The 106,452-nt window shown below is 37.4% G+C and overlaps 4 protein-coding genes and 1 long non-coding RNA gene across 19 annotated transcripts; 4 read left to right on the top strand and 1 right to left on the bottom strand.

Moving 5' to 3' along the window:
• The first annotated feature begins 1,246 nt into the window (after positions 1–1,246).
• Positions 1,247–57,162, top strand: LOC106088298 (facilitated trehalose transporter Tret1). Of its 10 annotated transcripts, none has more exons than XM_013253741.2 (8): positions 21,246–21,338; positions 51,755–52,021; positions 52,336–52,478; positions 52,543–52,653; positions 52,719–52,804; positions 54,525–54,641; positions 54,705–56,183; positions 56,254–57,162. In XM_013253741.2, exons 2-8 carry the CDS (start codon positions 51,987–51,989, stop codon positions 56,515–56,517), a joined length of 2,235 nt encoding a protein of 744 aa, XP_013109195.2. In that variant the 5' UTR covers positions 21,246–21,338; positions 51,755–51,986; the 3' UTR covers positions 56,518–57,162. The 10 variants fall into 10 exon arrangements, with proteins under 10 accessions (XP_013109193.2, XP_013109195.2, XP_059217915.1 ...); XM_059361932.1 differs by having other exon boundaries at positions 21,246–21,375; XM_013253740.2 differs by having other exon boundaries at positions 21,246–21,379.
• Positions 57,163–58,084: 922 nt separating this feature from the next.
• On the top strand, positions 58,085–75,723 carry LOC106088297 (eukaryotic translation initiation factor 2 subunit 3). Of its 2 annotated transcripts, XM_013253736.2 has the most exons (5): positions 58,110–58,303; positions 58,867–59,041; positions 64,351–64,805; positions 68,570–69,225; positions 75,293–75,723. In XM_013253736.2, exons 1-5 carry the CDS (start codon positions 58,238–58,240, stop codon positions 75,381–75,383), a joined length of 1,443 nt encoding a protein of 480 aa, XP_013109190.1. In that variant the 5' UTR covers positions 58,110–58,237; the 3' UTR covers positions 75,384–75,723. The 2 variants fall into 2 exon arrangements, with proteins under 2 accessions (XP_013109189.1, XP_013109190.1); XM_013253735.2 differs by lacking the exons at positions 64,351–64,805; positions 68,570–69,225; positions 75,293–75,723 and adding an exon at positions 62,226–63,968 and having other exon boundaries at positions 58,085–58,303.
• Positions 75,724–75,943: 220 nt separating this feature from the next.
• On the bottom strand, positions 75,944–101,052 carry LOC106088292 (uncharacterized). 3 transcript variants are annotated; one of them, XM_013253727.2, is made up of 9 exons: positions 100,831–101,052; positions 89,406–89,559; positions 88,982–89,169; positions 88,625–88,920; positions 88,266–88,564; positions 88,025–88,206; positions 83,697–83,875; positions 78,489–79,088; positions 75,944–78,294 (listed from the first exon to the last, which is right to left on the bottom strand). In XM_013253727.2, the coding sequence occupies exons 1-9, from the start codon at positions 100,953–100,955 to the stop codon at positions 78,227–78,229; spliced, it is 2,091 nt and encodes a 696-aa protein (XP_013109181.2). In that variant the 5' UTR covers positions 100,956–101,052; the 3' UTR covers positions 75,944–78,226. The 3 variants fall into 3 exon arrangements, with proteins under 3 accessions (XP_013109181.2, XP_013109183.2, XP_013109182.2); XM_013253729.2 differs by having other exon boundaries at positions 100,812–100,920; XM_013253728.2 differs by having other exon boundaries at positions 75,944–79,088.
• On the top strand, positions 92,515–94,707 carry LOC106088293 (nuclear transcription factor Y subunit gamma). Of its 3 annotated transcripts, none has more exons than XM_013253731.2 (3): positions 92,515–92,654; positions 92,878–94,024; positions 94,104–94,707. In XM_013253731.2, exons 2-3 carry the CDS (start codon positions 92,948–92,950, stop codon positions 94,416–94,418), a joined length of 1,392 nt encoding a protein of 463 aa, XP_013109185.1. In that variant the 5' UTR covers positions 92,515–92,654; positions 92,878–92,947; the 3' UTR covers positions 94,419–94,707. The 3 variants fall into 3 exon arrangements, with proteins under 3 accessions (XP_013109185.1, XP_059218212.1, XP_013109184.1); XM_059362229.1 differs by having other exon boundaries at positions 92,515–92,685; XM_013253730.2 differs by having other exon boundaries at positions 92,515–94,024.
• Positions 101,053–103,593: 2,541 nt separating the features above from the next.
• LOC131994956 (uncharacterized) lies at positions 103,594–104,245 on the top strand. Its single transcript, XR_009396998.1, has 2 exons — positions 103,594–103,883; positions 103,967–104,245. It is a non-coding gene; the product is annotated as an uncharacterized LOC131994956 (long non-coding RNA).
• The last annotated feature ends 2,207 nt before the right edge of the window (positions 104,246–106,452 follow it).

The raw sequence follows: 106,452 nt of genomic DNA, 5'->3' as shown, positions 1-106,452 counted from the left end.
AGACTTCTATAAGGATGGTTCCAAACTAAACGACCAAGTGGGCTTTGGGGTGTATTCTAAAGATCTAGAACTGGTCATATCGAAAAGGTTAAACCACCACTGCAGTGTGTATCAAGCGGAGCTCCTTGCACTTTATCCACATGTTTACTCAGCTGGCAACGCATCGGTTCCCGTTGCTTTATTCAATTGTTAAGGTACTGCGATTTTGACCTCATTCTGGCTAGGCGGTATCGAAAACTTTATTGAAGGTAGCTAAACACAATTTGGTCAAAAGTTGATTTAGAAATTTTTAAAAGAATTTATTTATAGGAAAATACCGATTTTTTTTTCGTTCTTATTTAAAAACAAATTGATTACTCAATTTGTAACTTATCGATGTAATGATCTGAGACTCAACAAAGTATGCGTGTGTAAAACCAGCAAGGAAAGGCAAAAGTCAGGCGGAGCCGACTATGTGATACCCTACACCACCTGGTGTACGTGGTACTTTTTATATGTACAACTTATCTCGAAATCTAGTCAGATTTTCCGACCATAGGACAACAAATTTGGATTGGCACATCCTCAAAAGGCCATATAGGATAAAAGATTATATGGGAGTTATATTGAAACCTGTGCCAATTTTGATGACACATGCTGTGACGTCAAATAGAACATCTCACGCCTTATATTGTATGTGACCAAAGAAAGATATATATGAGAGCTATATCTAAATCTGAACCGATTTTTATAAAATTTTGCACACATATGAGGACGTTGAATAAAATACCCCATGCTAAATTTTGTTAAGATTGGAACAATATTGTAGCTTCTACAGCCTTAAAAGGCCATATCGGATGAAAGATATGTATGGGAGCTATATCTAAAATTGAACCGATTTTTATGGAAATTTGCACACATATGGAGACGTAAAATGAAGCAGAAAGAATCGGTTCAGATTTAGATATAGCTCTCCGATATATCTTTCATCTAAGCTGATCGGTATACTTATCAATGGGTCTGGCTCTTCTCCTTCGAAGCGTTGCAAACAAATGCGCAAAGTTATAATACCCTGTACCACAGAGGTGGTGTAGGGTATAAACAGTGAATTTGTTTTAGGTTATCAACAATTTTGTATTTTTTTTTAAATTCAAAATTCGTTAAACTTTTTTCGGTTTTTCGGTACAGCCCAATATATCCGCTAAAATAGATAGAAATTCGGAGAAGAATTATCATAACAGGCTTAAAATTTAGTCGACTACACACACCGCAATTGTTTGGTAGCAAAAGTGAAGCTAACGTGCGTGTATGAAAAATCCGCGCAAAATCGGAAATACGAATGTAACGAAAGCAACTTTGAAATCATTTTTTTAATCTTCTCATCATCATAGACAACGAAAAAGTGAAAAGATGGCGGAAGCTCGATTGAGAAGAAATGCAACAAGTCGTCATATTCCAACAATGTATGTAACGAAAAGAGTAAACAGTGAAAAGAAAATACAAATAAAAACTACAATAATTAACTTCAGAGGTGTCAAACTACAATACTTTACCATATGATGTGTAAACACTGCACTCGCATATTCTCTGGGAAAAATTTAGTCAAAATTGCCATGTTTGATGAATTCTAACAATGGGTAATTTGTTGTTGACTGTTTGCTTGAAATGGAAAAACACGTGATGTAAAATTCTCGCAAAATTTGCAGTTGTTATTATAGAGTTATTGTTACAGCGACATTTTCGCATAGACGTTTATCCAAATGCCTCTGACATCTATTGAGTGTGGTTGTCACGAGGTTTGGTGAAAAAGTTGTATTTTCTGCAAAGGCTTTGTTGGGTATGCTAAATGAGAAATCAGTTAGCAGTAAGAAGAGTCGTCGAGTAGAGATCTCGGCAAGACATATTAATTATCCGTACACGTGCCGGCGCCAATATCTTAATCTGGGGGAAAATAATTCATGTTTTAGCAATTTTCTCTCAAACACTCCAATAACTCAGCTTTCACAAGTACCCATGCTTCAAAACAATATAACAACTCTCGTTTTTGATTCTAAACTGTCTACTTAATCCATTTTCGCCAATATTGTAATTCAATACAACTGCTGCTACAACTTTATTGTCAAAGTTATATTTCTTTAATTTCTATGTACTCTCGAGAGTTTCAGCTTTCTTTTATTTCCATATTCTGCCAGAGACGCACTAAGGTTAGGTTTAAGTAGCAGTATACCGTTCAGACTCATTTAGATGTTTTCGTCCATTGCCTTCTTGTTCCTACCGTTAATCCATCCAGATTTAAAAAGTACAACAACTAGCGAATGTTCACATCCGGTAATTCAGATAATCATCGCCAGCAAAACGGTAGGCTTCTTCAATTCTATATTAAGCCACCTTATTTTGGTATGTTCACCCAAAACCCCCTTTGTGACCATCTATCATTCGTTGCCCTTTCGGCGTGATCCTGAACGATATTCATAAAAAACTTAATGCAGCCTTAAAGTAGATTTAGTTGACAGATTTTCCTTATAGATTACTAGCTGAACAGGGCCCGCTGCGCTGAGGGCCTTCTTTAACTCTCTAATATTGGGTTGCCCAAAAAGTAATTGCGGATGTTTCATATAGTCGGCGTTGACAAGTTTTTTCACAGCTTGTGACTCTGTAATTGCATTCTTTCATCTGTCAGTTATCAGCTGTTACTTTTAGCTTGCTTTAGAAAAAAAGTGTAAAAAAGTATATTTGATTAAAGTTCATTCTAAGTTTTATAAAAAATGCATTTACTTTCTTTTAAAAAATCCGCAATTACTTTTTGGGCAACCCAATATTTTTTTAGGGTAGGGACACTTCGAATTCGTGCCATTGTAGGCACGTATCACGCTGAAATGGCGAGAACATCGAACAAAGTGGTGTTTATCCCCTCTTAATGTTGGCGACATTTGCGAGGTACAATGCCATGCACAGTCATTTAAAAAATGTTCCCCAAAGAGGTGTCGCACTGCGGGACGCCTTTCAGACTCGGCTATAAAAAAAGGTCCCTTATCATTAAGTTTAAACTTGAATCGGAAAGCACTCATTGATGTGTGAGAATTTGCCCCTTCTCGGTTCCTAGTGGTAATTTTCTTCCTCAGGCTAATGTTCTCATTATGGGAGGGATGGCACTTCAGACATTTCGACTCAAATATGGATATCAAATACGTGCTGCACTTCAAAATCCCTTTAATTTAAGCCCCATATTGCTATGGCCGGTAAATATGAACCGTTTGGAGGGTGTTTGGGGCTAGGGGGGCCACCGGCACTTTTTACTGAAAATAGATATCAAATTCGTTTTTTATTCCCAACGGAAATGAAGTTCAGTTTAGGGGGTGCTTTAGGGCGTACCCCAAACCACTTGACTCCAAAATTGGATATCAAATTCGTTTTCTACTCTCAAATACCTTTCATTTGAATCGCATATTGTCATAATGGGTCGAATTACACATTTGACGTATTCTTTAGGAGGAAAAGCGCCACCTAGACTTGAACGCTGGATACTTGAACTCAAATTTTAGTACCATATTTGTGTTCTGGTCTCCAATATCTTTCATTTAATATGGGTGGCGTTTTGCGGAAAGGGTCCGCCTCCTCCAGATATCTAAAAATTATATAGCCTATGTTTCCTTCCAGACAAACATACCGAATGTATGAACATTTTAAGAAAATCGGTTCAGCCAAGTATCATATAGTCATAATGGGTCTAATGACGTTTTTGATGCGTGGCTGACCCCCTATACTTCGATCTGATCCTTATATTTCGACGAAATCTACTCTACCTTTCATTTGAGCCCCATATTGAAATGAACGTTCAATATTTCTGTTTGGGGCAACCCGATGGGTTCTTAGACTCAAATTTCAATACCATATTCGTATTCTCTCTCTCTCTCTCTCCAATACCTTTCATTTGGTACCTATATTGTCCCTATCGGCCCACTTTTGATTTTGGGTTGTGTTTTAGGCGTAAGGGGGAGGGTTTGGTCCCCTTCCGATACCGAAAATTTATATAGCCTATGTTTCCTTCCAGACCAACCTACACAATATGCAAAAATTTCGAGAAAATAGGTTTTGCCGTTTTCGGGGCCACCGTAGCGCAGAGGTTAGCATGTCCGCCTATGACGTTGAACGCCTGGGTTCGAATCCTGGCGAGACCACCACAAAAAAAAATTCTGCGGTGGCTTTCCCCTCCCAATGCTGGCAACATTTGTGAGGTATTATGCCATGTAAAACTTCTCTCCAAAGAGGTGTCGCACTGCGTCACGCCGTTCGGACTCGGCTATAAAAAGGAGGGCCCTTATCATTGAGCTTAAACTTGAATTGGACTGCACTCATTGATAGGTGAGAAGTTTGCCCCTGTTCCTTAGTGGAATCTTTATGGGCAAATTTTGCATTTGCAGGTTTTGCCGTGTTCCCGTTTATAGGGAACAAAGAAACCGAGTCCCATATATCCGTGATTGGCTAATGTGGCCATGTTGGGCTTTTTTGTGGGGGTGGGGTGACCCCCTATACTTCGTCATGAATTTGAATGCCAGATTCGTTATCTACTCCCGCATACTTTTCATTTGATACTCATATTGTCCTTGTCGGTCCACTTTTGATTTTGGGTGGTTTTTTTGGGGTAACGGTGGAGAGTCCGCCCCCCTTTCGTTATCAATAAATTATAGAATCTATTCCTAGTTCCTGACCATATTCGTAATCTACTCCCGAATACCTTTCATTTGAGTCCCATATTGTCATGAGCGTCAAATAAACTCATGTTTAGGAGTTTTGGGCCTAGGGCAGCCCTCAGGTACTTAGACCCTATTTTTATAATTAAACTCGTACTCCACTCTTGAATACCTTTCATTTGAATCCCATATTGTCCCGATCGGTTCACTTTTATTTTTGGGTAGTACTTTTGGGGTAAGGGGGAGGGTCCGCCCCCCCTCCCGATATCAACAAATTTTATAGCCTATGTTTCCCTCCAGACCAACCTACACAATCTATGAACATTTCAAGGTAATCGGTTCAGCCGTTTTTGAATCGGTTCACCCGTTTTGGAACAAACCGACAAACAAACACAAATTGAATTTTTTATATATTGGGTTGCCCTAGAAGTAATTGCGGATTTTTAAAAGAAAGTAAATGCATTTTTAATAAAACTTAGAATGAACTTTAATCAAATATACTTTTTTTACACTTTTTTTTCTAAAGCAAGCTAAAAGTAACAGCTGATAACTGACAGAAGAAAGAGTCACAAGCTGTGAAAAAATTTGTCAACGCCGACTATATGAAAAATCCGCAATTACTTTTTGGGCAACCCAATATATTGTAAGATATAAAACACTCAAATATAGGTAGGCTGACTTTTCAAAAGATGAACCTCGTGATCACTTGCCTGGCATAGAAAATACGAGATCATAAATCGAGTTACGGCAAATGTTTGAATTAACAATTGACTACCAAAACAATGTAGCAGTGCAGGGACCCTCGTAACCGTCTGTTTGCTCGCCTAAGCTTTGGGGGGGGCATATTGTAAAAATGAATTCTTTTCGATGTAATTACTTATTGTTGGCTAACATTTCAGCAAGTCCGACGAAAAAATAGAAAACAAAAGCGGCTACAAACATTATAAAGATTAAATAAAACCTTGATTTAAACGTTTTCAAGTTGAATTCATTGCGCCAACGCTGATGCTGTAAGGCTCTGTGTGGTCGCTTGGTTGATGTGCAGATTAAACCTGCAAATGACATTCGATTGTGGTTGTCGCAAGTTCGTTTTTCGAAGAGACTCTCAACGACCGAATAATACGTAATAACCAACCAAGCATAGTTTTACTCCAGCCAACGGCCAATTCGCTTAGAAGTTTGCTTTGGACCAGGTGTTTTATCATCTGTTGGTTGTTACATTGTCTAGTTGCCTGCCATCTTGCTAAACACACATATCCAAGAGGTAGTTGTTGCAGTGTCAAGAGCTTGTTAATGAGCTCACGAACATTTCAATGTTTGTAAGCACCATTTATTATTATTGTATATCAGGGTAAGAGGAATTTAAGTTTAAATATTATGCTTGTTTGAATCCTAGCTTTAAACACACATTTACCCCGGTGCCTTAGACGCATAAGCAGAGTATTCTATTCAGCTTTCGGAATAGTTGCGAAAAGCTTTAACAAATTATCATAATTTTTTTTTTTTAAACATAAATATTGGGTTGTCCAAATATTATAGTCGCCCAAGTCATATAGTCGGCGTTGACAAATTTTTTCAACGGCTTTTGACTCTGTAATTGCATTCTTTCTTCTGTCAGTTATCAGCTGTTACTTTTAGCTTGCTTTAGAAAAAAAAGTGCGCGGAAGGGGGCGGACCCTCCACCGTTACCCCAAAAACACCTCCCAAAATCAAAAGTGGACCGATCGGGACAATATAGGTATCCAATGAAAGGAGAGTAGTATACGAATAATATGGTACCAACCCCAAAACTCCCCAAACAGACACATTGCACCTTCATTTCAATATGGGGCTCAAAAAAAAGGTATTCGCGAATAGATTTCGAATCTGGCATACAAAATCAGATCGAAGTATAGGAGGTCACGCCATCCCTCAAAAACGTCTCTAGATACTTGGCTGAACCGATTTTCTTAAAATTTTCATAGATTGTGTACGTTTGTCTGGAAGGAAACATAGGCTATGGAGTTTTTAGATATCGGGAGGAGGCGTACCCTCCCACTTACCACTAAAACGCCACCCATATCCGAAAGTGGTCCGATGGGCACAATAAGGATATCAAATGAAAGGTATTGGAGACCATGAATATGATATTAAAATTTAGGTCCAAGTACCCAGCGGGCCGCCACCCCCCCAACCCCAAAACTCCTTTAAACAGATATTTTCAAAGTTCATGTCGATATGGGATTCAAATGAAAAGTATTAGGCAGTAGATTATAAATATGGCATAAAACATTAGATCCAAATGATGGCAGGTCGCCCACCCCCAAATACCCCCAAATGGGCATATTAGCCAACCATGGCTATATGGCACTCAAATGAAAGGTATTAGGAAATAGACTACGAATATTACATAAAAATTCTAGGTGGCGCTTTTCCTCCAAATATGTTATTTTTCCTCCAAATATGTTATTTGACCTCCAAATATGTTATTTGACCTCCAAATATGTTATTTGACCTACCACCAAATATGTTATTTGACCTATTGTGACAATATGGGACTCAAATGGAAGGTAAGGTAAAGGTTGATATCCGATTTTGAAGCCAAGTTTTTTGGGTACGCCTCAAATCACCCCCTAAACTGAACTTCATTTTCGTTGGGAATAAAAAACGAATTTGATATCTATTTTGAGTAAAAAGGTGCCGGTGGCCGCCCCAGCCCCAAAACACCCTCTAAACGGGTTATATTTACTGGCCATGACAATAAGGGGCTCAAATTAAAGGGATTTGGAAATGCGCGTGAATTTAATATCCATATTTGAGTCGAAATGTCTGAGGTGCCATCCCTCCCATAATGAGAACATTACCCTAGGGAAGAACATTACCACCAGGAACCTGAGAAGGGGCAAATTCTCACACATCAATGAGTGCTTTCCGATTCAAGTTTAAACTTAATGATAAGGGACCTTTTTTTATAGCCGAGTCAGAACGGCTTCTCGCAGTGCGACACCTCTTTGGGGGAAATTTCTTAAATAACCATGCATGGTATTGAACCTTGCAAATGTCGCCAACATTAAGAGGGAATAAACACCGCTTTGCCCGATGTTCTCGCCAGAACTCGCGATATCCGCATTCAGGGCGACAGTATTGATGATTATGAAAAATGGTAAAAAATCGAAATGAGTTTGAAATTACTGTAACATCTTTAGTTTTGCGAATTTCAAAATTCTGAGGACACCATTGGATTCGTGAAGAAAATCCCTTTCCGTAATGGTGCTGGACGCAGCCATACTTTTTCCTTGAAAACTTAATAGTATTGCTTCAAAATCGCTTCAAATAATATCCAAAAAATTAAAAAAAAGCAAACATGTGTTTGCAATTACTGAAGGAATAATGTAAAGTTTTCTATGAGAAACATCGCAAAAACCAAATCTTTGTGGCGTAAAAATTCAAAATCATTATCAGGGCAAAAAAAGCTGTAACTCCTTAATTTTTTGGTATTTCGATCATTTTCCAGCATTCCGCAGTTCGAAATTCGAAAACGATTCGTGCAATAAACAAAATTACGTAAAATTTCACATTTTATTTTTTTGCACATTTTTTTAGCAAAGTCTAACCCCTTAAAAAAATTTTTCAATTTTTTATGCGAAAAAATTTTTCGAGTTGAGTATACAGTATTGAAGATTATGACAAAAAAATCGGATTAGTCCAATTCCTATGTTTTTTCTTAAAAAAACAAGCTCAAAATCGCATAATTAATATTGGAACGTGGAAAGCGTTGTGCGAAATTTTGGCAAAATGGGTCTATAAATGCGCTTGCTGTGACTCTAGAAATTAAAATCGGGTGATATATATATGGCAGCTATATCTTTATCAAAAGAAAATCCTTCCTGCCAAATTTCGAGAGAATCGGTTAACAAATGCCCATTTTATTGAAATATTACTGCAAATCGGACGAACATATATATGGGGGCTATATCCAATTCTGAACCGATTTTTCTAATTTCCAAAAGGCTTCTTCTCTAGGCTGAAAAACATGCCTGTTCCAAATTTTAAGATGATTGGATGAAAACTGCGCCCTGTACTTTGTACACAAGTTAACATGGACAGACGGACAAACAGATGGACATAGCTAAATTGAAGGTGATTCTGAGTCGATCGGTATACTTATCAATGGATCCTGTCCTGTATCATAGACGTGGTGTAGGGTATAAAAACAATTGCATATTGTTTAGAGCGTTTTACATATATTTTTTTAGAAGTAATAACTTTTTTTTTATACAACCACCATTTGCTTTGTTTACCTTTGAGATGGCAAAATATGCTCGGCGTATCGATTTGTTCTTCCCTGCAATCGATAACTTTTTGACAAATTACGATCGTAAGCCATGATTTAATTTGTACTTACGGTACGGAATTAAACTTCGAACAAAAACTCGTCCGATAACGGATGCGAGAATTAGGCCCCTGATTTTATACCAAATTTAATCTTTAATTTTTTCCCTTAAACCCTAATGTAAACACACATTTAAGTACGCTATATATACTTGTAATAATGTGTTAAACTGTAGAAACTTAAAGTCTTTTTCACTTTTTTGTTGTTGTCGTACGTTAACTTAAATAATGGCAGGTTCAAGCCATGATGACATTTAGTAGCTATTTATTCATGAGTTTTGTACACATTTTGTAATGCAATATGTGCGACCTGCCGCCTCCTCCCCCTTCCTTAGTGTCATTTGTTTGTTTTATGAATGCGATATTTAATATTAGAAACATCAACAACGCGTTGTTAGGATACCGGAAGATTTAAAGCTGCTGATCATTTTCGTAGTGAAAAGTTGTTCTTGTTTCCACTTTGTAGTATTGAAAGTTTAGTTGCCTTTTTTTTTGTAAAAACATAAATCATGTCTACTCTATATGGTTAATTGACTGTTTTTTAATTGATTTGTTTTTTTTTTTATTTTACGAAATTTTATTATCCAAAATATTGGGTTGCCCAAAAAGTAATTGCGGATTTTTCATATAGTCGGCGTTGACAATTTTTTCACAGCTTGTGACTCTGTAATTGCATTCTTTCTTCTGTCAGTTATCAGCTGTTATTTTTAGCTTGCTTTAGAAAAAAAGTGTAAAAAAGTATATTTGATTAAAGTTCATTCTAAGTTTTACTAAAAATGCATTTACTTTCTTTTAAAAAATCCGCAATTACTTTTTGGGCAACCCAATATTTTAGGGTAAAAATTTTTGACTGTTTGCGCTTTCTTTTTTCGGTCTTAAAATCTTATTGAGATTCCATTGCAGGATATTGTCCGGTATAAGAATAGTATAGCAAAAAACATTTGAAAGTCAGCAAAAGTGGTGTTGTTGTTAGAAGCATCTGACTGGTTATCCCGTATCGCGATTTCAATTTCGACCACGAAATATCATCGGCGGGCGATGTCAAATGGATCATGGTGCTTTATATATCATCCCAACTAGAGTAGGTTGTAAGGCACATTTTTTCTGAAAAAAAAAAAAATTTTAACGAAAATTTCCAAATAAAAATCAATTTTCACTAAAATTTTTGGTGAAAATCAATTTTTTAAGGTTTTATCTCGGAAAATTAAATTATTAAGAAATTTTCTTTAAATCAAATTTCGACGAAATAAGAAAATTATAGTGCGACAAGATTTCAATGAATATCACAGTTCGCAAATTATATCTGAAATTCAAATTTAATTCAAGACCGGAGGCAGCACGTTGATAGGGCGTATGCATCACCTTGTCTGCACTATCTGGCTAGAAGAACGCATACCCGATGATTGGAACGTCAGCATACTATGTCCCGTACACAAGAAAGGGGACAAGACTGAATGTGCCAACTACAGAGGAATAAGCCTCCTTCCCATCGCATACAAGATACTCTCGAGCGTACTGTGTGAAAGAAAGATTAAAAACTAAAGTCAATGGGATAATTGGGCCCTTTCAATGCGGCTTTACAACTGGTAAATCCACGCTGGACCAGATATTCACACTGCGCCAAGTCCTGGAAAAGAAGGATAAATCAGCACCTACCATCTCTTTGTTGACTACAAAGCCGCTTTCGATAACCTTTTACTTTCAAAGGTATTTCAAGCCATGTCTGAGATTGGTATCCCCGCATAATTAATAAGACTCTGCAGGATGCAAATGCAAATTTGCCCATGAACAAATGAATGAATTAAGGAACAGGGGTAAACTTCTCACATATCAATGAGTGCTGCCCGATTCAAGTTTAAGCTCGATGATAAGGGTCCTCCATTTTATAGCCAAGTCCGAACGGCGTGCCTCAGTGCGACATCTCTTTGTGGAGAAGTTTTTACATGGCTCTCATACCAAATGGTACAGTACCTCCCAAATGTCCCCAGCATTAGAAGGGGATAACCACCGCTGAAAATTTTCATGATGTTCTCGACAGAATTCGAACCCAGGAGTTCTGCAGGATGACACTTGCTGATTCCTCACTAAGAATAGGAAAAAATCTCTCCGAATCATTTAATACCAAACGAGGTTTCAGACAAGGAAACAGCCTATCGTGTGATCTCTTTAATATCCTGCTGGAGAAGATTATACGAAATGCAGATGTGAATAGATATGACACACTAATCACAAGAGAACACATGCTACTCGCCTATGCCGTAGACATCGACATCATAGGTCGGTTAGCGAAAGCAGTAACTGCAGCCTTTGAAAGAATCGAAAGAGTCAGTCAGTGAAAATGGGTCTGGCAGTAAATGAAGATAAGACGAAATGGATGGTTTCAACTCCCCAAACGCCTTGTACAACCGAGCAGATAAAGAAAATGGAGAAAGTTGGGAACCACAACTTTGAGATATTCAGCAACTTTATCTATACCTCGGCATCGCTGTAACCGAAACGAATGACACCAGTTTTGAGATAAATCGAAGAATAATACTGGCAAACAGATGCTACTTTGGATTAAGTAAGCAGTTTAGAAACAAGGCCACCTCTTGAAAGACGAAGATTACACTATACAAGACACTGATACTACCCGTGTTGTTACGTGGGCGGTTCGTAAACTTCTTAGCCTATCAATGAAAGGGAATAGTTAGTTTTTCAAAAATATTTGTATTTTTCACTATAATCTCCTGAAACTTCAATAAACTTAGTCCAACGCTTATCCAGCAATTCTATCCCTTGGTTAAAATTGTTTTCCGCAAGTTCTTCAAAATAGTCGTTTACAACTGTAATTGCATCTTCATTTGAGGTAAAACGCTTGACAGCAAGGCATTTTTTAGATTTGGGAACAGAATAAAGTCACCAAATCAGAAGAATAAGGTGGGTGGTCAAGCAACTCGTACTTTAATTCTTTGATTTTAGCCATTTTTAAAACACTCTTGTGCGCTGGTGCGTTGTCTTGATGAAAATTTTTTGTGTTGTAAGCCAGGACGTAGTAACTTTTTTTTCGAATTTGTACATTTTATTGATCCAAAAGGTTGCAATAGTACTCTGGATGTTATTGTTGTACCCTTTTGCAGATAGTCAATCAATAAAAAACCTTTGTCCCAAGTCCCAAAAAACCGTTGCCATAGCCTTACCAGCCGACTAAATTGTTTTTGCCTTCTTTGGGGCACTTCCTCCAGCTTCAGTCTCCACGTCTCATCAACAGTAATGGATCGATGCTTATAATCCATACAACCACGTTTAAATTCAGCAACTCAATTTTTTACTGTTGCATATGATGGAGCACTTTCACCTAACACATTCACCATATCATTATGAATTTCTTGTCCCGATAAACCTTTTTTTATGTAAATATTTAATGACACCACGCATTTCTAATTTTTCTATTGTAAAAAAAATAGCGGATGCATCTTTTGTGACCACCTGTTTCTATATGAAGGAGTTGCCAAATCGAAACAAAATTTAACATGTGTTCATAGCAGAGATGGAAGTTTCCAAAACACTTAACTTTTTTCTGTTTATACCGCGCTTTTAGTACTAGCCTAAGAAGTTTCCGAACCGCCATCGTATATGGTTCTGAGGCATGGATACTTGTGAAAGCAGATGAGGCAGTGCGTGGAATATTTGAGAAAGAAAGATTTTTCGTAAAATATATGGACCAGTTTGCGTTAATGGAGAACATAGGCGTCGTATGAACCACGAGCTTTATGACGAAGATTGCATAGTTACACTTATCAAAATACTACGGCTGCGTTGGCTAGGTCATATTGTCAGAATGGATGAAGAAGCTCCAGCAAAAAAGTCTTTTAAAGGCAAACACGATGGTACACGCAAATCGGGAAGACCAAAAGCCCGATGGAAAGATCAAGTCGTGGAAGACACCTCGAAACTTGATTTCAGAGATTCTAGAATGAGCGCTGAAGACGAGGCGCTTGGAAAGCTTTTCGACGTTCGGCTAGTGGAACAAATGTTCTGTCATAGCCAATTATAGTAAAGTAATGTAAAACCATGTTTCCACTAGAGCCCAAATACACTTGATTTGAGACAATCTCCAAAACCCGTTACCACTACGATTTATGCGGTTTAAGTCAGCAGTGAGTTTTTTGACAGCGTTTTTATTGTGATTAGCATTTTTATTGTGTTCAGCATATACATTGCGGTCTGCAATTAAGTATGTGAAACGATTTTATTAAATTACTACTAAATAATAGGAAACTGCTGCCCAAAATCCCGTTAATAACCGATATTCAATGCAAACGCAGAGTTGCATTTGAATTTGGAAGGAGATTTGCTCAGATTAAAATTTATAGGAAACCTCGTGGCAAAAAACGACATTTCCGAAATCGCGTCACAAATCTAGATTTGCTCCAAGAGGATTTAAGTACGATTAATCCATTAATTTATTTATTCTACCAATAAATGTTATTTTCAAGTTTGTGTATAGTCTATTCCAATCAATTAATTATCTTTTCATTAATGATATCAAGTTATTGCTATTTTAGTAACTAATTCCGTCTTGCAAGCGTTGTTCTTACATTAAACACACACAAATCGCTGCTTGTAGTACGTACGTTGTTGTGATTCGCAACAGAATATCTTTAGAAGCTTGCCTATGCCGTTGGGGAAACGTTAAAAATTGTTTTTGTTTTTGTTTTTAACATGATTTATTTTTGTTTTTTTTTTCAAAATGGGGTTTACAACGTTACATGGAATGGAATTTTTAATTAAAAACGGAAGTTTTTTGTTTTGCGCTTATTTTTACACAACGCCTAATTAATGAACTTCATCGATAAATAACTGTAGTGAATTGTAGGGAAAATGTTGGCTGCCATTGAATAATGTGTGAAATATATGTCATTTGGTTAGCGTTTAAATTCAAATAATAAAACTATAAAACTTAAATAATCATTTCAAAGTGTGATAAAATCAAATTATAAGGTAAAAACTAGGAGCCGCACAAAGTGGACTATTATAATTAATTATAAATTCTCTTTTTACAAATCTCCAATCTCGAATAATTATTAAATAGGTTTTATATAATTTATTAGTTTTTTTTTATATCCTCCACCATAGGATGGGGGTGTACTAATTTCGTCATTCTATTTGTAACACCTCGAAATATGCGTCTCAGACCCCAGAAAGTATAAATATTTTTGATCGTCGTGACATTATAAGTCGAACTAGCCATGTCGAAAGCACGCTAACTTTCGAAGGAGTAAAGCTATCCGATTAAAATTGTGCACAAATTCTACTTTTTAGTGTAGGTCGGTTGGGATTGTAAATGGTTCAAATCGGTTCATGTTTTGATATAGCTGTCATATAAACCGATCTTGGGTCTTGACTGGATGAAGCTCTAGAGGGCGCAATTCTCATCCGATTTGACTGAAATTTTGCACGTGGTGTTTTGGTATCACTTCCAACCATTGTGCGCAGTATGGTCCGAATCGGTCTATAGCCTGGTATAGGTGCCATATGAACCGATCTTGGATCTTGACTTCTTGAACCGCTAGAGGGCCGAATTCTCATCCGATTTGGCTAAAATTTTGCATGAGGTGTTTTGATATGACTTCCAAAAACTGTGTATGTAGTATGGCGCAAATCGCTACATAACCTGATATAGCTGCCATATAAACCGATCTAGCTCCTTGACTTCTTGAGCCTCTAGAGAGAGCACTTCTCATCCGATTTAGCACACATTTTGTACAACGGCTTCTCCCATGGCCCTCAACATACGTGTGCAATATGGTCTATAGACTGACACAGCTCCCATATAAGCCGTTCTCCCGATTTTTGTTTTTTGAGCCCCTACAAGGCGAATGGACTTATCCGAATGGACTGAAATAATACACAATGACTTCTATTGGGTTGCCCAAAAAGTAATTGCGGATTTTTCATATAGTCGGCGTTGACAATTTTTTTCACAGCTTGTGACTCTGTAATTGCATTCTTTCTTCTGTCAGTTATCAGCTGTTACTTTTAGCTTGCTTTAGAAAAAAAGTGTAAAAAAAGTATATTTGATTAAAGTTCGCAATTACTTTTTGGGCAACCAATACAATGTTCAGCATTTAATTTATTAATGGTCCCAATAACTTGATATAGCTCCAATAGCAAAACAGTTGTTATTCATTATTTTTTGTTTGCCTAAAAAGAGATAGCGCGCAAAGAACTCGACAAATGCGATCCACAATGGAGGGTATATAAGATTCGGTCAGGCCGAACTTACTTGTTTTATTTGGTTTTGACGTTTATCAACGCAAGTATTAATCATCTTCCACATAATTCTTTGTATTACACAACAATGTTTAGAAAATTCAAATTAATTACGAGCCCTCCTTTTCTCTGAAAACCTTTCTAATTAAATTGTTAATATACGATCATCTTTTAAAACGTGTGCCTTTCATTTACGAAACGATTAATTTTCATACCATGTCCGGCCATTTAAACGCTGTGATTGATTAAAGACCATTATTTGCTATTGCAACATTTTAATGTGAATGAATGACTGTGGAATAAACCTGAATAAACCGCGATCACGATTTTCAAAGGGGCTTCCCTGCATGATAATCTAAAGTTTATGACTTATTCTGTGAAATATATAACCTAAATGCCTATAATTAATGGGACGTAACGTAAGCAGGGATAAACGGATCAAGTCTATGTGTTATTCTAAACCAATAACTTACTTGGGCTAGGTTTCTCCATCTTCGGCTACAATTTATCGTCTCGATATTCTTTTGGTTAAGGGAATTTGGTTTTCTGAGTATAAGCTTATTGCTTATGCTAACGATAAACCTTAACCGGCAGATGATTGCCGGTTAATAATTTATCGTCCCGATAAATATAGCTCCGATTTGGTTTACCATTTGCTGCGTAATGGTTTACCAATTGCTGCCGGTTAATAATTTATCGTCCCGATAAATATATCTATGACTTGGTTCACCAATTGCTGCGTAATTTTATACCCCCTATCCCATGGTGGAGGGTATAATAGCATAGGGAGAAAGCGCCTATCTTTTACGCCACCACGCGTGTGCTTACTCGCCGAGTGCCATGCAGTAGTAATCCGTGTCTACGCATGCATGGCAGCATGCTAAGGCTTTTATAGCGTCCCTCGTCGACACAAACCCGCCTTATCCACGTGCCTGAGGAGACTCCCCAGAGACTCATCTGCAAAATCGCCGAGATTGGCGAAAACCCGTCTTCCTAGAATGGAAAACCTGTGCCCGTATAGCTCAAGCATGAGTAAAGCAGGTGCTCGATTGTTTCATCCTCATCAAGACAGTGTAGTCGTTGAGCGGGCATGAGCAGAGCAGGTGTTCGATCTTCGCCTTCTCATCCTCATCAAGACAGCGTCCACAGTAGTCGTTGTGCAGGATATGCGGCCATATGACCTATCAAACAGTGTCCACTCCTGTAATCGTACTCAGAGACCCCTTATCAAGGGCAAGTAAATCTTTCGTCTTCGTCGGTCAACTGCAGGCCAGAGTGTTCTGGCTATCCGACATCCATCCACAGACTCCCACCTCGCCACCGCCTCCGAACTAGCCATCTCCTCTACTATGTTAAGTAATTCGACAAAATATACATGTGCAAGATCGGCGATTGGTCTGCTTGCCGTGGAGAAGCCTCCTCTGGCGTACTCGTCCACCCTTTCCCATTTCCCGAGACCCAGGCCAACATAATGTCATGAGTGCGGAGCCGGCATTTACAATTTTTGAAGTATCCAGAAACCCAAGCCAACACAATGTCATGGGTCAGGAGCCGCCATTTAACATTTTCGATGTGTCCGGAAATTCGTGCTGCTACAAAATCCCTAATTGTTTTTAATACCACTCCCCTACGTTGGTTCATGTCTAGTATTGGGTCTCCACCTAAGTGCCGGTGTCTGTTAGCCGCTTAAGCCGAGCAATGACAAAGGAAATGCTCCAACGTTTCATCATCTTCCCCGAATGCCCTACACATGCTATAGCTTGCCACACCGATTTTGCATAAGTGAGCTCATAGTCCTATGTGTCTTGTTATGATACCTAAAGCTTTACTGACCTCCTGCTTACCCCCTTTTAGTAATAGCCTCGACTTTTTCACGATCTAAATCTTCCGTCGACCTTTCGTCGACCCGAAAGGCTTCGGGTTAACCAAGTTTATTGACGATGCGGATGGTGCTATCCTCAGAGAAGGCGTTAATCTTCTTCTTACATTCCAAGACTGTTCGTGATCTTACCGTCCTGATTGTTATTGGCCTTATGGGCTGTTTACTGTCCGTAAAGATTTTCCTCGCGTTAACACCACATCACCTCACGCATTCCGTGATTGCCCGGATCTCTGCCTGCAGGACCATATTATGGTCAGGCAGTCCAAAACAGATCTCAGTCCCTGGGTTCTCAATGTAGACCCCCAGCCCAAGTCTGAACTCTAGCTATGATCCATCCGTGTAACATGATCTTCCAGATAGCCAGATTGATAATACCGTCAATCCATGACTGTGCCGCTGCAATCAATCCAGCAGTGTCACGCACTCGACCTCAAGTGTCTTATCAGTTATCCGATTGGGAACCTCTTCCCTTTGCTCCCAGGTTTCCTATCGTCTCCTCGATTATACCACGAGGGTATGAGCTGCTCCTATACTCAATCCATTCTCCCATCGCTTTAAGTCTCATAGCCGCAGTGGCTGCCTCACACTTCATCTGTATGTCTATGCGTCGAATATCTAGAATAGTCTCCAGTGTTCCAGTAGGCGTGGTCCTCATCATTTCGCTTATGACAAGACAACATGTTCTCTGAACCTTTTGTATTATCCTTACGATGCACTTTTTCTCCATAGCAGTCCATCAATCAACTGAAGCGTGAGTAAGTATCGGTCTAATCAAGCTTCTGTAGAGCCAGTGGACTATCCTCGGATTCAGGGCGCATTTCGAGCCTACGGCCCGTCTACATAGTGCCCAACATCTGTGAGCCTTCTAAATATTTAACCTTGTCAGATATCAAAATTGTTCTATAGAAGAAATTGGCCCACATTCGTCTTCCTCATGACCTGGCATATTTCGGTCTTCTCTGGGCTAGACTCCTAGGTCTAGCCCTGTCGTGTGCCATCTGCTAGACCATTTCAGAATTTCTGCATAGGTGGTTCAGGACCTTAGAAGTATAATAATATCCCTTATAAGTATTATAGTATCATCTGCGTAGTAGACGGGTTCAAATCCCTCCTCAGTCAGCATCTGTAATAGGTCATTTATGGTGGTCACCGATAAAATGCCTCCCTGTGGCGTGCCTTGTGCCACTTCTCCCCTATATTTATGTCATTGGAAAACAATTTATCCACTTGTTCCTTAGCATATGATTTATCCAGTCTCTAAGGAACGGGTCCACCCGATACTGGTATAAGGATTGATTCAATCTGTCGGTCCGCACATTATTAAAAGCTCCCTCGATGTCAATGCATGCCACCAGTGTGTACGTCTTGGCATCGAAGGATTCTTCTATTTTATGCACAACCCCGTGCAGGACAGTCTTCACCGACCTTCCCTTGAGTAGAAAGAACATAACGGTTAAAGGTCTGTAGGCTTTTGGTGTCGCATAACTTGGCTTGGGTATAAGTACCACCCTTGCCTTCTGCCAGGCTTTTGGAGTATATGCAAGTGCAAGGCACGCTGTGAACATATTGCCCAGATGGTGCGCCTGATTGTCTGCCTCCATAAGTTCCGGGTGACTTAAATGCTTTAAAGCTCCCCAAGGCTTCCTTGACCATAAATTCTGTAATGCATGCATTCGATCAACATCATTTTTCCAAGATTCCGATATCTTCGTGAGTCCCGCCGGTATCTTCGTGAGTTCGTGGAAAACCCTTCAGTAGAAATCGACAACCTCTCATTTACAAAACTCTCGAAATATTTTTCACTCTCACACTCTCTCTTAAGCCTAGAACTGACTTCACTCATAGCGAAAATACGTATTAAATCATTGCGAAATCCCAAGGGTTTTTTCTTTGACAGAACACAAAAAAAGTCAAACAACAACAAAGACAACAGTACTGAAGCAGGGTTGATTCGGCCCATTTCGTGAGCATTTAATTACATTTGCAATTAGAATTGTGCGAAATTTGTCCTGCTGCAGCGACATGTCGATAATATGTTGGTCATAGAACTCAGTACTATTTGTACGGAATATGTTCGCATTTTCTTCGTCACCATTTTTTTCGCGTGGGGCGACCCAACAGCACTTGGTGTCAAGTTTTTAAATCAAGTTGTACTTTATTATGAAATACCTTTCACTTGATACCCATATTGTCGCAATCGGCTAACGTGTTCGTTTGGATGGGTTTTTGGGTGGGGCGTCCCCTCAGGTTGTTTGACCCCAAAGTTGTATACAAATTTTTTGTGTTTCTGGGTTACCATAAGGCAGCATAAAAAATGTTTTTTTAATCGGTGCACTCATCTCCGAGATCTGGCGTTTTTGAATATTGGGGTAAGGGGGAGGGTCCCTCCCCCCTTTCGGATATCAAAAAATTAAGTATCCTATTTTCGCCGATGGGTCAAGCTCCACCATCTGTGAAAATTTCATGAAAATCGGATTCTATATGGAACAGATAAACAAACTAACAAACAAAGCGCAACAATTAAATTTTTATATTATAGATCCGCCAAAAGATTCAAGAAAATTGAACCATCCACCAATTTGACAATGAAAAAGTAGGCTTCGACGATCCCATACATTCAAAAGTTTTGCAATCCACAACTGAGTTTCATATCCTTGCAAAACTAATAAGACTCAAACCGGTACTCGATCGTCATATTAGTAAAAACAATTCAGGGACCGACTTTCCGCATGCGTGATCGAGTTATTGCGGTAATTCTCGCTTTAGATCGCAATGCCCCAAGAGAATTTATGCGAAATCACTATTTGTGCCACCCGGAACGTAACTCTTTTCTTTTCTCTTTTTCTTAGGGTATTAAATGGGTGTTCATTTTCAAGTAAAACTAAAGGGTGATGTTTTTGAGGTTAGGATTTTCATGCATTAGTATTTGACAGATCACGTGGGATTTCAGACATGGTGTCAAAGAGAAAGATGCTCAGTATGCTTTGACATTTCATCATGAATAGACTTACTAACGAGCAACGCTTGCAAATCATTGAATTTTATTACCAAAATCAGTGTTCGGTTCGAAATGTGTTCATTCACCGTAACGTTGCGTCCAACAGCATCTTTGAAAAAATACGGTCCAATGATTCCACCAGCGTACAAACCACACCAAACAGTGCATTTTTTCGGGATGCATGGGCAGTTCTTGAACGGCTTCTGGTTGCTCTTCACTCCAAATGCGGCAATTTTGCTTATTTACGTAGCCATTCAACCAGAAATGAGCCTCATCGCTGAACAAAATTTGTCAAAATTTGAACACATTTCAAACCGAACACTGATTTTGGTAATAAAATTCAATGATTTGCAAGCGTTGCTCGTTAGTAAGTCTATTCATGATGAAATGTCAAAGCATACTGAGCATCTTTCTCTTTGACACCATGTCTGAAATCCCACGTGATCTGTCAAATACTAATGCATGAAAATCCTAACCTCAAAAAAATCACCCTTTACTTTGAATGGCTCGAAGATTTTCTTTCCCTCCCTTTGAAATGCGTGAAATGGTAACCTTTAAAAAACAAAGCTCTCTTTATTGACAAATCAAAGAGCTCGCAATATGATATATGCAAAACTCTCTACCACTCTATGAGTGCCATCAATCATTGACGGAACTCTTTTTGAGAGCGTAATTAATAGAGCACACAAAAGAATGAAGGAAAAACAAACCAAAACAATGGCTTAAATCCCGGCTAAAAAAAAATTACAAGCATATATTGCAACAATAATAACAGCTACAACTACACATGACAACTAAAAGAACAATAACGAAATCGCCGCACCAACGACATTTAAACGATTTTTCAAAATAAAGACAACAACAAAGAATAACAGCAGTAGCGGCAGCAGTCGTTGAATCGATTTGTTGTGTTTTTGGATTATACAAAAACACTGCGAGAAAACAAAATTGTTGTTATTGGCTGTTGGTTGTTTTTTGTCTTTAGCAACCATTGTCGCCGCTCAATCCCATTGAGTAAAACGTAAAAAAGCAAAGCTTTAAGCCAAAAACAAAATTTCAAAAGTTAGTCGAAACTTAACAATCGCGGCGCGAAGATGTTCCAGCATTGAAACGCGTTTGGCAACATAAGAAACCAAAAAAATAAATAAATTAGGCACTGGGGGTGATATAAAAAAAAAAAATTAATTATAAAACCATACGTTGGTAAAATGACAAATTAATTAAGTGGAAATTATTGAAGAGATGTTAAAATTAAAAAAGAAATATATTGCAAAAAAAAGTTATTTATATCATTCATAAAATTAGAAATTTGTTTACAAACAAAATATCCACCAGGTTCGATTAGTTTCGCCTATCAACAAATTAAAAATGCCAAACCTTTACTCGCCCTAACTACAATAAATCGTGTTTGTCTGCTGCTGGAGTGGTCGAAACCATTAAAGCCAACCAAACTAGTCCCAAAAATTTGGAAATCAAAAACCACTTTGTGCAAAAAGAAAAAAAAGATAAAAGTGAATAATGTGGCTGTAAACAAATAATTTATGTATAATGGTCGATATTTGTGCACGCTTTTTAGTTTAGGAAAACTGAGACAGATCATCCGTGTTCTAATAATTGTTATACCCTACACCACTACAGTGCTACAGGGTATTATAACTTAGTGCATTTGTTTGTAACAAGCAGAAGGAAGAGAGATATAGCCATTGATAAGTATACCGATCGACTCAGAATCACTTTCTGATTCGATGTCCGTCTGTCCAAGTTAATGTGTACAAAGTACAGGTCGCAGCTTTCATCCGATCGTCTTAAAATTTGATACAAGCATATTTTTCAGCCTAGAGACGAAGCCTATTGAAATTGGAAAAATTCGGTTAAGATTTGGATATAGCTCCCATATAGATGTTCGTCCGATTTGGAGTAATATTGCAATAAAATGGTCATTTGTTAACCGATTATCTCGAAATTTGCCAGGAAGGATTTTCTCTTGACTCTCGACATTACTGGTGAATTTCATGGAAATCGGTTCGGATTTAGATACAGCTGCCACATATATATATCGCCCGATTTTAAGTCACAGCAAGCGCATTTATAGACCCACCTTGGCAAAATTTCGCACAACACTTTCCTCGTTCCAATATTAATTATGCGATTTTGAGCTTGTTTTTTTGAAAGAAAAATCTAGGAGTTGCACTAATCTGATTTTTTTGCCATAATCTTCAATACTGTATACTCAACTCGAAAATTTTTTTCGCATCAAAAATTTGAAAAATTTTTTTAAGGGGTTAGACTTGCTAAAGAAATGCAGAAAGAAATAAAGTGTGAAATTTAGCGTCATTTTGTTTATTGTACGAAATTTTTACGAATTTCGAACTGCGAGCTGCTGGAAAATGATCGAAATTCGAAAATATTAAGAAGTTGCACCGTTTTTGACCTTGAATTTTTACGCCAATAAAAATTTGGTTTTTGGGATGTTTTTCATAGAAAACTTTACATTATTCCTTTATCTAGCACCACTACAGAAAGAGATTTTCCTCAAGAATCCAACGGTGTCTGAAAAATTGTGAATCTTGCAAAACTAAGGAAGTTACAGCAATTACAAAGTCACGATGGTTTTTTTTTTTGAATTTATTGGATATTAATTACGCGATTTTGAATCAATGCTCTAGAGTTTTCAAGGAATTAGGAAAGAGTATTGCTTCCTCCAGCACCATTACGGAAAGGGATTTTCTTCACGAATACAACGGTGTCCTCTGAATTTTGAAATTCGCAAAACTAATGATGTTACAGAAATTTCAAGCTCACCTCGATTTTTGTACCATTTTTCCAATATTAATTATGCGATTTTGAGCTTGTTTTTGAAGAAAAAAACATAGGAGTTGGACTAATCCGATTTTTTTGGCATAATCTTCAATACTGTATACTCGACTCGAAAAATTTTTTCGCATCAAAAATTGAAAATTTTCTTAAGGGGTTAGCCTTTGCTAAAAAAATGCAAAAAAAATAAAATGTGAAATTTTATGTAATTTTGTTTATTGTACGAATCGTTTTCGAATTACGAACTGCGGAATGCTGGAAAATTATCGAAATTCCAAAAAATGAAGCAGTTACAGCGTTTTTGACCTTGAAAATTTACATTGAATTTTTACGCCAATAAAAATTTGGTTTTTGCGATGTTTTTCATAGAAAACTTTACATTATTCCTTCATCTAGCACCACTACGGAAAGAGATTTTCCTCACGAATCCATCGGTGAAATTGTAATGTTTCCAAAACCAAGGAAGTTACAGCAATAGCAATATGACGTTGGTTTTTTTTTGAACTTTTTATATATAAATATGCGATTTTGAAGCAATGCTCTGAAGTTTTCAAGGAAATAGGAAAGAGTTTTGCTTCATCCAGCACTACTACGGAAAGGGGTTTTCTTCTCGAATCCAAAAATGTCCTCAGAATTTCAATCTCACCTCGATTTTTTTACTTATTTTCCAATATTAAATATGCGATTTTGGGCTTGTTTTTTTTAAAGAAAAACCTACGAGTTGCACTAGTCCGATTTTCTTGCCATAATCTTCAATACTGTATACTCAACTCGAAAAATTTTTTCGCATCAAAAATTGAAAATTTTTTAAGGGGTTAGCCTTTGCTAAAAAAATGCAAAAAAAAAAATAAAATGTGAAATTTTATGTAATTTTGTTTATTGTACGAATCGTTTCCGAATTTCGAACTGCGGAATGCTGGAAAATTATCGAAATTCCATAAAATTAAGGAGTTACAGCGTTTTTGACCTTGAAAATTACCTTGAATTTTTGCGCCAAAAAGATTTCGTTTTTGCGATGTTTTTCATAGAAAACTTTACATTTTTCCTTCATCTAGCACCACTACGGAAAGAGATTTTCCTCACGAATTCATCGGTGTCTGAGAAATTGTAATGTTTCCAAAACCAAGGAAGTTACAGCAATAGCAATATGACGTTGGTTTTTTTTTTGAATTTTTTAGATATAAATATGCGATTTTGAAGCAATGCTCTGAAGTTTTCAAGGAAATAGGAAAGAGTTTTGCTTCATCCAGCACCACTCCGGAAAGGTGTTTTCTTCACGAATCCAATGATGTCCTCAGAATTTTGAGATTCCCAAAACTGCAGATGTTACAGCAATTTTAAGCTCTTCTCGATTTTTTTACTTATTTTCCAATATTAATTATGCGATTTTGGGCTTGTTTTTTGAAAGAAAAACCTAGGAGTTGCACTAGTCCGATTTTCTTGCCATAATCTTCAATACTGTATAATCAACTCGAAAAATTTTTTCGCATCAAAAATTAAAAATTTTCTTAAGGGGTTAGCCTTTGCTAAAAAAATGCAAAAAAAATAAAATGTGAAATTTTATGTAATTTTGTTTATTGTACGAATCGTTTTCGAATTTCGAACTGCGGAATGCTGGAAAATTATCGAAATTCGAAAAAATGAAGGAGTTACAGCTTTTTTGACCTTGAAAAAACTGTGAAGTTTGCAAAACTATGGAAGTTACAGCTAACTCATGATGCTTTTTTTTTGAATTTTTTATACTCTACACCACTTCAGGGTATTATAACGTAGTGCATTTGTTTGTAACACTCAGAAGGAAAAGAGATAGACCCATTGATATGTATACCGATCGACTCAGGATCACTTTCTGATGCGATTTAGCTATGTTCGTCTGTCTGTCCACGTTAATTTGTGTACAAACTACAAACAGGTCGCAGTTTTCGTCCGTTCGTCTTCAAATTTGGTATCGGCATGTTTTTCGACGAAGTCTATTGAAATTGGAAAAAAATCGGTTCCGATTTAGATATGGCTCCCATATACATGTTCGTCCGATTTGTAGTAATAATGCAATAACCTAGTATGGATTTTTAAACTCTTGATAGAACAGGCAATGTTTTCATATTGGGTAGTAATGTGATCGGAACAAGGAATTTTTTTAAAGCAGTTGGAGTAAATTCAAGATATATTCATTTACAGGTAGTGTCAGTTGCCCAACAGCAAAACATTGAGTGCACCATCTGTCAAAATCAGTGCAACTCTGATTTTGTGTATGTATGGTTCTTGACTATAATACACACACAACCAAAACTCGTTGACAGACAGTCAAAACACTTTGAAAAATCACAAAAATATTTGTAATTTTGTTTGTTTTGTAGAATTTACTTCATTTTTACCTCCTTTTATTAAATTGCATAAATACCATTGTTGAGAGTTTCTCTATTAAAATGTCAAGTTTTAAAATAATAGTAATTTTTGAATTCAAGCACATTTCATTTGCGGCAAGCAGAGTGTAGCATTCGGTGAATTTGCACTCAAGGTCAGCTGAAACCTGCTTGCAGACAAGATACAATCGAACTGCTTGCGCGCTTGCATAGAAACATAAAAAAGACACATACAGTTTTGTAAGGCTAATTGCAAAAAGATTTCCTCACCGGCTGCTTATGTTGTCTGACTTATTTTAAGCTAACGAATTGCAAATGGTTAGTAAGGAAAAAAAAGTTAGTTTTAGAATTGTAAACCAAAACCGGTTGCATAAATTAGACATAACTGTTTAAAAAGAATTGAGACAACTGACAACATCAAAAAGTTAAGTTTTTAATGCTGATATTTTTCTTTAGACCAAACAAACGTTTCATACCCTACAGCACTAATAGTGAAAATGTTATGAAAATTACATATATCGAGTACAACAAAGTTCTGAAAAAGTTATCAATACAATTACTACTAAATCTTCCAGGAAAATTGCATTTAGGAACAGGTGATACTTCTCTCATATCATTGAGTGCAGTCCGATTAATGTTAAAACTCATGACAAGGGGCCTCCTTTTTTATGCGGAGTCCGAACGGCGTGTCGCATAGCGATACAACTTAAGCTGAGTATTCTGTTCAGCTTTTCAAGCGGAATGCTGTCAAACTCCGTGTAAAAAAAAGTCGGCGAAGTGTTGGCTAAAAATACGCGGAAAAGTAATACTCTGCTTATTGTGAGGAAAATAGAAAAAAAACAAGTAAAAGCGTGCTAAGTTCGGCCGGGCCGAATTTTACATACCCTCCACCATGGATCGCATTTGTCGAGTTCTTTTCCCGGCATTTCTTCTTAGGCAAAACAGGATGTAAGAAAAGATTTGCTCTGCTATTAGGGCGACATCAAGATATGGTCCGGTTTGGACCACAATTGAATTATATGTTGGAGACCTGTGTAAAATGTCAGCCAATTCGAATAAAAATTACGCCCTTTGGGGCTCAAGAAGTAAAATAGAGAGATCGATTTATATGGGAGCTGTATCGGGCTATAGACCGATTCAGATCATAATAAACACGTATGTTGATGGTCATGAGAGGATCCTTAGTACAAAATTTCAGGCAAATCGGAAAATAATTGCGACCTCTAGAGGCTCAAGAAGTCAAGATCCCAGATCGGTTTATATGGCAGCTATATCAGGTTATGAACCGATTTGAACCTTATTTGACACAATGGTTGAAAGTAAGAATAAAATACTTCATGAAAAATTTCAGCCAAATCGGATCAAGATCCCAGATCGGTTTATATGGCAGCTATATCAGGTTATGAACCGATTTGAACCTTATTTGACACAATGGTTGAAAGTAAGAATAAAATACTTCATGAAAAATTTCAGCCAAATCGGACAGGAATTGCGCCCTCTAAAAGCTCAAGAAGTCAAGTCCCCAGATCTGTTTATATGACAGCTATATCAGGTTATGAACCGATTTGAACCACACTTGGAATAGTTGTTGGATATCATAACGAAACACTTCGTGCAAAAATGCATTCAAATCGGATAAGAATTGCGCCCTCTAGAAGCTCAAGAAGTCAAGTCCCCAGATCTGTTTATATGACAGGTATATGAGGTTATGAACCGATTTGAACCACACTTGGTACAGTTGTTGGATATCATAACAAAACACTTCGTGCAAAAATGCATTCAAATCGGATAAGAATTGCGCCCTCTAGAGGCTCAAGAAGTCAAGACCCAAGATCGGTTTATATGACAGCTATATCAGGTTATAAACCGATTTCAACCATACTAGGCACACTTGTTGGATATCATAACAAAATACTTCGTACAAAATTTCATCCCAATCAGATAAGAATTGCGCCCTCTAAAGGCTCAAGAAATCAAGACCCAAGATCGGTTTATATGGCCGCTATATCAGGTTATGGACCGATTTGAATCATACTTGGCATAGTTGTTGGATATCATTACAATATACGTCGTGCAAAATTTCATTCCAATCGGATAAGAATTGCGCACTCTAGAGGCTCAAGAAGTCAAGACCCAAGATCGTTTTATATGGCAGGCATATCAAAACATGGACCGATATGGCCCATTTACAAAACCAATCGACCTACACTAATAAGAAGTATTTGTGCAAGATTTCAAGCGGCTAGCTTTACTCCTTCGGAAGTTAGCGTGCTTTTGACAGACAGACGGACGGACGGACAGACAGACGGACATGGCTAGATCGACATAAAATGTCGCGACGATCAAGAATATATTGTATATACTTTATGGGATCTCGAACGAATATTTCGAGTAGTTACAAACAGAATGACGAAATTAGTATACCCCCCATCTTATGGTGGAGGGTATAAAAATCAATGGTTCGTTCTTCCTTATTTATTTGCGAAAATCTAAATTAAATAGAGAAAACAATAAGTGCACATAAAAAAAACGTGTTTTGGTATGGAAACAAAAACATTTAACTGCTGTCAAATTCCGCTTGCAGAACAACAATAAATATTCGCGACAATTCCGAAGGCAGAATACCAACAATTAGTAAAGAAGTTTTAACATGTCAGAATCAGTGTTGCCACTTAATATAAGAAATTATTTCCTAATAAAATTTAAAAAAATCCTACCAAATCCGACCAAATGTTCTACAAGCCAAAAATGTGGTATATGTTTCTATACACACCACCGAAACGTGGGCTATTTATCTATTCCATTTACAACATATCAAATTATAAATTTCCAAGCATACAAATTCGTTTGTTGAAATCACTCTATTGGCTTAAGTTCAAAGATGGCCTATATCTTGATATAGCACCATTGATACCGATCTGCCGATAAGAAATCTTGATTTCATAGATGTCGGATATTTTCAATGAACAACTGTGCCTAGTTTGGATAAACCCAGAAATACGCTTTTACTACCCATTTTTGCCTTTACCGTAAGTTGCATACACCCCTCAAGATCTGAGTGTGTACCAGATCTGAATATATTTGTATGCAGCTGCCATGTAGCTCTATTTTCCGATTGAAGGCATTAAACAGGTAAAAATTTCAACGCACAAAAACTGTATTTCTTAACCAGAATTTACAAAATTTGGAAGAGATCCCTAAGCACTCGTACCAGTTTCTGTCAATATCAGAACTTACGCCCTTTTTTCTAAAAGCTTTCTTAAAGCAGTAAGACGCCATGTATCAGTATTTGGCCCCTCAAAATCCATAATTTTATACTGCACTTTTAACGAATACACACAGATAAAAATAATTTTGAAAAACAACAACTTTTGTCGAAAAAACGACGACGAAATTTGTTAATTTTCTTGCAACAATTTATTTTGAATTTTAACGACCAAAAGTACAACTTTGTTGTTATAAGGCACTCTTTTCAAGCCAACATATTACAACAATATGTCCGAAAGCAAGACAAAAAACATTTAACCCATCACCACATGCGCTTTGCTGCACAGCTTCGGTGTGGTGGTGTTTCTATTTTCTTTCGCTCTGCTTGTCTTGTTCGTTTACTGGTTTGCTCTCAAGTTTTTTCTCTGCCACTCCCTCTCTCTTCTACGAGTAATACCCCAAAAATCCAATTTTGTTTATTTTGCCGCCGCGTGATTTGAACTCATGATTTCATGTTCGGTAATCATGCACGCATCCTCTAGCCTGCCGACATCACTTTATTCATGTTAAAATAACTCAATAAGCATTATTGCACAGTAATAAATGTCTTAATAAAATTCGATTTTAACATAATATAAAAACCACTTTTAAAATTTAAAAAAATAAAATTTTTTTGGACCGGCCGTGGGATTCAAACCTGTGTTATCTACTAATTCAACAAAAAATTTGTTTGAAAAGCCACAATATTTCAATTATTTGGTCTGTCAAGAAAGACCCTATAAACCTACTTCAACATATAGTCTTCAATTTTTTCAGTTAATAACTTGGTATTTATGTGTTGGAAAACCCTACCAAAAATTGAGGCCAGCCTACCAACCTACCAAGAGAATAAAAACCTACCAATTTTGGTAGGAACCTACCAATAACAGCAACACAGGTCAGCATACCTTACAAATGTAGCCAGCATTAGTAAGAGGATAACCGCCGCTAAAAAATTTTCTGATGTTCACGACGGGATTTAAACCCAGGCGTTCGGCGTCACAGGCGAATATGCTAACCTCTGCGCCAGGGTGGGATCCGAACATGTTATCAGTAGCTATGTTTTATTTTAGTACTATATACATAAAAAAGACCAGGGGCTGAATTGTCGCATACGTGAGCGATTGCGCTTTCGTATCGAATAAAAGTTCGCATTTAATGAATGTTATGCTACTTTTATACAAATTTTAATGTAATTTTTTTTATAATTTGTGATCGATTTAAATATTTGCGTTCTTAAATTTCAAGAGTTCTCTTTCAATAAAGAAATACATAATTCACAATAGAGAAATTACCAGCGATTTCACTCGTGCGAGGGCACCTTCAGAGATACCTCTATTGTGAATGGAAAAATAAAATTGAAATTAATAATTTAAAAAATTACGAGCACAAATCTTAAAAAAAAATTATTTGACTGCAATGCCCGAACGTGTTTTGGTAATTATACCCTACAGCACTACTGTGCTACAGGGTATTATAACATAGTGAATTTGTTTGTAACATCCAGAAGGAAGAGAGATAAGCCCATTGATAAGTATAACGATAGACTCAGAATCACTTTCTGATTCGATTTAGCTATGTCCGTCTATCCATGTTAATTTGTGTACAAAGTACAGGTCGCAGTTTTCAACCGATCGTCTTAAATTCTAGAGACGAAGCCTATTGAAATTGGAAAAAATCAGTTCAGATTTGGATATAGCTCCCATATATATATTCATCCGATTTGCTGTAATATTGCAATAAAATGGTCATTTGTTAACCGATTTGGCAGTAAGTATTTTCTCTTAACTCTCGCCGTTAATTGTGAATTTCATGGAAATCGGTTCAGATTTAGATATAACTGCCATATTTATATATCGCCCGATTTTAACTTCTGGTGTCACAGTAAGCTCATTTATTGACCAATCTTCTCAAAACTTTGTACAACGTTTCCTCGTTCCAACGGGAACGGGTACGGGATTTTGAGCTTGTTTTTTAAAGAAAAAACATAGGAGTTGCACTTATTCGATTTTCTTGTCATAATCTTCAATACTCAACTCGAAAAATTTTTTTCGCATCAAAAATTGAAAATGTTCTTCTTTGCTAAAAAAAAAATGCAAAAAAATAAAATGTGAAATTTTACATCATTTTGTTTATTGTACGAATCGTTTTCGAATTTCGAACTGCGAAATGCTGGAAAATGATCGAAGTTCGAAAAAATGAAGGAGTTGCAGCGTTTTTGACCTTGAAAATGACCTTGAATTTTTACGCCAAAAAATATTTGGTTTTTGCAATGTTTTTCATAGAAAACTTTACATTACTCCTTCATCTAGCACCACTACGGAAAGAGATTTTCCTCACGCATCCAACGGTGTCTGAAGAATTGTGAAATTTGCAAAACTAAGAAAGTTACAGCAATTGCAAAGTCAAAATGGTTTTATTGAATTTCTTGGATATTAAATATGCGATTTTGAAGCAATACTCTAAAGTTTTCAAGGAAATAGGAAAGATTATCGCTTCGTCCAGCACCATTACGGAAAGGGATTTTCTTCACGAATCCAATAGTGTCCTCAGAATTTAAAAAATTCGCAAAACTGCAGATGTTACAGCAATTTCAAACGCACCTCGATTTGTGTACCATTTTTCCAATATTAATTATGCGATTTTGAGCTTATTTTTTGAAGGAAAAAGGTGGGAGTTGTACTAATCCGATTTTCTTGCCATAATCTTCTACACTGTATACTCAGCTCGAAAAATTTTTTCCCATCAAAAATTTAAAATTTTCATAAAAAAAATGCAAAAAAATAAAATGTGAAATTTTACGTCATTTTGTTTATTGTACGAATAGTTTTCGAATTTCGAACTGCGGAATGCTCAAAAATAATCGAAGTTCGAAAAAATGAAGGAGTTACAGCGTTTTTGACCTTGAAAATGACCTTGAATTTTTACGCCAAAAAATATTTGGTTTTTGTGATGTTTTTCATAGAAAACTTTACATTACTCCTTCATCTAGCACCACTACGGAAAGAGATTTTCCTCACACATCCAGCGGTGTCTGAAGCATTGTGAAATTTGCTAAACTAAGAAAGTTACAGCAATTGCAAAGTCACGATGGTTTTTCTTTTGAATTTCTTGGATATTAATTATGCGATTTTGAAGCAATACTCTAAAGTTTTCAAGGAAATAGGAAAGATTATCGCTTCGTCCAGCACCATTACGGAAAGGGATTTTCTTCACGAATCCAATAGTGTCCTCAGAATTTAAAAAATTCGCAGAACTGCAGATGTTACAGCAATTTCAAACGCACCTCGATTTGTGTACCATTTTTCCAATATTAATTATGCGATTTTGGGCTTGTTTTTTGAAAGAAAAACCTAGGAGTTGCACTTGTCCGATTTTCTTGCCATAATCTTCAATACTGTATACTCAGCTCAAAAAATTTTTTCCCATCAAAAATTTAAAATTTTCATAAGGGCCTTTGCTAAAAAAATGCAAAAAAATAAAATTTAAAATTTTGCGTAATTTTATTAATTGTACGAATCTTTTTCGAATTTCAAACTGCGAAATGCTGGAAAATGATCGAAGTTCGAAAAAATGAAAGAGTTACAGCGTTTTTGAGCTTGAAAATTACGTTGAATTTTTACGCCAAAAAAATATTTGGTTTTTGCCGATGTTTTTATAAAAAAAAAACTTTACATTATTCTTTCATCTAGCGCCACTACGGAAGGAGATTTTCCTTACGAATTCAACGGTGTCTGAAAAACCTGTGAAGTTTGCAAAACTAAGGAAGTTACAGCAATAGCAAACTCACGTTGGTTTTTTTAATTATTTTATACCCTACACCACTACTGTGGTACAGGGTATTAAAACCTAGTAAATTTGTTTGTAACACCCAGAAGGAAAAGAGATAGACCCATTGATAAATATACCGATCGACTCAGGATCACTTTCTGATGCGATTTTGCTATGTTCGTCTGACTGTCTGTCCATGTTCGTTTGTGTACAAACTACAGGTCGCAGTTTTCATCGGTTCGTCATCAAATTTGGTGCAGGGATGTTTTTCGGCCTAGAGCCGAAGCCTATTGAAATTGGAAAATATCGGTTCAGATTTAGATATAGCTAGATATAGCTGTTCGTCCGATATTGCAATAAAATTGTAATTTCTTACCCGATTCTCGAGAAATTTTGCAGTGAGGATTTCCCTATGATTTTCGACACTACTGGTGAATTTCATAGAAATCGGTTCAGATTTAGATATAACTGCCATATATGTAAATCGCCCGATTTTCACTACTAGAGCCACTGCAAGCGCATTTATTGACCAATTTTGCAAAACTTTGTACAACGCTTTCCTCGTCGACTACCGCAATATCCGGGTTTGCTCGAAATCCATTCAGATTTAGATGTAGCTCTCATACATATGTCATTTGTCAACCGTAGTTATTATACATTGAACATATTTTCTCCAAATGTAAAAAGGATTGTTTAATAACTCATCTGAAAACATCAGCCGAGGTCCATTAAAATTGTTTCAGAGTTGGATAAAGCTTCCACATTGTACTTATAGGGTAGGTGTAGGGTATTGTACTGTCCGCTCCGCCCGACTTTAGCTCTTCCTTACGGGTTTTATTTATAAATTTTGTAAGTATTTGCCATTTGCGTTCTAAAATTTCAAAAAGTAACATAATTCACAATAAAGAGATTTCGAATGATTTTAAACGTTCACGTTTGCCGTAATTTCGGCCCCAGGCATCATAGGCCAATGAAATGAACACTCTGCAGCTGCACTGCTGGCAGGTATGGAATGAACTTCCACGGCGATAATGATAATGTCGACAATATTTTAGGTAAAATGCTAAACAATACAAATGTGACTCATTGGTATTAAATTGATATCAAATGGTATTAAAAATATTTGCTACTAAAGCGAATCTAATAATACCAGCCGGTATTGGCAAAGTATCGTCGTTTTTGTATCAGTGTTAACACTTTAAGCTGAGTCTTCTGTTCAGCTTTTCAGCCGGAATACTGTCAAACTCCATATAAAAAAGTCAGCGAAACGTTGGCTAAAAATAGACGGAAAAGTAGTAGTCTGCTTATGGCGAGGAAAATGGCAAAAAACTACTATTGTGGCAACACTTAAAACTATTGCCGGCATCATTTTTGTTTGTTTTATTGGTTCGTTTTTCTTTATTTACATGAGAAAAAGTGTATAAAATAGAGAAAACAATAAGTGCAGATAAAGAAACGGGTTTTGGTATGGAAACAAAAAAATTTGATTGCTGTCAAATTTCGCTCGCGTAACAATTGAAATTTCAGCGTGTATTCCGAAAGCAGAATAGAATACCAACCCTTAATCGGACAGCATTCATTGATTTGTGAGAAGTTGCCCCTCCCTGTTCCTTAATGAAATGTTAATTTAAATCTACACAATATCCATTTCAATTGCAAATTTTGCCCATGAACATTCCACTAAGGAACTGGGGCAAACTTCTCACATATCAATGAGTGCAGTCCGATTCAAGTTTAAGCTCAATGATAAGGGGCCTTCTTTTTGTAGCCGAGTCCGAACGGCGTGCCGCAGTGCGATACCTCTTTGGAGAGAAGTTTTACTGGCATAGTACCACACAAATGTTGCCAGCATTAGGAGGGAAAACCACCGCTGAAATTTTTTTTCTGATGGTCTCGCCAGGATTCCAACCCAGGCGTTAGCGTCATAGGCGGACATGCTAACCTCTGCGCTACGTTGGCCTCCATTACGTATACTTATAATGGGCCATTTCGGTCCATGTTTTGATATAGCTGCCATATAAACCGATCTTGGTTCTTGATTTCTTGAGCCTCTAGAGGGCGCAATTCTTATCCGCTTTGGCTGAAATTAGTCATGACGTGTTTCCAAATGACTTCCAACAACTGTGCTATAGCTGTCATATAAACCGATCTGGGGTCTTGATTTCTTGAGCCTCTAGAGGGCGAAATTCCTATCCAATTTGGCTGAAATTTTAAACAACGGCTTCTCCCATAACCTCCAACGTACGTGTCAAATATGGTCCGAATTGGTCTATAGCCTGATACAGCTCCCATATAAACCGATCTCCCGAATAGACTTCTTGAGCCTCTAGAGGGCGCAATTCCTATCCGATTTGGCTGAATTATTGCATGATGTGTTTTGTTATGATTTTCAACAACTGTGCTAGGTATGGTTTAAATCGGTCCATAACCTTATATAGCTGCCATATAAACCGATCTTGGATCTTGACTTCTTGAACCTCTAGATGGCGCAATTCCTATCCGATTTGGCTGAAATTTTGCATGACACGTTTTGTTATGACTTCCAACAACTGTGTCAAATAGGGTTCAAATAAGTTCATGGTCTGATATAGCTGTCATATAAACCGGTCTGTGATCTTGATTTCTTGAGCCTCTAGAGGGCGCAATTATTATCCGATTTGGCTGAAATTGTACAACGGCTTCTCCCATGACCTTCAACATACGTGTCAAATATGGTCTGAATCGGTCTATAGCCTGAAACAGCACCAACAGAGATACCTGGAAAAGAACTCGACAAATATGATCTATGGTGGAGGGTATATAAGATTCGGCCTGGCCGAACTTAGCACGCTTTTACTTGTTTATAATTCCGATTACCGGTATTCTGGTGACTGACAATATTATAACATTTTTGCAAAATAAAGTGTCGTGTCACGAATACTGCGGATGTAAAATTTATTGCCTTTGGTGGAGATCAATGGACAACAGCAGAAACTGGTAAATTCAAATGAATCCATAAAATACTTACTTTTGAATAATGTCTACTTAATTCTTGGAATAATTAACACAAAACTAATAGTAATGTGCTAATGTATAGCAAATCATTAGTATACGAAAATATTTTTTGTTTTTTTTCTTATACTCATACTCGCACACTCGTCATGAGACCATTGAGATATTTAAGTCATGATCAGTGTTGCCGTTTTTGGTAGGTTCCTACCAAAATTGGTAGGTTTTTATTCTCTCTGTAGATTGGTAGGCTGACCTTGAAGGGTGCAGAATAAAACTATGGATATAGGGGTGTCACTGCTTAAAATTTCAGGAAAAAAGGCCTAAGTTCTGAAATTGACTATAATTGGTACGCGTGTTGGAGATCTCTTCCAAATTTCGTAAATGCTGGTAGGTTGGTTGTAGTTGTGCGTTCTCTCTCTCTCTCTCTTTCTACGGAAAACAGGATTATGTGGCAGCTGTATACAAATATGGTCAGATCTGGTCCATACTCAGATGTTGCGAGCTCCATCGACATGGTTGTTTATTGAAATCGGGGAAAAATACTACTTTATGAACTCAATATTTCTTATCTGGAGATCGGTATTAAGGGTACTATCTCAAAATATAGGTCATCTTTGAACATAAAGCTATAGAGTGATTTCAACAACGGAAGGACATGTCTACATCTACGGACATAAAGACTATTTCGTTATCTGTACACCCAGAGAAAAGTTGATACCAAACATGCTCATTTCAGTACCATACGGTATTGATAGTAAAGCAACACCGTATGATACAAAAAAAACAGATGATTTGGATGCAACATAACATGATTAGTACAGTTTGGTACAAGCCTTGTTACCGATCTGGTGTTGGTTTTAATACCAATCTGTTATTGGTTTTAGCACCAGATTGTTATTGTTTTTAGTACCAAATCATTATTGATTGTTGCACCCCTTAATTAACCAAAAAAAAGATAAAAACATTGAAAATAATTTCAATTTAATTTTATTTCGATTATTTATGTTAGTAATTACAAAAAGTAATGTTACACCGTGACGAATCTCTATTCTTTGAATTCTGAAATTGATTCCATATCCATTGATTCCCAGAAGTGGTTTTCATATGAATACTCCAACACAGCATCGTTTTCCACACAAGAGACTATCATGTTTTTTTATGTAGAACAACCTTAGAATTTGTACTATTTCCATTTTCAACGCTTCAGACTGTTTGAACAGGTTTTTACGCACTCAAATTGTATTAAAACTTTTTATTTATTTGTTAAACAAATATTTTATAATGGCATCAATATTTTCTGGCATGATGACAAAATATGAATGTGACACCCTCAGTTCCGAATAGCCTCCTGTGCCTGGTATTGAATTGATACCATATGGGATTCAAAATCGTTCCCAATGACGGCTGTATTGGCAAAGGAAAGCCATTTTTCTATCAGTGTAGCGTTGAAAATGTCTAATTTGGTATGTTCCAAATAAAATGGCAAAATATTCAACTCTTCGGTGGTGGGTTTATTTATATACCGCATTTTTGACTTGTAGTACATTTGGTAGCTTTTTGGTCAGGTTAAATTTTGGTAGGAAATAACTTTTATTGAGTGGCAACACTGGTCATGATATGTTTTACTTAAATACAGGTCATCGGACCCCCACTGCAACCTCATAGGGGATAAATGAACTTTGTAAAGTTTCTAAGAATTTTTAATTAAAATGTGTTTCACTATAATTGAACGATTGAACAGGATATCTGAGGGTCCAAACCGGACCACAACCTGACATAGCTCTTGTAGAAACAGATCTTCCGAGGAGACTTTTTGATCAAACTCATAACTCAATTTTTATCCAAGTATAATAGCACTATGTATCTTGTCTCCAAATATGCCCATTTTAGTTGGTATCTAAAAAAAAGGAAGTTTCTAGAATTCTCTAAAATCGCAATCAATGTTGAGAGGGTATATAAAATTCAACCAGTTTTAACTTTACGCATTTTGATTGTTTTATTGACATGTTCTGTGCCATTGCCCTGATCGCTTAAATCGAGATTCTTAAGAAATATTCCGCCGTAATCTGCAACTTCTTATATATATTGATCCAGTTGCAAACCCATGTTAAATCAATGAATTTAAATGATGCGCGGAGAAAGTAACTGTCACCATTATTGAATGATGTGAAATCTAATGACATGCATTGATAAGACTCATTTCCCGACTTTGCATAAAGTCTTATGAACTCTGTGTGATGTATGATGGACAATAACACAAATCTATATGTATGAATGGTTGGATGGGTCAGTATTCCTCGACGAGATATTTTTGTTTTGAAGCGACAAAGCGGTGAACGCAAGCCGCAAGCAGTCAAGGTCCATTTCGGGATGGTTTATTCCATTGTTTTTAAATGGATTGTTGTGCATTTTAGTGGTAGCTTAAATGAAAAAATTCTCATTGGACATGTACGTGAGATTGTATTGCATACCGAGAATGCCAAACAATTCGAAATCATAATCGTCATAGGGCAACACAAGTAGGTAACAAGTAAGAGCGTGCTATGTTCGGCCGGGCCGAATCTTATGTACCCTCCACCATGTATTTGTCGAGTTCTTTGCGCGGTATCTCTTTTAGATAAACAAAGAATAATGGAAATGAATTGTTATGCTATTGGAGATATATCAAGTTAGAGTCCGATTCGGACCATAAGTAAATTAAAGTCATTGGGGAATATTTCAGTCCATTTGGACAAGATTTGTGCCTTGTAGGGGCTCAAGAAGCATATTCGGGAGATAGGTTTATTTTGGAGCTGTATCAGGCTATAAGGCCATATTGGACACGTGTGTTGAAGGTCATGGGAGAAACCGTTGTACAAAATTTCCGTCAAATCGGATAAGAATTGCATCCTCTAGTGGCTTTAGAAGTCAAGATCGCAGATCGATGTACATGGCAGCTATATCATATTTATCGATTTGAACCATATTATCGCAATTGTTAGAAGTCATAACAAAAAACTTTATGCTAAATTTCAGCCAAATCGGATAAGAACTGCTCCCTCCAGTGGTTCAAGAAGTCAAGACCCAAGATCGGTTTACATGGCACCTATATCAGATTATGTACCGATTTCAACCATACTTAGCACAGTTGTTGGAAGTCATAACACAACACTTCATGCACAATTTCAGCCAAATCGGATAAGAATTGCGCCCTCTAGTGGCTCAAGAAGTCAAGACCCAAGATCGGTTTACATGGCACCTATATCAGATTAAGTACCGATTTCAACCATACTTAGCACAGTTGTTGGAAGTCATAACACAACACTTCATGCACAATTTCAGCCAAATCGGATGAGAATTGCGCCCTCTAATGGCTCAAGAAGTCAAGACCCAAGATCGGTTTATATGGCAGCTATATCAAAACATGGTCCGATTTTGCCCATTTACAATCCCAACCTGCCTAAACTAATAAGAAGTATTTGTGCAAAATTTCAAGCGGCTATTTTTACTCCTTCGAAAGTTAGCGTGCTTTTGACGGACGGACGCACATGGCTAGATCGACTTAAAATGTCATGACGATCAAGAATACATCTACTTTATGCGGTCTAAGACGCATATTTCGAGGTGTTACAAACAGAATGACGAAATTAGTATACACCCCATCCTATGGTAGAGCGTATAAAAATGTAATGGTTTCACATTATGATGTAAAGCTGTAGGTTTTTGCTTTTCCAAAAAGCCCTTGAGTTACACGAAAGTTAGGCTTCGAATTGACAAAATTTTACACATTCTTTCAAAAACAAATGGAGTGGCGTCCCTTTTTTTACCCTACACTACTACTTTGGTACAGGGTATTAAAACTTAGTACACAAGGAAGAGACATAGACCCATTGATAAGTATACCGATCGACTCAGAATCACTTTCTGATTCGATCTATGTCCGTCTGTCCATATTAATTTGTGTACAAACTACAGGTCGCAGTTTTCATCTGATCGTCTTCAAATTTGGTAAAGGCATGTTTTTGTGGCCTAGAGACATCGCCTATTGAAATTGGAAAAAATCGGTTCAGATTTAGATATAGCTCCCATTATATATGTTCGTCCGATTTTCAGTAATAATGCAATAAAATGGTCCTTTGTTAACCGGTTCTCTCGAAATTTGGCAGGTAGGATTTTCTTATGAATCTCTATATTACTGGTGAATTTGATAAAAATCGGTTCAGATTTATAAATAGCTGCCATATATTGGGTTGCCCAAAAAGTAATTGCGGATTTTTCATATAGTCGGCGTTGACAAATTTTTTCACAGCTTGTGACTCTGTAATTGCATTAAATTGATTAAAGTTCATTCTAAGTTTTATTAAAAATGCATTTACTTTCTTTTAAAAAATCCGCAATTACTTTTGGGCAACCCAATACATATATTGCCCGATTTTCACTTCTAGAGCCACTGCATGCGCATTTATTGAGCAATCTTCCCAAAACTTTGTATAACGCTTTCCTGGACGATTTTCACCATATCTGTAAAATTTACTCAGATTTAGATATAGCTCCCATGTATATGTTCGTTCGATTTGCTGCAATAAAATGGTCATTTGTAAACCGATTCTCTCGAAATTTGGCAGGAAGGATTTTTTTTTATAACCCTCGGTTCAGATATAGATATAGCACTCATATATATATATATATATATATATATATATATATATATATATATCTATATATATATATATATATATATATATATAAAAAATCGGTTCAGAGATGAAAATTTTACTCACGCACCACTCACGAGACAATCACGACTCACAAGGCACTCACGGTTGGGTTAGGTTGAAAAGAGGGTGCGGATATTAAAAATATGGACATACACCTAAGCCAGTAATCGGCTTGTTGTGTGTTCTAAATACTAACAAAGTAACCTCGAAAAAGAAAATCTAAGCTACGAATTCCGTACTATTTACAAAATCCTAAATTGTTTTCTATGCCACGCCCCTAAGTTGGTTCATGTCTGGTATTGTGTCCCCACCCAAGTGTCGGTATCTGTTAGACGGGAAAGCCTGACAATGACATAGGAAATGCTACAACGCATGCCCTACACTTGCTATCACTTACCGCACCGATTTTACATATGTGAGCTCGTAGTCCTATGTGCCCCGTAATGATAAGAGCTTTACTGATCTCCTTACTCTCTTACTTCCTTTCAGTAATAGCCTCGTTTTCTCACGATCTGGATCTCCCCATAGGATTTTCGACATGCGCATTCGTCGCCCACGCCCTTAACTCGGACTGCGTCGACCCGAAACGCTTCGGGTTAACCAAGTTTATTGACGGCAGTTATCTGTCCTTCACTGCCAAATCGTTTGCTTTGTCATTCCCACTAACTCCGCTATGACTCGGCACCCAAAAGATGCGGTGTCATCCTCAGAGAAGTCGTTAATCTCCTGAGACTGTTCGTGATCTTACCGTCCTGTTTGTTATTGCCCTTATGGCCTGTTTATTGTCCGCAAAGATGTTCATACTATACTCGACGTCCTAGCGTAAACACCACACCACCTCACGCATTCCATGATCGCCCGGTTTTCCACCTGCAGCAACGTATTATGGTCAGGCATCCTAAGACAGATCTCTGTCATTGGGTTCTCAATGTAGAACCCCAGGCCCACTCTGTCCCCTAGCTTTGATCCATCCGTTTAACATGATCTTCCAGATATCAATACTAGGGTTCCGTTAATCCAAGACTGAGCCGCTGGCACCAGTGCCTCGCACTCGACCGCAAGTGTCGTCTTAGGTATCTGATCGGAAACCTCTTTGATTCTTTACAGGTTTCCTATCGTCGCCTCGATTATACCGCGTTGATATGACCTGCTGCTATCCTCTATCCATTCTCCCATCACCTTAAGTCTTACAGCTACAATGGCTGCCTCAAACTTAATCTGTAGTTCTATGGGTCTAGAATGGTCTCTATTGCCCTAGTAGGAGTATTCCTCATCGCTTCGCCTATGCCAAGACAAAATGTTCTCTTAACCTGTTGGCCTAAAGTTGCACTTTTTCTCCATCGCAGTCCACCAAACTACTGGGGCGTAAGAAAGAATTGGTCAAATCGGATATTTCGAGGTGTTACAAGCAGAATGACGAAATTAGTATACACCCATCCTATGGTGAAGGGTATAAAAATGATGAAAATTCGGCCAAAATTGTAAATCTATGTTTGTCGCTATCTTGTATACTACACAACTATTGGGTTGCCCAGAAAGTAATTGCGGATTTTTTAAAAGAAAGTAAATGCATTTTTAATAAAACTTAGAATGAACTTTAATCAAATATACTTTTTTTACACTTTTTTTCTAAAGCAAGCTAAAAGTAACAGCTGATAACTGACAGAAGAAAGAATGCAATTACAGAGTCACAAGCTGTGAAAAAATTTGTCAACGCCGACTATATGAAAAATCCGCAATTACTTTTTGGGCAACCCAATATTTTTCAGTGGCGACATTAATGTCTTGGCTGTAACGGAAAATTGCGCCAGAGGTGCATACTCAGTTTAAACTTTTATTTGCACTAAACTAAACTTCTTAGGCCAACAGAATCATACTCGTATCATATATCACATTACGTTCCACTCATCCATACCAATGTCAGGCAGCTATAACATTTTTTTTGTTAATTGTCTAATTATTAAACACAAATTGGCACAAAACGTTTATTTGTCTGTTTAAAAATGCGTTATTATGTCTCATTGTTGGCGATATGGGCCAAATCATATGTTGGTCAAAAACAAACAACCCGAAATGAACCCACTAAGCGTCACTAACCATGCATATTAATTAGACAACAACAACCAACAATACTAAGCAGAAAATATAATAACTTCAATAATAAATTTATACAAATAAGTAATCAAATCAGGTGCCATAAATGCTAGTACACAAATATTTCTGTTGTCGTTATACTCATATTATGATATCGATATAAGTATGGTCAAGAGACATCAACTTATAGGAAACTTCGTTCCAAAGCCAACAGGAAGAGCAACTGTTGTGACAATTTAAAATTTCCATGATAACTAAGTATGGGAGAACATTTTTCAGAAGTCAGAACCAATTTGTGTGAAGTTCAAGTTTTGATCATAATAGCTATGAAAAAAATTTCAAAAATGTTTACCCGGATTTATATGAAATTCAAATTTAGACGATATTACAACAAAAAGTACTGTTGGAAAATCATTTTTGAACCAAATTGATTTTGACCAAACTTCTTCGAGGAAAGAGTTGTGCACTATATCGAGGAAAGAGTTGTGCACTATTTTGGCAAGATCGGTCATTAAATGCGCTTGCAGTGACCATAGAAGTGAAAATCAGGCGATATATATATGGCAGCTATATCTTAATCTGAAACGATTTCTTTGAAATTCACCAATAATATCGAGCCATAAGAAAATCCTTCCTGCCAAATTTCGAGAGAATCGGTTCACAAATTTTATTGCATTATTACTACTAATCGGACGAAGATATACATGGGAGCTATATCTATATCTGAACCGATTTTACAGATATGGTGGAAGTCGTCGAGGAAAGCGTTGTACAACGTTTTGGAAAGATTGGTCAATAAATCCGCTTGCAGTGGCTTTAGGAGTGAAAGTCGGGCGATATATATATATATATATATATATATATATATATATATATATATATATATACATGGGAGCTATATCTATATCTGAACCGATTTTACAGATATGGTGGAAGTCGTCGAGGAAAGCGTTGTACAACGTTTTGGAAAGATTGGTCAATAAATCCGCTTGCAGTGGCTTTAGGAGTGAAAGTCGGGCGATATATATATATATATATATATATATATATATATATATATATATATATATATATATATATATATATATATATATATATATATATATATATATATATATATATATATATATATATATATATATATATATATATATATATATATATATATATATATATATATATATATATATATATATATATATATATATATATATATATATATATATATATATATATATATATATATATATATATATATATATATATATATATATATATATATATATATATATATATATATATATATATCGCCCGACTTTCACTCCTAAAGCCACTGCAAGCGGATTTATTGACCAATCTTTCCAAAACGTTGTACAACGCTTTCCTCGACGACTTCCACCATATCTGTAAAATCGGTTCAGATATAGATATAGCTCCCATGTATATCTTCGTCCGATTAGTAGTAATAATGCAATAAAATTTGTGAACCGATTCTCTCGAAATTTGGCAGGAAGGATTTTCTTATGGCTCGATATTATTGGTGAATTTCAAAGAAATCGTTTCAGATTAAGATATAGCTGCCATATATATATCGCCTGATTTTCACTTCTATGGTCACTGCAAGCGCATTTAATGACCGATCTTGCCAAAATAGTGCACAACTCTTTCCTCGATATAGTGCACAACTCTTTCCTCGAAGAAGTTTGGTCAAAATCAATTTGGTTCAAAAATGATTTTCCAACAGTACTTTTTGTTGTAATATCGTCTAAATTTGAATTTCATATAAATCCGGGTAAACATTTTTGAAATTTTTTTCATAGCTATTATGATCAAAACTTGAACTTCACACAAATTGGTTCTGACTTCTGAAAAATGTTCTCCCATACTTAGTTATCATGGAAATTTTAAATTGTCACAACAGTTGCTCTTCCTGTTGGCTTTGGAACGAAGTTTCCTATAAGTTGATGTCTCTTGACCATACTTATATCGATATCATAATATGAGTATAACGACAACAGAAATATTTGTGTACTAGCATTTATGGCACCTGATTTGATTACTTATTTGTATAAATTTATTATTGAAGTTATTATATTTTCTGCTTAGTATTGTTGGTTGTTGTTGTCTAATTAATATGCATGGTTAGTGACGCTTAGTGGGTTCATTTCGGGTTGTTTGTTTTTGACCAACATATGATTTGGCCCATATCGCCAACAATGAGACATAATAACGCATTTTTAAACAGACAAATAAACGTTTTGTGCCAATTTGTGTTTAATAATTAGACAATTAACAAAAAAAATGTTATAGCTGCCTGACATTGGTATGGATGAGTGGAACGTAATGTGATATATGATACGAGTATGATTCTGTTGGCCTAAGAAGTTTAGTTTAGTGCAAATAAAAGTTTAAACTGAGTATGCACCTCTGGCGCAATTTTCCGTTACAGCCAAGACATTAATGTCGCCACTGAAAAATATTGGGTTGCCCAAAAAGTAATTGCGGATTTTTCATATAGTCGGCGTTGACAAATTTTTTCACAGCTTGTGACTCTGTAATTGCATTCTTTCTTCTGTCAGTTATCAGCTGTTACTTTTAGCTTGCTTTAGAAAAAAAGTGTAAAAAAAGTATATTTGATTAAAGTTCATTCTAAGTTTTATTAAAAATGCATTTACTTTCTTTTAAAAAATCCGCAATTACTTTCTGGGCAACCCAATAGTTGTGTAGTATACAAGATAGCGACAAACATAGATTTACAATTTTGGCCGAATTTTCATCATTTTTATACCCTTCACCATAGGATGGGTGTATACTAATTTCGTCATTCTGCTTGTAACACCTCGAAATATCCGATTTGACCAATTCTTTCTTACGCCCCAGTAGTTTGGTGGACTGCGATGGAGAAAAAGTGCAACTTTAGGCCAACAGGTTAAGAGAACATTTTGTCTTGGCATAGGCGAAGCGATGAGGAATACTCCTACTAGGGCAATAGAGACCATTCTAGACCCATAGAACTACAGATTAAGTTTGAGGCAGCCATTGTAGCTGTAAGACTTAAGGTGATGGGAGAATGGATAGAGGATAGCAGCAGGTCATATCAACGCGGTATAATCGAGGCGACGATAGGAAACCTGTAAAGAATCAAAGAGGTTTCCGATCAGATACCTAAGACGACACTTGCGGTCGAGTGCGAGGCACTGGTGCCAGCGGCTCAGTCTTGGATTAACGGAACCCTAGTATTGATATCTGGAAGATCATGTTAAACGGATGGATCAAAGCTAGGGGACAGAGTGGGCCTGGGGTTCTACATTGAGAACCCAATGACAGAGATCTGTCTTAGGATGCCTGACCATAATACGTTGCTGCAGGTGGAAAACCGGGCGATCATGGAATGCGTGAGGTGGTGTGGTGTTTACGCTAGGACGTCGAGTATAGTATGAACATCTTTGCGGACAATAAACAGGCCATAAGGGCAATAACAAACAGGACGGTAAGATCACGAACAGTCTCAGGAGATTAACGACTTCTCTGAGGATGACACCGCATCTTTTGGGTGCCGAGTCATAGCGGAGTTAGTGGGAATGACAAAGCAAACGATTTGGCAGTGAAGGACAGATAACTGCCGTCAATAAACTTGGTTAACCCGAAGCGTTTCGGGTCGACGCAGTCCGAGTTAAGGGCGTGGGCGACGAATGCGTATGTCGAAAATCCTATGGGGAGATCCAGATCGTGAGAAAACGAGGCTATTACTGAAAGGAAGTAAGAGAGTAAGGAGATCAGTAAAGCTCTTATCATTACGGGGCACATAGGACTACGAGCTCACATATGTAAAATCGGTGCGGTAAGTGATAGCAAGTGTAGGGCATGCGTTGTAGCATTTCCTATGTCATTGTCAGGCTTTCCCGTCTAACAGATACCGACACTTGGGTGGGGACACAATACCAGACATGAACCAACTTAGGGGCGTGGCATAGAAAACAATTTAGGATTTTGTAAATAGTACGGAATTCGTAGCTTAGATTTTCTTTTTCGAGGTTACTTTGTTAGTATTTAGAACACACAACAAGCCGATTACTGGCTTAGGTGTATGTCCATATTTTTAATATCCGCACCCTCTTTTCAACCTAACCCAACCGTGAGTGCCTTGTGAGTCGTGATTGTCTCGTGAGTGGTGCGTGAGTAAAATTTTCATCTCGTGAGTGTGCGTGAGTCAACATAAAAAAGTCGTGCGTGACTATATTTTTTTTCACGTGAGCGTGGGTAGAAAATCATTCACATCTCTACTGGTGAGAAAAGTATACTACAAATTAGGATTGGTATTCTATTCTGCTTTTGGAATAGTCGCGAAATCTTTAATTGTTCCAAGAGCGGAATTTTACAGTTATGTTTTGTTTTTATTTTCATACCAAAGTTTTGGCAGTATACTTTTAAGTATTGTACAAAAATGGATACACCGAAAGTTCACACGATCGCTGTAGTTTGCATAAGGAGAATTTGTTATGAATTCATGAAATGCAAGTTTTTCGTGTCATCGAAGGCTTAAATAACGTAACCCAACCCAAGTAGTACATACAACTTATTGCGCCAAGTTTCACATAAAAACTTAATGTTAAGACATTTCTAAAACTTTTTGTTTTGTTTCGCTGTATACTGATGCCTTAAAACAACTATTGCATTTCTATTTTCCTTAAATACCATTAAACACATTATAAAGTTATTAAAAAAAATACCTATATAATTTGACAAATTTGCTTTTAATCAAATGATTGTCTTTGTGTTTCACCTATTTGCTAAACCAAATAAATATGCAAACATTCCATTTTATTGTTTTCTGTCAAGTTTTCGGCAAATTTTTCTTGATGTCACTGACATTGAAATTTCAATCGAATGACAGCCGGTTCTACGTACACAGAAAAAATTAAAATCTTGACTTTATCAAGAAATTTGTATACTCAATTAAAAAATTTGCTGAAATCGGTCCTATAAACAAATTTGAATTATTAGTAAACGATTTTGCAATTTGCATTTACGACAAGCTCAATAATAAAGGGTGATTTTTTTGAGGTTAGGATTTTCATGCATTAGTATTTGACAGATCACGTGGGATTTCAGACATGGTGTCAAAGAGAAAGATGCTCAGTATGCTTTGACATTTCATCATGAATATACTTACTAACGAGCAACGCTTGCAAATCATTGAATTTTATTACCAAAATCAGTGTTCGGTTCGAAATGTGTTCATTCACCGTAACGTTGCGTCCAACAGCATCTTTGAAAAAATACGGTCCAATGATTCCACCAGCGTACAAACCACACCAAACAGTGCATTTTTCGGGATGCATGGGCAGTTCTTGAACGGCTTCTGGTTGCTCTTCACTCCAAATGCGGCAATTTTGCTTATTTACGTAGCCATTCAACCAGAAATGAGCCTCATCGCTGAACAAAATTTGTCAAAATTTGAACACATTTCGAACCGAACACTGATTTTGGTAATAAAATTCAATGATTTGCAAGCGTTGCTCGTTAGTAAGTCTATTCATGATGAAATGTCAAAGCATACTGAGCATCTTTCTCTTTGACACCATGTCTGAAATCCCACGTGATCTGTCAAATACTAATGCATGAAAATCCTAACCTCAAAAAAATCACCCTTTACAATTAAAGCGATTATCAACTAGAGCTAACAAAACATCGATGGCACTATCGATATTTAATTTTTTGGCTAAATATCGATTGATATTTTTCCGATGGATACCAGCATTAAAGTTAAATTTTTTGCAAAACTAAACAAAAACAAGCAATCCGACACTGAATGTATCCTTTAAGATACATTGCTCCTATAGAGGGCGCAATTTTCATCCGATTAGACTTACATTTTGTACAATTCCCATTTCTCCCATGCTATCAAAATATTTTGTTTCTTTTTTTTTAACAAAAATGTAATTAGTATTGCAAGCGCAGAAGATCTTAATGGTACAAATATATGGATTTCAATGGTTAACAAAATCTTTTAATTTATACATTGTTATGTGGGCGAATAAATCCATGTGATTTTTTTCAACCTATATGCACTTTTCACTGCTGTCAATGAAGCTTTAAACCAAAGTCATTAAAAGAGCAATATGCACTGATAGATGGAATATTAGCAAAGGGATTGTACTGTGCGTCGTTCACTTGGGTACTTACTTTACGTCTAATAGAATTGCCACTGCCATCTTTGTAGTGTCTGAAGCCTAGTATGGACTTTGACTTTTCTCCCGAACAACTGTCAAAACGCATAAGAAAAAAATGGAGGCGAAAAAAACGCCAGCACATTCTGTAGAAGGGGTATCGAGTTCTTTGAGCAAAATATCAACGACATGTCGCTGCGCCAACACAAATTTCACTTAATTGCAAAGGTAATTAATTAAGACATATTAAGACAGGTAGTGTACAGCAAATAGCTGAGTGCCATTTTTTCTCACGAAGCGCACTATCTGTCAACGAGTTTTGTGGTTGAGAACCACAACATACACACACCGCCAACGATGCGAACTGGTAACACACTCAAAATCAGAGTTGCACTAAATACTGATTTTGACAGATAGTGCACACAATTTTTTGTAATTGGGCAACTGATCTTACCATTTAAATGTATCTTGTAATTAATTGCTCACGCAGCGGGTCACAAGCAGTGTTAACATTTTTGGTAGGTTTTTCTTCTTTTAGTAGGTTGGTAGGCTGACCTCAAATTTTGGTAGGTTTTTCCTACTTATTAATACCAAGCAAATTATTGAAAAAATCCCCGGGGGTAACTTAAAAGTATTTCATTTTCTTTCGTTTCAGTGTATTTATTAAGTGTATGCTGAATGAAACCATTTTTTTTTTTAAATCAGTATCACCTTAACCTCGAGCTTGAAGTTTCAAACAAATTCATCTGATATAATTATTATAAGCCTTAAATGACCCGATACAGACTACATATATTTCTTACGTATTCGGTTTAGACGTCGGCGACCTAATACCGTTGAAGGAGTCTCACCGTTTTAAATTTCAAAAAAAACGAATAAGTTCAGATATTGACTATAACTGGTACAAGAGTCAAGGGATCTGGACCACATTTCGTAAATGGAAGGAAATTCGATTGCCTTCAATCGAAAGATCAGGCTATATGGCAGCTACATACAATTATGGACAGATCTGGCCCATACTTGGTTGCTGAGGGGTACAATGCAACTCACTGTAACAGCAGAAACGGGTAGTAAATCTAGAGAGAGCTTTATCCAACATTGTTGTTCATGAAAATCGAGCAAAATACAATTTTTATAAATTCAAGAACACTTATCAGGAAATCGGTAAATCGGTGCTATATCTTTATATAGGTCATCTATAAAAATACAAATTTGCCCATGAACATTCCATTAGGGAACAGGGGCAAACGTCTCATAATCAAGTTTAAGCTCAATGATAAGAGGCCTCCTTTTTTTACAGCCGAATTCGAACGATGTGCCGCAGTGCGACACCTATTTGCGGAGAAGTTTATACACGGCTGCCATACCAAATGGTACAGTACTTCACATATGCCGCCAGCTGAAAATTTTCCCAATGTTCTCGTCAGGATTCGAACCCTGGCATCATAGCGTCAGCGTCATACATGCTAACCTCCATCTTTAACTATGGCCGATATTTTCATAGGCTGTAGAGTGATTTCAATAGACAGACGGAGAGACATGGCTAGATCCTCTATGAATATTAAGACGATCTGGTCTAGATTGCATTTTTGGCCTGTAGAACATTTGGTAGGCGTTTGGTAGGATTTTTCTTAAATTTTGGTAAGAACAAATTTTCTCGATTGGCAACACTGGTCACAAGTAACTCTGTTTTAACGTATTTGCTTTTATTGTGTGGCTTTGTATATTTTACAACCAATGAATAGACAATTTTCGTGCGAATGAAGTTAGTATAGGTCCATGTATGGATATAGAGCTTCTAGAAGGCCCAGTTCTTAACCGATTTGGCTGAGATTTTGCACGTGGTGTTTCAGTTCCAACAACTGTGCTAATTATGGTTAAAATCGGTTCATAACCTGATATAGCTGCTATGTAAACCGATCTTGGGTCTTGACTTCTGGAGCCACTAGAGGGCGAAATTCTCAACCGATTTGGCTGAAATTGTTCATGAAGTGTTTTGTTTTAACTTCCAACAACTGTGTTAAGTATGGTTTAAATCGGTCTATAGCCTGATATAGCTGCCATATAAACCGATCTTGGATCTTGACTTTTTGAAACACTGGAGGGCGCCGTTCTTATCTGATTCGGCTAAATTAAGCATGAAGTTGTTTGTTATGACTTCCAGCAACTGTGCCAAATATGGATCAAATCGTTCTATAACCTGATATAGCTGCCATATAAACCGATCTTAGGATCTTGACTTCTTGAACCACTGGAGGGCGCAAATCTAATCCGATTTGGCTGAAATTTAGCATGAAATATTTTGTTATGACCTCCAACAACTGCGATAAATATGGTTCAAATCGATACATAACCTGATACAGCTGCCATATAAACCGATCTGGGACGTTGATTTCTAAAGCCTTTAGAGGGCGCAATTCTTATGCGATTTGGCTGAAATGTTGTGCATCGGCCTTCAACTTACGTGTCCAATATGGTCTTAATCGATCTATAGCCTGTTGCAGCTCCCATGTAAACCGATCTCGCGAATATGCTCCCTACAAGTAGCAATTCTTATCCAAATAAACTGAAATATTACTTAATGACTTATAGTATAGTATATAGTATGCTCTTCAGCATTCGATTTACTTATGGTCCGAATCGGAATATAACTTGACATATCTCCAAAATCGTAACAATTCTTGTCCATTATTCTTTGTTTGCCTAAAAAGAGATACCGCCCAAAGAACTCGATAAATGCGATTCATGGTGGAGGGTATATAAGATTCGGCCCGGTCGAACTTAGCACGCTCTTACTTGTTTTTAATAATTTATATGCCTAAAATAATTGTCATTTACTATTAACAATTATTTGTGATTAAAAAATTTTAATTTTTCTACGCTTTCTTAACATATAAAGTCTATTCCTGCACTAATTTTTTTTTTTTTCTTAAGAACAGACATTTTTGCACTTCTCAATGCAAACCATATCACCAAAACCCAAGTTCTAATGTAATATGTAAACTCAGCTCAATTAATTTTTGGTTGCAAGGAGAGCCGAGAATATTAGTGACGTTTATTGACCATTTTTTTTTAATATATAGAGTTTTACATATTCTTAAGTTATTTGAGTTTAAAAACAGAAGTGCCGACTACTGGTACATGCCGAACTGATTTGCCAACTTAATTTAGTTGAGATTGTTATTGGATGCTGTTCATGCTCTTCCTCTCATTAAATCAGCAAGGAGAGTAAAATTGTCCTACTCACCTGAATACATTTACTGACAGCTTGTTACTCAAATGTATAAAAACATATCTAGAGGGCAGAGAAAAATCACCGTTACCTACCCTAATATATACAAAATTTTGTTGTACCGCAACTAAAAGCCTACAAATTGAGGTGCATTGCATTTCTAAATTTTATTATTAATTATTTATTTCCCAAAACGGAAGAGAAAAGCAATTTAAGATTTGAACTAATAAAAAGAAAGCGTACCTACACATATTAAAAAAAAAATAGAAAGAAAATGACAAAATACCAAAGTACTCACACAAGTGCCCCATATTAAACTCACTTAATTATAAGCCAACCAAAAACGGCAGATCACCGCCATCTAATACAAGTACCGCAATCCACCAACAACACGCACATTGACCGCTGTGTTTTGTCCACATCAATTCCAGTATGGAGGCGAACAAATCAAACGGTCTTAAAAATGGGTAAATATCATATTGACATAAATAGTTACGTTAAGCTGGGAGCTCTTTCATTGTATTACTATTTAGGAGTGTTCGTTTTTTTATTTCGTTATTTTTATATTTGTTTAAACAATTAATTGTGTAATTCTACAATTATAAACAACTCTTTCCTAGCTCGTAAACAATTTTTGATGGTCACTGGTTGTTGGTTGCATGGGTTTGAGTTTTTTTTTCGGTATTAGGGTTTTCTGCGGCGAGCGAGCCGGAGAAACTATTTTGATGTAGTATGTAAAGTTTTTAAGTAATTTGAAATTGTTTTTTCTTTTCACTTTCAGTTCGGTTAATGATCGTCCATTGTTCATGCAAAATGGGAATCGACGCTTTTCGATAAGCGCTGGCGATACACAGGAAATCAGCAATTTTCGTCGAGCGTTGCCACAGTTTTTAGCTGTTAGTGTAAAAAATATTTTACTTTTTGGTAAATAACTAATTTCGGTGTGGACTTGAGAGTTGTAATGAATGTTTGTTTTATTATGTTATAGTGTATGGCATGACCTTGGGATTTCCCACCATTGTTATACCCGCTATACAAGGAGGTGAGGGCCGTGAGCCCAGTGATATAGTCTTAAATAAGGATCAAATATCATGGTTTAGTAAGTACACATTTGAAAATAAAATATATACATTTATTTAATTTTTATTTTAATGTTTTCTTCAGGTTCCATTAATTTAATTTGTGTTCCTTTGGGATGTCTGTTTTCGGGAATGCTAACCCAGCCCATTGGCAAGAGAAGAGCTATGCAGGTAAAATTCACTCCCTCCCTTACCCCAATTTTTATAAACGGGGATGGTTGGAGCTGTTCATGTTAAATTTTGTATGTTAACAGAAAAATAAACATTTGGTATACAAAAATACATTGGCTATATGGGGGACCATTGCGGGCCCAGGTGTTCGGGAGCCGCCACCTTCAAACACCCCCAAATCAAACATATTTATCGACCATGGCAATAGGGAGCTCAAATTAAAAGTTTTTGTAGAGCCCGAAATTGATACCCATTTTCGGGCAACGCCCAAACCGTCCAGCTCCCTGAGGAACTGAGTGACACTGCTTTTCTAATGGCGCACAGTGGCAATAAAAACTAATCAATGGAAATACTTTTTTCACCAAACAATGCAAACAATTTTCTTATTCACATTTTTTTTTACTTCCAAACTGTATGACTTAAATGAAATATCCAAATCATACATCAAAATCGAACCACAAAATTGCAAAATACGTAGCCCATCTCGGCCAAGATTTCAACAACAAAAAACAAAAAGTCTTATATCCCCGAAACCAGTGAAGATATTATATAGCTCAAGCTGACTTAATTGTAGTGATTTTGAAACACTAAAAACTAAAAAAGGAAATTTCAAAATCGGACTGCAAATGAAAATCAAACAATTTTTCCAATTGTCGGGATGACGAACTTTAGGGCCCTGCGAAGAGGCGCCTGGACCATCCTTGAAGTTTTGCATACGATATAGATAACACCTCAGCTTTGACAATTTCAAATTCAAAGAGTTATGTCCATTCGTTCTCAAATGGCATATTTTTACTTTTTTTCTACTCTTCCCACTGTGCGGCGCCTGTATGCGAAAGTAAACTCATCATTACAATACCAACGAATCTTGTGATGATCTCATGACTTAATTACCAAGTAGTGTACCGTAAACAGCTGAGTACAATTTTTTCTCGCGAAGTGCACTATTTGTCAACCAGTTTTGGTAGTGTGTATATTATAGTTAAGAACCATACCACATACAAACAACGGAAAATGGCGCGAACAGATAAGCATACTGAAAATCAGAGTTGCAATAATCACTGTTTTTGACAGATAGTGCACTCAATATTTTGTCGTTGGGCAACTACCACTACCTGTAAATGAATATATCTTGGTTGCTTCGTCATGATGAAATAACATAGTATAAAGCTAACCCTGCCGAAACCCTATATAAGTGCATTACGCCATAGTTTCTTTCACGGGAAAGGAAATAATGGGAATTAAAAAAATGCAAACGACGCATGCCATTGAGTGCAAAATTCTGCTTGCGGCATGTTCTTAGATAATTCTCATTTATCTATATTCACAAGCACCACCAACCAGTCTATGTGCTATCCCATGGCAGCCAGTTGAACTTACCGGATTGACCCGATGGAGTTCGTCATCAGCAAGGGCTGCCGCCTCAGTGTATAACACACTACTACAACAACAACCAGTCTATGTGCGCATTTCAAATTCTTTATCTATATATAATTTACCTTTGCACAAAAATCAACCAGTGCTGCCAACTAGAAAAACTTAACTTAAAAATCACCCATCATTAATTACAAGATTCAGTTCCCAGATTCTAGGGACTTTAAGATTATCACTGCCTGCTCATAGAAATAAGACTTTACCCTGAAGTATTCGATAGAATTTTCACAGCTCATAAAATCATATATTAAATTCTTTTCAAAATTTACAAAACATTTTTTTTTAGTTCGTTAATTTACCTATACTCGCATCTTGGCTGCTGTTCCATTTTTCCACACGAACCGAACATCTATATGCAGCTCTCTGTTTAAGTGGCCTTGGAGGTGGTCTCATGGAAGCGCCGGTATACTAAAAAATACTTTAATCTCATTTCAATATTTCTTACCCAAATCTTTTTCAATTAAAGGTCCTCACATATGTTGCTGAAATAACAGAACCTAAATATCGTGGCATATTATCGGCATTGGGCTCCACCTGTGTGATAACTGGTGTCTTCATACAATTTATTATGGGCTCCTTAATGGATTGGCGCACCATTGCAGCAGTGAGTTCAGCTTTTCCGGTCATCTCAATAATTTCCTTATGCTTCATACCAGAATCCCCAACGTGGCTAATACGGGAGGAACGCTTTAGGGAAGCAGTAAAGTCCTTGCAATGGCTTAGAGGTTGGGTTCCCGAACACAAAATCGAAGAAGAGTTTAATCGCTTGTACAATGAGCTCATAACACAACCCGCCTTGGAGGAACAAGCCGAAATGGCTGGAAAAAAGCCCGGCTTTTTCCATCGTTTTCTGGTATTCCGTAAGAGATCCTTTTTGGTACCATTTCTGTTAGTGGCATTTACATTTTTTGTGGGTCATTTTTCGGGAAAAACTTCATTACAAACATATGCGGTGCAGATTTTTCACACTTTAAAGGCTCCAATCAATAAATATCATGCCACCATACTTTTGGGTATGGCTGAAATGGTGGCCACGATACTTTGTGTCTTTCTTATTCATTTCACCGGCAAAAGACCTTTGGTTCTAGTGTCAACCATTGGAGTTGGTATCTGCCTGTTTGGAACTGCCACATATGCCCATTATCTAAAAGTGGTACCAGGTTTTGCAGTGAACAATGTTGTGGTGAATGCCTCATCTATTGTGCCAAAGGACAGCATTATATCCCGAGATAACATAACTCAAATCTTTGAAACGGAAGAAAAGGCATTGCTTTTGAAAGCGCCATTGAAAATAATGGAGGACTCTACAATAGCAGCAGATCCACCCTCAAACAGATCAAGGAGACAATTAGCTGTCGAGGAACAGACAACAACTTTGGATCCCTACAACATAGAACTCACTGATTTGGATACCCTCGATTATAACGAGGAGGGAAACTCAAATTACAATGAGACAACTCCAGCAATATTCGATTTGGAAGATTCCAAAGAAAATTATACGGATACTACCACACTAGTGGTGGAGGTTATGCAGGAATCTTCAAGTGCTGCCACACCACAAAGTGGAGGAGAAGTCACCAAAGTAAGCATCTCCAATAAGGTAACAGAGGATTTGTTGCTGACCGTGCCTAAACAGGAAATTAATAATATAGTATGGGTTCCATTAATATTGCTTCTGGGAGCAGCTTTCTTTGCCCACTTGGGAATACGTATGATACCATGGATTTTAATCGGTGAGGTATTTCCTGCTACTGTGCGCAGCACTGCTTCGGGCCTTGTCAGCGGTTTAGGTTACATCTTTGGATTTTTGGCCAATAAACTTTTTTTGCAAATGTTATCCGCACTCACAATGCCAGGAACATTTTGGTTTTACTCAGCGGTGGCCTTTACAGGGTGTATAACATTATATTTTACTCTGCCTGAAACTGAAGGAAGAACCTTGGGGGTAAGTGCACAGTATAAACCGAAAATTGTGCAAATATTTATGTTAAAATAAATAAATTTTTTAATTGCAGGAAATTGAAGCTCACTTTTCTAAAAAATCCTCTACAAATCTGTTGAGCAAAAAACAGCAGAAACTAGAAAAACAACAAAAGCAAGAAAGTTACCCAAGTCCTTTGCAGGTGGAACATTTTGAAAATCTTCAAATCCCCATAGGTCCCTATACAGAGGCCAAAATTATACAATTACAACAAAGTGATTTTCTTCCTAATCGCACAATGCACGATGGAGGCATTTCGAATATGGGCTATGAAGAGAACAATACCACACATCTGTAACGGTTCTGTCCGTTGTGTATTTTTCCCGCCCTTTAAATATCTAATTAATTTAAGTAATGTAACTAACGTAAGCCCAAGTGTTATTTTACTGTTACGTCACAATGTTACAATACCCATTCCACTTATTAGAACTAAGTGTATGTGAAAAAAGTATTATGAGCTGTGCACGCTTGAAGATGAAGCAGATGAAAAACTTGTGAAGGAAATAATTATAATAACTCACATTACACATTGATTCGAGATTTAAATAATCTTCCCGTATGAAAAGTCCTTAATATTTTATAAATAAAAACACATTTATTAAGGTATTATTTGTGTTTTCTTTTAAGAAATTTCTCATATAATATTTGTGTCGAAGATTTATTATAATATAATTAAATGTATTTATAATATAATATAATTAAATTTAATTCCCTTGTATGATAATAAATGTTATATAGAATATTCAAACATTAATGTATGTGCACTTAAAAGAATATGCATCACCAATAATTTGTTAAGTGCCAACAACATTAAATTAAATTCTGGAATATTTATTTGTTACTTCCACCGATTGAATGCAGAGTGTAATGCTTCAAGTAATTGTGATTATTAGGAACTCATTCTAAAAAATCTAATAAATAAAAATATTTTTTATATAAAATATTTATACTGTGTTATGTATGGTTGACCTTTTCATCTCATACTTTTTGGTTTGTTGGGTTTGTTAAAATTCTGATGTTATTGTTTTTGAAAATTGTTTTGTTATTAAAAAATCCAATATTTCGAAAACCACAGGTTTTCTTCCTCGGGGAATTTCTCTCTCGGGGAATGATCTCTCTAACTATTGCCTACACTAATGGCGAAACAAAGTTAGTCTCATTTGTACAACAACCACAAATCATATGGTGCAATCCGCCATCTTGCCAACAACCTGATCGTCGTTTTGCCAACACATGCAAACAAATTTGTGTGCGTGTGTGTTTGCGTGTTTGTGCATCAGCGGAGAATATGCGAAAAAGAAGATAAGAACAATGAGAATGCAAACAAAAATCTGACATCTTAATACCGTCAAACCCGGCCGGCTGTTAACAGCTGTTCGCGTGATCTCATCGTTTTAAATCCGCCTTGGCCTAAACTTATGTACAAAAATCCTATAAACGATATGGATATGCAGAATTGACAATCTTGACAGACCATTTCAAGCATTATACGCCTATTACACTCTTCTTGTCTTATCACATGTCAAATTTTGCTATAGTTAAAATTGGACACATAATGTGATACGAATAAAAATAACACATGAAATTCACTTTTCAAAATAGCACCGTTCTGTTCGATTAGGGCGAAGCTCTATTCTTTCTGACAACAACTCTTGATAAAACTCTGTGAGAGTGAGACCACTTTTAATTGTTTCGCCAAGCTAGGCATACATTAATGTATATTTCATCTTTACGTTACGTATCTCCGCAACATTAATTGCAATACATTGGCGCTACTAATGACAAACTGTCATCTTGGAGCGTTTTTTAACACAGTTTATCATTCGCATGACATTTTCCAAAAACCCTATAGTTGTCTCTTTTTCACTAATGGTAATCAAAATGCTCGCGCCGTTCAGCCGCCGTTCTGATTTAATTCTTCCTTTCCAAGAGTCGGTAAATTTTGATGTTAAGGCGTAAACGGAGTGTGTGAAAAAAGTTTTATTTATTATTTGGATAAGTGTTTAATAGGAACAAAAATGTCCACAGCGGAAGCTCAAATTAATGTAAATACCAATTTACAACAGCAGGATCTAAATAATTTGGTGAGTGCCCAGGAAAATCAACGAGAAAAAACTGCCAACGCCAACCCAAATTAGCCAAGCAATCAACAGTCAAAGGCGCTCAAAAAAAGTGAAAATCGAGGGAAAAATTTGTTTGGAGCTGAAAAAGATGCATTGTACACTAATCTTTTCTATATACCCAAACTGCAATATGGTGTTTGAAGATTTGTTTTGTCATCTGTCAATAGTTATTGCTGATTTTCGATTTTCTTTGCGTGATTGAGTTGATGCAAAAATTTTCTGCACGTGGCGTTTACGGAGCTTTGCAGTCAAAAATGTTGACAAAAAATGCATTGGGTCATTTAAATAATTGATTTGTGACAAATATTTTACATATGTCATCTCATTGATTAAATCAATGAGCAACTCGATTTTCTGATGCAATTTTTCATCCAATGATTCTAACCTCAAAAACTTGCCACGACTGACCACTTTGCGCTTTTTACCGTTCTGCGAGCTGTGTCATTGGTGTTGGGTGGGAGTAAAGCCAAAAAAAATTTGTATATTTTCCTGGTTTTATTCATTGTTTGCCATGTTTATTTTAGAATGTCAGCAATTTGACGCCGCTTTCGCCTGAAGTCATTTCTCGACAAGCCACTATTAATATTGGTACCATCGGTCATGTAGCCCACGGTAAATCGACAGTGGTAAAAGCTATTTCTGGTGTGCAGACTGTTCGTTTCAAAAATGAACTGGAGAGAAATATTACAATTAAACTTGGTAAGTTTGTAAACAAAATGTTTTAATTATTCTCGCTAAAATAACAATGATCGAGCGATATTTGTTTTTAAAGGCCTCATTGGGTAAATTTCAAAATTTCTAATAATTTTGTCAATATGAATATGAATTTGGAATTTGAATGAAAATTAACTGAAAAAAAATTACAATTTATTATCTGTTAGTATCTAGAGCAATATTACCCTTTTATTAGGGCCCAGAATGTGATCTTACCTCTAATATCTTTGTCAATATGAATTTGAATTCTGAATGAAAGTTTACTGAAAACAAATTTGCATTCTATATCTGTTAGTATCTAGAGCAATACTACCCTTTTTGCAGCGCCAAGACAGAATGTATGATTTCATTTCTAAAGAAAGTGAATGTGGTTAGGGGTTTTGTTCTCCTACCATTTGTAAAACCAATATTTGAGGTGTCTGCATCCATTTGATGTTTCAATCAAAGTTTATTTCTGTTTTCCCAGTTGTAGATCATCGGTGGGTTCCCATTCGTATGAGTTTTTTTGTTGGCATTTTCTATTTGGGGTTGTTATTGGTAGTTTATTTCAAGTATTCCAATTTTCTGAAGAATTTCACAATATGTTAACTATTCAAATTTTTAGTTGGAAATTTGTAGTGTATAAGCTAAAATTACACTCGTTACACTTTCCTATACATACTTTTTACTACCTGATATTTCGCTAACAATTTTTTTTGGCCAATTTATACCTGGCTTCTATAAAACTAGCATATGTTTCTTTCCTTTATTTAGTAAGTATGTATATGTAAAAAAAGAAATAGCCGTTTTCTGCGCAACCTATGGCTGTATCAATTTTTATAGTGAAAACGGAAGGCCACTTCACCCTAAACTTCGCCCGATTCTTAATGGAAATTTCATAAGAAATGACTATATATTATGCCTTAAAGGCAATTTATGATCGTTTAAGGAGAAATACAGGGTTTTCCAGCGAGTTCAACAATTGTTTTGCATATTTAACCATCAAATCAAGTTAAAAGCTGATTAGTGTTACTATTGGTATCAGGACTGTCAGTTCAATATGTTGAAACAGCAAACCGATTGTTGATAGTTAGGGTTTAAGGTTTCACATAGTCGGTCAATATTAAAAAATCGAAACATTTATTGTATCTACAAATCAACTATCATCAATGTACTTCTAATCCTGTACAAAATTCACCTTGTTCATACAAGTTCAATCGTTGTTATTGTTGGTGTAGCAGTGTGTTGTACACTGAGCCGACAGCCCTTGCCGATGAAGGAATCAAACGGGTCAATACTTCTAATCCTGTACAACATTCACCTTGTAAGAGCTCAAAAAGTTCAATCGTAGGATCAGGGAGCTGTGCGTCAAGAGGTTGCGGATATTGAAATGCTCCATACGGAGAAACTGTAATTGCAATCGCGGACAATAGACGGCATCCTGGAGTGTCTCAGCCGGGCGGCACCGTCTCTTGCTTAAATACTGAGTGCCTATGATGCTCGATATGACAAGGGGAGTTATTGGCGCTTTAAATAAACCATGGCCATTGTCTTATATACAGTCTACAAGGTTTCTTTGTCTGCTTCAATTTGCTAATGGCCAAATCAAGTTATATATATAATTCTAATCCCATAAAAAATACACCTTGTTTTAGTTAGGATCAGTTTGTGTGGCACCTATCCCAGAGGTCCAATACAACTCAATCTTTTAATTTTTGTTCAGAATCAAACGGCAGCTTAATTTTCAGGGGCAATGTTGATTTTAAATAATTTCAACACGTTGCTTGATTATGTTTCTTTCCGTGGTTCAAAATTGTTTTTCTTAAATTGAGTAATGCCAAATGAAATTTAGGAAAAAATAACTTTAAATTGACCACTCTTTATTTGGCATGAATCCCAGGGGTTTAATAACATCCTATGTACTAGCCAGAAATGGCTAGGTTCTCTTAGAACTCGATGACGATTACGCCTTGTAACGTTGAAAATATATTTCAATGTATGGAAAACGAAACAACAAAATATATGTAATGCATCAGTGTATACAAATTAAAAAGAAGAATCGGCATTTTTTTTAGTCAATTCGGCACTTTGCTATTTCTGGAAGTTATAAACGTCAAATGCTGAAAATCGGCAAAATTGGCAGCACTGATTAGCAGATGTGTAACAGTAACTTTTACAGGAGAGTGACAGAGTCAGAGAGAGAGGGAGAGAGACTAAGAGCAAGACTATGTTTTAGAAGACCTAGCGAGCAATTAACTTGAATCATAAATTAAAAGATATTATGAAATTTAAATGGACGAAATGTTATTAAAGTGGAGAAAAATTTGCTGCAATGAATTGGGTTTTACCTGCATTATTGAACTAACAGTTTTTAACAATTTTTGGATAGAGCAGAAAAGAAATGAAATGTTTGATTAATGCTGTTTTCTCGGCTGATAACAAACTGAAATCAGAGAGAATGAAAATGTCTCCAAAAGTAGGATCTGCCAAAGTTACTTCAGAGATGGAAAATTCTGGTACCAAAGTGTAAGTTGAAGTTAGTCTAACAAAAATAGTTGGTATAAATATAGAAAATGTTTTTGGTTGCCATTAAAAACAAATTGAAACTCGATCAATAGATATGTAATAGTATCTCTCCTAATGAAATTTATCTCTAGTCATTTATTAATAACAAATAATATTGGTGTAAAAAAATACAAATTAAAATCAACATTACCCCTATCACATATTTATGCATATCTTATATAGTATCTTTTGATTGGTATACATGCAAAATGTTTTCTAAAATATGGGCATGTATATTAATTCGTACTTTATGCTTTAAGTCGAACATATATTCAATGTAACTATAAAATCTGTCCAAGAGTTTTTGGCAAAACTTAACAAAAAAAAAAAGAATGGGGAAAGCGTCTTATGTGGGGGAGGGCGGCACATGCGTTCTGTAAAATTTTCCTTTAAATTGCTGGGTTCTTGTTTTTGTTGTTGTTAGTGAAAATATTTGATAGGGTATAACATTGATTTTGCCTTGTTTGGTTTTGTTTTGTTTTATTGAAGAACTTTCCCAGCACATTCGAAAAGTAGAAACGTCTTATTATTTCGTTTATGTTTATTTTTGTTTTGTTTCCGGTTATCATTGGTTGCGTCGATGTCGTCGTATCGTGCGTCGTGTTTTGAACGGAAAATTTTGCAGAACGCATAAGTACACAACGCATGCAAGCACTGCTAGCATCTAAGGAACTATTACGCGAACACGAAAAGCAAGAAGAGGCGAAAAGGAAGCAAAGACTGAAGCAAAGGCAATTACTAAAACAACAGCAAAAACTCCAAGAATTGAATGGACAAACTTCGCTGGCGCGTACTTTCTCAGCGGACAGCCTGCTGGAGCGTGGATCTTCCTCTTGTCCCAGCAGTGGTTATGAAAGCGACAATGCATCTATTTGTAGCGGAGATTCTCTCTTTGTAAAATCTCCACCCAAATCCCTTATCATACGGCTAACCAAGTCCAATCTCGTAGAGGATGCTTTGCAAAGGAAAATTGTCAAACGCCGTCGTAGTTCTTGTCATAGTAACAGCAGCGGTACCACTCCCAGGCCGGCAAAACGACAAAAGCAAGAGTATGAAGTGGAAAAAATTGAGAGTCTTGAGTCTATTAACGCCGAACCAGTATTTTTTGTTAAATGGCTCAACTATCCCAAATCACAAAATACTTGGGAAAGTTTAGCCAATTTGAGTGAATGTGCTCTCTTGGATGGCTTCATTGAGTCCATGATGGTGCTGCACCAGAGGGTCATAGAGAATATACGTCAAGAAATCGAGGAACAAATTGGTGCCGAAAATTTGACCCTAAAGCCCTCAGAGGTTAGCATGAAAGATTTGGACGAGTATGACCCAGTGAAATTGAAGGTAGATCTCATCTTATTGGCCCAATTTATAAATGCGCGCTCAAGGAGCCAGCGTGAACCAGAGAAAATACGTCAGCGAGTAGTACAGTCAATGCTTATGGCTCCTTTGCATTATATAAGAAAAAAACAAATGGCTTCCATACGCGAATGGCAAGAACGTATGAATATGTGTGAAACTGAATCTCCCATTGTGGTGGAAAACAATGTCGACCTGGATATTTTGGATCCCAATTTTCAGTATATAATCAAAAATTTCGCTGGAAACGGTGTTGAATTGCCCCATGGTCCGAAACTCGGTTGTAAATGCGTGGACGGCTGCGCCCCATCAACAAAGTGCTGCGCACGAATGTCAGATAGCTATTTTGCCTATGAGAAGAATGGGCGGTTGCGCATATATCCTGGTGAAGCCATTTATGAATGCAATGCAAGCTGCGCTTGCTCGAATGACTGTCCTAATCGCGTCATTCAAAGGGGTCGTCACAATACTCTATGTCTTTTCAAGACGTCCAATGGACGTGGATGGGGTGTGCGCACAGAAAAGCCCATGCGAAAGGGCGAATTCGTCGGCGAATATGTGGGTGAGATAATCACATGTGAAGAGGCCGATGAAAGGGGCAAGCAATACGATGCCGTTGGCCGCACTTATCTCTTCGATTTGGACTACAATACCAACCAGCCGCAAAGCAAGTACACCATTGATGCCGCAGTACATGGCAATATTTGTCATTTCTTTAACCACTCGTGTGATCCAAATCTGGCTGTCTTTCCCTTTTGGATTGACACTCTGGACATTGATATGCCTCGTTTGGCCTTTTTTACATTGCGTCCCATCAAGCCTGGTGAGGAGCTAACATTCGATTATATTCGCGGCAGCGACGGTGCTGATGATTATGAAAACCTTTCAGAAGCCGAGAAGGTTTCATGCCGTTGTGGCGCCGATAATTGTCGTAAAGTTTTATTTTAAGTTTTGGACATTTATTATGTAGACTTTTTAAATTTTTAAATATATATATTTTAATATTTTTCTTTAATTAAGAAAATGGGAAATCGCCGACATTAACACAGGAGCGTACATTTTAATTGCTAATTCACAAATCATGGTAATGCAAATGGTTGCAAAAAAAATGTTTGCTGCAATGCCCCCTTATATTTGTTGTTCATTAAGATTTATATACACCCCCCCCACACAAGCAAGCACATACTCAATTTTATATATACATATATAGATTATATTTGATTGTATTTCAAAGGTTTGAAGAAAATAAATGACTAGAGATATCAACACAAAATATGTATAAAAAAAAACAAATGTGGTGATTGGGTTTTGTTTCTTTGCCTTGGTGCACTTTTCTTTTATTCAATATTTTCTCCATCTCGTTTAACTGTGTGCTGCTGCTTGTGCTACCGCTTAAGGTTACGCCAATGCCAAAATTTATAAATGCGACAATCCAAAATGTCCCAGACCGGCTAGTTTCATATCGGATAGTTCGAGCAAAGATGATAACTTTCCCTGCGCCCGCCCTGCATGTTCTGGTCGCTTTAGGTTGGTGCGTCATGTCAGCTTTGTCGATTGTCCCGGTCACGACATTCTTATGGCCACTATGTTGAACGGTGCCGCTGTTATGGATGCCGCCCTACTCTTGATTGCAGGCAATGAATCGTGTCCCCAGCCTCAGACTTCAGAACATTTGGCTGCCATCGAAATCATGAAACTGAAACAGATTTTAATCTTACAAAATAAAATCGATTTGGTTAAGGAGTCACAAGCCAAGGAGCAATATGAAGACATAACGAAATTCGTGCAAGGCACAGTAGCTGAAGGAGCACCAATTATTCCCATATCGGCCCAACTGAAATATAACATTGATGTAAGTATGGAAAAGAGTACTTTAATATAGCATCACTTCTGTGGATATTGATTTGGAAGTTTAAGTAGAATAGAAAGTTTATCTTCACTTGTTTTCACAGTAGTTTATTGTGACCATCGTCATAGGATGCGAGTATACTAATTCGGTTTGTAACACCATACAAAATCGATCTATGTATCAACCCCAAACCAACGATCGAACGCGTGTGGTCCTCTTTTTTCAAAAGGCTAATTTTCCCAAGAGCATTCCTTTAAAAAACAGGGGGCAAACTTCTCACATATCAGTGGGTGCTGTTCGACTCAAGTTTAAGCTCTTTGGTAAGGGACCACCTTTTTATACACTTTTTTGGGGAGAAGTTTTTACTTGGCTGCTATACCAGAGAGAGAGAGAGTAGTGTTGATACTCGTCTTAAATTTTTGAACATCAATGTTGGTGGGAAAGACGAGTGGTTAGGTCGAAAAATGAATTTTCTCGGTAATACATGGTTCGGTTAATTGGCCAATCAATTACAAAGGTATGTGAGTTCCTGACAAGTCTTGAATTCCTGGTGAACATAAAGTCAGAAATAAGAAGACGGATATCCGCGGAAGAAACGCCATGCAAGTAACGATATGTTCAAGAGAAGCAATAGAGTTGGATACCCTACTTTCCGTAATCCGAACGATCGCTCTTCGCTGAACCCGGTCATGCAGCCCCAAGGATGATTTTGGAGCTTCTGACCAGTATTTGGCGTTTTTTTTTGTGGGTTCGTAGGATGACCTTAATTTTTGGTAGGTCTTTCCAACACATGAATACCAATCTAATTACCGAAAAAATCTCCGGGGTCTGTATTCTGTGTATTCGGCTGAAGAAAAGGGGGTCCTTGCAACTCATTGTTACGTCTAAAAAGCATAGTAAAAGCGAATTTCTGGTCTCAAACTCTTAAATCGGAAGATCGGTTTATTCAAACTCGTCACGGGTGTTCATTGAAATCAAGGCAAAAATACGGCTTTTATGAACTCGAGATTTCTTATCGGGAGATTGGTGATATATCAAACAGACGGACGGACATGTCTAGATCGTCTGTAGGGGGTTGAAAATGTGTAATTAGGAGTGTTGCAAATAGAATGGCCAAATGGCCAACTCTTCAATGGTGGGTATAAAAACATCTACTGCATGTTTGGTTTGCAGAATATTTGATAGGTTTTGGTCGGGTTTGGTAGGATTATTTTTTAAATTTTGGTAGGGAAATAATTTTCTTGAGTGTTAAAACTATATGGGAGTTATATACCATACTCGGCCTGATATAGGTAGCATAGATATTAAGAAGATGAGAAGAGATGAAATATTTCTTATACCGCTAAAGTAAGCCCAAACACTTGAATGCTTCTTTTGACACTTCAAATACGTGTTTTGACCAACGGACATTACACTGTATCTTCATGCCCGATTTCCGTACCGTCGATAGATATTGACAATTGTAGTGGGTCAGTGAATATCTTGTGAGGCAAGAATTTGCACTACGTCTTCTTTGCGTTAAATTCTATTCTGTTCATTCTATCCCACTTGAAAATGACCAACAAATCCAGGAAGAGCTTCTCATCCATAATGCACCTTCTGTCCCCAATTTCTTGTGGACTGGACTGGATCTATGTCTACTGTCATCAGAGATTCCATCCGCACCAAGTACATTGGACGACTAAGCGAAGCCGATTGCGTAATTTCGTCCACAGTAAATTGTGATGGTTGTTTATTGGCTTGGAGTCAACGACCATGTGACGATGCTCAAAGGTTGATCAACCCAGCTGCTACGTCAGCAAAAGTGTCTGAGGGGCTATTATCAACAAATGATCAATACCGGCACTTACGCTGCAGTTGGTGGTGTAGCCACATAAGTACTTGCATATGGGGGTAGCGGCCCTTGAAACCTCGCTTTGGTGAGCAAGATCGATCAGGGAACGTACTTTAACAATGATTCAAGCGTTACATGTATATTGGTTGACAATCCTATTGATTTCCTGATTCTAGGTTCAGTATGGATGGGTCTGGTAAATTGCAGCAATCACTCATAATTCTGGTGGATATTCATTTACTTTGCTACTTCTGCTCGTTACATAGGAGAGAATGCCATAACTCGTCATACGCATTATAGACTCCTAGTGCCAAGCGATTATATCATTTTCTAGCTTCCCTCTGCACATTTTCCAGACATGGGGTACTATAAGAGTGGTCAGAGACAAGTTGGTGACTTTGTCCGGGTATTCTGGTTCTTCAGTAGAGATTGCGCAAGCGCGGGCGGCGCTAGCCCCAGATTCTAGGGTCGCCACATTAAAGTATTCTAATGCCAAGCGATTTTAGCAAGGAAGCAGTTATCTCGGCAATTATAGGCTTGACGTCTACCACTGTACATTCTATGTAGGGATAGGGGTGCACGAAATGGTGTGTCAAAAAAGCCAATCCACTACCTCTACTTCGTATGCCGGATCATAAAAACCTTGTTTCCGGCGAAGTGCATGATTTCTCTAATATTACCTCGTCAATAGTTGCAATTTTTTTATTTCTCCGCAAAGCAGGCAAACTTTTTTGCGACGGGCTGTGTCTCCCCAGTTCTCATGTGGACCACTTCCATCAGGAGAGAAAGATCCTACCAATGCGAAGACATAACTACATGCTGTCTAAGCAGTACCTTTTGGTCTGTTATCGTGGAGACCATCCAAATCATTATCTTGTGGATAGATATCCACCGCCCAGAAGCCTTAAGGTAGATCTACATGATCTAGAGCGTGAGGTTCAGAGCTACAAGAGAAAACCTCTAGATCAAGCGGGTCTAGACAACGTTCATGCAGACACGATAGCAGATGCGGTAAATAGCTACCGGGTGACTGTAGTTCTTGGAGAACGACCGCCTCCTATTGCACCTGAAGAAATTGACCTTCTCAGGCAACCCATAATAGTTATGGCTCAATTACGTTCCGGCATATGCTGCCGCCTCAACTCCTATGGAGCAAGAATTGATGCCGACGTGCAAGATGTATGTCCCGATTGTGACCACACGATATACGTCACCTGTTTAACTGCCCAGCCAGACCCACTCGACTCAGACCCAGATCCCTCTGGACGCACCCTGCATCTCCCTGCACTCTGCATCTTGCCACTCAACAGAATCAAGGAGACATAAGATAGAACACAACAAACTGCTATAACAACAACAACGTTTTTAGCGCACTGCTGACTACGTTGTCGCCTTTCAACGTAGTCGGTATGATGACTATACTGAAAGAGCCACCTATTCTATGCACCGGTTGTTACATCTCACAGACACCGACCGATTATGGATAGAGTCTCGGCAAACAGAATAGAACAAGGGCCTGTTGCAGCATTTTAGAACTCGGACTTTTGATGTCATAAAAATTTGTATTTTGCTTATATTTTGAATACTAAAAAATTTAAGCATTAATATGGAAACATCTATAGCTCTCGAATTCCATGGTATTTCCAGAATTTTGAATTTTACATATCTAAGGAAGTTACAGCAATTTCAAATTGACATTCTAAATAGATTTTACCAGAATGATCTCAGGGTGAAATTTTTTCTTTGAATATTACTGAATTCTGTTGTTGTGCTGTTGCCTAGGTCAGCTACGATCCCTGTCGTGTTTTAAGTTATTATTCAAATTAAAATATATTCCTCAAAATTTCAGATTTCCAATACCATATTGTTTTCTAACATTATTTCAATTCGAATTATTAAACATTTTATTTTTATCTGTTTTGTTTTTTTGCAGGTCTTGTGCGAGTATATTGTTAATAAAATTCCTGTACCACAGCGCGATTTCAATGCACCACCACGACTTATTGTTATTCGTTCGTTTGATGTCAACAAACCTGGCTGTGAAGTTAACGATCTGAAAGGTGGTGTCGCTGGTGGCTCCATTTTGGCCGGTGTCCTTAAAGTTGGCCAAGAGATCGAAGTGCGCCCCGGCGTTGTGACGAAGGACAGCGAAGGCAACATTACCTGTCGTCCTATTTTCTCGCGTATCGTTTCACTGTACGCTGAACACAATGAACTGCAATATGCAGTTCCCGGTGGTCTGATTGGTGTTGGCACTCGAATCGATCCCACTCTCTGCCGTGCAGATCGTTTAGTGGGTCAAGTTTTGGGTGCTGTTGGACAATTGCCTGATATCTTTATAGAATTGGAAATTTCGTGTTATTTGTTGCGCCGTTTGTTGGGTGTACGCACAGATGGCGACAAGAAGGGTGCTCGTGTTGAGAAACTTGTTAAGGGAGAAATTCTCCTGGTAAACATTGGATCTCTTAGTACAGGTGGCCGTATATCGGCAACCAAAGGAGATTTGGCCAAAATTGTCCTGACTACACCTGTGTGTACGGAGAAGGGGGAGAAGATTGCTTTAAGTCGACGTGTGGAAAAACATTGGCGGTAAGTGTGATTTTGTATTTTTCTTTGTTGTTATGATAAAAAGAAAGTTAACAGTGCCAACTGGAAGAGAAAATGGTAGCGAGCTGTACTTACCAGTGTGAGTTGGGACCAGTGTTGCCACTCAAGAAAATTATTTTCACCAGAATTTGAGATAAATCCTACCAAAACCCACCAAATGTTCTTTAAGCCAAAATTGGGGTATTCGTTTTTATACCCACCAGGAAGTGGCCATTTGGCCATTCCATTTGCAACACATTTTCAACCCGACATAAGGTCTGTTCGCGTACTTTTCCAGTAAAAATTTGCAGGAGATCAAGAGCCATTTTACGCTCTTTAAAAAATTTGCAAGCAAAAGTACGCGAACGACTTCCAGTGAAAATTTGCAGAACAACAGCTGATTTTTGTTTTGGTAGCTTATTTCGATTGCTTGCTGGGGAAAACAATTGTTTTTAAATAAAAAACAAAAAGCGATACTTATGAGGTATTTTCCTTAGATAAACGTCAATTTATTAATCCGAGAGTGACAAGCCTAGAAGGGGAGCCATCTCCGTGCCGCTGGACAGCCATTACAACTGACAGTGCACTTAGCTACGAATGTCATCCGTGGAGCCAAGTCGTGCTGGTCCCAGACGGAATCTCTACTCTGAAGATGAAGAATCTGGATCTTCCTAGAGTCGAATACCTTACAACTGTCCTCAGCCTGTCTTAACACTATTATAGTACCCGATATTTGGAAGATGGACAGTGTGATCCCGCAACTGAAACCTGGAAAGGACACGGGCAAGGGGAAGTCGTACAGACCGACAAAAGTAGAAACAACGTTCTCAAGTCCCTTGTCGACAGCACTTGGTGTGCTGACAAAGGAACCTTGGACTATATCCACCTAATGCAAATGCAAATTTTTCCCATAAACATTCCACTAAGGAATAAGGGCAAATTTCTCACCTATCAATGAGTGCAGTCCGATTCAAGTTTTAAGCTCAATGACAAAGGTCCTCCTTTTTATAGCCGAGTCCGAACGACGTAGTGCGACACCTCTTTGGAGAGAAGCTTTACATGGCACAGTATCTCACAAATGTTGCCAGCATTAAGAGAGGAAAACCACGGCTGAAAAAAATTTTTTTATGGTTTCGCAGGATGCGAACCATGGCCTTCAGCGTCATATGTAGACATGCTAACCTCTGCGCTACGGTGGCTATCCACCTAATGCTTCTGGATATTGTGGCTAGAAAAATTCCCGCGACCACTGATGTGAGGCTAAGGGAGCTTTCTATTTTGTCATGTGACGGCTACAAACACTGTGTTTTCATTGAAGATATCTGTATCCGTTCATAATTGGCAGACTAATTTGCACTAATTTTTTCCAATCTCACTGTGCGTAACTTTTAACTGCCCAGCCAGACACTCTAAATACCATGGCAGCGTCTTCCCTCCTTAACAAATTCAAAGGAACTGTGTTTTGTTTTCATCGTAGCTCTCTGATGAGGATGATTCCATCAAAACACTTAAGAAACTGATCATTGCTCTTTTCTTGGTGTCTGGAAGGATACAATGTTATAATTTTTTAAGATTTTCCAAATAATTCCGCAAATTTTGCACTTGCACCTTCTAATGTAGAACAACCGACTTAAGGTAAAATTACAACTTCATTTGGCGAGTTTCTGTACCTGAACACTAGCTGCTGCCTTGAATCTTCATTAGAAATAAATAAAAATGAAACAAATTTAATAATCATGCAAATTTGCACAAATTTTTGAGTTCCCGAACACAGCTATAATTACCAAGTAGTGTGCCGTAAAGAGCTGAGTACAATTATTTCACGCGAAGTACTCGATCTGTCAACGAGTTTTGTTTGTGTGTGTGTATTATAGTTAAGAACCATACACACAAACAACGAAAAATGGCGCGAATTAGTAACATTCTCAAAATCAGAGTTGTACTAATCACTGATTTTGAAAAATAGTGCACTCAATATTTTATTGTTGGGCAACTGCCACTACCTGTAAATGAATATCTTAGTATACATCCCAGATCACGATTATATTGGGTTGCCTAAAAAGTAATTGCGGATTTTTTAAAAGAAAGTAAATGCATTTATAATAAAACTTAGAATGAACTTTAATCAAATATATAATTGCCATTTTGTTCGATAACCTTTTGCCATCTTCCTGGCAAGTTTAGTATTCCACGCTCATAGAACTTCTGGCCTTTATCTGCAAAAAACTGAACCAAGTGCGATTTTATAGCCTTTACCATTTAAGGAGTTCTGCCAAGATCGAAATAAATGGTAGTCTGATGATGCAAGGTCAGGGCTATATGGTGGATGCATCAAAAGTTCCCAGCCAAGCTCACTCAGTTTTTGGCGAGTGACCAAAGATATGTGCGGTCTAGCGTTGTCCTGGTGGAATATGACACCTTACGATTGACCAATTCTGGTCGCTTCTCCTTGATGGCTGTATTCAATTTGTCCAATTGTTGACAGTAAACATCCGAATTAATCGTTTGGTTCCTTGGAAGCAGCTCAAAATGTACCACACCCTTCCAATCCCACCAAACAGACAGCATAACCTTCTTTTGGTGGATATCAGCCTTTGAAGTGGTTTGAGCTGGTTCACCATGCTTGGACCATGATCGTTTTCGACTAACGTTGTTGTAAACAATCCATTTTTCATCTCCAGTTATGATTCGTTTTAAAAACGGATCGAATTCATTGCGTTTAAGGTGCATATCACAAGCGTTGATTCGGTGTGTTAAATGAATTTCTTTCAATACATGCGGTACCCATATTAAAATTGAGGCCAAACAAACAAATGTAAACAAAATTTCGCGCACTTTTTTTCTAAAGCAAGCTAAAAGTAACAGCTGATAACTGACAGAAGAAAGAATGCGATTACAGAGTCACAAGCCGTTGAAAAAATTTGTCAACGCCGACTATATTACTACTATATTACCGACAATTACTTTTTGGGCAACCCAATATATATACGATCTAGACACGTCCCCGTCTGTTTCTTGAAGGATACCCATATCTTGATGAACGACCGTGCCGAGTTGGGATAAAGCGATCTCACGATTTAAGGGTTTGTGCTCAGAAATGCGCTTTTACTAGCCTTTTTCGCCTTTACAGTGAGTACGGGCCAGATCGGACCAAATTTGTTTGTTTGTTTAGGCCTGTTTTTCGTTGAAATTTAAGAAATTTCAAAGAGATTTCTTAACACTCGTACCAGTCACATCTTACGCCCTTTTTCCTGAAATTTTAAGCAGACCCCTTGTAACAGTATTTGACCCCTCGAAATCCATGATTTTATTCTGCACTTTTAACGAAAACACAGAAACGACAAAAAGTGAAGTAAATTTGAGTTACCTCCGACGATTTCTTCAGTTATTAATTTGGTATTTAAATGTTGGAAAAACCTACCAAAAATTGAGGACAGCCACCAACCTGCCAATTTTGGTTGAAACCTACCAAAAACGGCGACACTGGTCGGCACATATGGTAACACCACTTACAAATTACTTTCTAAGTTATTGGGGACTATCTCCCTCGCTTTGGGTGTTTACATTAAAACTAGGTTTCTGGACTAAGGCGGGTTAATTTTGGCGGTTGTCAAAATCACAATCCACGACTAATTCCATAAAGTTTTACCCAAGAAAACATGGAACGAAATTCAACATTGAGCTTTTGGGTTTTAGCGACGGCAAGGAAGCAAGAAGAAGGTCAGTATGGCTTTTGGTGTCATAACGGGACACAGGACTACGAGCTCACTTAGGGCATGTGGGGAAGATGATGAGACGTTGGAGCATTTACTATGTCATTGCCCGGCTTTCTAACAGACACCGGTATTTAGGTTGGGACATTATACCAGACATGGCGGAGTGGTAGAGAAAACAAAGGATTTTTTAGTGGCACGGAATTTCTTATTATACATAGATTTTCTTTTCGGAGGTTACTTTTTAGTTTTTAGAGCGCACAATTACTGGCTTAGGTGTATGTCCATAGTGGCATGGGGCGGATTAATATCTGCTCCCTCTTCTCAACCTAACCTAAACTAACGACAGACTCGGGAAGCCTAGTTATATTTGGTCCCATATAAAACGATCGGAACTTAGTTTTTGGTTTTAGGCTCATGGCAGTCCTTCATTGGCAAGGGCTGCCGCCTCATTATACAATACACTGCTACAACATCAGCGACTTCTACGGAGTGTTTTCGCATTTTCTTCGTCACCATTTTTTTAAATGCGTTTTGACAGTTGTTAAGGCGAAAGTCAAGTTTAGTATTAGGCTTAAATGGGAAGTGTTACACTGCGTTTAAGATAATTTATGGTTCGATTATGGATCGCAACTAAACTGCAGTTGGGTTACCAGGAGATAAAACCTTGATATAAAAATTAGTATAACGTTGGAAATTTTTTTAAGTGCAGTCAATATCAGTGTTTTGAACATTCAGCTGCTAAGTAAGTTGAATAACAACGTTGTATTTTTTGTACTCTTAACGCAAAATCAGCCTTGAATTTTGATTTTTCGAGGATTAAAAATAAACCCAGCGAGAATCGAATTTATTTTAGTATGGTATGAATAAGGAGGGAAAAAGATAATACAAGGAAAAGGATAATTCAACTATTTGTGGCAACACCTAGTTGCTCGTGAGTGGTTCAGCTTTCAGCTGCAGACTTTCGTAAAAGTAAATTGAATTAATTGTCGCAAAAATTTTTTTATTAACTAAAGATAGATTTAAGAAGTTGTAAAGATAAACTTGAGTCTTTTATTGGCAACAACTTTATATTAATTTTCAAGTGAAAAATCATAATGCAACTATCCTTCCCTAAGGGAAAAGAATAATTCAACTATCCTTCCCCAATGGCAAGGGTCTTAAAATATCTTTCTCAATGGAAAAGGAAAATTCCACAATATTTCCCCAATGGAAAGGGTCTTACTACTATCATTACCAAGGCGAAAGGGTCTTAAAATATCTTTCTCAATGGAAAAGGAAAATTCCACTATCTTTCCCCAAAAGAAAGGGTCTTAAAACTATTATTACCGAGGCGAAAGGCTCTAAAAAATACTCCAACCTTAGGGAAATGGGGTTTTAACCACCTTTCCCCAAGGGGAAGCGTCCTAAAACTACTCTACCCGTAGGAAAAGGGGTTTAAAACTACCCCATCCTAGGGATAAAGGTTTTACAACTACCCCTCCCTAAGGATAATGGTTTTAAAATTACCCCTACCTAAGGAACGGGTTTTAAAACTACCCCCCTAAGGATAATGGTTTTAAAACTATCCCTCACTAAGGATAATGGTTTTAAAACTACCCCTACCTTAGGAAACGGTGTTTAAAACTACCTCTCCCTATAGGAACGGGTTTTAAAACTACCCCTACCTAAGGGAAAGGGTTTTAAAATTACCCCTGCCTAAGGGAAAGGGTTTTAAAACTACACCTGCCTAAGGAAAAGGGTTTTAAAAGTTCTTCTCCCTAATGAAAATGGTTTTAAAACTACCCCTCCCTAACCAAAAAGCCAAATTCAAATTTGGACGGACAAACGGACTTGTCAAAATCGATATACAGAACATGTATTTGTAGGTTTTAGAATAAAACGTGCTTTAAGGGTCTAAAACCACGTTTACACTTATCATTAAAACCTGTTTTAATGGCTCAATCATCTGTTTTCCCTTCATCAAATCAGCTGTTTTCTTCATTCTTCAAACTCTGATATCCGTTACCAGATTCATTATATTATAATAAAAGTCAGAAAAATGTGTGATGCTGTTAAAGTATTTCACTAGATTCTGGTCCACTAATACTTTCATCAACGAGATTTGTAAAATGGAATGCTCAAATGATGCTTTACATACCCACAACAAATGAGTACGGCGTAAAGCACACTTATGAGTAAGATTCAAGTAAAAGCTTACTTTGTTCATTCGATAGATAGAATGTTCCGTGGAGCAGTTAATGCTTTACCATTGTATGGTAATATTGTGGGGAAAGCTCAGTATTGCTTCTTTTTAAAACAGCTGTACATTTTTTTCTTTAAAAATTTTTTTAATCTTGTATTTACTTTCTTTACAGTTTAATTGGTTGGGGTCAAATCTTCGGTGGCAAAACTATACAACCTGTTATTGACCGTAATGCTCCAGCTGCAGCACCCGCCTCCAAATAATTTTCCTCTAATATAGCCAACCCATCCTCCAAAATAAATAATTTTACAATTATGTTCGATCAACAACAACATCAACAAAAGCAACAACAGCTACATTCTTTATCCATGGTCGCCAATAGTCCTATGCGTAACATCAGAAAAACAACAGCAACAAAAACGATTCCGCGCCATGTCGTCGAATCCCATGTTATTCTTATGTTATATAGATTGTGGTTTTTTTGGAACACAAATATGAAAGAAATCAAGTTTCTTTTGTCGCTAAACTTCTTTTTTAAGAATTTAACTGCATTGTTAAGACAAAATAAAACGCATTTTTTACACCACACAAAACCAAAAGGCATTTGTTTCTGGTATTTTATTTGTTGTTACAAAAAAAAATACTTATTTGAATATCTTTTCTTTACTAATAGAATACATCTTCACTTAGATATTAGATGGCAAAAAGTTAAAAATATATTTGTATAAATAAAATAAAACTAAGGATAAAAATTGAAGGAAGAAGTATCCGACTAATGATACTTCTATTAAAAAAAAATAAGAAAACTTTATATTGGTTATAATCTCACCACTTATAGCGGGAGATTTTTTGTGCTTATAACAATGATCTAAAATTTTTATGAAAGTAAACAAATCCCAATGAAGGATTCTAAAAATGTATCTTAAAAAGTTGTTTAAAGTTACAATATCGCAAATAATCTCCTTAATTGTCATGATGAAATTTTGAACTTTCATTCGCGTGATAATTTAATGTTTCAAGGGGTGAAAGCGTAAATAGTATCAAGAACTGACCCAAAAAATAGGCAAGGAATCCATAAATATTTGAACTAAAATTTAAACCGAATATACCATAACTCGTCCAAAACTTGGAATTTCGAAAAAGTAAAGGCATTTCGCATTTTGGGAGATCCCCAGGAAACATTTTCTTTTACAAATGTCTGGGAAGTCGAACTTTTTATTCCGTACGAAAATTTTTGACAAGGGTATTATAGCTCATTGAAAATGTCAATTTTCGAAAAATTTAATATTTTGCTGATTTGCATTCCAGTGTTCAGTTTATACCTCAATTATATGATTTTAGTGAATACTGTTTTGTTTTCGTTAAAAAACTGGCAAATAATCAAAAAATAATTTTACAAAAATTTTACTCCGAAAATGCCATAACTCGCAAAAAACTTCTAATTTTGAAAATGTAAAGGCAGTCCCCATTTCGGAAGATCACAAGCAATTATTCTATGTTAAAAATTTCAGAGAAGTCAAACTTTTTAATTTTTAATGAAAATTTTAAAAATTTCAATTTTCAAAAAATTAAAAATTTTGCTGATTTGCATTCCAGTCTTCAGTTTATACCTCAATTATATGATTTTAAGCGAATATTGCTTTGTTTTCGTTAAAAAACTGGAAAATTATCAAAAAATATTTTTACTAAAATTTTACTCAGAAAATGCCATAACTCGCATAAAATTTCGAATTTTGAAAATGTTAAAGCAGTTCGCATGTTAGGAGATAACGAGGAATCATTTTCTGTTACAAACATGTGGTAAGTCGAACTTTTTATTTCGTACGAAAATTTTTGACTGGGTATAGCCCATTAAAAATTTCCACTTTCAAAAATTTTACAATTTTGCTGATTTGCATTCCAGTGTGTAGTTTATACCTCAATTACCCGACTTATAGCGAAAACCGCTTTGTTTTCGTTGAAAAACTGGCACAAATTAAAAAAATATATGTTCTAGAATTTTACTCCGAAAATATCATAACTCGCCCAAAACATCGAATTTCGAAAAACTAAAGACATTCCGCATTTCGGGGGATCACGAGGAAATTTTATCTATTAAAAATTTCTTAGAAATCCAACTTTATTTTTTGCGGAAATTTTGGCTAGGGTATAATAGCCCTTTGAAAATTTAGATTTTCAAAATCCTGAAAATGTTTCGGATTTCCATTCCAAAGTGCAGTTTATACATCAATTATTCGGTTTTAATCAAAAACTGTTGGTTTCGTTGAAAAATAGGCAAATACTCGAAAAATATTTGAATTAAAATTTTACTCCGAAAATGACATAACTCGCCCAAAACTTCGAATTTTGAAAAACTTTTGGCATTCCGAATTTGGGGAGATCCCGAGAAATCATTTTTTTACAAATTTTTTAGAAATCGAGTTTTTATTTTTTTCGGAAATTTTTGACAAGGGGGAAGGTAGCCCATTGAAAATTTCGATTTCGAAGACCTAAAAAATTATTCGATGTAATTTGAAATTTAATTCGTTTTCGCTGGAAAATAGACAAAGATTCGAAAAATATTTGAACTAAAATTTTACTCCGAAAATGTCATAACTCGCTCAAAACTTTAAATTTCAAAAATGTAAATGCTTTTCGGAGGAACACGAACTAAAATGCCATAACTCGCCCAAAACTTTGTATTTCGAAAATGTAAAGGCTTTCCGCGTTTCGGAGCAACACGAGAAATCTTTAAATCGAACAATTTGTTAGTTAAAATTTTACTCCGAAAATTCCTTAACCTGCCCAAAACTTTGTATTCCATAAACGAAAAAGCATTTCGCATTTCGGGAGTTCACGAATTTGGTGTCTCTTCTCCATTGAGACGGTGGTTCGGATTGTCTTTCAACAAAAACATATAATGCCAATCAGTGTTATATTTCCTTCGTAGATTGACAAAAGATGGCGCTGTAAAGTGTTGTAAAAAACATTTAAATTAAGAGCTAAATATTCTATGAAAGTCGTAATATTTTAATGATATTTTCTACAAAAAAGGAGAACTTACATCATCTTTACTGGTTAATCTTAATATATAAAGTCATCGTTTGATTGGTCATGGTTGTGTTGCTTAAAAACAGTATATATAAATAAAATATAGTCTATTTCGAGATGATTGGTCGCTCTCTTTCTTATCTTCTAAAATTATATAAAAACAGTTTTGAGGTAAAAGAAAATACCACTTTACAAAAATTAAACTTGGCTTTAAAACAAAAATAAGGACACAATTCTTAAAATATCTTTGGCTTGGAAATAAAATAAACACCAAACTTAAGATCTAATAAGGACTAAGGCTATCGCCTTGGACTACTGCTTGCAGTAGCAGTACTTACGCAATTCCGGATTGCGTTCGTATATACAATTGGCTTGGGAGCCGTATTTGTTGACACGCGACACCTCCGTTAGCTTAGTGTGCATTGACAAAGTCTCCAAGTTGTGATAAACGCTGGCCTCGAACAGTGAATCGCCGGGTGATACCATTATTTGCAATTGATAGACCACTTCTGATGTATGTGTATTGTCACCCATTTCGGCCATGTAGCCATCAACATCGGCATTACGCTTGAAAGCTAACAAGGCACTGTGGGGCGTCAAACGCATGGCCCAGTTGATCTGTTTCAACTGCAAAGGTTCACAATATTCGCGAAAATTTTCTGTGGCAGTATTAATTGTGGCGATAATGCTTCCGGCCGCCTTCAGCAATGGCCCAGTCTCAATGCTAACATTCAGCTGCTGCCAATTCAAGCAGGCACACCAGTGAGGTTCAATATATGCCTCGGCACAGGAACGATTTTTCGGAATAATATCGAATAGTGAGATAGCTCGATTTTTAGCCAAATCTGAAACTTGTATATTAAAATGTTGCTTTGGGCTGGTTTTAATATCCTCGTTGTCGTAAAAAGCATCGTTGTTGTTCGTTACCTTTTGAAGATCTGTTTGCAAAAGTTATATCAAATTTCATTAATAAAAGCTTTAAGTGTAAAGTACTATATTTAGATGTAAAAATTAAATTTCTTAAAAATTTTCTACAAAAAACAACAACACATAATTAAATTAAAAAAAAAAACATAACATTTTGACGGAAGTAATATCAAATTATAACAATACTTTTTATGAAATTAGATTTTTATGAAGGTCACCGTAGCGCAGTGGTAGCATGTCTGCCTATGACACTGAACGCCTGGCTTCGAATCCTGGCGAGAACATACTATGGGCATCTCTGTAAGTTATTATAAGTGATTATAACCTGGCGACATTTGTGAGGTCTTTGTCATGTAAAGCCTTATCCCCAAAGAGTTGTCGCATTGCGGCTCGTCTTTTGGCTTCGGCTATAAAACGGCCCTTATGGCATTTTCTTGGACAAATTGGTGTTTTTATGGAAATAAATTAGTCCCGACGAGAAAAATGTAAAGGCAACCAATTTTTCTTCTTTCTTCTCTTACCTCTTTCCTATAAATTGAGATTTTGTTGCTTCTTTCTCGAATCTAAGGATTTTTTTAGATATTCGAAGTTCTAAGTAAGTTATAGTAATTTCGAAATCACATACGGGTATGACCTTGGTTTCGTTTCATAGGCTAATGTGAAATATTTGTGAATTGATGTGACCCACTATGATAAATTTCACCAAAAATACTATGAAACCATCTCACTAAAAATTTTATGGTGAAAGCAATGTGAATTCCTCCTTATACTTAAAATCACAAAACAACTGTTGGATAACCACTTTTGGGTTGTTTTTTGTTTTTGTCATTAGTTTTTGGGTTAAAAAATCACTTCAGCGTGCGCTAAATTGAGATTAAAAAAAAACTCTACAATTTGGTCTCAAATTTTTTTTCACTTGTCAAAAATGTTGATTTTGATTTTATCAGCTGATCTGGTATATTCGAAAAGAAAGACACAAAACTAAAAAAAAAACATCCATAACTTATCAAAAACACTTCAGTACAATCCTCTTTTACCATGAGCTTGGAAGAGCCATGGGGTTTGTGGAATCACGCAAATAGCGTCTCCTGATGCGTTGCTCGGAAAACACTTTTTGTCTTACAGCCTGGACAGCCAACAAGAAAGCCGCAGGCATTTCGAAATTTTCAAAAATTCCCGATTTTTCAAGTTTTTTGCCTGTAAGGGCGAAAATTATTAAATTTTACAATTTTTGTTTGTTTCTCTTTCGAGACGAGCTCAATGATCCAACAACATACCAACGCACGGCCCTTGAAGCCATCACACCTAATATGGTTGAAAAGTCTTCTTACTAAAGACAAAACGCGTCCCATAATGGTTGGTGTGTGTTGCCATCTTTGGCTTGCCTTTCCCATTTGTATCTCCGATCATTGAGCACGTCTCTAAAGAAAAATAAACAAATATTTTAAAATTTAATGATCTTCGCCGTAACAGGGAAAAAACTTGAAAATTAAAAAATGCGGCAGAGCCCGGCCAGGATTCGAACCTGGGCACACGGAGCAACAGCGAGAGCCAATGCCGTTGTCTTAGCGTTCGAAGCCATCAATACAACTTCCAACAGATGTACTAAATCATGTGTAGTACGGAAGAAGTATAATTTGTCACAGAAAGAATGTCTGTCATTACACAAAAATACATGCATTGGGAAAAGTATAGCTAATAGACAGGGTTGCCGAGTGTGGTTAAAGTGGTAATTGTATCTTCGATGCATTTTCACTATTAATACGATTCGAATACAACATACCAACGCACGGCCCTTGAAGCCAACACACCTAATATGGTTGAAAAGTCTTCTAACCAAAGACGAAACATGTCCCATAGTGGTTAGTGTTTGTTGGATTAGTGGTTAGTGTCCGAGGATGCTTTCAGATTTGTTAAATTCGAAAATACGTAAGATTTACAGCATGTTCAAAGTTCGGCTTTTGCTATTTCATTAAAAAACGACATTTGCTTATTTTGCGAAAATTACAAAAGATTATATTTTGGGTTTTTTTTACATTATTTCATTATGCCGTTTTTTCTTGCATTAATTAATATAATTTTTTTTATGTTCAACAAAGCCAAATTTAATTAATTAAGACCTGTACACAACTCTTACAACATTTTCGTTGCCATAAGAAATGTATCCTTTGTATTACAGGGTGACATTGAAGGTTTTGGAGATTTTTTTTCGACTTCATTGATGGATAACTAATGCGTTGCGTTATTTTTTGCCCCACATAACGGATATATTTGTACATAAAAACTCTTAAATTTAATAAAAACGTACTAAAGCCTAGTACTGACTTCATTCACAGCGTAAATGCCTATTAAATTATTGCGAAATTCGACGGATTCTTCTCTTTGTCAGTACACAAACAAAAGTCAAACAACAACAAAACAGAGCATTCAATTACATTTGCAATAAAAAATGTGCGAAATTTATCCTGCTGCAGCGACATGTCGTTACTATTTTGCTTTGAATGTGTTCGCATTATCTTCGTCAACATTTTTTACTACTGCGTTTTGACAGTTGTTCGTGTGAAAAGTCGAAGTCAGAACGAATGTGTCGTATGTTTTTTTTTTTTGAATCTGGTAACACTTAATTAGTATGTCAAAAGTAGCTGGGAACAATATACCGTTATTTTGGGTGAATTGAAAACTTAGAGCTTGTGTCGAATGATAGCAATCTCCTATGGTGAGATGTAAAAATGACGTAGGGGGTTGTTTTTTATACTGGTGAGAAAAAAAATTTCATTTTACTGTGCCAATCGGCCATTTTTTCTAACACTGACAAATTTTGACGTTTGTCAAATATCAAAAGTAAACAAGATGTGCGTGCCACATAATAATATGTGAAAAAGCCAGAAAATAAGACTTAACGTCATATTTTTACTATCCTTACAACTTTGCTACCATTCGACACACAGCATTAAAAGTAGAATGCATAAGTTTATTAGTTGGACGATATGAGATTAAAACAGATAAGAGCATGCGAAGTTCGGCCGGACCGAAACTTATATACCCTCCACCATGGATCGCGTTTATCGAGTACTTTGCGCGGTATCTCTTTTTAGGCAAGCAAAGAATAATGAATAAGAACTATTGTGCTATTCGAGCTATATCAAATTATAGTCCGATTCGGACCATAAATGAATTGAATGCTGAACATTGTAGAAGTCTATGTGTAATATTTCGGTGCATTCGAATGAGCCTTATAGGGGCTCAAGAAGCAAAATCGGGAGTTCGGTTTATATGGGAGCTGTATCAAGCAATAGATCGATTCATACCATATTGAACACGCATGGGAGAAGCCATTGTACAAAATTTCTGCCAAATCGGATTAGATTTTTGCCCTCTACAAAGAATTTCACCCGGATGAGAACTGCGCCCTCTAGCGGCTCAAGAACTCAAGATCCAAGATCGGTTTATATAGCAGCTATACCAGGTTAAGAACCGATTTTACTGCTTTGGTATCACTTGTTGGAAGTGATACCAAAGCACCTAATGCAAAATTTCAGCCAAATCGGATGAGAACTGCGCCCTCTAGCGGCTTAAGATCCAAAATCTATTTATATGGCAGCTATGAACCGATTTCAACCATACTTAGCACAGTTGTTGGAAATGATACCAAAACACCACATGCAAAATTACAGCCAAATAGGATTGCGCCAATAAATTGCGCCGAAAAAGTCAAGAGATCGGTTTATATGGCAGTTGTGGGAATCGCAAATCGGACGAGATTTGCGCCCTCTAGAGGTTGAAGAAGTCAAGGCCCAAGATCGGTTTATATGGCAGTTGTGGGAATCGCAAATCGGACGAGATTTGCGCCCTCTAGAGGTTGAAGAAGTCAAGGCCCAAGATCGGTTTATATGGCAGCTATATCAAAACATGGACCGATGGGGCCCATTTAAAATCCCAACCGAACTTCACTAATAAAAAGTATTTATGCAGAATTTCAAGCGGCTAGCTTTACTCCTTCGAAAGTTAGCGTGTTTTCGACAGACAGACGGACGGACAGAAATGGCTAGATCGACTTAAAACGATGACGATCAAGAATATATATACTTTACAGGGTCTTAGACGCCTATTTCCAGGTGTTACAAACAGAGTGACGAAATTAGTATACCGCCATCCTTTGGTGGAGGGTATAATTAAAGGGTTGAAATATCCCAAATTTTGGGCCATATTTTGAATAGAGCATCCCACCACAGAAGCTACCCTAGCGGCAATATAGGTCTCAAATGGAATGTATTTGAACACAGTATACGATTATAGGACGCCAAATTAGGAAAAAAGGGTATAATAAACTGTCCCTTCCGAGGAGGTTTTAAAGTATAGAAAACAATATTTTTGTTTCATCTATTGTAAAATAGGCCACTGCTACTTTAGCTTGTTTTTTACAAAACAAAATTTCTTGTACATTAGTGAATTGTGATAAATTGTTTTACAAGTCTCCATAAAAATCGAATTTTGATTTATATCCAAAATGTTTTGAAAATTGAGTGATGAAAACTATTTAGTCATCTGTATAATGAAATTTTCAAATCGGTATATTTTCGTGAGTTACCTTATACTACCGCTACAAATACAAAACTTACCCAATATGTGTTTCAGTGTTGCATGTATATCGAATGGCGTTGTCAAGCGGTCACTGTTCTCCACAAAATTTTGATATTCGCGAGGAAATCGCTTCTTAAAAGACTCGGGAAAGGTGAAGCTAAAGAAGGGTAAACGTTCCTCTTGTTTACCTTGTAGGGTGGAGCGCACCTCTGAAAATCTACAAAAAAGTTACAAATAAATGTGCTATGAAAAAAATGTATTAGCTCCTCATTGACTTAGGCGAAGACATTTGCCATGTTGCCATGAGTCGACCTTTGAAGCCACCAAGTTGTCTAACCCATTTCCAAATGTTGGGATCTACAAAAATTCCCCAACGTCTCATCGCTGTCCAGGATGTCCCTTAATTATGCCGAAATCCATACTCTTACTTTCCCTTAATATTTGCCCCGTCTTGTCATGGTGGGGAATTTCGTCGTCGTTCCCACCCATTTACAGCTGAACTGGGTCGCCATGAATGTCTTTACGTTCCTCAATTCTTTCCTTACTGACCGACAGTCCCCAGGCTCTCATGGCATATCAAATAATATCGATTATCCGAACTTTAATCTCCTTACTATATAAAGCTTATCGTGAAAAAGCAGTCCTCTGGCTTTCACCGCCAAATCGTCTGCCCTTTCTTTTCTCCTTACTCCGTTATGACCTGGCACCCAAACGATGCGGATTTTGACATCCTCAGAGAAGGCGTTAATCTCCTTCTTACACGGCAAGACTGTTCGTGGCCCTATCGTCGTGGTTGTTATTGCCCTTATGGAAATTTTACTGTCGGTAAAGATGTTCACACTCGAAGTCCTCGCGTTAGCACCACACCACATCACGCATTCCGTGATCGCCCGGATCTCCGCCTGTAACTCAGGCAGCCTAATACAGATTTAAGTCCCTGGGTTCTCAATGTAGACCCCAAGACCCACTTTGTCCTCTAGCTTTGATCCATCCTTGTAACATGATCTTCCAGATGGCAATACTAGGGTTCTGTCATTGCCTTACATCCCTTAATGGTTTGATAATTGTCCAAAGTGGAGATTAGCACTTTGGAATTGGGAAACAGAAGTGAAAACTTTAAGGTCAATGTAAAGAAAATTTTCCACAAAGCCAGAAAGCACGCGTCATTATTGCACAGAAGAAAAAGACTTGAAAAACAACATTTTTGTACATTATTAAGTTTTTTTTTTTTTTTTTTTTTTTTTTTTTTTTTTTTTTTTTTTTTTTTTACAAAAAAGATGGATGTCTCTCAACCCCCGCCTCAACTGACGGCTCCCTCACACTTAGCCACCAACATAAGTGTGCCGCCGCCTATGCCTGGCTCACATGGCCACTACAGACCACACTATCACCATGGCCACCATGGCAATCCCAATAAACCGTATTTCAAAACATTTGGCTCGGGAGGCTTTCAGAGACCCCATCAAATGACACAGGATGACTTTGATGGCAAACGTCTGAGAAAAAGTGTTATGCGAAAGACTGTAGATTATAATGCAGCCATAGTAAAGAAATTGGATGCCCGCCTATGGCAAAGAGACTATAGAGACCGCTTTGCTTTGCAACCAGAAAGCATATATGTGCCAGAACTTTTGCCTCCTTCCAGTTATCTAGATAACCCCTCGAATGCTGTTACCACAAGATTTGTTAAAACTGCCACAAATAAAATGCGTTGTCCTATCTTCACCTTGGCCTGGACGCCGGAAGGTAGGCGTTTGGTTACCGGAGCCAGTTCTGGGGAATTCACATTATGGAATGGTCTTACCTTTAACTTTGAAACCATCTTGCAAGCCCATGATACCTCGGTGCGCACAATGGTATGGTCCCACAATGACAGCTGGATGGTGACCGGCGATCATGCAGGCTATGTCAAGTACTGGCAATCGAATATGAACAATGTGAAAATGTTCCAAGCCCACAAGGAAGCGATTAGGGGAATAAGGTATAGCTTATCATATATTTTTACTATTCTCATTTATTTGCATTCTCTTAAATGTTTAAAAAAAAAAAAATATTTACAACAACAACTACTAGACAGATATCGAACAAATAAAATAAAATTGAGTAGGGCTTTCCTCATATAGGCTAGTTATTATAGTAGCTATATATAAACCTGAACGTAAACAAACAAAAAAAAACTTTCTCCTAGAACTGGTGCTGATGCTTGGCCTGCTAAGCGTTTGTGTTCCTAATAAAAATAAAGTTTAAACGCAAGCGCCGAATGCTTCAAGCACCAACCTCAGCACCAACAGTATTTTTGAGTATACTCTCTTAGTCTGTAGTCTCAGCATAGAGGAATGAATGAATGATGATACAACCAACAACCACTCTGTGATATCCATTTTTTTTTTTTCATTATGTTTGCAATGCATTGAAAAGAAATAAAAAGCCAAAGACTGTTTTTTTAGTTTCTATGTTTTTTCGTAAACCAGACAAAAAACAAATTTAAATTTTTTTATAACGAAAACAAATGAAGCATACAAATTTTGTTCAATACTAGGGTTCTGTCAATCCGACTATGCCGATGGCAGCAGTGCCTCGCACTTGACTTCAAGGTTCATCTTAGGTTTCTGATCGGAAACCTCTTCCCTTCCTTCCAGGTTTCCTATCGTCGCCTCGATTATAACGCTGCTCCCATCCTTAATCCGTTCTCCCATCGCCTTAAGTCTCATAGCCGCAGTGGCTGCCTCACACTTTATCTGTATGTCAATGGGTCGGATATCTAGAATAGTCTCCAGTGTCTTAGTGGGCGTGGTCCTCATCGCTCCGCCTATGGAAAGAGAACATGTTCTTTGAACCTGTTGTATGGTCCTTATGTTGCACTTTTTCTCCACCAAACTAATGAGGCGTAAGTAAGTATTGGTCTAATCACGCTCCTGTAGAGCCAGTGGACTATCCTCGGATTCAGGCCCCATTGCGAGCCTACGGCCCGTCTACATAGTGCCCAATATCCGTTAGCCTTCTCAGCACGCTCCTGTATGTGACACTTCCAATTCAGTTTCCTGTCCAAGGTCACACCTAAGTATTTTACCTTGTCAGATATGGAAATCGTCTGATTGGGGAAACGTGGTGCGTTATATTGGCCCACCTTCGTCTTTCTCATGAACAGGCATACTACAGTCTTCTCTGGGTTAACATTGAGACCTCTAGGTATGGCCCAGTTATATGCCATATGCAAGACCCTTTCGGCCCTTCTGCATAGTTCGTTCGGATCCTTATCCCTTAGAAGTATTATTACATCGTCTGCGTAGCAGACGGGTTCATATCCCTCCTAAGTCAGCATCCGTAATAGGTCATTTATGGTGGTCACCCATTGGAGTGGCGATAGGTGGTCACCCCTGTGGCGTGCCTTGTGCCACTTTCTCCCATATATGTATGCCATAGGACACACAATCAACCACCTGTTTCTTAGCATATGGTTTATCCAGTCTCTAAGGACCAGGTCCACCCGGTAGTGGTCTAAGGATTGGATCAGTGTGTCGGTCCGCACATTGTTAAAAGCCCCCTCGATGTCAATGCATACTGCCAGGGTGTACATTTTGGCATCGAAGGATTCTTCTATTTTATGCACAACCTCATGCAAGGCAGTCTCCACCGACCTGACAATAGAACGTTTGGGACTTTGTGGGACCCAGACCTGGAACCTTTCTAGCTTTGACCCATACCTGTAGCATAATCTTTCAATCATTCCAGAGCTCCGTCAATCCAAGATGGTATTACTATCATAAGGGTTAAGAATTCGGCCTCAAGTGTCGGCAAAGATTTTTACTCAAAAGCCTCTGAAAAGTTAGGAGGTTTCCCTTCCGTTTCGACGATATGCTATAACATACCTCTATCTGACCTTTCCAACTTTGACCCATACCTGTAGCATAATTTTACAATCATTCCAGAGCTCCGTCAATCCAAGATGGTATTACTGTCATAAGGGTTAAAAATTCGGCCTCAAGTGTCGGCAAAGATTTTTACTCAAAAGTCTCTGAAAAGTTATGAGGTTTCCCTTCCGTTTCGACGATATGCTATGACATACCTCTATCTGAATTCAATTTCCCAGCCGCAGTGGCTGCCTAATTTTTATGTGGCTATACCTGTTGGACAAGCAGTCGAAAATATATTAAATCGGCTTAGTGACTTAAGTGGTAAGCTCATTATAGCTCCGTTCTGAAGAGGTAAAATTATCTCTAAAAAACCCCAATATTTCTGTCGTTATTATATTAAAATTGCTCTCAGTTCACTGTATACCTCGAAAAACCAAATAATCTTGCCCAAGTCTTTATCAATTATAGTTCCGCATTGAATGTCAGGCTTCTTGGGTACACTATCAACTTACCTATTTCCATGATCAGCCATAAATATTAATATTGTATTATCCAGCAAATTTTTGTGTTGCAAATCTTCAAACCAAGCCACCACATCATCGTCTGCAGCTTCGATCATGTTAATAGAATCATGAGAAAGTTCACCATGAAAACTAAAAACAAATCTTGGGGTATCACTATATTTCGCCATGAACTGAAAATAATGCAAATATTAAACAAAAAGTTATAAACAATTGTAATATCGTCTCCTACATTTTTCGTATAATCCAACATAATCATGTGACCTGGAGTATGACCGGCACAAAAAGCACTGCTTGAACTCAATATGTTATCTACTTCAACATAATAGGTGCGTAAATAATGATGCACAGGTTGTTGGTCGAAACCTTTCATCCGATATGTGAAAGTGCCGGCATTTGGTATATCCTCATTGAAGGATGTTATATAACCCTGCTCCTCATAGTCCTTCCATATCAAAGGATAGGCTTTGTCGACAGCTATGGCATTGGAGACCCTCCTTCTGGTCTCGGGAAGTTCAAGCTCAGTGTAACCTAAAGGGAAAGTACCAGAACTATTATAAATGTTGACTATTTTCGCAACAAGCAACATACCCGTCAAAATGGGAACAAGGGCCTGAGGCGTACCATCGCCCACAATATTGTAACTGGTAAGGATTTTGGCACCTAGTTTCTTTGTTAGATATTCATAGGTTTTTGGCAATTTGCGTATAAAAGCATTTCGACTTAACGAATCAAAACCAAACATTAAAACATTGAAGTAAGAAGGCAAATCGTTTGATGGATCTAGCACATTGATGGGATTGGCATTATCCAATGGCGGTGGTATGGGCTTATGTTTTATGGACTTTTCTACACCATCGCGTATCCCAAAGGCCATGCCAAACCAACTGAAATAAAGATAATAATTATATTGAGTAGAAATATGGGGCTTTCGATTATTTTTCCAACCTTGAACCATCCGATGCTGTACAGAAAACCTTAACAAAATCAGATTCCTGCAAGACATACGGCTCACTGGTTCGCAATGATTTACCATAGCGAGACTTGAAATCATTTTTACGTATAATATCCGTATAGAAGCAACTCACATCGCCATGTAGCGCCAAAACCTCTGGCTTAACAAAGCATATCGATTTCTGCAGAAAAAAAGGAAAAAAAAAAATGATTACTAGACTTATACAAACATCGAACTATTGCCCTTGTTTCAGTTGACAAATTCGCAAAACTCTAAGAAATTCTATTTTATAAGGCTTGTTGTCGCTTAACATTTCTCTTCTGTACTGTACTGCAATAGATAAGATTATACATTCGATTTGAGTTTCAAAAAAAAGGTTTGCCAATTTCTCAACCAGAACCTTTTTGGGTAACTTACCTCACACATAACCCAATCGTCAGTGGGTTTGCCACAATCAACTTTGTTGACTTCCTTATAGAATTTCATGATTTCGGGATTGTCTAACGGCAAATCGGGCATACGACATTCACCTTGATTTGCCACAGATCGTATTGATCGCTCCATTATTATACTGTTAGTAAGTGCAATTATTAAGTCCACATTGAATTGAAAAAAAAAAATAGAAAAAAACAAAGATTTATGGAGCGATAATAAGTTTTCGAAAAATACAGCCTGTGGTAGTCTATCATAATTCCTACGTACTTCCTCTATTGACTATGTAAAGAACACTAATGGCAGTGAGTTTAAGTGGAAGTCTGTAAAACAGACTCAGATCATTCATTATGATACTGCAGAAACAATAATCGTGCTACTGAACAAGTGAACCTTTCTTGTATCTTCTAGAGCTACTTGGTAGAAAAGACATTTCGTGGGCTGAGGGTGCAGCTCGGAGCAAGTTTAAAGTCCTGTGGCCGAGTTTCTCATGAAACAATACCATTCTTATCTTGGGAGTGAGAAAGCATGATCTCGGGCGATTGTTGTCAAGCAACTATCTCCGAGCAAGCTCGTTCCGGTCTATAGGATCAATCCTCGCGGGAACGTGATGGCCACTGAGACCCTTAACTCGATACCGCTAATTGTCCATCACTACAATTGAAACTTCTCCGCGCCCGAAAACTCTCAATTGAGCTTCTCATCATAACGATAAACACCTCCCAAATTGGAGCTAGAAGTTCTAGCCTGATCAGTGCTCATAGTTATCCGTTTCCGGGGGCTACAGTTAGGAGTCCTGCTTAGTTTTTATACCCTCCACCATGGTATGGGGGTATACCAATTTCGTCATTCCGTTTGCAACACCTCGAAATAAACGTCTAAGACCCCATAAAGTATATATATTCTTGATCGTCATGACATTTTAAGTCGATCTAGCAATGTCCGTCCGTCTGTCTGTCGAAAACACGCTTACTTTCGAAGGAGTAAAGCTAGCCGCTTGGAATTTTGCACAAATACTTTTTATTAGTGTAGGTCGGTTGGGATTATAAATTGGCCATATCTGTCCATGTTTTGATATAGCTGCCATATAAACCAATCTTCGGTCTTGACTTCTTGAGCCACTAGAGGACTCAATTCTTATCCGATTTGGCTGAAATTTTGTATGAAGTATTTTGTTATAACTTCCAACAGCTATCTAAACGGTCCATAACCTGATATAGCTGCCATATATATACCGATCTTGGATCTTGACTTCTTGAGCCAATATAGGGCACAATTCCGATCCGGTTGAAATTTTGCATGGGGTTGTTTTTTATGACTTCCACCTAACCTGATATAGTTGCCATATAAACCAATCTTGGATCTTGATTTCTTGAACCACTGGAGAGCGCAATTCTTATCCGATTTGGCTGAAACTAAGCATGAAGTTGCATGTTATGACTTCCAACAACTGTGCCAAATATGGATCAAATCGGTTTATAACCTGATATAGCTGCCATATAAACCGATCATGGATCTTGACGTCATGAACCACTAGAGGGCGTAATTCTTATCCGATTTGGCTGAAATTTTGTACAACGGCTTCTCCCATGACTTTCAACATACTTGGCTTATATGGTCTAAATCGATCTATAGCCTGATACAGCTCCCATATAAACCGATCTCCCGAAAATGCTTCTTGAGCCCCTACAAGGCGCAATTCTTATCCGAATGGACTGAAATATTACCAAATTACTTTTACTATGGTCTTCAACGTTCAATTTACTTATGGTCCGAATCGGACTATAACTTGAGATATCTCCAATAGCATAACAATTCTTTTCCAAAATTCTTTGCTTGCCTAAAAAGAGATACCGCTCAAAGAACTCGAAAAATGCGATCCATGGTGGAGGGTATATAAGATTCGGCCCGGCCGAACTTAGCATGCTCTTACTTGTTATAATGTCAGTTCTTTGGAGAGCAGTGATGGGCAGAAGCACACATTTACAAATTATTTCCAAGCTCGCGGACTTATGTTCTCATGTGCATGCGCAATAATATGCAATTGTGTGTGTATTTGCCCTATCTGCTCTAGATCAAGCGGCGCATTATACTCAATGATTATAAAGAGTGATTTTTTAGCTATTATCTTTTTGGCAACAATGGTTTAAACAGCTCATGCACGTTTCGAGTTTTGTTTCACTGTGAAACATCTTCAGTTTGGTCTATAATTTAACCATGAATCGTCTTACAAAGGAACAATGCGTGCTCTCTTAAGAAAGTTCATTGCGCACTTCTTCCATTTTACGACGAAGTTCATTTTTGACTCAATGGGTACGTAAATAAGCAGAATTTTCGATTTTAGAGTGAAGACCCGCCAGAAGCTTTGCCGGAGCTACCAATGCATCCAGAAAAAGTCACAGTTTAGTGAGGTTTATGGGCTGGTGGCAACATTGGACCGTATTTCTTTTAAGATGATGCGAGTCGGAGCGTAACTGTGAATGGTGAGCGCTACCGTGAGATGATATCCAACTTTTTTTGCCTAAAGTGCAAGATCTTGACTTGCATGACATGTGGTTTCAACAAGACGGTGCCACACAACACGCATAACAATGGACTTATTGAGAGACGAGTTCGGTGAACATTTTATTTCACATTCGGAACCGGTCAATTGGTTGCCTAGATTGTGCGATTTAACTTTAAATTATATGGACCGCGTACTATCGATTCAAATAAAGATTTCATGAATTTAACTGAATTTTATTTGTTTGTTTTTTTTTTCTCTGAAAAAATCACTCTTTGCATACCAACTGTTACAACAACAATAAAAAAAATACATTTAAATGCAAACTTCATCTATGAGGATTTGGCACAATAGTGTCAAAGAACAGTAAGAATTTTATGTCACAAATTCATTTTGTTAAGAAAAACTTTTCTCAACATTCTTTTTTTAATATTGTACAAGTACAAGTTAACATCCTACTCAAACAGCCAGAGCCACCTTGTGGCTTCTCCTAAAGTAAGCTAGCAGTTTTTGTGTTAGGTGGCAACATATTACTTAAACATTAACAGGGTTGTATAGGATGGTAGTATTTGCAATTGTCAAAGCGTCGTACGTCGGTTCGTGTGTTTATAATCAATGCCCTCAGAAAAAAGAAATAGTTTTATAAAAAATAGTGGATATTTTTGTGTTTGTGCTCTAGCTAAAATGGAAAATATTTAATTTTTGGCACTAGCATTCAAGGAAATTTTTAGGTTTGTTGGAAATTGTGCCCCAAATTATAAGGTAGACATCGCGCTAATTCTGTATGGTGCAGAAGCAAGATGCCACAGCCACCACAATAAAATTGACAGCAATTGCAAAAATTAAAAGAAATCACAATCATAGAAAAGTGATTTTAGGGGGAAAAGTAGCAAAGAGTCAGCAAAAATATGTTCGAAATTGTTTTGCATTGATAATTTATTTCTGTTCGTGTAGCTAGGCTTCAGTGAAGAAAAAACAGAAAACTGTGATCTGCAACCAAAATTTTTGTCTAATAATAAGAACTATGTTTAACAACGGCAACAGTAATATGAACAACAGCAACTTTGGCACAAGAACTACTCTAAATGCCGATAATAACACCACAGTCATGTTAAATAATCAAACTACCTCCGAAACAAACACAACAACGCCCTCCGCCATCTCCGCTACCGGTACCATACCCAAAGAGAAATCCTCAAAGTCAGCCAAACAACAACAGCCGCGTAAACCCCCACCGACCATTGAAACCTTTTGGCCATCCATCATGCAAGAAGTGCAGAGCACGGCCATGGTAGATGCCAAACATCAGGCATTGCCTTTAGCTCGTATTAAGAAAATTATGAAATTAGATGAAAATGCCAGAATGATAGCAGCAGAGGCTCCCCTGCTCTTTGCCAAGGCATGTGAATTTTTTATACAGGAACTGACCATGAGGGCATGGATTCATACGGACGAAAGTAAACGAAGAACGCTGCAGAGATCCGATATTGCTCAAGCCATAGCCTCATATGATCAATTTGATTTTCTTATTGACATTGTGCCCAGGGAAGATATAAAACCATCAAGTCATCATAGAAAACACCATAGCCATGACAACCATAATGCAAGCCAGGCTAATTCAGCATCCACTACAAATCCTGGTGGTGCTGCTGCTGGTGTGGAAAGCCAGGAGGTTGCAACAAATCTAAATACAATACCTGCCGAAAGTGTGGTGCCAACTGCGGCTGTAGTCAACACCGCCAACACTACAACAAATGCAAATATGAATGCAGCAACCCCCAACAATAGTCAACCCGCCCAAGTTTTAGCCACCACAGCAGCCCATCCCATGCAATATTTTATAACACTTCCCGGCCAACAAGCTACCCAAGCACAATTGGTGCATCAACTGCAGCAACAATCAATACCGGCGCAACAACCCATGCAATATTTTATAACTCCCGGTCAACAAGCTGGCCAACCGCAACTGGTGCATCAATTACAACAACAATCAATACCTATAGCGGCTATGAATTTGGTGGCACAACAACAGCCACAGCAGCAAGTTCAAGTTCTACAACAGGTGATGATGGCGCCGACGGGAGAAATTGCAAATGTGCCGGTAAGTTTACAAATACAAAAACAAAAAAAACATTATCATGCTTTTGAAATGCAGAATCTAATATGCTGACTTTCAATAGATTACCATCAATGCCAATCAATTATTAAGATTGCAGCAGCAACAACAACAACAACAGCAAACCGCACAAGCCACATCTCAACAGGTTATAATGCTGACCCCACAACAACTATTGCAATTGCAACAAACTCATCATGGGAATTCTACGAATGGCCCAACCACAGCTCACATAGTACATCCACAAACACATCAACATCATGGTCAGCCCACAAATACGATATATATCAATGCAGGCAATGCAGCAGCTGCGTCAGCAAATGCATCCATGGTTTCAACGGATCGAAATATAGGCAATACATTTCGCAATAATTGCTAACCAAAAAGACACAAAGGATCATAAACATCAAGCAGCTGGTGATAGTTATATGTATATACGCATATATATAAATATATGTACATCTATAAATTCAACCATCATCATCACATAGAAATGTCACAAATATAATTTTGTAAATTATTTTAATATTTATTATTATATATTCTCTTAGATTTCAGTGTGTATAGTTCATTAAGACAATGACGTATCTTTTTTGTATACTTTTGTGTTAACAAATAATTTGTCCCCTCTTTAATAACATTTTTTATATAAATCATTTTTGCTAAAATTAGATTCGATTAATTTTTAGCCAACACATTTTTAACTGTATAGGATTTATAGTAGAGTATATATAGAAATTTAAACATTCATATATAAGTTATTATGTTGTATTATGTATTATATATACTATATACAGTATAAAATATATTATGTATATTATTGAAATGTATATAGAACATTTTTTTAATTTTAATGTACAAATTTAAGAGAATTTTTTTCAGTTGTTAATAAACATTATTCAGTTCATAGAAAGATTTACTTATTTTCATATTTCATGGTTAAGTTGCAAGACCGTATTGCTGCAATATGCATACAGCAATTCCTTTGGGCTTAGAAAAAAAAGAACAGAATAACACATGCAATATCCCAGCCAAATTGGCAACAATTGTGCACTTTAGAGACTCAAAAAGTTAGTTTCGAAGAACAAAACACCCATTCTCAGATCAGGTGGTAAAAGACATCACGCAATTAGGTTTTGGAAATTGTGCCATGCTAGAATTTATAACGGGCAGCGTCGTTTAAAAATGTTGTCCTTCAGTTGCTCAAGAAATCATATCAACAGTTTTACGCCAAAATCCCAGCTTAATCAGAAGTCAGTTTGGGACAAAGGTATGTTAGATAATAAACCGATTTGGCCCATAAATAATCAGCCCAATACTGAAAACTCCCAGAGAATAAATTTCTCTCTCGAATAAAATCCTCATATTCTGATTAAATGGGGAAAGAAAAAATTGCTCAACTGTTTTATTTTGGCTAAATATTTGAATTTGTTTTGAAAACAAAACACAATTTTTTAAGGAGGGAAGATGCTGCCATGGTATTTAGTGGGTCTGGCTGGGCAATTAATCAAGTGACGCACAGTGGGATTGGAATGAGTGCAAATTAGTCTGCCAATTTTGAACAGATACAGATATCTTCAATGAAAACACAGCCTCACATCAGTGGTCGCAGCAATTTGTCTAGCCACAATATCTAGAAGCATTAGGTGGTTAGTCCAAGGTTCTTTTGTCAGCACACCAAGTGCTGCCGACAAGGGACTTGAGAACGTTGTTTCTATTTTTGTTGTTGTTGTTGTTGTAGCAGTTTATTGTGTATTATCTTTCGTCTGCTTGATTCTGTTGAGTGTCAAGACCCAGGAACTCCGCGACTAAGATGGGGTGCGTCCACAGGGATCTGGGTCTGAGTCGAGTGGGTCTGGCCGGGCAGTTAAACAGGTGACGTGTATCGTGCGATCCCTGGTTACAGTCGGGACATACATCTTGCACGTCGGCATCAATCCTAGCTCTGTGGGAATTGAGGCGGCTGCATCTGCCGGAACGTAATTGAGCCAGAATCACTCTGGTTTGCCGGGGGAGGTCGATTTCTTCGGGTGCAATGGGTGGCGGTCGTTCTCCAAGGACTACATTCACCCGGTAGCCAGTTAACGCGTCTGCTACCGTGTCTGCATGAATGTTGTTCAGACCCGCTTGATATGCCGCTTGATCTAGAGGTTCTCTCTTGTAGCGCTGGACCTCACGCTCTAGATCATGTAGATCTACCTTAAGGCTTCTGGGCGGTGGGTATCTATCCACAAGATGATGATTTGGATGATTTCTGCGATAACAGCCCAAAAGGTATTGCTTAGACAGCATGTAGTTATGTCTTCGCACTGGTAGGACCTTTGTCTCCTGGTGGAGGTGGTCCACATGAGAACTAAGGAGGCAGCCCGTCGCAGTTCGGAGGGCGGCATTCTGACAGATCTGAATATTATTCCACTGCGTGTCACAAAGCTGACGTGACCACACTGGCGCTGCATAACTTACCACAGACCGGCCAATTGCTTTGTATGTGGTCAACAAGGTTTCTTTGTCTGCACCCCAAGTGCTGCCAGCGAGTGACTTGAGGACCTTGTTTCTACTTTTGACTTTATTGCAGATTGCTGTGGCATGTGGGGAGAAAGTGTAGGAGCTGTCAAATGTGACGCCAAGTATTTTGGGACACTTGATGGTCGGAATCAATTCTCCATCGACCATCACAGTCAGCTCAGAATTCACCTCACGCGTATTTGTAGTGAACAGTGTGGCTGAAGATTTGGTGGCGGATATCTTCAGATTTCTTGCAGCGAAATATTCTATTTTTGTGTACGGTGATGGCATGTAAAATAGTTGTAGTCCTATGCAGCCTTCGAAATGCATGCTTATGTTCGGCGCATGGAAATTGTCCAACGGGAGGATCGGAAGGAGTAGTTTCTCATGCGTCTTGACTACTGATGAAAGAAGACAAATCAGAAGAAGAAGAAGACAAAGGTCGCATCTTGGCATTCTCGCCTAGGTAACGACCAGCGTGGCATAGCTTTGGCAGAGCAGATTGATAGCTCCACGTTTTGCACGGTGAATGAGGATGCCCCCACTAGGATTACGAGAAGGTGCAGCAGCTCGCCAGACATCTCCATTGCATCCCCTGATCTCCTCAGTGACGTTTCCTGGCAAGCCGTCATCTCTTTGGGTCCAGACCACCTCCCCATAATTCTCACTATCGACCGACCACTTCATAACCTCTGGGCGTCGGACGTTTATCAATTACAAGAAGGCCGATTGGACTGGCTTCAGAGAGTATACCAATCGCCGCTTCAGTTAACTGCCACCCCCCCCTCTGATGTGCTTGTGGCCGAGAGGAAATTTCGAGACACCATTAACGCAGCAGCCGCTCGAATACCCCAAGTGCGGCCCAATTTCCCGGCGCAAGCAGTGGTACTCGCAGACGAGCGTAATGGGATTCGTGCTATGGACCCCGCTAATCCCAGAATCAGCGAGCTGAATCTGGAAATAAACAGGGTAGTCAACGAACATAGCGGAATTTGTGGCTGGAACACTTGGAGCAATGTTACTTAGGCACCGGTGTAGGCAAACTGTGGGTCACTGTTAAGTCACTAGACGGGAGACGGGATGACAGGACCTCAGTCACTTTTGGCGAAATAACCGTGACTGATCCGAAGAGATGCGCCAGGTTGTTCAACCGTCAATTTATTGTGCACTGTGAGGAGATCCATTCGCCGTATTCATGGTCTCCGAGCCAATGAACAGCCATCACAATTTACCGTGGGCGAAGTTACGAATGTCATCCGTGGCGCCAAATCTTCTAAGGCGTTGGGCCCCGACGGAATCTCTACATTGATGTTGAAGAATCTGGATTCACCTGGAGTTGAGTACCTTACCACTGTCCTCAACCTGTCATTGAACACTCTTATAGTTCCCGATGTCTGGAAAATGGACAGAGTGATCCCGCTACTGAAGCCTGGAAAAGATCCGAGCTTGGGGGAGTCGTACAGACCGACCTCCCTACTCTCACTTGAGGCATTACTCCTCCCGAGCCTCGTAGGAGAATTTCCATTCGCCGAGCATCAACATGGATTTCGGAGACTGCACAGCCGTGGCTTCAATCAGCCCAGGCCATGTGATAGGATGGTCCTCGTGGCACTGGACCTATCGAAGGCATTCGACACGGTCAGCCATGCCAAATTATTTGAGGACATTGCCAACACGTCCCTCCAGCCAGACCTGAAACGATGGGTCGCGAATTATCTGTGTGGTCGCCAGTCATTTGTGGAATTTAGGGATAAGAAGTCGAAACACCGTAAAGAAAAACAGGGAGTTCCCCAAGATGTATATCCCGATTGTAACCAGGGACCGCACGATACACGTTACCTGTTTAACTGCCCGGCCAGACCCACTCGACTCAGACCCAGATCCCTGTGGACGCACCCCATCTTAGTCACAGAGTTCCTGGGTCTTGACACTCAACAGAATCAAGCAGACGAAAGATAGAACACAATAAACTGCTACAACAACAATCTCATGACCACATACCTTAAAACCACTGTCTTTGGTGTGGTGTTATCTGTAGGTAATAAAATCTACCATGGACAACGTAGTGGCTTTGGGTACCTTTATTCACATATTTTTTGTTTATTGTGTCATTGTTATCAGCTTTTGTTGAGAATAAGTAAAATTTTCGTGAGTTTATCTTAGGTGTTTGAAGAAACTATTAAATTTGTTAAATACATATTTGCAATTTTCATTACATGAATAATGTCTAAATAATATTTAAGATTTAAAATCGTTTACACTATTAAACAAAATTGTATTCTTTTTTTTAATGTAAAAACAAATTAAGTTGAATGCGTATAGGTTATTATACCCATATAAAGTACCATAATGCAGTAGACTTTAAAAGTATTCCAGGTTTGAACACTTCTATGAAAAAAATCGTGTTAATAAAATGTCTTAATGAACTACCCAATAAGCAAGGAATTTTGCGTTCCAAGATATGGATTCATAGTCTGAATAAGCAAGTTACAGATATTTATAGGCAAAAAAGGTAATAAAATATTTTGTGTGTACATTCCGCAATACAATCAGTTCTAATTTTCGATAGCAACATAAGATACCGAAACATGCCTTGTCCCTCCCAGCATTATTATCAAATTTTGCTACTTGTTATCACCCATTGTACTATCAATCATTATAGACATAATACATTGGCAATCGTTTTCGTAAACGATCAAAATAAAAAAAAACCCTATGACAAAATGGTTTATAGATACACTATCTTTACGAAAGTGGCAATGCTATGGATGGAAAAGTTATGTTACAAGGTATATATGTATAAAGTGAAATGGAAAGGCATACTACCACGTTCGCTTAAGACGCTGAATCTCTGGGTTACAAGCGCGGGGAGGTTGTCTGAATACTTTTTTGGTCCAAGTAGCGAAAGGGCTTCATACCACTTTTGAAAAATTCCGTCTACACAAAAAAAGGAATTTGCCCGCAAAATACTAGATAAATACCCAATATGTGGGTATTAATTAGTTAGACGCCCATCTTTATTCATTCTAGGTTGAACTGTAATCCGCATACTTCATTATTTCCACACCAAGAAAAGTTAAGGAACGGCGGGAATACTTCCCACACACCAATTAGAGCTGTCCGGCTAAAATTAAAGCTCAAAGATACAGCGCGCCGCGGAGCGACACTACCAAAGATATGTGTATTCTTATATGTTTTTCATATGTGTGAAACGTACGAAAAATTTTATATTAAAAAAGGATTTTGGAATAAGTATGCAATTCTTTCGTTTAAAGCGAGTTCTATTTCATCAATAAGAAAAGTCTTGTGGAAACATAAACTGACAGCTCATATGTAAAGCACATGTCATGTAATACCACTTTTAGTAACGAAGTTGTACGGATGAGGGAAACAGGACATATTATACCATGTCATGACATGACATGTAAAGCACATGTCATGTAATACCACCTTTACTAACGAAGTTGTACGGATGAGGGAAACATGACTAGGAAAGCCATATTTATTTTGGCCCAACTGAGATAAAATCAATCGAGATTAGACAACACCGTCCCCTTTTTCTAACTTGTATGGATCATAGGTCTCCGTAACATCAGTTATCTACTTACATGTATGCATGACGAAACAGTCTCAATCTCATGACAGACGGTTAAACGTACCGGATTGTCCCGATGGAGTCCATCATCAACAACAACAACAACAACCAAACAGTCTTATCCAAATGAAAGCAACGAATCCGCACAAATTGATGAACTTTAAATGAATATAAAAAATACATTTTGTTTGGAGAAAAAAAGAGCTTTCCGGCACACATCAATGATATCTGAATAATGGTTACAGTCATAAAGACCTAGTTAAATATAGGATGAAATTACATGCCTTTGCGTGAATCACTTAAAACGGCTATACGAAACTAATGGAATAAGAGGGTTGAAACAAACCAAAATCCAGATGTTCCATTTCATTCAAAAAGCCAACTATAATCAAAATTAAATCTATCTTCATTTGAAACTTTGAAGCTTGCCTACATGTTAAGTTCAAAGGAATTTGCCATATCTGTCAATGTTTAATTATTGTTTTATATTTAAACAGCTTGCAAAAAAATTGTTTTACAAAAATAATCATGTTTTTGTTTTGACATTGCCAAAGTTCTCCTCCTGCTCTAATCCTGTTGATTAAAAAAACTGTTCAACACTTCCTCGTAATCAACAATTAATTATCTTAGCTTTATAAAATACCAAAAATTAAAAATTTCCTTAAAATTTACATTTTCAGCTCGAACGTACATTTGGCTTTGTTTATCCAAGGTATTTGCGGTACTTGCAATATAATAATACAAACCGGCACCACAACTCATTAACAAAACCACCAACTTTATATAATTATAACGAAGACGCGGACGTAAACGCATTTTGCCGCACTTAAATTTGATTAAACGAATTTTCACTAATTTCTTAACTTTATTATTTTTCTTAACTTTATGAGGAGCGAAGTATTGGGTTTGTCGTTTTGCCACTACTTGCAAAATTAGCTTTAGGGTTGGGGGTTGTTTACAATTTTGACATTTGTGGTTGCCCATTTTTGGAGGGTAAAGTGTCGCGCAACATGTCATATGACTAGGTCTGTTCGCGTACTTTTCCTGTACAAATTTGCAGGAGAGTAAGAGCCCTTTTACAAGCAAAAGTACCCGAACGACTTTCAGTGAAAATTTGTAGAACATGGCGAAACAATTAATTTTACGCTTATTTAGACGGCTAAGCACCTGTTGTTGCACTGCCTGAAATTGCGGTGGTAGGTGCAGGATTATGGCCAATCGAATAAATTTTTCCTGTCTAAATTATTTTCAAACGCATAGTCTTTTCGCCATTTTTGACTACAATAGGGGCTTGAAATGATAGATTTGAGGGAACGTCTCCAGCCCGCTTGGCCCCCATTATTGTCATGCATGTTGTCACCTTATCTTCTTCATTCTTATGCCTGGCATTGTACTGCTTTAAATTTTGCCTGTGTTCTTCAGCGTTTTTTGAATCTTTTTTGGGGGGCGAAACAACGAACCTTAGTACCCTGAGTAAAGCTGATAGCGATTAAGGTTGTAAGACGCATACCATTATATAACCTATGTTAAAAAACCATAACAGCAACAAACACAAAAATCATCAAATTACAACTGTGCTCAGCCTGTTTGAACACTATTATAGTACCCGATGTTTGGAAGATGGGCGGTGTGATCCCGCTACTGAAACTTGGAAAGTACACGAACAAGAGGGAGTTGTACAGACTAAGATATATTCATTTACAGATAGTGGCAGTTGGCCAACAACAAAAGATTGAGTGCACTATCTGTCAAAATCTGATTTTGTGTATGTTACTAGTTCGCGCCACTTTTCGTTGCCTGTGTGTTATGTTTCTTAAAACACACACAACCAAAACTCGTTGACAGATAGGGCACTTCGCGAGAAAAGATTGTACTCAGCTGTTCACGGTACAATACCTGGTATTATGTCATCGCTACACAAATTGCTGCGACCACTGATGTGAGGCTAAGGGAGCTTACTATTTGGTCATGTGCCGGCTGCGGACACTGTGTTATCATTGAAGATATCTGTATCCGTTCAAAATTGGCAGACTAATTTGCACTAATTTTTTCCAATCTCACTGTGCGTCACTTGATTAAATGCCCAGCCAGACCCACTCAATCCCGGGGCAGCATCTTCCATCCTTAACAAATTCAAAGGAACGGTGTTGATTTCATCATAGTTCGCCGATAAGGATGATTTCATCAAAACACTTAAGAAATCGATAATTGCTCTTTTCTTGGTGTCTGAAAGGATGCAATGTTTTAATTTTTCAAGATTTTCCACATAATTCCGCAAATTTTGCACTTACCTTGTAATGTAGAATACTCGACTTGAAATTACAACTTCATTTGTCGAGTTTTCTGTTCCTGAACACTAGCTGCTGCCATGAATCTTCATTAAAAGTAAATAAAAATGATACAAATTTAGTAATTACCAATAAACAATATTTTTATTTTTACTTACCTCTGCCTTTTTGATCCATTTTAGTGTTAGCTTTAGTATTTTTATGCAACAGCGATCTGTTCTGCTGTACGCGAACGACTTTCAACAAAAATTTGTACAAATTTGCACAAATTTTTGAGTTCCCGAACACACCTAATATCAATATCGTTGAAATATGAACAAAGAGGAAAACTAGTAGTGTTGCCAATTGTATTTCTTGAAAATTATATTTGAATTCTTTTTTGAATTAAAAAAATAAATAAAAGCATTTTATTTAATAAGAATGTGTGCACTGTAAAAACAAAAGCTTTAATTTGTTTGAGAAAATAGAATTTTTTGACCTACATATATATATATATATATGGATTACTTTATTAAAACTTTGATTACTTTTTTGGCCTTTGAATAACTGTAAAGGATAACATATATTATAAAACTAGAACAATATATATTATACAAAAATTCGAACCATCATCTTCCTCTTTTCAACCTAACCTAACCTAGAGTATGTTAAATTTAATACGGCAAATGGACATTGAAATAAATATGAAACTATTTCGATCAAATCGAGTTATTATTAAAAAAAAAAAGTACAATACATGCCGATTAGAGAGCGCTTAATTCGTATATGACCTACAAGTCTTATGTATACAGAAAGTGGCAGCTCATATGATATGTCTGATCGTGATACTCTCCACTTGATTCCGCTGTTGGTCCGCGACTGCAGTTGCAGCTTTTTCGTATATGAAGCATCCCACTGTCCGCAACCTGTGGACGCACCCGGTAGCTGAGCTTCTCGTGATGACATCGAACATCACATAAATCGGAACTGAAAGTTCCAACCCGTGTTGTACTCGCAGTTACATCGTTCCGGGATCTTGGTTTGAATATTGAAGCGCAGAAGTGTACTTCACGTACCAAATTTCAATTGGTGAAAAAACTAACTAAAACTTGAATAGGACTGCACTCATTGATATGCTTTTCACAATGACTTTTCATAAATTTTATCGATTAAAATTTTATCATAAATAAAGAGGAAATCCTCTAATGAATTAATGTTTACTACGAGACTGGCGCCGAAGTAAAGGCGAAGTATTATCTGGAAAACATTTTCGAAGCTGCTTTGGAGTCGTTGGTAAGCAAAAATTTCGGTCGTAGACCATGAACGTGCCAACAAGACTGGATACCGTGACGCCAAAGCATATGTAAACCAAGAATGGTTAAAAAAAATCATGTTCCGCCCTTCATTTCGTCTTTCCAATTTGCCAGATGCCAATCAATCCGATGAACTTTTTATCCAGGGCATTTTAGAGAGCAATGTAAGCACTAAACAACTTCTTTGAATGACTTTATCTAATAGAAAAACACCAGTCATAGAAAAACACCACTTCCAAAATTTCAGGCTCAAAAATTCAAACTGGGAAATCGGGTTATATGGCATCTATATCAAGTTACATACCAATTTAGACCATACTTGGAATAGTTGTTGGGAGTCATACCAACTCATACGCAAAATTTCAACCGTATTGGATAAGAATTGCGTCCTCTAGAAGCCCAAGAAGTCTTATCGGAAGATCGTTTTATATGGCGGCTATATCGGGATATGGATTGATTTAGACCATACACAGTTGTTGGAAATCAAAATAAAACACTTCATACAAAATTTTTAGAAGCTCAAAAAGTCCAGACCCAAGATCGGTTTATATTGTAGCTATAGTAGGTTATCCACCGATTTCAACCATACTTAGCACAGTTGTTAGCAGCCATAACGAAACTCGTCATGAAAAATTTCAGCCAAATCCGATAGGAACGCCCTCTAGAGGCTCAAGAAGTCTAATCGGGAGATCGGTTTATATGGTGGCTATATCAGATTATAGTTATGATTTGTCCCGATGTTGGGAGTCACACCAGAAAACTTCATGCCAAATGTCAGCCAAATCGGATAAGAATTGCGCCCTCTAGAAATCAAGATCCAAGGTCGTTTTGTATGGCAATATGTCAGGTTAACAACCGATTATGACCATACATGGCACAGTTGTCGGAAGTGAAAACACTACGTGCAAAATTTCAGCCAAATCGGATGAGAATTACGCCCTGTAGAGGCTCAAGAGGTCAAGAACCAAGATCGGTTTATATGGCAGCTATATCAAAACATGGACCTATTTGGTCCATTTACAATCCCGACCGACCTACACTAATAAGAAGTATTTTTGCAAAATTTCAAGCGCCTAGCTTTACTCCTCCGAAAGTTGGCGAGCTTTCGATAGACGAACGGACATGGCTAGAACGACTTAAAATGCCATGACAATTAAGTATATATATACTTAATGGGGTCTTAGATGCATATTTTGATCCTATCATCCTATAGAAGAGGGTGTAAAAATATGGCAGTATGTTGTTGTTTGTGTAGCCACATTTTTATGTGGAGGTGGGTATCCTCGTCTAGATTCTGTAGGTTAGCAAGCTCGTTTTGTTCCAAAGGAGCGATCGCCTCGAAACAGGGTGGCCATTAGTTATTTAAAGTTACCAATAACTCGCCTTGTCATATAGAGAATCATAGGCACTCAGGGTTTGTGCAAGAGCCGGTACAGCCCGACCTCTCACCGAGACTCTCCGCTCGATACCGCTGATTGTTCACGACTGCCGTTGCAGCTATTCCGTATTTAGCATTCTACTATCCGCAACCTGTGGACGCGACCGTTAGCTCGCAGCTAAGCTTCTCGTGACAGCAAAGACACGCCACACTGATCGGATCTCAATGTACCAGCCTGTGTCGTTCCCACGGCTATCCCGTGTCGGGATGGCAGTATGGATGCGCTAAAGTAAGCCATTTTGCGGGATTGGGCTAAAATACCAGCAGATTATATTCGTACAAGGGGTTGCAACGTTTTTTGACCGACTCGGAGACATAGTCCAGGCAAAGGGTGACTTCGACTTTCACCTGAACAACTGTGAAAACGCATTAAAAAATGGTTGCAAAGAAAGTGCGAACACATTCCGTAGAGGTGGTACTGAGTTCGATGAGGAAGTAGTAGCGATATGTCAATGTGTCAATTTCGATTCAATTACAGTTGTGCCCCGATTATCCCTGTTAACCGGCATGCTATCCTTTTGGATTTGTACCTCTATTATCCGTGCACCACTCACATTTTTTGATGTAAAATTCTGGGATTCTCCTTTTTATTTTGAGTTAAAATTGAGTATCAAATTACATTCAGTCTGTAATGAAAAGTTAACCGGTCAAGGTGTTTGTTCGAAAAAGGCTCCAACTACAAAAGAAAGAGAACGTAACCTTCTTTTATACAGAAAAAATTAGAACTGAATAAAGATCACAGTAAATACACATCTCCGTTGGTTACTTATCAGAAGAATATGACGTAGATTAACCAACTTTACGGGATTTAACACAAAAGAAGAACATAATTTTCGAGTACGCCTCTAGAAATTTTACAAAAAATTGCTTTGATGAATCATCCAAAAACTTTTGGTTTCAGACAGCAGACATGATTTCGCCATATCTTTGAATACCAAGACAGCTTTGTAGACTGCTGTCTCTTGGGACAATCTGAAACTTCTACTTCTAATCATCCAAAAACTTTTGGTTTCACACAGCAGACATGATTTCGCCATATTTTTGAATATCAAGACAGCTTTCTAGACAGCTGTATCTTGGGACAAAGTAACATTTTCCGTGCTCAGCTCGGTCCCGAGCGAGTCGGATAATCGAGGTTCAACTGTAGTTGCTCACGAACCTGGTTGTTGTTGTAGCAGTGTGTTGTACACTGAGGCGGCAGCCCTTGCCGATGCCGGACTTCGTCTGGTCAATCCGGTACGTACAACCGGCTGCAATGGGATCTGGTCACAAGCAACAATGTTTCATAGTACTTT

The sequence above is a fragment of the Stomoxys calcitrans genome, chromosome 2, assembly GCF_963082655.1.
Source record: "Stomoxys calcitrans chromosome 2, idStoCalc2.1, whole genome shotgun sequence".
In the NCBI taxonomy this organism is placed as follows: Eukaryota; Metazoa; Arthropoda; class Insecta; order Diptera; family Muscidae; genus Stomoxys; species Stomoxys calcitrans.
The sequence above is the reverse complement of the archived record's forward strand: the minus strand, read 5'-3'. Positions and strand labels throughout refer to the sequence as shown.

Excerpts from the sequence above, each read along its gene's own strand:
- LOC106088292 (XM_013253727.2), bottom strand. The coding sequence starts at position 100,955 with ATGCGTTTACGTCCGCGTCTTCGTTATAATTATATAAAGTTGGTGGTT. Across the intron at positions 89,560-100,830 it reads TTGGATAAACAAAGCCAAAT|TATAATAATGGAGCGATCAA; the intron begins GTACGTTCGAGC and ends ACTTACTAACAG. Across the intron at positions 88,565-88,624 it reads CCTTGTTCCCATTTTGACGG|GTTACACTGAGCTTGAACTT; the intron begins GTATGTTGCTTG and ends CTTTCCCTTTAG.
- LOC106088297 (XM_013253735.2), top strand. The coding sequence starts at position 58,238 with ATGTCCACAGCGGAAGCTCAAATTAATGTAAATACCAATTTACAACAG. Across the intron at positions 58,304-58,866 it reads AGCAGGATCTAAATAATTTG|AATGTCAGCAATTTGACGCC; the intron begins GTGAGTGCCCAG and ends TGTTTATTTTAG. Across the intron at positions 59,042-62,225 it reads AAATATTACAATTAAACTTG|AACGCATAAGTACACAACGC; the intron begins GTAAGTTTGTAA and ends AAAATTTTGCAG.
- LOC106088293 (XM_013253731.2), top strand. The coding sequence starts at position 92,948 with ATGTTTAACAACGGCAACAGTAATATGAACAACAGCAACTTTGGCACA. Across the intron at positions 94,025-94,103 it reads GAGAAATTGCAAATGTGCCG|ATTACCATCAATGCCAATCA; the intron begins GTAAGTTTACAA and ends GACTTTCAATAG.
- LOC106088298 (XM_013253739.2), top strand. The coding sequence starts at position 1,390 with ATGGCGGAAGCTCGATTGAGAAGAAATGCAACAAGTCGTCATATTCCA. Across the intron at positions 1,443-52,335 it reads AGTCGTCATATTCCAACAAT|TTCGGTTAATGATCGTCCAT; the intron begins GTATGTAACGAA and ends TTTCACTTTCAG. Across the intron at positions 54,642-54,704 it reads GTGGTCTCATGGAAGCGCCG|GTCCTCACATATGTTGCTGA; the intron begins GTATACTAAAAA and ends TTTCAATTAAAG.